The 144179-nt window shown below is 43.7% G+C and overlaps 3 protein-coding genes across 3 annotated transcripts in view; 2 read left to right on the plus strand and 1 right to left on the minus strand.

The window, feature by feature from the left end:
* The first annotated feature begins 24317 nt into the window (after nt 1-24317).
* On the plus strand, nt 24318-61444 carry FAM180A (family with sequence similarity 180 member A). The gene is made up of 3 exons (XM_006268333.4): nt 24318-24552; nt 59305-59405; nt 60678-61444. Exons 1-3 carry the CDS (start codon nt 24477-24479, stop codon nt 61017-61019), a joined length of 519 nt encoding a protein of 172 aa, XP_006268395.2. The 5' UTR covers nt 24318-24476; the 3' UTR covers nt 61020-61444.
* Nucleotides 61445-69602: 8158 nt separating this feature from the next.
* SLC13A4 (solute carrier family 13 member 4) lies at nt 69603-111554 on the plus strand. Its single transcript, XM_019489234.2, has 16 exons — nt 69603-70333; nt 78311-78439; nt 83952-84088; nt 84404-84585; nt 87401-87455; nt 89037-89076; nt 89522-89599; nt 91434-91624; nt 93937-94056; nt 97562-97663; nt 98775-98876; nt 105422-105519; nt 106760-106890; nt 107542-107703; nt 109064-109201; nt 109890-111554. Exons 1-16 carry the CDS (start codon nt 70235-70237, stop codon nt 110025-110027), a joined length of 1902 nt encoding a protein of 633 aa, XP_019344779.1. The 5' UTR covers nt 69603-70234; the 3' UTR covers nt 110028-111554.
* Nucleotides 111555-135547: 23993 nt separating this feature from the next.
* The window catches only part of STMP1 (short transmembrane mitochondrial protein 1), a 13195-nt gene continuing 4563 nt past the window's right edge, over nt 135548-144179 (minus strand). Inside the window, exons 2-3 of the mRNA XM_014607166.3 lie at nt 141302-141355; nt 135548-135955 (exon numbers count right to left, since the gene is read on the minus strand). Of these exons, the coding sequence (XP_014462652.1) occupies nt 135875-135955; nt 141302-141355 (135 nt within the window). The 3' untranslated portion in view covers nt 135548-135874. The remainder of the gene's footprint in view (nt 135956-141301; nt 141356-144179) is intronic.

Genomic DNA, 144179 nt, shown 5'->3' on the forward strand with positions numbered 1-144179 from the left:
AGGAAAAAAGTGGGGTGGGGGGCAGGGGGTGTTCCTTTTTCTGTTAAGGAACAATCTATGATCAAGATGGGATCAGAGGAGGGCCAAACCGAGGTACTGTGGGTCAGGATACAAGGGGGTAGGGGGGGAAAGGGACTTGGTAGTGGGGGTCTACTATAGACTACCACACCAGGAGGATGAGCTAGACCTGGAATTCTCCAGACAGCTCTCAGAGGTTGTATAGTTAAGAGATATGGTTGTCATGGGTGACCTAAACTACCCTAACATCTGCTGAGAGGAGCAATCAGACAAATCTAATCACTCATGTAGGTTCTTAACCTGCATACAGGACCTCCACCTAATGCAGGAGGTATATGATCCCACTTGGGGAAATGCCTTGCTGGACTTGGTGTTAGGTACAGGGGATGACCTGGTGGGGAATCTGCAGGTACAAGGTAACCTAGAGGACCGTGATCATTGATTGATTGAATTCACTATCCGGTGAAGGGTGGGTAAACTAACCAGCAGGGCTGAAGTGCTAGACTTCAGAAGGGCTAACTTCAATGTGCTCAGGAGATTAGTTAGTGAGGTGTTAAAGCTCAAAAGCATTGGCAAAATGGGGATCCAGGAAGGCTGACATTAGGTTGGACTTCAGAAAGAACTTCTTCACAGTAAGTGTTGTGAGAATCTGGAATGGGGTTCCAAGGGAGGTGGTGCTCTCCCCTACCTTGGGGGTCTTCAAGAGGAGACTGGACAAGCACCTAGCTGGGGTCATCTGACCCCAGCACTCTTTCCTGCCCAGGGCAGGAGGTCAGACTTGATGACCTACTGAGGTCCCTTGTGCCTCTAACATCTATGAATCTATGAATGGATGCTGGTCAGTTCAGGTGAACGTACATTTATTAACTCTGGGAGACAGAGGCAAGAACTAGAGGGAGATTACTACAGAGTGTGATAGACTGAGCCCTGGTGGCTTAAAATAAATAAATATCTCAGTGGGTATATCTACATGTGCATTTACACCAGTTTAAATCTACTGTGCAGTAGGTTACTGCACAGTAAGCAGGAATAGGCCAACATCTACATGTGCAGGTGCTAAAGTGCGTTAATGCTGTGTGTGGACTGACCTGGGACTAAAGTTTGTCCCAAGTCAGTCCACACACGCAATGTTATTGTACAGTAAGTAGTCTACACGTACATTACTGTGCAGTAACTAACCTGGCATATATTGAAATCAAATTGATGCATGATGGAGGTATCACATTTACGCTCAAGTCAGCATAAGTTGCCATATTTACTGTGCAGTATGGGCGTGCTCATGTAGACGCATGCACATACTGTGTAGTAATTGAAGTTGCTGTGCAATAAATGCACATGTGTAGACACGCCCAGTGTCTCATGATTGCAGGCTGGACACATTGAAAGGATCCATTCTTGCTTACCACCCTAACCTACCTGTTTCCAGCTAGGGCTGCCACCATTTCTTGGTCTTCTACTCTGTTCCTTCCAAGTCACAATCATTAATGCAACTCATATCCATCTGAAAATGGAGCGAATTTTATCTGTAACTGGTTTTTCTGTTCAGTCTCTGGCTGCTGCTTTTTGTAGCTCAAACAGCATTGCTTCCCTCTCTTTGTGTCCTCTGTCTCACCCCCAACAACCCTATCTGTTTTCTCTCTAACTCAGTGTCTCTCCTGTTTCCTTCTTTATGCCCAAGTTCTGTTACTACCCTTTTTTCTGTTAGCGTTGCTCTGTTCTGCCTCTTGTTTCTCCACTGTATCACTTGTGCAGTGTTCTCTTCCTTACCTTGCTCCTTCCTGCTCTTCAGCTATCCTTCTTCTGCTATTTTCTTCTTTTCATTTTACTGTTCTTACATCTACCTCCCTATCATGCAGTCTTCTCCTCCATCACCCACACAACTTGCTTTCACCTACTGCTACCACTGTTGTGGTATATCTCATGCATTTGCCATGTAATCCATCAAATTTTTGGTTTTACTCTATCCTTCCCATGCAACCACTGCTGTGGAGGTCATGTGAAGTGCACCAAGTCACCAAAAGTGGGACTAAAAAGTGGAAGACACACAAGAAAGGTAAAAGATTGGACCCTGTGTACTAATAAAACAGAAGGCATATAAGATACTTCCATACACCCTTTCAATTAATACAAAGGGAAAGGAATATTCAATAATATTGAAAACCAGTCAATTCAATGTTGACTTCAATAATGTATCACACAATTTACAGTTAGCCTCCTTGCCACATGATAGCACTGAGAGCAAGAAACTGACAAACCAGGAAAGATTCCTAAAGAGCACTTAGACATTGAGAGAACTTGCAAGAATAGTGGGAATTGTAGCAGTAAAAATAAATAAATAAATCTCTTTAAGAAAAGAGATTTGGAAGAAAACTAAACTTTCATATTTTCAAGCAAAAGATAAGAAAACCCAAAACAACAACAACAACAGCAACAAAACTTTCCTTGGGGAGAGATTCTACTTAGTGCTGATCAAGACAGGATATTGGCCTAGGTGGATCAGAGCTCAATTCAGTGTAGCAATTATTACAGTTATGTAAGACCTGACTTGCTAGTCAAAAACGCATTAGCCATTAAAATATTGGAGCAAAGAGACAAGTGATGTAAGATGAGCAAAGAGAGACTTAAAGGTGAGAGAAATTTGGCACAAATAGAAACTGGTTTTTTTGGCTCATCTAGTAGAGCCTCTGCTGATGGATTACTAGGGTCCTGATTTGAGCTTTAGCCTTGGTAATGTGCAGGATGCATACAACACACACAGTTTAAGAAGAGAGTTAAAGTTTTTTCTGCTTCTTGGCAGCTAGTTGGAAGAATTCCAGCTTCTGTTCTGGCATGTCAATGTTATACTTCATTCCTGCAAGAAAATCACAGAAAAGGAAGCAGCCGCTCATGCTCAAATATGATTGAAAGACCAACAAAATCTCCTATTCTTGCAAACCTTATTTGTAAGGTTAACCATTACTCAGGAAAGTAAATCCATTGACTGAAATAGGACTCCTCTTATATGTAAAGGCTCTTTTCATGAGCAAGCATTGTAGGATCAACTTTCCTACTTTCCTAGGTGGCAACTAGAATAACATTAGAGCTATTATCTTTCTGTGATAAATGCTTGTACCATTTATCTCCCAAGTTTCTTTCTGGTTTCCAACTACCAGACAGCAGGACATGCACACAGAGAGGGAGTGGGGATTGGGAAAGAAAGAGGTTATTGTCACAGAGGCAGAAGCCTGCAAAATCTGTAAAGCTGCCTTTGCTGTTTTCGGCTGTTGGTGTTTTCCATTAGGCTTACTGTCAATATAAAAATAAAAAAGCAAGAGCAAGGGCAAAACAGAAGGAGGAGGAGGAGAGAGGGGATCAACCATCTTTAATTTATAATTTCAAAAAGGATTATGTTACATCCTTTTTGCTTCTCTAGTTTCTTAATGTTTACATTTAATCTCACTTTGAAACTAGCCAGCATCTGCTTTAGCATAATCTCTTTCTCTGCTATTTTGACTGAACTAAGGCACAGACGTGAGATGCATCCCTTAAAGATACAGCAGTGCTTTATTTTTTAATCCCGTCAGGCTGGTAGGTCAACACACTTAGGCATGAAGATTTTAGAAAGAAAATTAGTATATTTTTGTCATTCGTCAAATGTTTGATACTGATGTTTCTTAGAGTGATCAGAGTTGCATAAAACAGGTTAAAATTTGGTCTTACACCACTACCTCAGCACTTCACAAAGATGCCGACGCTGAGCCTGTTCATTCAGTAATAGGTTTGGCATAGCTTCAGTCTCAAAAGGAAATGATTTTATTTCCTACTCTTTCTGAAAAGATACAAAAGATTGCCAAGTCCTGTACTAGTGAACATCATAGCACAGTCCCTTTGACTTCTGTGTAGTTACACAAATTTGTACCAGCTTAAAATCTGACCCAATACCTTTTAATATTCAACTGGAACATCCCCAAAGACAAGACCTCAACCCCATGTCCTCAGATGCAGGTCATCCACAAGAGGAGCAGCACCTAGCATTGCGCATCCATGCTAAATGCATGGATGCTAGATTCATGCCCAGTGCTGGAAGAGAACTGACTCCATATTATTATGGCTGCAAGAAGAGAGTACTACCTCACCAGTGCCAGCACTGAGTATTTTGAGTATCAGTAACAAATGGATTTTACAAAGCTTGGAGATTCAGTAAGGGGGTAATCATTTAGAAGGTTGGGTTATCAGAGTCATCAACATCCTAAGACTATAATATATTCAGAAATATTATAACAGCTACATTTTATGTGGCCGATCCAACATTGCATTGCTACAATGCACAGAGAGGGAGGGGTGATAAGGAAAAAAAGAGGTTATTGTCACAGGGCAGGAGCCTGCAATATATGTAAAGCTAGTTTTGCTGTCCTCAGATATTGATATTTTCCATCAGGCTTACTGTCAAAGTAAAAATAAGAAGACAAGGACGAGGGTGAAACAGAAGGAGAAAGAGGAGAGAAGGGCTCAGGCTTGTAACTTTGATGCTGTTCTTCTTCATAGTGTGTTTCAAATGCATACATGAAAGTGGATGAGAAGATCCAGTAGAGTATCCAGGTCTAAGAGTTTTGTATCATAGGCCAACAGTCATGAAGTGCTGTTTAATTCTCTTGTCATTTCACAAGGTGCTTGCTTCAAGTAGTATCAAACACCTGATAGTGAAGAAGGATGGGGTTACCAATTTTTCCTTCAGTCAGTGCCAAGGTAATATCACTTGGTTTTGGTTGTTTCCCACTTCCTGACTGCACTCTACATTGTGGCACTCTGTATTCTGGCTTAGCACTTTGACTGCAGTGTTACATCCTACAGTGTTTCTCATCACTAGGACATCTCTGCTTCTGCCCTACTCTTTCTGCCCTACTGCTTCCTACTCCCTGACAGTCTGAACTCCAGCAGTGTCCACATTAGCATCTTGCTTCATACTCTCCTTACTTACTTCATGCTGTGCTGCAGCATTGCAAGAGCCTCCAAGCTTGCTCTGCTCCAACCATCTACCCCTCACCACTCAACACTCTCAATGACTTTTATAGTGTATGTAAAAAGTGGGCGTCCCAGGGCTGGTTTGATCATTGGCCCACCCACTTGTCTTAGGGATAACCACCCACCTTCCTCACTTGCCATACCTTGCTGTTAATGAACATACAATGTTAATCAGGTGGGAGGCTGCCTCTTTACTTGCCCTGGTGACAAGGACCTTTGTATGTGGCTCTGGCCATCCCTTACCATGTCCCATGCCTCACAGATGTTCTTCCAGTGCTTCACACTGGGACCCGAGCTCCAGAGTCTCACACAGGACTCTCACTCCTCGTTGGAGCTCGTAGTCCCAGTGCCTTGCAGATGTTCCATGGCCTGATACCCAGCCTGCTTATCTGGCCTACCACATGGCCACTCACTCACTTAGGCTCCCAGCCCCTAACAAGCCCCATCTGCTCTTGGGGCTCTAATCCCCTCTCAACTCAGGGCTCCAAGCCCCTTCTGGGCTCCAAGCCCCACTCGGGGCTCCAGGCCCATACCACTGGGATCAGGGCTCCAAGCCCCATCCCCTTGCCCTCCCTGGGCTATAATCCCATTTCCCTTCACCTGGGAGCTTTGCTAATAGCTCCCCAAAGACTCAGAGCCCCACCCCCCTGGAGGCTGACTCCCAGCTCGCTAGTGCATCCTCAGAACTCAACTGTGAGTCTGGGTGCTGCCTCAGGTCCCTCCACCTGATCTGGGCCCTGCTTCAGCACTCATAGTGAGTCTGGGCTCCCCCTGCTTGGTCTCACTACCCACTAGGGATGCAGGGTCAGGATTAGAAGGTGCCCTGTACTCACCTTTCACTGGGGAGGTGATTGGCCTGGCATTTGCAGGGACTACTCTGCCACAGGCAGCCCCACCAGGCCATCCTTCCCCAGCAGGGTGTAATTTTCTGTTGTGCCCAGGACAAGGAACCTCCTGCCATCCCTATAGTTCCTCCCTTGCCTCCAAGGTGTTCTGAGCAGCAGCTCAGCTGGTGGTGTCTCTCTGGCTGCTGACAGCAAACTGCTGCCCTGGCTGTTCAGGGCCCAGCTCTTGTAAGGAACAGCTGGGTCCTGTTTCCAATCAGGCTGTAGGGCTGTGCAATGCTTCAGTCCCTGATTCAATTCAGTGGAGATTCAGCCCGATTCAGTGGCCAAATCTCCGAATCCGAATTGAATCAGAGGACCCTTTAATCTCTCCAAATTGAATCGGAGCCCTCTGAATCGATTGGGATAGATTCAGAAAGATTCGGAGATTTGGATATAGAGACAGCTTTAAATGTTTTCTCTACATACCTCTAGGTAGTGAGTAGCTCATGAATGCTGCAATGCTGGGGTGCATGGAGTCTCCCACAAGAGCATGAGGGGCTCCCTAGCACTCTAGGTAGCAGACCCAGAAGTGAACCAGAAGCACTTCCGGTCCACTTCCCGGTCCACCAGGGAACATGCTGAGGGACTCTCTAGCACAGTCCAGCTCAGTGACTGGTGTCTATTGGGTTTGGGGGGGCAACTGGGGTCCTCCTGTGGCCAATCGTCAAGTTGGGCGGGTACAGGTGTGGGGACACGCTACTCAGTGGACCCAGAAGTGGGCCGGAAGTACTTCTGGTCCACTTCTGGCTTTGCCACTGAGCATGTGGAGGGCCGCCCCCCAGCAAGCACTCCTGTGGGATGCTTCATCCACCCCAGCATTGCAGGATTCACAAGCCACACTGGTACCTTGAGGTATATAGAAAAAACATTTAAAGCTGTCTCTGTCTGAATCACTGATTCTCTGAATCAGAATCGAATCTTGAGATTCAGATGCAGCTGAATTGAATCAGGGACAGTGATCTGAATCAATTAATCAAATTACTGTTCATGATTTGGGCTGAATCTGAATCAAATAGGGCCTGCTTCGCACACCCCTATCAGGAAGCCCTGCCTAATTGGAATTGCAGTCAGCTGCAGGCTGCCTTGCTGCTGCCACTATACCCCGTTCAGTAACAGAGCACATTCTCTGCTCTGTTACAGTGTAGTTATCACTTCCTGTTAGTGACTACTTTTTATAAGATTGGGTGAACCTGGCCTTGTCTATTGTTGCTCTTAATTTGTACTATAGTGGTGGTTGGGGGCTCCTTGTACCAGAACTCTGTATACCAGATGCTGCACTAAAAACTGTAATTTGCTCAGCTTGAAAATACAAATGAGATGGGATGCGCTTCACTTTGGCACATACCTTTAGTGTGCTGAAGGTTTTGTATAGTCTTGGTGCTAATTAGGCTGCTTTTCTGGTGTCACGGTGCTTGAAATATCAGTGTCATATGCAGTACTAAAAATCAGTATCTGCTCAATTAGCTCTGAAGAGAACAGCAAGAGAACATGCAAGCTGCAGAAAAGGAACAGCAGCAATAAGGCAAGATGTTCCATTCTACCATACTTTCCACATACTAAAGACTTCTTTCATTGCTGCTAAGGGTGTTATTATAAGTATTATTCTATATATATATATATATATATATATATATATATATATATATATATATATATACATACACACACACATACAGGAAAGCAAAGGTGGAGTTTTGCTATTTTTTCTATTACATCTGCTTTTAAGCTCTTGTGCCAAGCCGAGAGAGGCCGAGAGGAAATTTGGGTCAAGAAGAAATCGGCCCACACCCACTTCAATAATGTGAAAGGTGACTTGTATTGCCTTCAGTACATTGTGCACTTGCACCATCCCGAAGACTCAGCTGGCCAATGAGATGCTTCTGCTACTAAATTGGGTGCTTTAGGTGCTAGTCACAAAAGCATCAGCCAGTTCTTGAAAGGATCATACATACACACAGTGCTATTGCATAAAACTCTGAATGTCCCCTGAGGCGAATGATTTATTTATCCTTCTTTAGGACTTAAGCTGGTAAACTTAGGGCTCTCTGCCTCTAAAATGCCTCTGCCATGCTAAAGGAATCAAAATTTGGGGAAGAGGTGATATCTTTTATTAGATCAACTAGATATTTGCAAACAAATTATTTTATTTATTTCCAAGCTTTTGGGACCACTCCCCCTTCATCAGGCATAGGGGAAAGCAGAAGTTGTAAAAGTTCTCCTTGGTCGAAATGAAAATTCATATTTTATTTTGATTCCTTTTGCCTCTAAACCAGTATGGCTACAACCTGGATACCTGACTCTCTGTCATGATAGTGGTTGTACTGGGGTACATTTGAGTGGGGGGCAAGTGACTACGACTCACATTAACTAGGAAATCTCTCAATTAGAGATTTTTTCACCTAGACTCAGTCTACCAATATGTTTCAATAATTTTTAGAGGAATGTAGCCCTGTATTTGATCTGAACAATTATCCATCAGCAGATTTAGATTTTTGTGAGATTTGTCATTGTTGGAAATTGCTCCTGAAACATTCTGAGCTAGTTTCCTCACAAAGTCATGGCTCTTTGGGATAGTCAGTCATCACAAAGAGGCCATCAGTGAGGAGTGATGAATTTAGCCAGCTAAAGAGTCATCTGGAGTGATCTGTTTCCCCACTTCAGAACAACACATACAGCATGAAAGTGTGGAGCTGCCAAATATCTCGACCTACCCCATTTTTATTAGAGGAAAAGGGCATTCTAGAAGCATGTTCAAAGGAAGGTACCATGACCCTGTAGAAGATGCAATACTCTAGCAGCAAGGTGATCTCTTAAAGTCTTGAGTTAGAGAAGTTCTAGGGCTGCTCTGCATTGTACCAGACCAAGAATACCAGGAGCACAAACCTAACATACAGACACTCTTGTTCGTCTGTATTCTAGTATGCTGCATTGAGCAGATCTTCACCATAAAAATGAATTTAGCTTGAAAAATCTGACACAGACCATCATGGAATCAGTAATGTAGCCCAAGGCAGGGAGTTGCTCTGTTTCATTTTTGTTGGTATGCCTTGAAGGAAAGTATCGATTGCCTTGAACTGTCACTTTACACTTCACGTGTGCAGAGCATTAAATTATAGTTTAGCCTGCTCAGTCTGAGATATTTAATTGGTGCTGACCTCCTTTCCATTGCTGGCATTGCAGTGTCTTTTGTTTCTTGCTGTCAGTAAAAGTATGTGACTTGGCTCTAATGACTGTCATCATGTTGCAATCTCACAAAGTCTGCTGAGGAAGACACAGAGGAAAGGAGTCAGCACCTGCTGTCAGTCCTTTCTGCTTTCCCCAAACACTTCCCAGCCTGTCTCTGCTGAAATTGATGTCCTATTTTAACTCTGAAAGCATGATAACCCCTTTTTCACACCCTAAAGCTAGCGAGCAGAGTAACTTGTTGAACATTCCTACTGAATTTGAATGTAGCCTATTTCAAAAATAAAACTCCATTTTTGGCTCATCAGATCTTCTGATTTATTGAAACCAGAGGCTTGGGACTACTGTGATAGATTATTCCAACAGCAGTAGCTGCAGTGAGGACCTGGGGCTCCAGTTGAGAACCAGGCTCCATTAGGCTTGACACTGTAAAAATAAATAGTAAGAGACAGGCTGTGAGCTCTGCAGCCAAAGTCTAAGTAGATGCAGTAGTAGAAATAATAGGTGAGTCTTTAGACCTGTCCCTTTTGGGGTCATAGGTACCTCACTTTAGGCTGTGGAGTAGTAGATAAAGAACAAAGGAAAAAGAATTATTTTCCACTTGGGGAAAACAGACAGAGAAGATTAAATATTTTACCTAAAGTTGCATAAGAAACATGTTGCAGCACATAAACTAGGTCTTCCAAATCCCCGTTCAGGACCTCTGCTAAAAAATATCTCTACTCAGCAAATTAAAAAACCATCCTCATACATTCTGGGATATCTTTAGGGGACTAAGAAGGTACCAAGATAATCTCAAAGGGAATTCAGTTTCTTCAAAGACTGCACTGTTTCTGTCCTAAATGTGCCCCAAATTCTGTGTTTTTGTGTGGGGTTACTCAACATAGCAATACAACATTTTATTTCATTTTTCCTAATTTTCCTTTCCAGTTCCTTTAATCTTCACTCCCTTAGCAGGTGTGTAAAAATTCACCTGCCTAGACATCAGAGAAATAATCTGAGGTCAGGATCCCCTTTTCTTTGCTGCCATAAATTGGATCCCATTCTTTACATTTCACTGTGAAGTTGGTGGGGCCTGATTTTCCTTCTTCTTACTGAAAGCAATTAAAATCCCTCAGCTCTGCTAGCTTAAGAGAGGTGTAAGTGAGAGGTAGAACCAGAGCTCATATCTATTAATTGCATAGGGATTAAACAGAGGAAAATGGCTATGTTTCTCCCAGAAGCTGGGAGTTCTGGACTCAGATCCAGGTTTCATTTTGTGCTTCTGATTTACTTGAAAGTACAGACATACTCACTGATGTAAATGTAATCATTGTTACATCAGCTTAAAAAAGGTGGTAGACAGATAATGCAAACCCCAACCAATCTAGTAGAGAGCTACCCCTGAAAGAACTGGCAGCGAAACTGTACTGATATAAATTACTTTGTTTTAGGTCTTGGCCATTCACATGCCTCTTGGCATAGGCATTTGCTAAAAGCAAACAAACTATTAACTCTTCCCTTAACTAGCATAGTGTGAATCCAAGCAACTTAAATTTAAGACAACTCCCTAATAATTAGATTCCATGCATGGAAAATCTATAATTTGTTATCATTTTCCATGTATAGAATCTAATTATCTGAGGATTGTCTTAAATTTGTACCCCTCACCGCTGCAGTGGGGAAAACAGAGGTGAGGGGAAGGTGGCGGGGCAGGTGGGAGGATAGAAGCTGCATTGGCAGGTGGTGATGGGGGCAGCAGCTGTGGCTCCCATTCTGACCCTGAGCTCAGGTCGGGGCTCAAGTTGGAGCTGCTGTAACCACCTGTCCCCCACCCCCTTCACTTTTTATGTGATCTAAGACAAGGGGCATTTTTCCTCACACTGAATGGGAAAAAAGTCATCCTGGATTTAAGTAAATATTGTATGAGAGCTATTACAGGATAGTATGTCTGCCCCTTTTCTAAATTTGTGTCATCCTTTATTTACATAATCCTGCCCCATCTAGCTCTGACTTTGCCTTCATTTCATAACCCCACCCTAATCCAATTGTCCTCCCTTCATAATCCAACATCATTTTGCCACCCTCACTGTATAATGCCTGCCTGTCCCTTCGCAAACCCAGTAACCACAGCAATGAACACAAATGGGAGATGGACATATGATTAACTCCTCTTTGACAGACCCTTCACCTAGTTACACCCCATCCCACTCCACTGCTGCTATTCTTTTAGTGTTATCTGGCAATAATATGTCCCTAATAAAACAGTTTCAAGCTAGTTATAACCACTGTGATTTTCTTTCCTTTCTTGCCAGGTGCACCTTCCACTATTTGAACAAGCTATAATGATCTGGTACTGTATTTCAGCAAAAACATGTAATAAATAAAGTTGCCGTCCAGTGATTTCTGGTAAAGAGTCTGTATTTGTCATTCAGGGCTTCTCTCTTCTCCAGAAACGGCACCAGTTAGTCTGCTTTTGTATTATCAAGGCCTGTTTTCTTTTGGTTTGGGATTTAAAATTTTGTGGTGGTATTTACTGAAGAGACTGTTCTGTGTTCTTCTGAGGAATTAATCATAAGTCTCTCCTATGAGTGTTCACTGCTTAAGTTATTGACTTGATGGGCTAAAAGGCAGGAAATTCTCTGAATAGCTGAACTTGCTTTATGATTTTAGCAGCAATCTGTGGCACAGAGTCCTTGTCTATTTCATGTTGGATTTCATCCCACAGTAGCACCGCTAACAACCTTTTCTCTTAACTACAAGTCACAGTCTTGGTGTTTACCTTGGCTTCAAGCCACTGGATTTTATGTAGTGGGCCAACACGTAAGAAGTGGATCCAATTTTTGAATTTTTCAAAACCTCAAATTTACTAAACAAGGGTAATGCTGCATGATACACCAAGGGTTATATCCTCTCAAGCTGATGTAAATGAGGATAGCTGCAAATAGCAGCATAGTCATAATTGCATACACATCACAGGATGGTGGGGAACAGAGAGGAGTTATACATATTTCCTCTCTTCCTCACCAATCACTTGCCACACTAAGTAACTCCTTCTACTCTACCTTCACATTCACCCCCATAGGAGTCATAGAGAAGTAGGGGTGGAAGGGACATCAAGATGGCACTCAGCACTTATGCACATGCTCCAGGGTAGGGGGAGGTGGCGGGTGGCTGGGGCTAGCCCCCTGGAGCGCAGCCTGGCCCAGCCCACCCCACAGCCCATTCTCATCAGGTGGACCCATTCTCTTGATAACAGCCCTCTTCCCAAGAACATCTCTTTGTTGTCAAAGGAGCCAAAGCCTTCACATCAACACCGCTGTCTCAGCCACACATTCACTTCCAGGATATGACACTCTCTGCTTGGACTTCTACCTTCCATAGGAAGGCTTGAAGAGAACACCACTTGTGCTCCAAGCTCCTTAATCCTTCTGCCAGGAGTCTCATAGTCACCTTTGATCTGGTCATTGTCATTCCTGGCAGTAGTGTTGGTACCCACATGGACAAGTAGGAAGGAATAGTGGTCTCCAAAGATGGATGAATGACATCCTGAATTTGGGGCTCCAGGCAAACGGCATACCTCCTATGACCCCAAATCTAGATGACAAATTGCTGCCTCTGTCTCCTGTACTGTAGAAGGGAGTCAACAACCACCACTGCTCTTCTCTTCATTCTTGGTATGGTGGTCCTATAGCCCCTATCCTTGGGGCCCTGAGATTGGCGGTGCACCCCCTAAAAGAAGCACTCCAATGCTGCTGGTGGTGCCTGCGGGCAGTCACCGCTGTCTCCCCTTCCCCCAGCTGACACTGCTGTGGCTGCCTGCAGGAGCTCCCCGCTTGCCGCCGCTATGCCCCCACTGCTGCCGCTGCCACCTCTGGGCAGTCACTGTGTCCCCCCAACCTCCAGGGGCATGCAGCATTCATGCCTAGGTCCACCCCTCAATTATCTAAACCACCCCCACTCAGAGCAAGCCCAGTCATTCAGGAAGGAAGGAGGGAAGGGCAATCATACACCACAGGGGAGGAAAAATTCCCAAACACACCAGGCACTAGGTAAATACTTTAGCAGCAATCAGCCACCCCAAGTCACTAGCACAGAGAAAAATATCTTCAACGCAGTTCCACAACAGAGCTGCTTATCCTGGAGCCACAGCTCTCTGCTTACTGTTCATCTTACACAAATAAATATTTATTTTAATAGGTTCACAGATTCACATTTAGTGTCAAATGTCAAAACATGTGTGAGCTTATTATCCTCTCAACCCATATCTACCACTGTAACATGTTTTATATACTATTTACTCATACAAAGAAGGAGGTTTGATTCATCATTATGTACTGCCTTGGCATCCCTTCATTCTCTCAATGAGGTGTCTTAAAAGACTGCAATGGTTTTCTGAAGCTGATTTGCATATGTACAGAATGTCCATCCAGTAATTAAGTCTCATCTCTTCTCTGATGAATTGTTCTAATAGGAAATTCCTATTGCTGAACTGTTTCTAATTATAATAAAAAGAACATGAACTAGCATAGAGAAAGTTCCTAAAGTGTATGAGTGCAGCTAAATAGATTCATAGATTCATAGATTGTAGAGTCAGAAGAGACCACAATGGATCATCATGTCTGACTCCCTGCCCCTGGCAGGAAAGAGGACCAAGGTCAGATGACCCCAGCCAGGTGACTATCTAGCCTCTTCTTGAAGACCTCCAAGTTAGGTGATAGCACCACCTCTCTTGGAAGCCCATTCCAGATCCTGGCCACCCTTACTGTGAAAAATTTCTTCCTAATATCTAACCTAAATCCAGTCTCAACTAGTTTACACCCATTGTTCCTAGTCACTCCCTGGGGCGCCTTAGTAAACAGCGTGTCACCTATTCCCCGTTGAACTCCCCTAATAAATGTATAGGTGGCCACAAGTTCTCCCCTCAGCCGTCTCTTGTGAAGGCTGAAGAGATTCAGATCTCTCAATCTCCCCCCGTAGGGTCTTTCCCAAAGGCCACTAATCATGCAAGTGGCTCTCCTTTGGACCCTCTCCAGATTCCCCGCATCCCTCTTGAAGTGCAGTGCCCAAAACTGGACACAGTACTCCAACTGCAGCCTGACCGCTGCCACATAGAGGGGAAGCATCACTTCCTTTGTTCTATTAGTCATGCACCTGCTAATGCATGACAAGGTGCATTGTTGATGGCCTCGTTACACTGCCCGCTCATGTTCATCTTGGAGTCAGTTATGACTCCAAGATCCCTCTCTGCCTCCGAGCTGCTGAGAAGGACGCTCCCCAACCTATAGGTGTGCTGGGGATTCCTCCTTCCCAGGTGGAGTACCTTACATTAACTTTATTAAATTGCATCCAATTTCTCTCTGCCCATTGATCCAACCTGTCCAGGTTGGCCTGAATCTGCTCCCTGCCCTCCGGTGTACTAACTTTGCCCCATAACTCGGTATCATCAGCAAACTTGGAGAGGGTGCTCTCCATGTCCTTGTCCAAATCGCTGATGAAGATATTAAATAATACCAGTCCAAGGACCGAACCCTGCAGGACCCCACTGCCCACCTCCCTCCAGGCCGAGAAGGAACCATCCACCACCACTCTCTGGGTGCAGTCCCTAAGCCAGTTGGCCACCCATCTGACCGTGTAGGCATCTACTCCACAGTCTGCTAGCTTCCCAATGAGGATAGGGTGCGAAACTGTGTCGAAGGCCTTCCTAAAGTCCAGGAAGATGACATCAGCCTCTGCTCCCGCGTCCAGGCAGTGTGTAACCTGGTCATAGAAGGCTACAAGGTTTGTCAGGCAGGATCTAGCTGTGACAAACCCGTGCTGGTTTCCCCTCAGCATCGTTTCCCCTGCTGGGCCTGCACAAATGTGTTCTTTGATTACTTTCTCTAGCATTTTCCCAGGAATACAGGTAAGACTGACTGGCCTGAAGTTACCCAGCTCATCCCTTCTCCTTTTCTTGAAAATGGGCACCACATTGGCCCTTCTCCAGTCCTCAAGGACCTGGCCAGAACACCACGAGTGCTCAAACAGCTGTGCCAGTGGCTCAGCTATGACACTGGCCAATTCTTTCAGCAGCCGTGGATGGAGGTCATCCGGGCCTGCTGACTTGTACCCATGCAGCTCCTCCAGGAGCTCCTTAACTATTTCAGAACTAACCATAGGCGGACTGGTGCCATGTGGACATCCGTCAATGATCGAGGTGGGGGAATTGGCTTGGTTGGTACTTAGAAATACTGAAGTGAAGAACTCATTGAAGAGCTCTGCTTTTTTTCCCTGCGTCAACCACCAACTGTCCTCATTTGTCCTGCAGGGGCCCTATGTTGCTCTGAGCTTTCCTTTTGCCCGCTATATACCTGAAGAAGGACTTTTTATTGTCCTTGATTGTTGAAGCCAGCCTGAACTCAAGTCCTGCCTTGGCCTGTCTAACTAATTTCCTGCAATAGCGCTCCAGGGAGATATATTCCTCCTTGGTGGCTGCCCCCTGCTTCCATTGCCTATACATCTCTTTCTTTGCCCCCAGACTCTCCTGGAGTTCCCTGTTCAGCCAAGGGGGCTTTTTTGCCCCCTTACCTCCCTTCCTATGTAATGGGATAGACTGCTTTTGAGCCCCAAGGATCACTCCCTTGAGATACCTCCAACCCTCCTGGACTCCCATATGCTCTATGTTCTTGAGTTGCATCCCCTCACTAACTAGCCTTCTAAGCTTGCTAAAGTTGGCCCTTCTGAAGTCCAACACCTTAGCCCCACTAGTTACTTTACCCACCCTTTGCTGGATAGTGAACTCGACCAAGTGATGGTCACTATCTCCCAGGCTACCGTAAACTTGCATGTTCCCCACAAGATCATCCCTTGTTGCTAAGACCAGGTCAAGCAAGGCGCTACCCCTGGTGGGACTAGACACCATCTGGGTTAGGTGGAGGTCTTGCACACAGTGTAAGAACGTCCGTGAGTGGCTTGTTTTGGCTGTCTGCTCCTCCCAGCAGATATCTGGGTAGTTCAGATCTCCCATGACCACCGCCTCCCTCGCCTGTGTGGTGTCTGCTAGCTGTCTGGAGAATACATCGTCTAGTTCTTGATCCTGTTGAGGAGGCCTGTAGTAGACCCCCACAAATAAATAACAGGTTTGTATATTTCTTTAAAACAAATGGGCCCAAAACGATTGCGACCAAAACTGAAAGTGTTTTGTGATACATATATAAAGAAAAAGAACTGTAGTTTTCTTCATCTTAAGAGTTTTTTTCTGAGAGTTGTAGCAAACTCATATCTTCCTTTGACCAGAAAATGAAACCCACTAATGCCTAGTTCTTACAAAGTGCCATGTGCTAACCACTGAGTTATACTAGGGTGGTAATATGCCTCCCCTTCCCTGATATAAGAGGTTATTAGGACTAAATTCACAAGGGACTTAGGTTCAGCATTGTAATGCTTACTTTTTAAGTGTCCTGCTGTCTAGTAGACTTTATCGCCCCAAGTCTGGCACCCAGACTCCCTATACAGTGCCAGTAGAGAGGTAGGTGCCTATGAAAAGAGGTTCATAAAAGCCAGACATGAAGAGCAGAGAGCCATCTAAGCTACCTAAAAGAGAAAATGCTGAGGAAAGAGGTGAGTTTTAAGACCTTCTCCTCTCAAGGACTGAGATACTTCACTTGAGGTTGCTTCACTCCCTGCTCAGGACTCACAGTTGTAAGTCTTCTCCTGGAGTAAGGTGCTCAAAAGAGGTCAGCCCTAAACTAAAGGACACTAGAGAGGGTGACCCTCCCTCATTTTATTAACAGCCCAATGGCTAAAGCACCCACATGGGTGTGGCAGACCAAAGAATAAATCCTCCTCTGCCTGAGGGAACTAGAACGCTTTTTGATCTATGTAACAGGCAAGTGCCCTAACCAGGAGGCTATGGGGTGTTCTGGCATGGTGCTCTTCCAATTTCTCCAGCTGAAGTTGTGTCACATTGTATAAGGTAAGGAAAGAAACCCAAATCTCCACCTGTTCTATGTGATGGCCTAACCACTAATCTAGAGAGTCACTCTGTCTCTCTTCTTCCCCATGAATATTTAATCAGGAAAGACTTCACCACAAAATACCCTATGATTAGGGCACTGCTCTTAGGTGGGGGTTCATGTCCCCTCCAACAGAGGACAAATTTTAACCAGGGTCTCCCACACTGCAGCTTATTATTCACAGTGCCAGGCTATTGGATGAACGGTGAATGTTAGTATCCTCTGCAAGATAGGTACCAATCTGCTCAGTATTGCCTGCTGGGAGTGGGTGGCCTGGCGGGGCTCCCAGTGTTGCGGGAGTCCCCAGAAAATACCAGGCCAGTTACCACCTTGATGAAAGGTGGGTTGGGATGCCTTAATAACCCCAGCTCCCACAACCCAGTGAGTTACCCAATAGTAGGGCCATGAAGGTGGACCCAGGGTAAAGAGTGGGCTAGAGGCTCAGAGGCCCAACTTGAAACACCCTTGACTGGTCAATGTTGGGGCCAGGACCGGAAGGGTCAAAAGGGCCAAGGGCCCACTATAAGGGATGCCCAGAGCTGAGGGCCTGGGGTTTCCGACTGGCCTTGGAGGTGAGGCCAGGGGGAATCACACCTGAGAGAGAGGAGAGTTCAGGGAGCTAGGCAGCCCAGAATGAAGGCAGAGTGGGCTGCCTGATTGGAGGGATCTATTTGGGGTCTGGACTGAAGGATTATGGGCCCCAGTGTGAGGCCGGTGATGTTAAGACCTGTGGATGCCATCTGCGAGGCTTGGGCTGCAGTGTAGGGGAGGAACGGAGCCACAGATAGCACCCCCTGCCATTGGGGCAAGAATGGGCAGCCTCCTGCCTAATTAACAACATAATTATATATCATCAAGGCATGGCAGGAGAGGAGGCAGGCAGTTGCCCATAGAAACAGGTGATTGGGTCGGGATGAGATTGGGCCCTGAGCGTGCCCCTTGTTATGGCATCTAAGTCCACCTTGTGTATCTAGCCCTTAGTTTTGCTAGATGTAATGTATCTTTGTGGATTACAGATGGATCTTCAGATGGATTACAACACTAAAATATAAGGTTAATTCAGGGACATAGCTTAGAAGTTTCCCAGAAGTTCTTGTGAAGCTATATGAGATTTTGCCTTAAATAAATTGTTATTGCAAGCAGCTGTAAATGTCAGTGAAAATATTTGAGAGCCTTAACAAGAGTCACTACCCGTAATGACATTGAACTGCCAGTAATCTTCTTTGAAATAACTTTTTTTTTCTTCAAGTCTGCGAACAGTTATTTAAAAAATGAAGCTGTGTTTTTGTTTGCTTTTCCCTTTTCCTAAACATAAGGGTTTAGATAGTCTCTTATACAAGTCTTATTTGCTTCTGACCTATGGGGATTGTGCTGTATGAAATTATCATACTGTCGCAGGGCATCTCGGTGCCCCCGCTCCTAGAGTGGAGAAACTGCCAGGGAGCGAGTGAGCGCGCCCTGGCCTGACATAACGAGCCCAGCTGAGGCTGCTCAGGTAATGAGCGCAGCTGCGGGTTGCCGGAGCAACCAAGCGGAGCCAGCTGCCTGTAGGGGGCAGGGCCTGGCCCTTATAAAGCCCAGGGCTGAGGCCAGGCTGGCAGTTCTCTGCCAGCAGCCGGAGAAGCAGGAGCTCCCTCGGCCGAGATATGGGAAGGAGCCTAAGTCGCAAGTACAGCTCATGATAGCCCGGGAGGCTTGAGCTATGATGAGGAGTTATAGCCAGGCGGCTTGCATTTGTGTTACAGCCTAGGGGCTTGTGGTTTGCTTTGTGTTTGTGTTATTACACCCGGAGGCTTGGGTGAGGCTGTAGGGGTTGGAGGAGGCCTCAACTATAGGGACCCCAGAGAGTGTGGGGTGCCCTAGCGCCACGAGGGCGCCTTATTGTTCATAGCGCCAGGGAAGGCGCAGCTCGCACGCCAGTGTATGAGCAGCTGGTGGCGAGGAGCGCGGCCAGTAGGTCGCGGGCGCAACCTGTAGGTTGCAGACAGGGACCTAGACCCCGGATTGCGTGTGGGGGAACATAGCCCCTGTATAGCGCCAGGGAAGGCGCAGCTCGCACGCCACTGCGCGAGCAGCTGGTGGCAAGGAGCGCGGCCAGTGGGTTGCGGGCGCAACCCATAGGTTGCGGACGGGGACCTAGACCCCGAATTGCGTGTGGGGGAACGTAGCCCCCGGCCCCAGGAAAGGGGCGGTATTACTGAGTAGCCCAGTGTGGGCGCGGCAAGCCCCAGAGAGGGGGAATACCCTTGTACATTATTGAGTAGCCCAGTGCGGGCGCGGCGAGCCCCAGGAAGAGGGGGAACGCCCTTGTACGTTATTGAATAGCCCAGTGTGGGCACGGCGAGCCCCAGAGAGGGGGAACACCATTGTGTTTTATTGAGTAGCCCAGTGTGGGCACGGCGAGCCCCCCAGAGAGGGGGAACGCCATTGGGTTTTATTGAGTAGCCCAGTGTGGGCGCGGCGAGCCCCCCAGAGAGGGGGAACGCCCTTGTGTATTATTGAGTAGCCTAGTGTGGGCGCACGGGCATAGCGAGCCCGGCCACAGGCTAGTGCGGCAATCCCCCTCAGACCAAGGCAGGGCGCTGCAGTTGCCCCTGAGAAGACAGGGAGTAGCAGCGCGGGGAGCCAGAGTCAGGGAGGGTATCCATGCGGTTGGCCCATAGGACCGGAGGCCCGCTAGAGAGTCCCGAAGCGGAACCACACCGGCAGGGGAGGCCCAGAGTGGGCCAGACGAGAGTCCCAGCAAGAGGCTGGGCATGAGAGAGGGAGCCCAGGGTGGGCCACAGTAGAGAGACAGACCGGACAAAGTCCTTTACATCTGCGAGGCTTGGGGCGTGGTATTAGGGGCTGGTAGGAGCCACGCATAGCCCGTAAGGCTAGGGCGCTTGGGTAGCGCCCATTATATGGGGAGACCCACGAGGGGTCCAAGAGCTGACAGGCCCAAGGAAACACAAGGCAGCCTCCCTATTACATATTACATCAAGACGTGGCAGGTGAGAATGGAGGGTGCCCTCGGGCCGGAGTAGCACGGTGAGAGGGCCTCAAGGAGAACACGGCCCTCCATGAGGACCCCGCCGTGACACATACTAAACAGGTTGATACACTGGGCACCTCCCCATACACATGGCAGTTGTCTGCTCCAACACATGATAATAAACATGTATCAGAGCAGACTCAATTAACTAATTAGCACAATCCAGCAGCCTTTGTATCATGTGTATTCAGTGTCACTGCACTTCAAAATGGTGGCAGGGGTGCTTTAAAGCACCCCCACTGCCATTTTGAAGTGTGGGATGCTGAATACAAAAGTCATAGTGGGTGCTTTCATTAGAACGGTTCTCAGAGCCACATTAATTAAAGAGCCCTCCCCACCACCCCAGGGCACATGTAAAGACGCCCAATGGTCTCTAGTCTAAATCAGGGAAGTAAAGGGTTGGGCTGTACTTTCAGCCTTACCATTGATTCATTGTGAGGCCTTGGGCAAGCCAGTTAACCTCTCTGTCCCTTGTTTTATACATTAGTACGAAGGGGATGAGACCCACCTGCCCCCACAGAAGTACACTGAGGCAGTTTTTGTAATGATTGTTACCTGCTTTGAGACAGCAATAGCATGCTGACACAAGGGATGTAGAATCGCCTACTGAAGAAGGTACTAGGTTGGGGAGTATAGATGGATGAAAAACAGGGTTTCCATTTCACAGACAATTTCATTTTTTTTTTTACAGTAGCTTTAGTGAAAATTGGACAGAGCTTTTTTATTTAAAACAAATTTCCTGTGAACTGGACCTCATTGCTCATCATGGCATTGAGGTTCCTGTTGGTCTTGATGCTAACAGTATATTGGTCTCACAAAGAAGCAGAAGTGTGCCCTGCAGGCTTCCTGACTCCTGGGGAGACTCAGAAAGCATCAGTATCTTGAGTTTAACTCATCACAAATTCATTGAACCTAAGATACAACATCTGAGGGGAAAAGAACTGGCAAATTCCAATAAAACTGTATTTTAAAGGAAAACGTTGACCTGCTTTACTCTGGAACCTACTGACCTTGGGCAAGTGACTTCAACTCTGCATCCTATTCCATGCCTGCCTATCTTGTCTTTTTACAGTATAAGCTGTTCAGGAGAGGCACAAGGTAGGGCAGGATGTACCTTACAGACTAACTGGTTCAGAGAGGCATGAGTTTACATAAATGATAATCTATTTAATCCAATACCATCATCTGATGAAGTAGATTGTTGCGTATGAAAGCTCCTGCCATTCTGAACAGCTAGTCCTTAAGGGTGCCTATAGACATGCAGGGATGCTGCTCTGATGTGCTGTAATTACAATGTGTTGGAGCAAACTCTTGTTGAAGCTCATTCAATGAGCTTCAGTTAAAGTGTCCCTGGCACCATTTTGAAGCACCGGACACTGAATGTAAGAGATGTCAGTGGCCCTTGGGGCCATTGTAATTAAAGAGCTCCCCCCCCCCCCCCACCACACACACACCCCCCAGAGCATATAAAAGATGCCCTACGGTTATACTCTGCCCAACCTCCTGCTAACTTTCTTCAGCAGAGAGGATCTCCTCTGTGGTAACAACTGACAGCAGACAGGAACATTCATCCCAAATGAAACATTTTTTCCTTTCACTCTAGTAATACGTTTGGTAGTCTCCATTTTCCTTTACATTCACACCACCTGCCAGACCTAGATGCTTGTCATCCCACCCTTGGGTCTGAAATGTTTCACAGATGCCAGGAAAATTGGATGACTCTCAGCTCTAAGAGCTGACCAGCTCATAGGAATAAATTCTCTGTCTTTAGCAAGTTTACAGGCCTAAATTTAGAACAATATGCTATACAACGATAATCACCTTCATACTGGTATAATGATGTTCTCATTAGGAGGTTGTACAGTTTAAAAACTGTAATGTAGCCAGCTCTCAGTCTCTCTGTATCCAAGACTTTGCTGTCAAGATCTCCTGCAATGAGATATTTCTTCATCAGGGAATAGGATCAAACTGACTTCCCCAGCATCAAACTTCCTTGCTTGAGCTTCTTTGTGTAATTCTGAGGCTTTTGACCTTTGTGAATATTGGGTGTTTTTCCAGTTTCAGTAATCCTTGATGCTACAGTCATTCAAGGCCCACAGCATCAGCTGGGTAAGCTTTGTTTTGCCTTGAGCTGAAATTGAGGAACATATCCAGTGCAGTCATTCAAATTAACAGAAAATATGATTATGCATGTTTTCACAATCTTAGCTCCCATCTACCTTGAGGCTCCTTAATAGAGATGACATTGTACATATGTATGATACATTATAGCCAAAACTAATCTTATGCAGAGAGATCAGTGTCTGGGGCCATTTACACATCTGTACATAGCAATTTAGTAACAGTTGAAGGGAAATGGTTCCTTCTTCAGGCTGGCACATTATAATTATGGCTGCATTTCCCTCATTAACACGTGCAGGAATGCATCATTCACAGTCCTAAAATAGAAACCAGTCCCAAGGTGCTAGTGCACTTGGGTGTGGGAGTAGGGGAACGGGGCTGCCAGACATGGAGGATGAACACTGAGAAACTTAATTTTGCATGTGGGAGAGCTTGTGAACCTGCAAAACAGGTCCCAAGGGACTCAGGCAAATGATAAGCTACTAGACAGTATTCAAGCCCTTCTGACCTTAAGATACATCATGCCAATATAGCTACATTCATTTAATTTAAATAATTACAATTAAATGGATGCAGGCACTTCACCAGCATTACTTAGTATGTTATCCCAGAAGAGAATTTATGCCAACCCACCTTACTAGTAAATGAAGATGTACTTGTGTAAATGCCATTTTTCATGTGCTGGCACAATGAATCTACATTACAGCTATACCACTGAAAATGTCTTCACAGTAGAGAGGGTTTCAGGCTTTTACCACAGTGTAACTAACTCATGCAGTCCCCAGTGCATCATTTCTGAATTGCACCCTCTAAGAACCAGATGCACTACCACAGTATTCAGATTTTATGCCAGTGTGGCTCTGTTGATGTCAGTGGCAATATGCTGATAGGAAGCTGCAGGAACACAAGGATGAATCAGGGCCTAAATATCCAAGTTGCTCCCCTCACACAGGTAGGGGCCAGAGGAAGCCACTTGTGACAAGGGAAGCAAATAATAAGAGAGTGTAGGAGTGCATGAGTTCAAGTCAGACACCTTCTGCTTTAATTACCCATTCTTCCATCTTCTTGCCATGCAAATTACTCCCTCGCATTCACATACTATTTCTGTGGTGGTAAATACACCTGGAGGAATCTGAGTGTAAAGGGATAGGAAGCAACGTTTTCCCTGTTGTTGCTTGCACCCATTTCCTTTACAAGTGGGTCTGGGTTGAATGTGGTTCTCAAGAAATGGAAGAAATTGTTTCATTTACTAAACCTGGGGAAGGAGGTAAACAGGTTCAGGTTTCCTTCACTCATTAGCCAGTGTCCACCAGTCCTGACCTGAAGAGCCCTTTGCTATTCCATTTCTTGCCCTTCCCCCAGAATGTTGCTATTTGAATAATCTAGGTTTGAATATTCTCTAATTTAGTAATCTTTTACACCTGTGACTTCACTGACTTTAAAGCAGTTGCTCTTAGCTTACATTGGTGTGTGAGAGAATTAGAGCAAGCATCTATCTCTGTTTTGTTTCTAGACACCAAGCAGAACTCTGAGAGGCAAACTGGTTTATTGTCTGCCCCATTCCTTGCTCCAGGCATCATACAGTCTTCTCACCCTGCCCTTTCCTGTATCATGATATGTACAAAGTACTGCTTTTCTAACCCTGTGTTCCCTTCAAATTACCCTTGTCCCAGATAGCTACAGTTTAAATATTTTAGTGTTCCTAATAAATGAGTGACGATGGTGAATCATAGAGGCAAAATGTTCCTTCTGCATGGATGCCCAACTCCATGTTTCATGTATCCAATAACTACAACACACCCCTCAGCAGCTGGCTCTTAACCTACATGCTTTTGTATATCCTCATGCACAAAGCAGAGGATAAATGTATAGATCAAACATTTTAATAACAGTTTTTTAATGTAAATTGCTGATGTCTATTTACTGGACAAAATAAATTCCAACTGCTCCATCTAACAACTGAAACTGAAATACAAAAATATAATGATATTTATTCTCATAGCTGCCAGCAAACTCACATGCACCATGAGTCATTCCAGATGTGGATAAAAACAAAGTCTGTCTGTAAAAGTGAATTCCCTTATCCCAAAGAGAGTTGGTTTAGGAGAGGTGCTTGCTCCACTGACTTCAATTGCCCTCAGGAGAGCCGGTAGGTTCTTCTTCTGTGGGGGAAGGGAAGAGAAGAAAGCACTTGCCTATTCCTGAAGAAAGGGAGGAAGGAAACAAATAACATATAGAAAGAGATATATAAATTAAAGGATGCATTGGAAGACTTTAATATTGCTGCTATTCTATTACGATGCTCATGCCACTGTGACTCCCAGGTGGAACAGAGGTAAGATTTCAACATCAAAACCTGTTTATGGGAAAGCTCTGAGACCGTAGAATGGCTCTGACACTAAATTTCATTATTTTTCTCAGGTGCCGGTCCCAGCTCTTAAATTTTTCCCATTTATAGCAGGTTGTTATTTTTTTTTTGTTATCTCTTTTTCCCCTTTCTCTATTTAATTCTTTTATTTAAAAGAAAATTAGAGACCACTTTTGGGGCATGAAATCCCAAAGTAAAAACTTCCTGCTATAGGAGGCATGATTCTCTCTGCTCTCCTGAGCAGATGCTTGGGGTTTAAAAATAAGTAGCTATACTCGGCAAAGAAGTATGATGACTATAGCACAGAGGGTACCTCAGTATAATAGGAATGCCGAGCCTAGGTGACTAGTATTTTTCATACACAGAAATCTGTTTTTGAAGCTATCACATTTGGGCTGTCAATATGATTATATATATATGTGTGTGTGTGTGTGTGTGTGTGCGTGTGTGCGTGTGTGTGTCTATAGTCAGTGACTTGTATTCAGAAGTCACAAGTATGTGAGTCCACTTCTGGGACTCCCAGATGGCTTACAGGCACACTAGTGCCCACTTAATGGGCACTGTTAAAACAAAATCTTTACTAAAGATGTCCTTTTTCATTTTCTTTATTCTCTCCTGCGGTACTTGGCTGTGGTTCTGTGGTTGCTAGGTTAGTGCTGCCTGGAATGGGAAAAGGAAACACCTCCCATATAAATTTTTGGGACTGACCCTAAATCCACAGATTTTCAAGGGAATTTGGCACAAGTGAAAGACACACTAAATTTATCACTCAAAAAAACCCTGCTTCTGTTGACTCAGTTCCTTCTAACTGAGCCTGTGTTCTATAACAAAGTTGGGTTTTGAAGACGTGTCAGTGATTAATGAGCTGGTAAAGAGGTTTTAAGTCTTCTTCAATTAAATGTTCCCTAGGTGGTAGTGTGGCTGAATGAAAAAGTGCACTAGGCCAGGATTCAGGACACCTGTTAGGAAGGGATAGCTATTGTAGAGGATGGAAGCTTTAGCACATATTTGGGGGAGTGAATTGATGGGGTTTGTTACCTGGTCTGCCCTATATAAAAGGATAAAGGGTTTATTTCTGGCAGACATGATGGTATTGGAGGATTTATTGATGGCAAGTAGTTGCCATGGAGCTGCTTTCTGACCATCCACTGCCCCTGCTCTAAGCATGTCCCAGATACATGGCAGCTGAAGAGTCTCTCCTATTCATTTCTGACCCAGTAACTTTGGCTTCTCCTGAAATGTCCATGTGCCATCCCTTGTTTAGCAAAAGCTTGAAAGAAAAGAGCTAGGCATCGCATCTTGCCCCAGAGATCAGTAGATTTGGGCTCTGTCGGATTCGGTGGGAAGCAAGCCAGGGGTCATCCACTGAGTACAGCCTGCCACAGGTCCTGCATGGTCCAGAAACTGCTTTTGAACATGTCTTAATATTAGTCTTATCTGCCCTGACTATGAATAGGTTGAGAGAGGCTTTCCTCAAATGGCCAAGACCCAAAATCTTTAGGTCATACTGAACCAAAGCCAACAACTGAATAGCACCTTGAAGTGCACAGGAAATCAGTGCAGTTACTAGCGAAAGGATGGAACATCATTTTGGGGGCTAATATCTCTTCACAGGGACGCAGACTCAGTCCAGTGCCAGCTTTAGACTCCTAGTGTTCTTCAGGGAGGACTCCATTTTGGAGGAGTCATAACTGCATGAATGGTAGTGGCCAGAAGTGGCTGTAAGAGAAATCATTTCAAGCAGATGTAAAGAAACCACCTATTCTCACCAGCCTCACTTATGAATCTAGGAGATATTTATTAATTTCTTGGAAATGGAGGGGGAAATTTGACTCAATACTGAAGTTAAGTCACACCCTTACTATACACTCAGAAGGCTTCACTCAACTCAGAAGTTACAGTTCTGTTTTTTCTGGGTTAAACCTCAGACAGAGGAGTCTCATCCAAGACTTGATCCCAGCTTGGCACTGGAAATGAACAGACAACAAAGCATCTGGGTCTGATGAAAATGAGACATAAAGCTGCGTGTCATCTGCATATCGACCAGCAGCCCAAATCATTTAAAGTAAAGACTTTAGGACAAAGTCCGTTGATTTTAGTTGTTAAAAGTTGATTTTTATAATAGATATGAATGCTGGATAAAATATACCCTGGATTGCAATCCCAGTTGAGGACTTGTCCCATGTCTGTTTTGAGGTAAAAATGGCCCAACACTGGAGACATCCAGTGAAACCCATGACATGGGGACTCCTATAAGTTGAGCCTATAGACAGAATTCCATTGTAACAGATCGCTGGGCTTTTGCTCTATGTGTTTCAATCAAAAGCAAATAACTAGAAATGAACATATGACTTAGAGAAAGTCAGATATAAGGCCCCCTGCCCCTTGTATGTGGGATAGGGGCAATAAAGAAGGCAAGCTCAGGAAGATCTTTGGATAGGTCTCTACTGTAGTGATAAATGGGTGCCTAGCTCTCTGTAGCTTTCTAGCTGGCAGGAGGTGGAAGGCTTTGCGTGGTTAGTACTTAGTATTAGAAGTTTGAAAATAAACCATTAGGAAAGTTGTCTGATAAATGGCTGTTGGGAGCTTTATTCTACCTTCTCTTCCTGGTGAGGTAAAGCACTGACAGTCTTCTAGTACAGTAAGGGGGTTGAGTTCCATGTCTTTCTAATGGTTTTGCAACATTCCTACATTTGTTTTAATAAGCAACAGGTTATGGGATGGCCTTTTGGTGCAAATGTAATTTTGGTATTGTAATGAATGATGCTCCTTGTGACAAGATGCACATAAGATTATGACTACTTCTGATAAGCTCAAGCCAGAACTCGAGCTCTGAGTAGATGTGCAATGCAGCCTACTTCTAGAAGCTGTGGACACCAGGGGTTAAATTCTGTTCTTTTGCTATAAAACCACAGACTTCCGTAGAGCTGCTCTAAATGCACACTGCTATAACAAAAGCACAGTTTGGCCCAGGCTCTGTATTCTTGGGAGTGTTGGTCTCTTAGTAGAAACCCCAAGCCTTGCTAGCATATTTAATCTCAGATGGTTTTATTTTATTAGCTTTAAGGGTTTCCTGAGCAGGGTCAGATACTGCACAGGTTGAGACACATTTGCAGTGTGGTTGCTGGGGTAATGAAGGTGCAAAATAATTCCTTGTGGTTTAGCTTCCTCGAACACTGGGGAAGCAATTGCGTCTGTAATTTCACTTACCAGTGAAGGCTGGAGAAGGAGGAATGGAAAGTATGTAAGATTTGGGGAAAGTAAAAGTCCTCTCAACTGGTTGATAGACATTGGTTTGAACCCTTCCTCCTATGCTCTGCAAAAAGGCAATCTATCATTCCATAAAATTGGGGAGGTATTTATTCCCTCAAGGCATTTCCTACATTTGTCCTTAAGGTGAAGGAAATTGTTTGACAAATTTCTTTGGGACAGTCCTAGTTCTCAATATCCCATCAAATGTTCTGGCAATATAGCTAATGAACCCAAGTCAATAGCTGTTGTTTGAATCACCAGCCTTTTCAGACTTACAGTGCTCCCAGCTGCAGAAAGCCAGTAACTTTCTGGTGCTAAGAGAGCGAGAAATTTTCTGATCTCTGGAAGCTACTATGGGGGTAGCATTTAATGCTACTTAGGATGCATGAGCTCAGTGCCAAGTCCATGTGGTCCTACAACACACACAGCTTATACATTTAATCAGGGCAAGGGTACAATGTGAATTCCCAAATTATATTGTGACTCACCTCTCTCCCCAGCCCTTCCTCATAGTTAAAGGCTACCACCTCCCTTCTGTAGCATTCTTTAGGCTTTTACTGCTGACAACAATACTCACTCACAACTTCTGGCTTGGATGGTGTATTTGAAGGGAAGCTGGCTTGAATACAACATGGAATTACCACACAAATGAACACACACACCCAGCAGCCCCATGTGTACTGGCCGTACATGATTTTGGCTTATTGAGGACATGCTGATGCTTCCAAAGTTCTGCCCCAAGAGTAAAAACAGATTACACCAGCTGGACCTGGAACACGAGCTTTTTAAAATGTATGGTCCTATTCACTTGCATTAATTTCCATAGTCATTGTTATCTGATTAATAAAAAAAATGCATTACATATAAAACTATGAAGGAGATGAAAGCTGATGAAACACAACCAAACATCTTTGCTTGGAAGTGTAAAGTATATGTAGAAAAGACAAGTTTTTCCCTGTCTCAGGATTATATAATGGCCTGGAAAACTGCCAGGGTCATCTGTATGTCCTTGCCTTTGGGACCCACTCCAGCAAAATGCCATGGAAACCAGTAGTTACACTATCAGGTGGCTTGGCCCTGGATGATCCTACCTGTTATTACCTATCTTCCATTTCACACACACGTTAATTCTCAGAGCTGTATGTTCATTAGAAATAGCTGGAGTCTCCTCATTTCAGGTTAAAGTCCCACTAGTGACAATTGTAACTTTCTTTTGAGGCGGTCATATGGTCTAGAATATTAGGCTGAGACTCAGAGGATTCTGTGCCCCACTGAGTGGCTTTGGGCAAGCTACCTGACTTACCTTTGCCACTGTTTCCACATCTGTAAAATGGGATAATGGTTCTGACATCCTTGCAGAGTGCTATGTCAGGGCTAGGTATTGTCACTTGCACTGAATTGAATAATACATTTGCAGATTTAAAAGAACAGCAAAGTGAGAAAGGGAAGACAGAAAGAAAAAAGGAAACAATGTATTTTTCAAGTGAGATCTGAAAATAACACGAGAGCTGATGGGGCAAAGACACAGAAGGGTGTTATTCGGCATGGTAGATATTTCATTGGAAAGAGTGAGAGTCTATAAAGGGACAAGTTACAGTTTAAAGAAAAAAAGAGTCACATATGAGTTAAAAGGGTCAGATCCTGACCATCACTCAGGCTGCCTTATGCAATTCTGGAAGCAAAAAGTAGCTGGAACAGTACAATCTTGGAACAACTTTTCCTGCCTAGGGAAAGCTCCCTATAGTGCAGAGCTGGCTTTGCACTTGTACTAAACCCCGTCCTTCTCATGCCCCTGACTCTCAAAGCATCCCCGTGGAGCCCTGGGCAGCCCACTTCAAGACAGAACAGCATTCGAGCTACTCTACTGAGTACTGTCTACTGAGAACAAGATCTGTGACAAAATAAGCAATCTGCAGCTGCTGCCTCTGCTGACTTGGGCTGAGCCCAGGCAAACATAGCCAAGGATTTGAGGAATAGGTATAATTTTGAATTGGACTGTTGAAGCAACAAAGAACCAGTTGTAGGTGTTTTGGCTGAGGGTGGTATGGTAAAAAGACATCTATGCAGAATGAGCAGTTTTATTAACTTGTGATGAGGTCAGAGGGAGAATGGACTGCCAGAAATCACCTAGGTTTAGTTCTGAGAAGTGTTCTCCTACAGAGAAAATGATCACACTATTAATGAGCAGGAATCTAAATGATTCTGAAACATTCTTCCCCACGTGAAGCAGCCCCAAGTGCTAAAGGTCACATCTTATACAATCATGAATTGGATGATGGAATTAAAAAGAAAAACATGCAAGACCAAGATGATTTGGAAAAGAGACTTAGGTAAACAATAATGGAGCAACAGGGAGCTTTATGACCTTCTCCTCAGTACGTGCCAGCCTAAAAGAAGAATGTATATAGAACAATGATTCTCAACCAGGGTGCCACAGCAAGGGTGCCTTGAGATCCTTCCAAGGGTGCTGTAGGATTCCACCCAATGTTAGCACTCCTAGGTGTGCCAACATAATTCACAAGATAAACCCAGAGATTTCAAATGGGGAACATTCTGACCTGTTGTGATCTTTCTCAGTTCTTTATAACAGAATAATTGCTCTATTATTTTTCTGTAGTCAGAAAACAAATTAAGAGCTGGCATTTTCCATCGGGTGCCTTGAATCTATCAAGGGGTACGTTGACTCTAAAAAGGTTGTGAACCTCTACTATAGAGCTCATTACCAGTGGAACCTAACTCCTGAATGATGACAGTAACATAGAATTGGCTGGGACTGGTGACTTACTAGAAGAAGCCTCTGCTCCTTCCTTGGGCCATACCATGAGAGGCATGCACTCTGAAGTCACATCTGCAATTCATGTAATCCCTGATACAGACTTATCATATGATCCTGGCCATTTTACATATGAGTACAGACTCTGATAGCCTGGCCAAATTTCACTTTGAAAATTAGAGTCTACCTATGGTCCACAAAATTCCTCCTTCAGTGTCAGTATAAAATAGTATTCTTAACTTCCCGCTGAATGAGTGGTGTGATTGCATGCTGCTAAACCATTGTGTTCCACATCAGAAGTGACAGTGCTTGGGTGAAATGACTTCTGCATATTTAAATCTTGTAAAGTAATTCAAGGGTTCTTCTTTTTATTGCTTATTCATGTGCCTAAAGCACCCAAAGGCCTCATTTGTGCCAGGCATTGTACAGATGCACAAAGCAAAACGACAGTCCCTCCTCCAAAGGGCTTCCACTCTAATTAGATCAGTCAGAAAAAAGAATGGGAGAAAGGAAATGTTAATATCCTTCTTTGATTGAGAGAGTTCTGAGGCACAGGTAGGTAAGTTACTGGGCCAAGGCCCCTCAGGAAGACTATAATGCAGCATATTGGCAGGAGTAATGATTTTGTTCTCTCTCTCAAGTTTCAAGTGCTTTTTTCAATGCACGCTTTCTGAAAAGATAATGCCAGATCCACTGGGAAGGTAATGCCTTTTCACATAGAACAAATCACTTTCAGCAGAGCAAATCAGGGGCCTTAACAAAGTCACTCAGTTGCAGAAGTTTTAATTATTCCAATTATGGCTGGTGAGATCCTCACCTGGTGTAAATGGGGATATCTCCCTGGAGGGCAGTGGAGTTCGTTTGATACACAGGTGCTGAGGTTCTGGCTCAGAAAGTTAACCTAGAGACAGGCCCTCACTAAAATTGGGCCCTACAGCATAACCATGAGGACTATTTTAGTTGGCTCTGAAAAGGGTGGCTTGTGCTTGTTCCTTGTTGGGTGCAATCCCAGCCCCACTGATGTCAGTGCAAGCTTCCCCATTGATTTCAGGAGGGACAGAACCTCACTCACTATCTCTTACTGTATTTCCCATGGTAAGCATGAAGAGTCAAAGGTCTCTGGTAGCATGTATGTAATTTCTGGAACCTACATGATTTTTCAACAGGGGTAACATTAACACTAGAGATTATCTTTTACTCAGATTATCTGGGTGCCAGACAGCTGTAGGAAAAGAAGGAGCTGTAACAGGTTATTACAAAAGAGAACAACAGAAATATTACCCTAAATAGCACTAATCCCCCAGACCACTGTTTGTGAAGATCTGCGCTGTTGGGGAGATGCAAAGGCAAAAGCCTTTCCTCTGTTATTTCCCCTTTACACAAATGTTTCATATGTTGGTTAAAGCTGATGCTGGGGCATTTCTTGGCCCAGTTTGTTAATTAAATGAACACCACCTGACTCCACTGAGATCAGAGCTCATAGCATTGTTTTGAAATTTCTCACAGCCACAGGGAACAGGTTACCAGCTCAACTCTCAATGCAAAATTTTCAAGGAGCTTAGCTCAAGAGGAGTTAGGCTGTTGAAAAAATCCTGTTATGTGGGAAAAGCAAGTAACTTCAAGAGGGTAATTGGGGGACATGACAGGGAAAGAGCATGAAGCTGTGATTTAGTGCTCTGTGTTGCCATATTGGAGACTTAGATTTGATTCCCTCTGAAGTTTGACGGGCAACAAGATGCATTTCCTGGGGCAGATGTATAAACATTTACCAATGTGCATATAGTGTCCTCCTTTGTGTTATACTCAAAGAGCAGACTGTTGGGATTACACAGTAAGGCATAGGCTTTGTGCAGCTGTAAACTCCTAATGCTACATTGACCTCAACCTGGAAATCTGCCTGAATGAGTGAGACCAGGGCTAGATTGGTGTGGTCTATCTTGTGGGTGTTAAGATAACCCCTTGTGGAGCCTCTGATTTGATTTCTCCTTTATGTTGGAAAGGGACATGGCCCTTCTAAACTGATGGTGTTTAGATGAGCTACAGGAGGGAAAAGCATGTGTTTACCTAGCAAAGACATACATGGGGGGGAAGGGAGATGGGAAGAGATAGATGTAAAGAAAACATAATGGACAAGAAGCAAAGAGAAAAAGGGAAAGAAAGTCAGCTGGACAGAGGAGAATGAATGAAAATACTTGGGGCTGAGAAAAAGAAAAGATGGAAAGAGAGAGAAAATGTGATTAATATTGATAGAAAGACTAAAATAGACATACTGTAAAGTTACTGCAATTATAACCCACTCTACAGTGCATCATGAACCCAGGAGATGTTGGTCTGTTACAGCCATCTTTATCTTACCTGTCTGTGACTTCAGGCTAAATGGGGCCACTAGATTTATCTGGGTAGTGAAGGGATGTAGAATTGGGTTTGGTACATGGTAGGGCATCTCCTTCCTTTTCCTTATGAGTGGGCAAGAGATGGAGAATCTGTATACAAAAGAGAGGACAAGGATAGATGAATCTACTGCAGCTCCCTGTGAGACGATTTGTTCCTTTAGCTTGAGAGAGGGGGATCCATGTCCTTGGGTCTGGAAATCATCACTTCTTTCTAGAAGCTGGCCAAGTTTGTGGCCATTACGTAACATTCTTTCACTGGCTCTAGCAAGGTGGAAAGTTTTCATTGTTTTCTTGTTTGTATTTATATATTAAAAGTAGGATGGTGGGAACTGTTTTTATCTCTTACCTAACAAAATAGAAAAAAGAGTTTAAAATGTGCCATTATATAATTTATTACTATTGCCCATAGTTTGATGCTGAGCAAACACCATTTCTGGTTAAAAACTACTTGTATAAATTAACATAGCTGCACAGTTCCTTATCCCTAAATGAGACAATGCATTTCCTGTAAGAGAAGGAACTTCTCATTCTCTGGACTTTCCTGCCAAAAGTTCTGGGAATCAGAAAGTCCAGAAATGATCGAAAACACACACAGAAGTGCAAGTTACAGTGGCTGACTTATTTTAGGATCTGCTTGAACTGGAAAGTTTAAGGCTTGCTTGTATCCATGCAGAAATGCAAAGAGGGAGAAAAAAGGGCACTGTTATTTCATCCTTTGTGCTCCAATATAAAGAGTAGGTAAAAGCAAGTCTTGTATGCAGAAAGTAAAGGAATATGCATTCTTGGATTAAATTCCCCAAAAGGAACAGGAAAGCCAGGTGCCATGTTGCACCATATTGAAGTGTGGCTCACAATTGCATTCCTGATTCTGATGAACTACCAAGATGGCAGTTTTCTTCTATCAAACCTATTTAGAGGGATGAGTAACAGACTTGCTTTCTGGCTTTGGTTTGATGCTCATGTCTGCATAATCTTTTTGGTCCATTCCCTCCTCTGTCCCCTCTCACACAGCACACCCTCCATCTCTCTCTCACACATTAGCTTGTTTCTATCCAAAATTTTCCCAGCTGCAAAAGGCTGGGCTGCCCCCTGATTTTCAGATCCCTGTAAAAAGTGGGACATGTGCGAACCCTCTAGAAACTCAACTAGTGTACCTGGAAGAAGCAGCCAACAGCCTAGAAGAGGACCGTGCACTTGTTTGTGGAAGTCCACATAAGAAGGTTTCTGGCAGCTAGCAGAGCTTGTGGATCCCCTTCCCTCCCAGTGGGCTGCAGGGCCAGGTTGCAGTGGCCACGGGCTTCCACTGAGGAGCCAGCATTTTTAGCAAGTTTTTTTTTTTCATCCCAGTGATTCTGCACAAAATTCATAGATTTCATAGATTTCATAGACATTAGGGCTGGAAGGGACCTCAGAAGATCATCGAGTCCAGCCCCCCGCCCAAAGGGCAGGATGTCAGCTGGAGTCATAGGATCCCAGCAAGATAAGCATCCAGTTTCATCTTGAAGGTGTTCAATGAAGGCGCTTGAACAACCTCCGGCGGCAGGCTGTTCCAGACCTTGGGGGCTCGGACAGTAAAGAAATTCTTCCTTATGTCCAGCCTGAAACGATCTTGTAGTAGTTTGTGACCATTCGTCCTCGTCATCGCTTGGGGCGCTCTGGTGAACAAACGTTCCCCTAGATACTGGTGATCACCCCTGATAAACTTGTAGGTGGCCATCAGATCACCCCTGAGCCTGCGCTTTTCGAGGCTAAAGAGCCCCAGGGCTCTCAGCCTGTCATCGTAGGGTCTGCTTCCCTGACCTCTGATCATGCGCGTGGCTCTTCTCTGGACTCTCTCAAGCTTCTCCACATCCTTTTTGAATTGTGGAGCCCAAAACTGGACGCAGTACTCCAGCTGCGGCCTCACTAAGGCCGAGTACAGGGGGAGAATGACGTCCCGGGATTTGCTTGAGAAGCATCTATGGATGCAAGCCAGCGTTTTGGTCGCTTTACTAGCCGCAGCATCGCATTGCAGGCTCATGTTCATCTTGTGGTCAATGATGACCCCCAAGTCTCTTTCTTCCATAGTGCTAACCAACATAGCACTGCCGAGCCTATAAGGATGCTGCGGGTTTTTCTTCCCAAGGTGGAGAACCTTGCATTTATCGGCGTTGAACACCATCAGATTCTCATCCGCCCACTTGCTGAGCCTGTCCAGGTCAGCCTGGATCACCCGCCTGTCTTCTGGCGTGGATGCTTTGCCCCAAAGTTTGGTGTCATCGGCGAACTTGGCCAGTCCACTTCTGACTCCAGTGTCCACATCGTTAATGAAGATGTTGAACAGTATGGGTCCAAGGACAGAGCACTGGGGGACCCCACTGGTCACAGGACACCACGATGAGTGACTTCCATCAATTACTACCCTCTGGGTCCGACCCCGGAGCCAATTTTCCAGCCAGTGGATCGTGGGGGACCCAAGGCGACAATTGGCCAGTTTCTCCAAGAGACGATCATGGGACACCAGATCGAAGGCTTTTTTGAAGTCAAGATATATGACATCAATCTCATCTCCCTTGTCCAGGTGATAGGTCACCTGGTTGTAGAAGGAAATGAGATTGGTCAAGCAAGACCTACCCGCAACAAACCCGTGCTGGCTATCCCTTAAGATGTTGGCGTCGGCCAGTCCATTAAGGATGGCCTCCTTCATAAACTTTTCTAAGATCTTCCCCGGGATAGAAGTCAGGCTGATGGGCCTATAGTTAGCCGGATCCACTTTCCTCCCTTTCTTGAAGATAGGCACCACGTTGGCCTTCTTCCAGTCTTCGGGCACTACACCAGAGCGCCAAGAGTTTTCAAAGATCCGCGCTAGAGGCTGGGCTATGATGCTCGCCAGCTCCTTGAGTACCCTGGGGTGAAGATTGTCAGGGCCGGCTGACTTGAAGGTATCCAGCTTCTCAAGATGTTCCTTCACAAAGTCAGCATTAATGGGGGGCAGGGGATCACCCTCACCCGGACTTCCCGGCCCTGTAGCAGGCACGGGCGTCCCATGGGGCTGATGAAAGACCGACGCAAAGTACCTATTTAATAGGTTGGCTTTTTCCTGGGCGTCAGTTGCCCCATCTGGTTCAGCAGGGGTCCAACGTTGCCCCTGCTTTTCCTCCGGCTCCCCACATATCTGAAAAAGGACTTTTTATTGTCCTTGATGCTCAAAGCTAGCTGGAGTTCAGTTGCAGCCTTGGCTTTCCTGGTCTGCTCCCTACAGGACCGGACCAGTGCAGAATAATCCTCCTTGGAGGTGTCTCCCATCCTCCATCCTTTGTAGGCCTTTCTTTTTAGCCTCAGGAGGTCTGCTAGGTCCCTGGAGAGCCAGGGGGGCTGCTGTGCCCTCTTGCTGCCTTTCCTCCGAGATGGAATAGACTTAGTTTGTGCATTGAGGATCGCTCCCTTGAGGAGCGACCACTCTTCTTGAACTCCCCTCTCCCTGCGGTCACAGTCCCTTAGGGCCTCACTGACAAGCCTCCTGAGCTTGTCAAAGTCTGCTTTCCTGAAGTCAAGGACTTGCGTGTTGCTGACCGACTTGACAGCTTTTCGGCGGATGGTGAAGGTGATCAGCTCGTGGTCGCTGTCACCCAGCTTCCCATCGATCACTAGGTCGCCGACTAGGTCCTCCCCAGTAGCCAGCACCAGGTCGAGCAGCGCTTTGCCTCTCGTTGGCCCATAGACTTCTTGAGTCAGGTAGAGGTCATCCACGCACGAGAGGAAGCTCTGCGACCGCTCAGATTTTGCTGAGCGATCCTCCCACGAGATGTCTGGGTAATTGAAGTCACCCATGACAACCATGGTCCTGGAGCAAGCTGCCTCAGCCAGTTCCCGGGCAAACTCCTGGTCTAGCTCAGGACTTTGGGTGGGAGGTCTGTAATAGACTCCCACCATTGTGTCCCCTGTGCCGTGTTCCCCACGGATTTTAACCCAGAGGGTCTCCAGCCGTCCACCCTGGTCGCCAATATCAGCTTGCAGGGACGCATAGCTTTCCTTAACATAGAGAGCTACACCCCCGCCCCTTTTCTCTACACGATCCCTCCTGTACAGGGTATAGCCATCTATCCCCGTGGTCCAGTCATGGGTGGAGTCCCACCAGGTCTCCGTGATCCCTATGACATCGTAATTGTTTGCACTGAGCAGGAGGATGAGCTCCTCCTGCTTATTCCCCAAGCTCCTGGCATTTGTGTACAGGCAGGCAAGCGCCCCCTGGGGGGCTCCTTCCTTGCCCACAGATTTTACCAGGGCTGGGGCGGGCTCCCTTGAATGCCATGATCCGCTGGCTTTGCAAGATTTGCTCAGCAGGCCAGCAGTGGCGGTCGTGCCCCCGTCCCCCAGTGGGCTTAGTTTAAAGCCCGGTGGAGCAGGTCAGCCAGTCTGGCTGAGAAGAGCCTCCTCCCTAGGGGAGAGAGGTGGAGACCATCTCTTCCCAGCAGCTCGCTGCCTCTCTCGCCAAAGAGCGGGCTGTGGTCATGAAAGCCAAAGCCTTCCTGACGACACCAGCGCCGCAGTCTTTGGTTGACCACATAGATCCTCCTGTCCCTTCTCAGCCCATAGTCTGAGACTGGGAGGATCGACGAGAACACCACCTGTGCCCCCAGACCCTTAAGCCCCGCTCCCAAATCCCTGTAGCGCCTCATGACCTGGCTGGGAGTGCTCCGAGCCGTGTCATTGGTGCCCACATGAATAAGGAGCATGGGATAGCGGTCTGTGGGTTTGAGGAGCTTGGGGATCCTCTCCGCAATGTCCCGGATGTGGGCCCCTGGGAAGCAGCAGACTTGCCGGGCTAAGGGGTCAGGGTGGCAGATTGGCCCCTCCATCCCCCTCAGGAGGGAGTCTCCCACAACAAACAACTTACGTTTTGTCTTGGGGAGAGCAGGGGCGGGAGTTGCAGTTAGGCCCATGTTGCCTGTGGGGGCCGGCAACTCAGCAGGCTCTGCTGGGGCAGCAAGAGGTGCATACCTGTTGCTCAGTTGTGGCGGGGGTGGGGCCTTGGTGCGGCGGGGAATATATCAGGGAATGCCAGTTTTTGCGGGGATTGCAAAACCGCCTCTCTCACGGTTTCTGTGAAAAATGCAAAATTGTGTGTCCTGGTGTAAGTGCGCCCGTGTGTAATGCACAGTTGTATGTATTGTGTCCTCTTCTGTGCCTGATCCATAGGAAAAGAACTCTGTTTCAGCTTCTAGCTTCAGAGCCTGGCCTTTCAACTCATACAGTAGACACTCAGGAGTTTCAGAGGCTCCTGATTCAAGTTGAGATGTCGGCCTAGTTGGAGGCTGTCACACAAACAAGTTAACCTTCGTTGAAGGCATCACACATTAAGGCATCTGAATCTCAAACTATACTTTTTCAGCCCCTAGTCAATAGGTGTACTAGGTCAACAGGAACAACTACTCCAGGCACTGATGGGGATGGGGAGAAAAAAAAAATATGGCTGTTGCTGCAGCTCCATGTTGCTCCAGAGTACAGCAGCCATGCCAAGAGCCAGGCCACATTCTTCTGCTGCTGATACTGGGTGAGTTAAAAAAGAGTGTGTTCACTTTTCTAACCTCATTTCAGATGGAAGGAGCTGTTTTCAGTTTATTGTATTTTCCTTTGCTTATCTATTTGCAAAATATAACGCATTTCTTTTGTGAGCTCTGTTGACAACATATTTCCAAGTTCATTTGTTTTTTAATTAAAAAAAAAAAAAGAAGAAATTGTCAAGTCACACTCTGTCCACAGACAAGGGCACGTGAACAGCTCAGCAACAACAAAGCAATGTGCATTCTTCTTCGTTATTTGTATTGTGGTAATGTCTAAGAGCTGCACCAAGACCCCACTGTGCTTAGGAGTGGACAAACACTGAACAAAAACATGACTCCTTGCCCCAAAGGACTTCAAGGTAAATAATAGCTCAAGTGGTCACAAGAAGCCCTATGATAACAATCCACAGAACATGTGACATGATGGAAAAACCATTTGAAAAGAAGCATTTCAGTGCAGTGCTCCAGGCAGTTATCAACAATGAAAGAATAAATCAAATTAGTCAAAGCTTATTTTGCAGAAGTATATGACAGTTCATTTAAATCCAAGCAGTTTATTCAAGACTCTCCCCAGTCAGCTTCCTTGACTCTAATTCACCCAGCCCTCAAGGGCGACTAAAGGGAATAGACCTCAGGCTTCAATCAGGCAGTAACACCCCAAAATAATTTCACCCCAGTGGCCATTTCATTTTAGAGATAGTTATGCAATTCTGTCTCCATGGAGGGATTGTTGTCCTGAACTCAACCTTCCTCATTTTATGATATGATGTCATTAGCATTTTTTGATAAATCTGTATTTGGGTTACTTTCCTTGGAAGCCAAAATTCTTTTTTTCCCAAGTGCAGATCAACAAACTGCAGGAGCAGGAAAGCTGGAGTGGGAGGAAATATCATTTAGTCAAATAGACATTGACCAATGTGGCAAAATCTGCTTGGCTGGAGAGCCATTGAGCCAGTGTGAGATTCTGCAGAACTGGAGGAAGGGGAGAGGTGCTGAAAAGCTACAGTTTTCATTAGGTTTGATGGCACCTGTAAATGTTCAGCACCCGTCATCATTTGCTCTTGCAATAGGGAACTGAAAGAGGTTCTCATGCCATTATTGATCACACAGCTTGGTGAACTTGAATCTAAGCTATTCCTCTGCTCTGAGCTTCAACACTGGGTTTTCAAATCTCAGGCAATATGATGAGGTTTTAATGCTGCTTTTAAGACTTCTAAGAATTTAGCCCAAAATGTCCAACTACCTTTAGAAGTTGGCAATATGTTTGGTTTATCTTAGCTTGGTACGTTCACTTAATGTCCTAGCTGCAAGCCTAGTTGCGACACCTTCAGCTTTTACTCAGCTGACTCTGAACACGCTAATTTGAGAGCAGTGTGAATGAAGAAAGGATAGCCCCAAAGAATGAAAAATCTGGTTTCTGACTCACTCTAGGATGCATTTCATAGTCATACTTCAAAATTGTTGATGAATTTTTGGCAGTGCCAAAAATTGTTGATGGGCCATACACTGACATTTGTGTACTTTCCAAATGTTTATACCTGGCTTCTGTTGCATCCTATTAAAGGTGTTTTATGTTAGCTATGAACAGCACATAGAATAATAGCTTCCAGATAGACAGCAACAGCTTTCATTCTGATTGTACAACTGGACTACATTTCAAACTCCTGTCTCTGAGTCAAGCAGCTCCAGATTCGTCTGAGCAAAACAGCTGCACAATTCTACTCAAACACATCCACAACTAACTTCTGTTCTTAGCTACTTTCACATACCTCTCTTTTTTATCATCACTATTAGAGCATACATGGTGTTTTGAAGAGACCTTGTTTCCAGGAAAGTTGATTTGCTCAGTAATTCCCTTCTTCTTAGTGGACAAAGCTAGTTATATGCTTTCTCCATCCAACACATCTTCATGTCATTAAGAAAACTAGCAGCAGGTGCACAGACACTGGAGTTCAACTGACATCTGGAAAAACAGCTGGGCTCTTCCTATTTTTGAACTAGGAAAGCAAGAAGAAAGATTCATATGTTCTCTGTCTGCAAATGTATTTGAATTGGGAAGGGACTTTGGGAGAGAGAGCCTTTCTAATCAACCATGTAAAGAAAATTCATCAGCAGTTTTGAGTGTGTACTGATACCTAGCATCACTGGGTATTGGCCTGTCTGGTCTGTGAAACTAGAAGTGTTTTGATCTCACCAGGACAATTAACTCAGTGTTAAGTAAAGCTAACCTCACCCTTTCTTGCATAAGTAGGTGCATCACAAACAGGTCTAGGTAGGTGATACTTCCCCTCTATGCAGCATTGGTGAGGCCACAGCTGGAGTACTGCATCCAGTTTTGGGCACCATGCTTCAGGAGGGATGTGGATGGCCTGGAGAGGGTTCAGAGGGCCACACATCTGGTTAAAGGCCTACAGAAAAACCCCTATGTGGACTGATTGCAAGACCTGAACTTCTTCAGCTTCCTCAAGAGGAAGCAGAGAGGTGATCTCGTGGCCACCTACAAACTCATCAGGGGGGAGCAGCAAGAAATAGGGGATACAGTGTTTACCAGGGAACCCATCAGGGTAACTAGAAATAATGGCCACAAACTGGAAGGGAGCAAATTCAGATTCGACATCATGAAAAAAATTCTTCACAGTGAGGGTTGCCAAAACATGGAATAAGCTTCCAAGGGAGGTGGTGCTGTCCCCTTCCTTGGAGGTGTTTAAAAGGAGATTGGATAGACACCTGGTCATCTGACCCCAGTACTCATTCCTGCCCAGGCAGGGGGTTGGACTCAATCATTTAGTAGGCCCCTTCCAACCCTAACATCTATGAAACTATAAGAATCTGACCCTTTGCATATTGTCTGTGATCAGTTCACAGTTCATAGATTGTATGGGCAGTAGAGGTTATTGGATCGCTTAGTCTGACTTTCTGTATAATTCAGGCCATAGAATTTCATTCAGCTACCTTCACTATTAAGCCCACTGCAGTATCTGACTGAAGCATGCCTTGCAGACAGGCAATCCAAACTAGAGCTGAAGACATCAAGAGATGGAAAATCTTTTACTTCCCCTGGGAGCTTGTTATAATGATAATCACCCACACTGTTAAAAAAAAAAATGTGTTCCAAATTCCACCGAGATGTTTTGCCCACCTAATTTATATGGCCTTGTTTTTGTCCTCTCCCTGGATGGAGCTAATGGGTAATAATGAAAAATTATAATTGGATATTTGAGTTTAATTGATAGTTAATGAAGCAAAATCCAGATTTTTACCTGCCAGGTAATGCATTTCCAAATTGGCTATTAATTTAATTTTGAGTTGTCATACTCAAAGAAGTCACATTTAATTGTGGAGTTCTTCTAATAAAGCTATTTCATTGGACCATTCAAGAGAGACTTAAACAAAAGGAGAGTAAACACAATGGAATTAAATGTATTGAAAAAAAAATCAAATAGGTAGAGAGATGCATGCAGCTTCTGTTCAGTTCTACATGGGAAAGGGATTATAATAGTTTTCAGCAGTCCAAGGGATGCAAACATTTTTTGTGCTCTGATTAGTAGAGAAAAGGGAATAGAGGCATTAGGATTCTGGTCTCTCATATTTCTTATGGTCCCATAATTTGTCCTATGTCTTCCTACAGCAGAATCACTACAAAAATATGAAAGGCAAGGATCTTCGAGGGTGATCTCTTGTATTGGACCAACTGCATGGTTGGCATAGATTTGCACAACCCTTCAGGTACCAAAGTATCATTCCTTAGGTCTCTGGAGAGAAAAATACTAAAATGTGATCATTCATAACAGATGTTCAGTAACTGTGCTGGCAAGGAGCTATTACACAGCTACTAACTTTCTCTTACACTTTCTTTTCACTCAGACATCCTTATTTTCCTTGAGGGTAAGGGCACTGGCATGGGCAGATCTAGAATTTTGAAAATGGTGAGGTGCATTATCACATATAACACAACACGTATTTTTCTCCAATTAAAAATAAGCTAGAAGCTTTACTAATATATTAAGGCCTTGGGCTGTATTATTCAGTTTAAGATGGAAGCAAAACTAAATATAACTTCATTGGAAGGAATTAAAAGCAGTCTGCAGGGCTATTAAATGGGAGCTTCATCACCAGGTGCAGCTAACAGACAGTAGAAGTGCACAACAAGGATAACTTGATTGCTTGACCATCAAGACTATTAAAAAGGAGAGAGGGTTGCTAATACCTGTGGAATGAAGTGTTTAGAAGGAATCGGGTAGATCATAATGAGCCATGAAGTCAATTGACTCCCTCAGTGCTGCTTAACTAGAAATGCTGCTGCCAGTGCCAGGCAGTTGGTTTTAAATTTTGGGTGGAGCAGGATTCAAAGAGATGCAATTGCATCTGTACACCCTCCTGGATCTGCCCCTGGGTACAGGGTCTAGCTTATGCATCCTTCTGGACACATCACAACTACCCAGTAAAGCAGTACACATGAGCTCACCACATTCTGGCTCAGAGATAAGAGATTTGCCATTTCCAGCTGAAAGATACACTGATAAAGGTAAAAGGGCATCTACAGATTTGGAAGCAGCAGTGTTTTCCACTGCTGGCTTTTCAGATGTGCAAAAGAAAAATGATTAGGTAGCTTTTCAAAGCTGCTGAAAATCAGTGGGTTTTGGGGGTTTTTTTTCTTGGTTTCCAGTGTTCTCTTTCCTTCATGAGCCTGAAAATTCATATAGTTTTGTTTGTGTTGACCTTCCCACCAAGTCCTGCGTGCAGCATCTACCAAAGCACCAATACATAATTTTGCTCTTTCCCTCCCTACCCTGTTCTGCTCCTCAGAGTGAGAAATGAAAGTAGATTACACCACTAGACCATCCTTAATTTATTTGTCTCTGGAAAATAATTTCAAATTCTTTTAATTGTTTAGGACTGCCAGTGGGAAGGACTTTTGAAGTGGGTTATTCTGTGATACATGAAAAGGGACAGTGAGGAAAAATGCTATTGAGTTTGAGGCATTAGGCAGGAATTTAAGAAGTATGGGTTCAGATCCCATCTCTTTCAGAGACCCTGCCAGGTGACTAAGGTCCTTCTATATCTGAGTTGCCCATCTGAAAAACGGAGATAATATTTCCTTTCTCCCTATTTAGGTTCTAAACAAGGACTGTCTTTTGCTGTGTGCTTGTGGGATGCGTAGCACAAGAGGAAGCAATTCTTGGCAATGCTATAGTAGTACTAGTAGTAGTAGTAATTCATCTCCGATCCATTCCCTTCTTTTTTTTTTCAGTTACTCTCTTCTTACTTATTTCTCTCCAAGTCATCTAATGCAAACCGAATTTAGTATAGCCCTCTTTTAACAGTTTTCTCTCCCATATGGGCACAAAGTTGCCAGTGAGATCTCTCTTCATAATCATAGGAAGCAGAAATGATACAGGATAGATTTACTTCATGCTGATACCTGAAACTCGCACAAGTAAAAAGTGCATCAATGATATAATTTCAGATGAGTAAATGTTTTAGGTAACTGCCATCAGTGGATGAGTTTTAATTCACTCAGAATAGGTATCAGTAAAAACTAAGATAGTTTCCCACCCCTTCTCTCTTTCTTTCTCTCACACAGACATATCTCAGTTTCCTGAAATACTCCTGTATTTCAACTAGAAACTAGAAATGGGTTAAAGCCTTTTAGATCTTCCCGAGTGATGCACCTTAACATTTTATCATAAGTGCTACATAACCAGGGAAGGATTTGCTCCTTCAAACTGTTATACTAAAATTGCTCTACAAGGCAGAATTTATAATATATTTGTTTTCCCGCAGGGAATGACACATCTCAGGGGTTCTATAGCTGAACATACGTTGTGACTATGGTGCCTACAACAATATATGGGGAAAGGTTCAGATGTAATATGAGAGAAAATTTGAATTAGAAGAATGCTTTTAGAAAATAAGCTATTCTTAAATAGGTAATTTGAATGAATTAAAAGTATACTCAATGGCTGGTAATTACTTACACAACTAAATAATTGTATATAAATCATTGTTCATTTTAAAAGACTTTAAAAGGAACTTTCCTGAAAGCAACATTGAAATTCCCCACTTTTCTTGGGTGTACTTGGTAGCCGTGTTGGTCTGAGACGAAAAGACATACAAAAAACTAAAACTCTTGGTTCCAAAATGATACCTTTTATTAGACCAACCATACTGCTTTTCATGTGCATTCCAATGGTGATTTGCATTTCCTGTGTCCTGACCTGCACAGTCAGATTTTCAACCCTATCAGCTTCATTTTGGATTCTTAATTATTCTTTTTTATTATTTAAAAAATCCAAATGTCTATACCTCTCTCTAGCTAACAGGGCAGGGAAAAAAAGAGTTCTTCTTTTTCTTCATCATCATAATTTTTACTCTTAGGACATCAGACACCAAAGTTCTAGATTCTATTATGGGAACCTAAATGGGCAGGTGCTATTTGCTTTTATTTAATTGCTGGTTTAGTCTTCCTTTATAATAATATCTTTTTTATTGCGCTGCCATTTTCCTTTGAAGTTGATGGGACTTTCATATGCCAGTAGTGTAGGCCACTAGAGAGGATTTTTATGCAACATTTGTTGTCTAGGGTGCTACTTGGGTGAGTGAGAGGCTGTACAATGGTTACAGACACTGGCCTTTGGCAATACGGTGTTTCTCCTCTCTCTGAATCAATCTATATGATCCTTTTCTTTCCCTTCTTTCTGTTCCTCCTCCAGCACTTCCCTTTCCATTTCTCATGATTTATACTACAACACTAAATCATTAGCCTAGGATTTTTGATGGAGAAGGCAAAATGTCAAGAAAGATAAAGAACCTATTCCACGCTCTATTGAAATGCTAGTCAGGCAAAGTTCAGGCATGTGTAGAGCATTCATTTTACAAACGCCCTGTTGGACTGTAGAACATATACCCTTCTGGGGTCAAGGCAAGTGCAGGCTAAAAAATAAGGGCAGGTGGAAATATTACACAAAATCTGCTCATCTCTTATTAATAGAAACCCAGGCAATGTGCACTAGATGGATTGCATTCCTCCCTTCACTGCTTACTGCTTACTGCTTCTCCCTCATGGGCCTATACCCTCCTCCTCAGTAAGAGATTACTCTTCTTGTACCAGGTGCAGAACAAGGTCTGCCAAAGGTGCAGCACAGAATGGTTTTCTTTGTCTGCAAAACATTTAGTGACTTTGAACTGAGTGACAGTCGGTCTGGGAATAAGAGATACTTCAGAATTAGTCAGAGATATCAAACATCACTCTGGTGTTATTGCTTAAGTACTTGCAGTATTAATGCAGGAACTTATCTAAAAAACCACAATCAATAGTCACTTACTAGATAACATAACTACAAATTATTGTGGATGTGACTTAAATCCCTCTGAGACAAGTTATTTATAGAAGTTGAAGTAAAAACTTTAAGGGTATCTTCGGTTTAAGTTCTCATACCTAAATTAGTGATCATCTCTGATGCTGATATTGCAGTGTACTTCTGGGCTGTGGGTATGAACTTCTAGAAATACTTCAGGCAAGTTGTTAAAGCAAATTCTCCCATGCATGTCTCTGGTGATGTCACTTCTGGAAAAGACAAATAATAACCACAGTGAGATGCCCAGCAATCTTCTCAATAAAATGGGTTCTACTTCCCTGGCCAGGTATAGACATTACTTTCACCAGTGTAAGTGATCAGAAACTGGTCTATCCCCATAACAGAACAGAAGTTTGGTGCACACTGACTGGTTTAAAAATGGTTGAACCTGGCCAAAGATTTGCCCTTTCTCCCCCCACACCAAAGGGCAAATATGTTCTATTTGTTACCTATCTAAAAGATGCCACCTACAGAAAACCGTGTAACTTAGATTCTGCCTTGGGATTTTTGAATGTCTGTACCTAGCCCCAACGGGCTTGTGAACTATCACAGAGTATAGAATGGTTGCTATATTTGCCTATACAAATGGCACTGCCTTGCCAGCTTTCAACTCGTTTGCTTGTCAAATGCTTGGGATTATCTAAAAATAAGAAAGGTCTTGATCAAATGAAATGCCTTTCTATGAATAAGATAACTACTCTCAGCACAGCCCTCCAGATTTCTGAGCTTCACTCACTGCAGAATGCAATTACCAGAGTGCTGCAAAACAAGTAAAACAGGGCCCAGATGATGGTCCTCTTTTTGTTGCCTATTATATGACACATAGGCCATGGAACAGGGTGGGCCACCCAGGCCATGGCCCAACCAACTTTTAGCATGTTAATTTAGTTAGCTATGCAGTTAAAAAATAGCTGTATAGTTTTAACCGGAATGACAATTGCATATTTGTGGGTTATATAAATAAACATGCTAAAAGTTGGTCAGGCCATGGCCCAGGTGGCCCACTCCATTCCATGGCCTATGATATGACATGATATCAAGAAACACAGGAAAGGCCTAACCCCAACAAATAATAAAACCTGAACATAGCATTATTTATAGCTGACATTGTCTTTCCCATTATCAGGGCTGTTCCTCGGTTTGGAAGGAGTGTATGCAAATTAGCTCAGGTTGCTCTCCACTGAACTTCCCTCCAAACTATTGTATAACCCTGGTCACCTCTGTGTACTTGCATTACTGTCTTTCTATCAGTTTTGGGTTGCCTGTTTATGAAACCCTGATAATCCATGTTATGTGGACAAGGGCCAAAGTACAACTTCCTCATGGGAGACACTGAAGTAAATAAGAATAACTGTGTTTTCCCACTGCCATGGGACCTGGGTGGATTGAGAGTAGAGACAGAACACTAGCTAGGATCCAGGTATGCATTTACCTGCTTGAAGTCAACTATGGCCATGGGGCCACATACCTTATGCAGATCACTGCTGGTTATTGACAGGAATCTGGACTGATTTTAGGAATAGGCCTGATCAAGGGAACAACTCGGACTATTCAGAGCATAATTAGATCTTCCAGTGTCTCTGGGTGTGCCGCAGCTCAGAACAAAATAGAACTGCCAAAAGAGACTTCATGAAAAACATTTGCTTCAAACTATGGGATTGGGTTGCATACAAAATTAACCAGAAAATTCTTGGGATTCCTTGTTTTACATTGTCATTTGCCAGTAGCCACATGGGCCTTCTCTTTTTTCTTAGCATGCTCTTATACACACACATACAGAAACATACATGTGCACATCTATTGCTGAGTGTCCATTTGGTAGTAATCACATTTGCTCCTCCTTTTGGCTGTAGCATATGTCCAGACAGGAATGCTTATGCTACCATCTGGAATGCACTGCCTTTTTCCTTTGATGTCCAGGAGCATTGTTTCCCAAAGTTGTGAGTGGGAATTTGAGAAGAATAGGATGGTTTTACTGTGGGGGATGGGGCTGGACACACAGTAGAGCCTGGAGCTGTCATCTGGTGGTACTTAACTTCTAATGTGATGGGGACAGAAACAATCATCTTAGATGATGTGGCCCTCCTTGAAGTCCCAAGGATTCCAGGGTAGGAGCAGCATTAATGGCTGGCGCGAACAGAAATTTCAGAAGTCAGCCTGCCTGCTGCTGTTGACTAATATATGCATCCTGATCCTGTCTAGTCAGTATTTCCTTGATTCCCCCCTTTAGAGTTGTAGGGTCTGTTCTAGAACCCACTACTGAGGTCAAAGAAATGCATCTTGCTGATGTTAGCTGCTTAGGATGTGAGATGTGGAATCTAATACTCCATGGCCTGCTGAAGTGAATGAAAAGTACCCTAATGCATCATGACTCCATTTGGATCAGATTCTTATTTGTCGCACTAAGCAGGGAAATATCTGACTGAAAAAAAATGTACATTTGTGAAGTTCTCAATCCAGTGCCAGAGCCAATGGTTTATTATGACGTCTTGTCATAAGAAAAGGAAAATATAGGTACTTTAAAAAGGCTTGATACTAAGCAAAAGAATTTGTATTTTGTTAATAAATCACTATAATATATGAGGAGGTAAACACAAGGAGCAGCAGCCTGCTCTGGAAAGAAAGAGGAAAAAAAAATCCATCAGTTCTGGTCAGTTTTTAAATGAAACTATATGACTTTTAAAAGAGAGAGAAAAAATATTTATCACATTAGCAATGACGCCAAGGAAATTCCAGCACAGTTACTTTAGAAATAAAATAGCTTTTAAAACCATTTTAAATATAGGAGCCTCTGACTCAAAATACAATCCATTGCAGTCTTAGCTCTTTACATTATATTTCAGTAATGCAATAATTACCTATGCAGTTATGACCTATGAATTAGAAGGGCAGCTGGTGCACGTGTTGAGCGGGCAATCACAGTAGCAGCCTTTATCAGAGCTTGTGGGATAGTTATTAGAAGGAAGGAATAGTTGTTGTATTTCTAGAGTCTTTTACACTTGTAAAGCAAGATAGAGCAAGGATCCTGCCTAGGTACTGCTCTCCTCATTATTCTGGCTCCCTGGCCCCACCCCAGCACAGCTGGAAGGGCTGGGAGCGAGCCTGGAGCCATGTGCCTGCACAGTGCTATGGTACAGCAGAGGGGGAAGGGGAAGCACATGTTGCAGAACTGAGGAGACTCCCAGACAGTGCAGAGGGATGGTGGCAGAGGGACATGTGCTCAGTGTGAAAATATATTTCTTCCATCTCCTTTGATCATTCCACCCATTAATACATACTCTAGGGCTGCGCGAAATTTCAGTAGCTGTTTCATTTCAGAGGTGTTTTGGCCCATTTCGGAGCCCAAAACACCAAATCTGAAATGAAACAGAAGGCTCTGAGACATCTCCAAAATTAAACAAAACCGTCCAAAACGTTTCAGAAATGTTTTGGGTGTTTCAGAATGTTTAGGAGGCACCCCCCAGAAATAGTTTGTAAAAGCCCTGCAGCCCTCCTTTTAAAGAGCTGGGCAGGAGACTGGGCGGAGGATAGGGCTGGGCATGGACGCCATGGGGGCTTGTCCCATGGCTCCTCTGGCTGTGCCTGCCGCTGCCTGGGTGGGGGGAGCCACAGGAGAAGCCCACAGTCTTCTTCTCACCGAAAGCAGGTTCCAGTGTTCTAGGATGAGTATGTTAGGGCTGTGAAAAATGGCTGTTTCATTTTGGTTTCAGATTCTGCCATTCTGGAGGACAGCGATTCATTTCAGTGTTTTGGATCACTGTTCCATTTTGATTCAGCCAAATCTGTTTCTGAGTTTCGACGCTGTTTTGGCGCTGATTCAGAAATTCAGATCGGCCGGGGAGAGGCAGACACAGCTGAGTGGCTGCAGGTTCTTCCATAGCTCCTCTGGCTGTGCCTGCCTCTGCCTCAGTGGGGGAAGCCATAGCAGAAACCCCTATGGCTTCCCTGCCCAGCCCCATCTCCCGCCCAGTCCCACCCTCCTGGTACTTAAAAAAAAAAAAAAAAAAAAAAAAAGAAAAAGAAAAAAAAAAAGCCCTGCACTCATTGGCTGCAGCAGTGATGACTGGGGCCTCTGGGGGCTCATGGCAGAGTTCCCCCGTGCAGCGCTGGGCAGTGGGGATTGTCCCCCCCACTTGGCACCCACATGGCAGCTGTTGCATCGCACAGGTGCAGTGCAGCTTGGCAGGGCACTGCATACTGTCTGGGAGCTGGGGTGACTCCACATGTTAGCTAGAGCCTCACACCACTCAACCCTAGTGGCCTCAGCTCCCAGGCAGCATGCAGTACCCTGGCCAGTCATGCTGCAGCCATGCCATGGGGCAGCTGCCATGAAGGTGCTGGGCCGGGGGGGGATCCCCGCTGCCCCCCACTGTCCTGCACTGCAGGGGGGGGGGAGGTTTTGCCATGAGCTGCTAGAGGACCTGATTACCACTGCTACAGCTGGTGAGTGTGGGGCTTTTTTTTTTTTTTTTTTGAAGTGCCAGGAGGCTGGGGCCAGGCAGACGATGGGGCTGGGCAGGGCAGCCAGGGGGGGCTTTTCCGACAGCTGCCCCACCAGGGCAGAGGCAGGCACAGCTGGAGGAGCCACGGGAGAGCCTGCAGCTCCCCGGCTGTTCCTGCCTCTCCCTGGCTGATCTGAATCTCCGAATGAATGCTGAAACAGTGTTGAAACTCTGTAACAGATTCAGCTGAATTGAAATGGAACAGTGATCCAAAACACCAGAACGAATCGCTGTCCTCCAAAACAGCCAAATCCATAACTGAAACAAAACATAGCCATTTCGCACAGCTCTTCTAATCCTAGAACATTGGAACCTGCTTTCAGTGAGAAGATTGGCCAAGATGCATTCCATTATGTCAGTCACGCCTATTTAGATTGTAAGGTTTTCAGGACTCTCTCTCATTATTTATATACAAAGTGCATAGTATATTGTGGCCTGATCTCAGCTGGATCCTCTAGATACTATTGTAGCATAAATGAAAAATATTGCGTCAATGGCAGTTTCTTCACTGACTCCACCAAGTGTTATTTTGGGTCCTACATGATAATACTGATCAGAAATCCCCTTCCTTCAGGCATTCATAATTACTGGTGCTGACATGAACCATCTGCATCGTCATCATAACATAATGAATATTACTATTGAATAATTATTCAGTAACACTACAGGAAAGTCCTTTAGGGGGGAAAACGGTAAAGAGATGGTAAGTCACATTAATGCTCCTGTGCTGTTCTTTGATATTGGAAAGCTAACTTATGTCAAAGCTGCAAGTTAGTGTGGGAGGAAGCCAAGTCAGCAGAAAAGTTTCTAGAAGAATTTATAATCACTGTACACAGACTGTCTTGCAATTGGCTGCAAATCGTTATCTCAGTTTTGGTGCTAAGCTTACAAGCCTGTGAAGTCTATGTAAATAAAACCAGAAATCACATTCTATAAATGCACACATAACCCCTGAGGGAAATGTAAATCAGTGGGGGAGAGGGTGGAACAATTTGAATACTGTGAGTATGTGTGGGAAGGGTAGGAGTGGCTGGGGACTAAATTAAAATGCGGCACAAGAAAATAATATAAAAATGAAATATAAGAATTGCACACTGAAAAAGTTTATGAATGTAGTCAAAAGTTTCTCGGAAGTGTAGCAAGGGTTTAATATCGGTCTCGAGGGCCAAGCAAATAGTAGAGGGAGCTATACAAAAACTGGTCCATATAAAAAGACTGTATTTTCTAAATGCATGCTAACCTCATATTTGAAACTGCAATATTTCAAGCCCTGAGTCACTCAAATCTCATTGCCTAAAGCATCATAATCTGTGGATCAGTGATTCCCAATTGGTGTGCTACAGCACCCTGGGGTGCCTTGAGATCCCTTTAAGGGTGCCATAGAATGCTGGCCTTCGAGAAGCAGCATACGGCAGAGGCAGTGAGGAAGTGTGTGGCCAGAAAAGCGAGGACCTCTCATGTCCAGTCTTTGTTGCTCTCCTGCTCCTGCTGCAGCAGGTTGTTCAGGGCAAAGATCGGGCTTGTAAGTCACCTACATACCCACGCAACCTAGCCTCCACCCCCCTCCTCTCTCTTTCCCCTATCTTCTTTCTCCTTTTCCCTCTCTTTCTCCCTTTCTCTTTTCTCCCTCTCTTTTTGTTTCCAACTTCCTTTCTCTCCCCTTCCCCCCACCCCGCTGGATGTGGTCATCTTCACTTGCAAAGGCTGAACAACACAACACATAGCATGCTGTGCAGTATTACCATTTTTTCTTGAATCTAAGATGATCTTGGATTTGAGACAATCCCCCAATAATTAGATTCTATATAAGAAAAATCTATAAATTTGTTATAATTTTTCTGGTATAGAATCTAATGATTGTAGGGTTGTTTTGAATTTGTCCCCCTCCCCACTGCTACAATAGGGAAAGCACTAACTAGTGGGGCCAGGAAACCCCCTTGCCTTCTGCCTCCCCCCTACTTCTTGTCTCTACAGCTTTCCTACCCCCTGCCACCTGAAGTCCCTGCCCCTGACTCTAGCCTCTACCTCTATTCCCCTCAATCTCTGCCTCTTCCCCACAACTCCAGAGCCTTTGCCTTTTCCCCCCTATCCCCAGTTTCTCCCTCTTCTCACTCCCCTCATTCCACAAGGTTTCTGCATCTCTCTCTCTCCCTCCACTGCCACTTACTCCCATCTAACAGTAAGTGGAAGCATGGAGGGAGAGTAAGTGGAAGCGTGTTCCAGAGCACAGCACGTGGAAGCGTGGCCCTTGCCAGGCCATGCAGCAGTAGTGGTGCTGCTGATTAACTAGACTTGGGTGGACTGTCCATGTGCCCTTTGCCCAGGAAGGACTCCAGCCCAAGCTGGAACCAAGCTGTGCCTGACAGTAAGGGGAGTAAAGTGGAGGTAGGTGGCTGCTGTGGGTCTGACTAGCCCCAACTTGGGCTCAGGGCCAGAATCATAGCTACAGCAACTGCCTGCCCCTTCCCTTGCAGCTTTGTATGCAAATCTAAGATGAGATTCCCCCCCATCCATGCTAAATGGGGAAAAAAAAACCTTGTCTTAGATTTGAGTAAATACAGTATCACAGTTAAACTCAGAGATTTTAACTAGGAATCCATAATGTCTCATTAATTATATTGAGAGACAAAAACAAGTTTTACAAACTCCTGACCAAAGACCTCACAGAATCATGCTATAGCAAACTGTGGATGCTCTTAAAGATGCTATCTGCAGAAACACAGGAGAGGTAGATGCTTCCATGTCCTGGGAACGCAAGCCAGGCACTTTACTTATTGCCAATTGTCACGGCGGGGTCCTTTAGGAGGGCCATGATCTCCTCGAGGTCCCTCGCTCCGTGTCAAGGCCAGCCCAAGGCACCCTCTTATTCTCTCCCACCACGTCTTTGATGTTATATATATATGTTGGGAGGCTGCCTATGACTCCCTGGGCACGGCTACTCGGGACCTCTGTCCCCGTGTGTTCCTGGACCCCCTGGGGTCTCCCGATATGGTGGGTGTTCCCCAGACACCCTAGCCTTATGGGCTATGTGTGGCTCCTACCACCCCTAATACCACACCCCAAGCCTCACAGATGTAATAAACGTTGGTGTGTCTGCACGCCTGCTTCCCGGGCCCTTCTTCTATAATCTAGCCCACTCTTGGGCCTTCTCTACGATAGGCTAGTCCCCTCTGGGACGTCCTCTTGATCCACCGGTCTTTTAGGCCCACCGCACCACTACCCTCTCTGGTACGGGCTCACCGCGCTACTATCCCCTTTTGCCGGGGACAACCGCAGCACCTTGCCCTTCCCCTGGGGCACTGTGCTGCCAACCCCTTTGGTTTGGGTCCACTGCAGCACCCTGCCCCTGTCCTGGGTTTTTCTGCAGTGCTAGCCTTCACCCGGGTCTACTGCGCCCGTCCTGGGCTTCTCTGTAATCACCCCTCTCGGGCTTCTCAGTAATCACCCCTCCTTGGGGCTGGGGTCTATGCACCCTGCAAGTGACGCCCTTACTGGCGTCTGCTGCGCCCGTCCTGGGCTTCCTAATATGGCGCTCCCCCTCTTTAGGGCTCGCCGTGCCCACCTCAGGCTCCCTGATAAAATCACCCCTCTCTCTGGGGCTGGGGTCTACGTACCCCGCACACAACCCAGGGTCTGTATTCCCCATCCACAACCCACTGGTTGCACCCGCAACCCACTGGTTGTGCTCCTCACTGCCAGTTGCACCTGCACTGGCGCGTAAGCTGCATCTTCACTGGCGCTGTGAGGATAATGCGCCCTCTTAGCACTAGGACACCCCACACTCTCTGGGGTCCCTATGAGGATAATGCGCCCTCACTGGCGCCAGGGTCCTCACACTCCATGAGCCCCCTATGAGGCCTCTTCCAACCCCTACAGCCTCACCCAAGCCTCCAGTGTAATAACAAATTCTGAACACAAACATAAACTAGAGCCTCCTGGCCATAACTCAGCTCAAAGCCACCTGGCTATAACAACATTGCTCCATATGACAATGGTACTTGCTACTAGGCTCCTTTCTGAATCCTCACTCATGGAGCTCCTGCCTCCCTGGCTGCTGGCAGAGAACTGCCAGCCTGGCTTCAGCCCTGGGCTTTATAAGGGCCAGGCCCTGCCCCCTTCTGGCAGCTGGCTCCCCTTAGTTGCTCCGGCAACCCGCAGCTGCGCTTGTTACCCTGGCAACCCTCAGCTGAGCTCATTATGACATGCCAGGGCTCTGTCTCTCTCTCCCTGGCAGTTTCTCCTCTCTAGGAGCAGGCACTGAGGTGCCCTGTGACACCAATATTCCACAAACCTGGCAACCCAGGATGTCCCATTGTCTCTGGCATTGACTCTACCCTATTCCTATATGACACTGGAGCTGCCAGATAGCTGAAGGATAACATAGATTTCCTAAAGAAGCTAGGCACCCTGGAATCCCCAGGGATATTCCCCGCTCTGAGCTTGCACATGCACATCCTAGAAATTCCCCTGCATGTGATTTCAGAGATCATATTTCATGCTGCAGAGCAAGACACTGCCATATAGTTCCCAGCTCCATGCATGCAGACGTGTGCCTAGGCCAGGCAACTGGGGCTGTTGTCCCACTGGATTGGATCCCTGAAGCCCTGGGAGTGGCAGGACCCTGATCCTGTAGGACAATGGCCCTGGGTGGTGTCTGTACCTGCCAATCAATTGGAATTAGCTGTGTCAGGACACATTCTAGCCCTGGACAGATGTGGGGGATGGGGACAGGTGCGGGGAGGGGGAAGGGGAGGAAGAGAGAAGTCATGAAGTTGTACCCTGGCTTTGATTCCTGGTCCAACCAAAGTTTCAATCCAGTTGCCTGCAGTAGCAGCAGCATTTCTATTCAGGCAGCAGTGAGGGAGTCACTTGACTTCCTGGTTCATTATAATCTACATGCTTCCTTCTAAACAGCTCATTCCACTAACATCACTCTCTCCCTTTTAATGGTGTTGATGTTCCATTAATCAAGCTATTCCTTTTTCTGCAATTCTGGTATGAGCTACTCCCCTTAATGTAGTTCCTATATGACAGCCCAGAAGACTGTTTTTAACTCTAGATGAAAACCTTAATTTAGGTATGAAAATGTTAACTTTAGTGACTATCAATTCAGGTGTGGAAATAACTTTCAGCGAAACATTGGATGCACTGTCAAGATACTTAAGAAGGCTAGATTTTGTCTTATGAATCTGAAAGAGATGAACATTTAATTCTAATGACACAAGGATTAAAGAAGCAAACATTATTTTTTGCTTAAGTTTGTTGTGTTTTTATAAATAATGTACCCTATAGCAAATTAGTGGACATTCCAATAAAGCTATATTTGTTTTTGCTTCAATCTTAAACTGAATAATACAGCCCTAGCACATTAGGCCTTTACCACATTGAAAACCTAGTTGCTTTTTACCTGGAGAAAGATATGTTGTGTTATATGTGATAATGCAACACACTACATGCACTCCCCTTTTCAAAATTCTAGATCTCCCCATCTTCTAGCCTCCTCAATAGGTTAAATGCTCTGTTTTTTCGTCTTTGGTTTTCTAAAGTCACCTTTACTTCTCTAAGCAGTGGTCCCTCTCTCTCCCTTCTATTTTTCCCTGGTCTTTATATTTAAATTACCTTATTCCTATTTAGTACCCCTGCAAGCACATTCATAGCATCTAACAAAGTAGGTTGTAGTCTATGAAAGTTTCTACTTTTTTGAGTAAGTTAATCTATAAGGTGCCACACTGTCCTGCCTTCGTCTTGATTTATAGTATTATGGTTATTTGTGACTTTTTTCCAGTTTGTTTAAAAAATGTGTTTCCAGTTATATTTTTTTTTATGCACTTAAAAAACTAATTGATTTGTTAAAGTGGAGTTCTGCTAAATTCACAAAAGTTATAGAGGGATGCCTGAAGTCCAAAATGGTTGAGAATTAGGGTGTGCAAAGTGGGCCCAATTTGATTCAGATTTGGCCTGAATCAGGGACACTGATTCGATTTGTTGATTTGGATTACTGTCCATGATTAGATTTGGCCGAATCTGAATCTGAAAATTCAATGCTGATTCAGAAAATCAGCAATTCAGCCACAGGCACAGCTTTAAATGTTTTTTTTCTACATACCTCAAGGTACCAGACACGGCTCATGAATGCTGCGATGGTGGGGCAGATGGAGTGTGAATCTTTCCAAATCTCTCTGAATTGATTCGGAGGATTCCGATTCAATTCAGAGAGATTAAAGAGTCCTCTGATTTGATTTGGATTTGGAGATTCAGCTACTGAATAGGGCCAAATCTCCGCCGAATTGAATCAGGGACTGAAGCTTTGCATAGCCCTATTAAGAACCACTGCTTAAGACAAACAAGAAAACCAAGGTGTTTCAAGAAGTGTGTTGTCACTAATTCAGTAAGAGGCATTGAAGTCAATATAAAACCAGTTTCATAACATTAAGCTAGGGGGCCCTGTCCTTGAGGAAGTGATGTCTTCTGGATAAGTTTTAAACCAAAAAAGCTGATTAGTCACAGTTAAGATTCCAATTTAAGAAGCTGTATATTCAACTTATGTAAATTCTCATCCAGCAAATTTGGTTGCTGTTATAATTTCTTACTTCCCACACCAAAAGCTGCCATACAGTGTCAGTCTTAAATAGCTGCTGTATTTCTGTGGTAGATCAAGGATCTGTATAAATACATAGTTAGTACACTACTTGAAAAGTTTTATGGAGACAAGGCACTATTATGGAGGCACATAAGAAACTCTATAGTTAATTCTGTAGCCAGAATTTCAGTTTCCAAGTCCACTCTACTTCTGATTCCAGGCAGTGATTTGTCTAAACCTGCATGAAATTAAAATAGACCAAGAGAACATTTTTTTCCTCTGAAAACTGGAAAACTAAAAGCCTACACATAATTGAAGCCTACATAATAATAAAAAGACATGTGTTAGACACTGTGGTAGTGTCTTTAACATGCTCCGGCTACCTGTTCTTCAACATAGGGAAGATGAACACGAAATTTTCCACCTGTGTACAGGTCTCTGTCCATTGGGCTGTTTCCACTGAAAGGGCATCTAAAAAGTTAATAATGAACCTTCATCATTATGGACTGGAACTCAGCCAGCGGCTTAGCAATTACAATTTTAAATGCCCAGTGATAAAAGTTTTAATTACTAAGCAATTAGCTCTCAAAGTTTCAAGTACTATGCACTTTACTGCATTATGTAACTGCCAGGGGCAAAAGATGATGCAGCTAAGTGTGTTAGGGAAAAGCCCTGAACAAGAGGTGGGGGCCTGATAGAAGGGGAGGCAGCCAGGAAGTGGGTTCAGGCTCCCAGTTTTGGTGTTCAGGCCTCACACAGACTTACTATGCTCCAAAATGGCAAGGCTACTTCCCATACAGGAGAATAGCTGGGAAGGTGTGGGGGAGGAGAGGAGCCAAAACGAGGGGCTGTCTGGACCTGGAGCAATGGTGAGGGGTTTACTGGTGAGCCAGGATTCGTATTGGACCAGCAAATGAGGTTTCATTCTATCATTTATACTCTGGTTAGAGCTAGATATTTGCGATCTGGTTGGGGAATCAAGCATAAAAACAGCCAGAGCTGGCCAGGGAGCAGGGCCAAGCATCTATAAAAGCTATTATAGTTGCTCCAGGAAAATTTTGCATGCCCAGCAACTCAAGCTTTAAACGATACTCCAGCTTTCTCGAGGCAGTGTGCAAAGACTGTCCCTCAGATTCTTAGCCACACTGTTTATCAACAATAAAAAGGGAATGCCAATGCAAAATACCAGACAAAAGAGCACGAGAAAAGTGACTGAATTTCCAGAAAGGATGGATGCGAAACTCTGAAAACTAAACAACGGGAAAAAAAGTTGACCAGGTGATAACACCCCTCTTGAATCGTCTTACTCTTCTAGTTGCCTGGTTATTCTTTCTGCTGCATTTCTCTTCTCTGTTAGTGCCCTGATAATATTCCTTATATCCTGTTTTTATCTACATATAGAGTTTTACACAGATCTTTATTATATCTGCTGCTTAGCTTAAGCTGAGTCACTTTTTTTTCCTTCAAGACTGAAGAAGAGGACTTGGTACCCAAAAGCTTGTCCATTTGCCTCCCAACCTCCCAAACATACATTTGATTCAATAAAAGATATCACCCACAAAAATCCTTGCCTTTTGCATTTTTTCCTGGACAGTTATGGCTACAACATCTCCTCATACAGCCGCACACATTTTGTTGCCATTTTATCAACCCAGTAGTTCCAAAAGTAATTTAAACCTTTTCAAAAAAATTAAAATGACCAAAAGTTTGAAATTTTATTTAGAACTGTAACATTCTGGATTTGGAGGCAAATCAGAACTTTAAGAAAACCATCGTAACATTGTTCTCTTTTCGTGGCTCATTCCCCCCCACTTGGGGTCTGGGCTCTGAAAAAATGATTTTTTTGTGGGGTCACACTCCCTGGATAGATTAATTTTAGATGCATCATAGACAAAACTGATTGCTTTCAGCAATGAGTGGATACTGACCATGGAGTATTGATGTTTTATTTTTTTTCTTAAATCAAGTGTCAGAAAATTTGTGAATGACTACATTTATGGGAGTCTTACATTCAAAGCAATATGGTATGACACTATTTTCTTATACTGCACTATGAATACCAGGCATGGACAAGATCCCACTGCATTAGAGGCTATATGAAATGAAGGTTCCTGCCTCTAACAGCCTAGTCTAGGATGTCCAAGTAATTCATTCTCTGACCCAGTATAAGACTGGTCTTTGCAATATATTTTCTAGGTTTCATCCTGGGTACTTTTCTGAGACAGCCTGTACTTTGGTTATAGTGGATATAGAAAAAGCCTTGGTTCCCTCAGTGTATGTCACTGAAATCTTTCTTTCCATTATTTATTTTTTTTCAGCTGTACTTTTCCCAACTGCTCAGCGAGCGAAGAGGTCATCATCTGACCTTACTGATCCAGTATTGCAGAACTCACTGGAAGATGTGGACTTGCTTTATGAGGTTCAGTATATAGGAACAATAGCATATCCAGTCCCATAAAAGACTGGTGTTATCATTTCCAATCCATTTTATCTTCTTCATTTTTCCATATCCCTTTGCTTTACCTCTGTTGCCAACCATGCCATCTATTACCTTTGTTATTCTGCTACTGGATACCAAAAAGAGGATGAAAGGCATGTGTACGTCTTAATGTATAAAATATACTTATCCCAAATTACAGATGCAAGAACATTCAGCAAATTAAAGCAGATCTAAGCATGTCTCAATTCAAAGAGAACTCCTGATTAAAAGCACTAAAATTATTGCTTAAGAAATTCTCACCTCACAACCCTTAGATACACCTAGTAATGGACTTGAGAATTGCATAAATGGGGATGCAGTTGGATCAACATGAAAGGCAATACCCAGAACTAATGCCCTTACATTGCAAACATCCTACTTCTACCCTCTGTCTTTTAGCCACTTGGTGCCATTTTGTTTTCTTGATTGCAGATTCACACTAAATCAATCAAGCAAAATACCCAGGATACCAAACACCAAACATTGAAATTAAAAGCAAACAGCCTGGGGCAGTATTGGGCAGTATTAATATTTCATTTCTAAAGACTGGGGTCAAGCGCTGTGTTTAGGTCACATTTGAAAATTATTATGGTATTTTTCACCTAGCGTAGATTAGAAAACGTTCTGGTAAAGTTCAGCATGACGAGAAAAGACTGAATTAGAAAAGCAAAGGTTCCATTGGACAACATTTAAGGAGCCTTGGGCAACTAGAGCAGTGACATCAGAATAACAACTTGTAAGGATGGTAGAGATGAACAGTTAATTGCAATAACAGCTCCATGTGTTTCTGCATATGTGTGCATGCATACATGCAAGCATACACCTGTGGGAGTGAAGACCATGAAACCAATAGCACGGTGTACAGCAGATGCACCCATAGGGTTAGTTGTTTCTGTGTTTAGTGAGGTGTGTAGACAGGATTGGAAAAGCAGAGTCAAATTTTTAAGTACTCGTTTTTACACAAAAGCATTCAAATACCACTGTGATGGGCATTGGGCACACAATAGGTGGATAAGAGAATTAAGGCACACTGGTGGAACTTTAAAGGCAAATGTACCCAGAGACTCTCTGCTCATCTCTGGCTTTAGCCAATGTGGTTAGTCCTTTGTCTACATGTTCTTTAAAAGACAAGAAATAAGGACATATTATGAATTTGTATTTATCCTGTACATTTTCTGTTAGAAGATAAATACCTTTCTGATTTTGTACCAGTTTCTTTTAGCTCAGCTTAAAATTGGCAAAGGTCTGAGAATCTCCATCAAAGATGAGGAGTTAGCTTCACTAAGGAAGGCTGCGGCATTTGACACTGTCTGCAATGACATTATCCCCAAGAGCCTCACAGAGATCCGCAGGCTGAGTGCCAAGCTGTCTAACTACCCGACGGTCCTCAAGAAAGAAGATTTTGAAAGGACAGTGTTGACCATGGTCTACACGGTTTATAGGGCAGCCCAATCCCGGGGGCACCAGAAGGATGCTTGGGCTGAATCTTTTGTCAGTCTCTACCAGGCCCTGAAGCATGACTTGATGTTCTCAGACAGCAAAAACCCATCATAGTGAAGAACTTTATACACCTGGAAAGCAACCAGCTCTGCTGATAAGGGACACCTAGCACGTCCACCACTGTATTCGTAAACAATTTAATAGCCTGCTTCATTAAAAATTCTTTATTCTCTAGCTCCCCCTAGTGGGATCCACTTTTAAAAATGCTAAATAAGAGAAAAAATGCCTTGTTTTCAGTCCCTGGAATCTATTATCATGCTGGCATGGAGGATAGTATGGAGTGCATATATGTTTATATATATGCACTAAACAACTGTACCTTCCCCTTATCCTTGGGATGCTGATATAATATAATATGTGCTACCTTCCTAGCTGGAAAAAAGATAGTTTAGCTGCTGTGTAATGAGATGTTGACAGACAGAGAGAAATCCTTTATACAGTAAAAAGGATTCATGACAATTGGTTTGGAGATTGTTGCATAAAAGTAATTAAAGTATTTTTGCAAATAAAACTGTCTGATTGGTTTCATAGTTGTTCTCAGCCTTTGGAATGACTTGTGTATGTACATTTGGTTGAGCTAGTTTTTATTCTGTAGAGTGTTTTCAGAAGGCAAAGTGCATTAAGCAGACCACTTGTCCCCCAGAATAAGTATTTGTGAAGGCACTCTCTCCAGAAAGTCTGCCCCTTGCCAGGCTAGAAAAGATTAATCTATGATTTGCACATGACACTAAGCCTGCCACAAAACTCTCCACGGGCACATGGATCTGTTCACATGGAATCAAATGCAGAATCAGGGATCAAATTACTTTTGCTATTACATGGTTTAGCTGGACCCTATCACTCCAAAGTTAGTAAGTGAACTAAACCTTAGGTTCAGAGCGCGTGTGAAAAGGTGAATAAAACCATATCTATAGTTGAACTTTGGTTCATCTTTGCTTATAAATTAACAGTGCGTGCGTGTGTGTGTGTGTGTGTGTGTGTGTGTGTGTGTGTGTGTGTGTGTGTGTGTGGTATATATATGTCTGAACATATGTGCAAGACAGAAAGTACAATCCAGTAAGGAAACATCTATATAATTCTATGTGATTTAGGTGATTGAGCAAAGAATCACATGGTGGATATTGAGAATGGTGAACAGAAGGCATTCATACCGACTTACTAATGAACAAAACATAATCTGAATATATTTACACAAACAATTTAATAAGCAACCGCAAATTATGAACAGATCCATTAAAATCATGACCTTTTTACAGAAAATTGAGCAAGAAAGGAAAGGTCTCTATTGGTAAGTCAATTTGCAATGAATCTGTCCTAATGACAATGTCCTAAATTTCAAAGCAGGATAAACTAATCCCATTTCTCTAGATCCCTTAGATATTTCAGTTATGCCCATTAACACAGTGTCTGCATACTACCAAATACCTGTTACCCCTTTCATATTAGCACGTTTCTTTTAATTGTCCAATATTTTCAACTTTTTAATGGAAAAGAGGCCCAAACCAACACCCCAGAGGGAGGCAGGTGTGGTTGAACTCCAGGGTCCAGATTCAGAGCCACAATAAGTTCTCTTTGCATTGTTCAGGCCCTACAAAAGGTACAGGCCCTAAAAATTCCCTAATGGTCATATTCCAAAGAGTGGGGCATTCCCCAGGCAGCACAAAACCAGCAAAGCAAGGTCCCTCACTATCATCTCTGCAACCTCCATTGGAGGTATACTGGGAACAATAGGGATAAGGAAGGTGAATGGTTAGAGTGCTGACAGTTCCCAGCTGGTTTGTGGACCCTTAGGAGAGCATTGCTAGATGGTACATCTGCTAATAGCCCTATGGTCAAACTCTTGTCAAGTTGTAATTCATTAAAAATGGAGTCTATATCAGATATCCTTAAAATGTGTCATTATCATTGTGTGTATGTGTGTGTACAAAAACAGGGGTTTGGGTAGTAGCCGTGTTGGTCTAAGGACATAGGCAGACAAGGTTCTTTGGGTGAAGTTGATATCTTTTATTAGACCAACCCAAATAACTATTCTCCAACCATTTGGGTTGGTCTAATAAAAGATATCAAATTCACCCAAGGAACCTTGTCTGCCTATGTACAAAAACAGAGTATTCATAAACAAGAACACCATCTTAGGAATCCTTTAAGGTTGGCCTTTACATACATACCTAACAGAAAGCCTCAGAACCAAAGAGATGAAAAATAAAGCCATGTAAAGGTATAGGACCTTCATCCCTGCACTTAGAAATTCATACCTTGGCACTAGCCATATATCCTAATATAATCCTAATGAACTCTGCCCCAATAAAGATGTCAACCATCCAGGACTTCTTTTGCCAAACTCTTAGCACTACAAACAGACCAACAGATTTTCTATATGTAATGCCTCTAATACACAGTTCTAGAAAGGCACACTCCCACATTACACAATATTGATGGATTATTCTGTGTAAAAATTTTCAGCAGGAGTGGGAGGTGAGAGAGAGACAAATACATCTCATGTCTTAAAAGCAAGCACAGATCATCTGTGTATATTTGTTTCTCTCATAAATACCATGCTCTGGAAATCACAGATTTGCTCCTGAGGGGTAACTGTCACTGAATGCTCACTTTGCTTTTATTCTGTGCCACTCTTCCACTCCATAGAGTGGTAGAAGCCAACCTTTTTGGTAGGTGTGCCACAAATTAACCCCTTGCCTTCCCAAAATGCTATCCCAATTCTTTTCCCCTGTCTGATCTGCTGTTCTGCTTTTTGCTTCCTGGTCCAGTGCTCCCCCCATTTGCTGCTCTGCTCTCTGCCTCCAGCCCTGTGTTCAAGGGCTGCAAGAAGCTATGGGTGTTGATTCAATTCGGAGGAGATTTGGCCCAACTTGGTGGCCGAATCTCCGAATCCTAATGGAATTGGGGGACCAATTAAAAGGTTCAAATTGATTCGAAGCTCTCCAAATCTTTGCGAAAGATTTGGAGAGCTTCGATGATTCGGACAGTCCCTGGTGGGGACAGTCCCTGGTGGGCTCCATGCTGGTAAGTAGGAGGTGGGGTAGGGGGGGCCAGAGGAGGGGGGACGGGACCATGGGGAGACCCCTGCCAGGCCCCATCTCCTGTCCCGCAACCCCCCCACCTGCTCCCCCAGCCCCCCCTATGGCTGTCCCACCCACCCTGGCTCCTGGCCCTTTAAAGAAAAGCCCCAACTCACTGTGTGCTGCTGGGCAGGGGGGCAATCCCCACTGCCCCACGATGCATGGGGGCTCTGTATGAGCCCTCTGACCCTCCACACTCCCCCAGCCCTGCCACGGGTGCCCCACCCTCTGCGGCTCCAGCCTTTTAATAAAAAAAACAGAGAAAAACCCTGGGACTCACTGGCAACTGCTGCAGCCTCAGGGATTCGGGAGGCTTGTGCAGAGCCCCCCACATGGCATGAGGCAGCAGGGAGCAGCGGGGATTGCCCCCCACTGACAGGAACAGTGAGTGTGGGGGGTTTTTGAGGGTTTTTTTTCCTTAAAGGACTGGAGCTGGGGTGGGTGGGGCAGCCATGGGGGGCTGTGGGGGCCTGGGGTTTCATGGCAGAGCCCCCCACACAGCATGGGGCAGTGGGGGGCAGCGGGGATTGCCCCTCACCCAACAGCACCTGCTGAGTGAGGTCTTTTTTGTCCCAAATGCCGGGATCTGGGACAGGCAGGGCAGGCATTGCCAGGCTGGGGGGGGGGGGGGGGGGGTGGGCCTGGCTGATTTGGAGAATCAGCAGCAGCCAAATCTCTGAATCAGATTCAGCTAAATTGATTTGGGACATGATTCGAATCACCAAATCGAATCACTGTCCCCCAAATTGGCTGAATCTGAAGCGAATACTAGCCACCTTGCACAGCCCTACTGTGTTCCCTGCCTGATCTACTTCTCTTCTTTCTGCTTGCTGCTCTACCTGCCATTGTGCCACCCATCCCCTCCTTGATCTGCCATGTAGCACACACAGAGGCTGCCTGTGTCACCTGTGGCACACATTCTGCAGGTTGGTCATTCTTGCCCTAAAGGGCTGGGCTGGGCTCAGCCCCAGCAGTTTGTTGGAAAGGACAAGCAGAGCTTCTTTAATAACCAGCAATATTATGTATTTCTATACAGTAACAGCAACCAAGGGCTGAGGCAAGAATATTTCAGTACAATTCATTGCTGTGCAAAGACTTGCTCCCTTCCCCGTCCAAGATAGTACATCAGGGTAAATTTAACAGTGAGGCTTATGAGGCCCTCAGAAAAAGTCTGTCCAAAAGACAGCTTAGTCTGTCCTAGTACAACACATGGGGTACTATACCATACAAGAAGGCTTGGAAAAACTTTAATTTCTCAATGTAAAATGTAGTTTTTTCAAGTTCTCCTTGTAACATAATAGAAATATTACTATATTCCTTGGATTCCCTAAGTTTATTTAACATAGAATCCTAAAGGAAATAAGAAAAATGCAGTGTATTTGGAATTACTTAGCTGTCTGGTGTATTTGCTAAAGGAAGTAAATCCATTAAAGACATGTAGCAACTTGTCGTTGCAATACATTTTTATTTCAGCAGCTGGTTGGCTATTTAATGATTCCCTTGGCACCTCAATATCCTCAGTCTCTTTAGCTCTGTGTAACCGTCACATCTGGTCTGAAAAATGGACTTTTATTAGGCAGGAAATTCTGACATTGAAAATTTCTTTTCAGCCTGGTTGGGAACACAAGCCAAAATGCATTACATTATTCACAGAAAGGAAATTCCAAAAAAAATCACTTTGAGGCTATGCTTAATCTCAATAAAATAAAATGCTTAATCCCAATAAAATCAAAACATGTCAGTTCAATAATATCAAACCGTGAATACGTGTAATAGTAAACATTGTAGTAGGGACTAGCCAGGTCATGCGCTTACTGGGGTGATGGCTGCCAGGATGCCCTTCAGGTCAAAGGACTCCAGGCCATCCCAACAGCAATCAGGTAGACAGTGTGCCCCACTGTGCACCTCCTCCCCAGGTGGGGTAGGCACATGGTAGATAATGTGCTCTCCATGTGCCCACCCTCCAGGCAGGGCTGAGAGCCAGAAGCTGTGCTCCACCTGGCCTCAGAGCCCAGCCAGGAATGAGAACAGGTGGCCAGCATATCCTCTGCCACCTAGGGCCCAGAGGCCACAGCTGTGGGTGATCATGAGCCTGACAAGGACTCTTAGCAACACCTGGTGGTAGCTGCAGGGCCTGTGGCAGTATGCAGGGGTCTGGGTTAGCCCAGGCCATCCTGGAATTTCCCTTGTAAGGCAGCACCATCCCAAGAGAAGGGGAGGTGCTGGTGTAGGCACTGGCCCATGCTTCTTTCCTCCACCAAAGCCAGGGACATCTTACCAGAGACCAGCTCTACCCCAGCCCCCACAGCAAGAACATGTCCACCCTGCAGATACTGGATGTCAGGTGCCTGAAAAGGCCTCACAGGGGTTCATAGTATCTGTAGCCCCAAACTACCCACAAGGTTTAGCCTGAAACAGGTCTGCCCTGTGAACTAGGCTTGCAACTGGGGTGCAAATCCCAAAAAGCCTCAACCACCTGAAGAGAAGGCAGATGCACATTGCAAGGCTGAAGTGAGGCCCATAAGCAGAGACAGACATGACTATTTACATTATATTGATTTACTAATGTCTACATGGCCCAGGAGTTGTTAGCTGTAGACCCTTCCCAGAGTCACAGAGTTTGGCCAGCTCATATCGGTCCAAGGGCACTTGGTTTTTCTTCTCCCACAGGACCTTTTCTGTCAGCATGTTAAGACAGGCACTAGGGAAGGCCAGGCACTTATCCTGATCATCAGTGGGACACCCAAGTGGAAAGGGGTTGGGTGTAGAGGAGGCAGACCCCACAGAAGGGTCCTGAACACTGAGACCTGCACCCATCTCAAAGAACCCCATACAGTCAGATACCAACTCCTGACATCTTTTACCTTAACATCAAGTCATGGCAGGAAGGAAATAGTAATAAGGGGATGAAAAACCCATTGAGACTGTGGTGCCCGGCCCCACCCCAGTGCGGCCCTTCAGCCCAGGTCCCACTATAATGTATATAAATATAATATAGAGATATTACATAATACAAGTTAATATAGAAGTTGAAACACTGCTAACTGGAAGGATAGCAGTAAAACAAAACATATTTCTTATCAAACTGAAATATTGCAATATGAACATGAAATATTTTGGCAAACAAAATGAGAAAATTGAAGTCACTGTTCAATTAAAAAGTTGCCAAACCAGTGCATTCCTGCAAACTTTCAAGTTTATTTTTTGATGAAAATTCCTGGAGCTCTTTCTCTTAATACTAGGAGTAGCCAAGTGATGGCTCACACTAGTTTTCAGGAAACTGAAATGCTTTGCCAAAAAATGATGCATGAAGTCTGTTGGACTAATATCTTCTTATTTTAGCACAATGCGTGTTGCTCTTACAGTGCTCTGTCTGGGTGAATCACAGGTATGCTCCCACTCTAGCAGAACAAAAAACATTGGGCAAATATATCTAATAGTGCAGGAATTTGGTGGGAAGAATAAATAGGGTAGAACCCCCTGCCCCACCCCTTGGGGTAATTAGCTTTTCCACAAGTAGAGGATACAGAATACACAGAGCAAATGAGAATAGGAGGAAGCAATCTTTCACTTTTTTCCAAGAGGAAGAATAGTTAAGATTCAAATATGAGTTTCCCAATTTTCTATCACTGGGAAGTGAGAAAGAGGCAAAGAGTTCAGAATGATAGAGCTGATTCTAGACAGATATCCCTGCTGTGCATAGCCTTCCTCTTCCAGGCTACTCATACACATAAATGAAGGGTGTATCTACAAGTATAATTAGCACACAGCAATAAACTCTGGCACAGTTCATGCCAGAGTCAGTTATTCGTGGTTGCAACTGAAGACTGGTGTCTTCATTTTTCTCTTCCTTATCACATGGGCTACAGCATCAAGAAGGTGAATGTTTCAAACCATCATCTGCAATCACTGTTACAGATGTTAAAGTTCCTTCTTTGCACCCAGAATGTTCCCCTTATGGCTCTGTTCTCCTCTGTCCTGAAATGTGTGTGACCATGTTCCATTTTTGATAAATGGTTGGAAAGCCTTGCTATGATAGTTGTGGTCTTTTATCTCCACTTTTCACTCCACAGTCCTATATGTCCCATGGATGAAAACAAAAGTGCAAACAAGAAGGTGGAGACTCTCACCCCATGTCTTCTGTCTTTTCAGCCTCCCAGTTCTACAGTGTGGGGACAATAGTGGGTAATAGTGACACCTAAAAAGAGTACAAGGAAGGACTTCATTTTTTCCACCATTCTTCTCAGTATCCCTCCATTGTCCCTAGCTTCCCTTCATTACCCTGGTCAGTCAGCTTGTGCGTAACCACCAAGCTATGTGATAGTGTCCTCAGTGGCCATATGCAGTTCCTGTAGTCTGCCACTGAGCTTAGTCTGCAGGTAGTTATTGACAATATGTGACATGGTGTGTGTTTTGCCATAGCTACAGTCTGGGTTGTCGTGAAGACCCCAACAGTGGAGGTTGGTTGCACACAGATCTTAGCAGCACAGATATTTCATTACCCCATCTCTGATTGTTACTACCCATCTCTGCATTCTTCAGATCTAGTTCTCTTACTTACGAGGGTCAGACATCTGTGATATAGGGCTTAAACTACAGGCACTGTATTTTCAAGCCTCCATTTGCTGACTAGTGACCATTAGGGAACCCGGAGGAATAATAAGACGTGTCTGTTATTTGGCAAGCATTTTTTGACCAGCAGGAACTCACACCACACCTTGAACCTGCAGCTCTCAGTAGAGGTGCTGTGCTGCTCTTTTACTTGGCCTGTACAGCTCAGTTTTTCTACAGGCTGCCAGCAGGCCTGACTTTGGGTAGGTTTGGTAGAGATGATGTTGGATAACTTGAGCCTGTTTTGGAACTGGGCCTTCATATGTGTGGTTTCTTACAACATGCAACACACTAGATATGGGTGCCCTGCAATCTGTGGATACACCAGACCATTGGATGAAATATGTTCCTGAAGCCTTCAGTACTGTCAGTCGATTCCACATTAATCATATCAAAATCAATGTTATCATTGCTACAGGACATTATGTTTTACCTAATCCAGCAGAAGCCTATGCTTGGGGAGTCTGAATTCCACTGCCTAACTGCTGTGAGGTATACATAGGCAAAGAGTAGAGCACATCCCTGATGAATTATTAGCCTTCCTGGAATGAAGCCATCGGGATCATGAAAGAGAAAGTATATTTTAGAGAAAAACAATGGTTGTTTATTTATCAACAGCTCCCAGGTCTTGAAATAACAACACCGAAGGCCAACTAGAAAAGGCTTTCTTTTGTGAGAGAAGGTTGTTTATTTTCTCTAACTTCCTGATTGGCTCTTAGATAAGGGGGCGGAGCTTCCACCATTTTCCATCTTTCCCATTGGTGAATTGTAGTTGGACAAAGCTTTTTAATAAGTTTTTATCTTAAGACTGAGGATAATCTTTGCAAGGACTGTTGCTCTGTGGATTCCAGGCTTAGGATATGTAGGGAAAAGGTAAACTTAAAGCAGAAAAGAGAGGATTAGAATCTTCTAGGGAAGAAAAAGGCATAGAGCACAAGGCAGAGGGCTAGAAGAGGAGGCAATCTTAAAAAAAAAAAAAAAAAAAAGCCCACCCCTGCACATTTCCTTAAGTGCTTTAAGCTGTAAATCGTTTATATTAACAATTATCCAAGCATAAAGAAATCTGAGTTGGGAGAATCAGACTGCAATATTAGCAAGCCAGGAAGAAGAGACTGTGGGTGACTATAAGGATATCAGGCTTGGTTTACTAAAACAGGACTGACATCACTGCAAACCAAATGATGGAAGGAAAAGAGACTTTAAGAAACAGGGCTGAGAAGTCAATACTGCAACTTCCCTGATTCTAAGTAAAAAGACCATTACCAACAAGACCACTATGCTCCAGCTTGCAAACCCCTGCAGATTACAGCACAATAATCATAAGGACGTACTTGTAAGCCCTACATAAACCCAAGTAAAAAAAGCAGCAAAGTTGATAGGATTTAATTTAAAAAAGATTAAAGAACAAATAAATTAACAAAGACATTGTAAGTGGGTTTTGGGGGAAAGGGCACAGTGCAGATAGAGCCCTGTTAGAAAAATTAGGGCAAAATTGAAGAAGGATCCAGTGCTGAAATAGAAGCCTCAGTGGATAAAGAAGACAAACCAAGGAAGAGTGCGCCCGGGAAGTGAAACAGTATGGCAGTCATGAAGGAGCTTCTCAGGGCCAGAAACCTGCTGTTGGTTGTCCTTATTCCACTTCTGCTGCTTCCTTTGCCACTCCTATATCCCAGCAGTGTAAGTATCTTATTGCTTTCTTATTAAGGCTTGTGTGCACTGGTGGGTTATTGTAGCGCTGTCCCAGACAGGGACCTAGATAGTAGTTGTTCTTGTAGGAAACGATACTTCTTAAAGAACTAACAATACAATTTATTTAGAAGCATTCATGATAATCTCCACAGCAACCAGGCATATTATTATGAGCAACGGACTCAGCAAAGAAGCTGAAAAAGTTACATTTTTAAAAGACTGCATTTTTAAAAGAAGTGGGGGGAAACTATAGATTCTATATGCCAGTTAAATTGGATTAACTTTAAAGAGAAATCTTTAAAAAAATTACATGAACTGTCATAAAGCTTTATGATGATCAGTCATACAGGGAGTTTGGAGACAGACTGGGTTTGTAATTTTATAGGGAAAGTGAGGTAAAGATTGAAGCTAGGATTTAGGGATTGAAAAGTATGTTCATATGGAGATTTTCCATTATATATCAGACCTGGGTCTTTCTGGTACACTGCTGTATTTCTGGAACTAGCTAATAATTAGTGGTTCAGAGAAAGGCATGGCAGCACAAAACAAAGGAAAAGGAAAGTATTGTCATTAATTCACTTAACTTCTCTTTTCCTGTGTTTGCCTATTTATGAAATGAACAATAATAATGCTTTCATCCCTTCCAGGGATGTTGAAGCATAATTTGTTACTGTTTTGAGGTATTCAAATTTCTACAGCAATGAGTTCAGGAGCGATTACTTACATATGAATATTTACTTAGGCAGGGGCACAGTGCTATACACGGGGATAAAAATACCCTCCTAAACCCTGTACATGGTCAAATCACCTCCATCCTGAAGCTGGAGCATTTTAGGCATAAATACAGATGTTATTACTAGTTATTAAATCATCCTGAACTGTTTAAAGTCTAGTCAGAGAGTTTGATGGGTTAGAAAGGCAGGATTCACAGACCTGGGATATTCCAACACTAGCAAGCCCAAAGCAGTTTTTATTGCTCTTCACTTCATAGCAAAGTAGAAGGCATGTGTTACCGTGCTTTTTCAGTGTGTGTGTGTCTCATACAGATCCCAGAAGAGAAATAGTGACTTGATCAATATGGTCAGAAAGTCTAAGCCTATGCTGATTTGTCTGTATCTCTTTCCTCAACTAGCAGTTCTCACAGATTTATTTGCCCTGCCTTCTTTCTGGAGAATTACAGTTGTGTCATTTTACAGGCATTCATCTGATAAGAGAGTTTTCACCTCTTGAACTTCAGCAGAGTAGCATCCCAATTACAGTGAACTTTCTGACCTCATGTGTTAGCTTATCAGCGTTCAGGACATACCCAGCATCCATAGGAACACTATAATCTGAGGACTCCTTGTATGCTACGTAAATTCTGTTGCACTAGAATTTATCACACATAATCAGTCCCTACTTACAAAGACCCTTGGAGCCAGGGGCTTGGGCTTTTATAAGCAAAGTCTTTAATAACAAAAGAAGTTATGGTGCAGTTATATATTTTTTAAAATAGAAGTTCAGTAGCCTTATATGCTGTTACACAGTATGGGATCCAACACACTACTGCTACGTTCTTTCTGTAGTCATTAATACCACTGCAAAGTGGCAGTAAAAGCTACCACAGGATGCATCGCACTTGCTGTTCATTGCCATGAATAAATACAAAAAGAATGAGGCAACATGGAATTGGAGTCAAAGAGCCGTAGAATGAAGCAGATGCGTCTATAATTCCATTAAAAATTTAAACCTAATCAATTAAGTTGACACAACATTATTTAGTGTGGTTTTAATGCGGCATTTATTCTGTTACACTTCACAGAGTGCAGGTCCCCCATAAAGCTTGAAGATTAAATAACTATACTATTTGTTTCATCCTGTTTCAATCATCAAGCACTTTCTTATATGTTTAATGGAGATTGAAATGAAGATCTACACTAGCCATTGAGGGATGGCTGAGACTGACCTAGGGAGTTGGGGGAGGTAGGTGTGCTGCTGCCCTGGCCACCGCTGTGCCACCAGCAGCACAGCCATTGGCACTGCCTTGTGTAGAGCAGCCACTCAGGGCAGTCAAGTGCCCAGCTATGCCTCTGAACATATGCATCTCTCTCTGTGTCCCAGGTAATGCTCTGTTGATAGCAGCAGATCTCTGAGAATGACATTTGGTAGTTAAGTGTACTGCAGAGCCACCAAAGAGAGTACATGAACACAACACTTTGTTTTTATATAGGTCCTATGTAAATACTGGTTATGTCTTCTTTTTTATATCCCGGTATGGTAACAGTAATTTCAAACATAAATCAGAGAACACTAACATTCTCTCTCCTAATTTTTGCGGATTAGTGCCATGTAAAGGTAACCCAGAGTTGGTACCTACGGGTGATTTAGCAGACCTTGGAATCCACAGTAGTGGCACTAATATTTCCTCAGTCAGAGACATTTGTAAAAGAAACAGAGAGTGCTTTTGGAATCTCACCCTCTTGTATCCCACTTCTGTAGTTACAATAGACATTGGATGGGGGGTATTTCCATCTCCTTTCCCATCTACCTCTTCCCTTTATTTAATCACAAAGTTACCTCTGATGTAAAATTGTCTTAGTACATAGAATTTCACAGCCTTCTCACACTCACTACCACATCAGTCAGAGGTGGTTCTCCCTTTCAAAGATGAGCTGGAGACGCTGGGTACCTAAAAACAGGCAGTTCAGCAGCATCAGTGGTGCAGACCAGAAGTCAAAGAACATGTTCTAAAAGGCCACCAGTGCTGTTCTTTAGTTACTATTATTCTTACTGTGTATGAGTTAAGTGTAAATAAAATAAAATAAACAGGATGACGGAAGCAGCCCAGCTATAGTAGTAAAAGAACTGAGTTTTTGTTCCTATCAGTGCCTCACTGCAAATCTTGGCAACTTGCTTAGGCCGACATTTCCAAGAGCATAAAAGAGCTTGACTACCCAACCTGAAACACCTGAGCAGGCACTGAGCACTAACCCTCAGAAACTCAGGCCTTTGAAAGCCAGCTTTAGCCAGCCACCCACAAATTCTAGCCTCCCACATTACTAGTCATATTTTAAAATCTGACCTTATTTTTCCCACTTACATAACAGGGAAGTGCCTTCCTGCCTTGCCCGTCAGCAGGCTACAATCAGTAATATTTTAAATGTTTTTTGATCCTCACATGATGAAAAGTTTAGTTGTTATCTTTATCCCAGGGCTTTGACATCGCTGCCTGCAGTATCTCTAGTGTTATGTGCCAAAACACTGGTTGGGTTAGGGTTGATAGAAGCAAACTTATTTAACCCAAACTCTCTGGTACACCTCTTCCGACTGCACTCTTCTTCCCTACTCTCCACTCCAGACTTGTTGTGGATTTAACAGTTCTCTAGAAAAAGAAGAAAGGATAAGTAAGGGAAAAGGGCTGGAAATAGTTAACATTACATAGCCAGTTCCCCACTTTGGTTCTTAGTAGCCCTGGTGACCAATAAGTAAATACATAAATACATTGAAATAGAAGGGATTAGCATAATGTCTCTTGGAAACAAGCTGGTTTAAAGTACTTCTAGAATAAATTGCCAGAATTGCTACAGAAGCTGATTAAGTTTTTAGCAGAGATTATCATAGAGCAGGTATTATGCAGCCTTTTTCTTCCCAGGCACTTACTACTGCATTTCCTACCTTTCCGGTTTTATATTATTTGTACAATGCAGATATGTGGGTGTTGAAGAAGAAAAAAGACTCAGTGCCAACAATAGCTGTCTTTTGTTAAAGATGAGACTTTTCTTCTATTCCAGGAAAATTCTGTGCTATCCTGTTTTTACTATCGTATTGTACATAATTTACCTCACAAAAAGAATGAGAGAAAGCATTATTTATGTTTTAATAATTATATTGCATATTTTTTTAAAAAGGAAAGTGGTTTGGGACCACCATGTGGTCTGATGTAAATTCATCTCCAGATTATATATATATATTTTTTTTTAAATCACTGGTTTTTCATAAGAAGATTTGTTTTTAAAAAAAAACCTTCTTGGTTATCACGTAGGACCGGTGTAAACACAATGATTTAGATTTGCAGCAAAAATTAACAAGTTTAGTATTCTAGAACTATGTTGAAGGCTGCCTGTTTCCTACACTAAATATTATTTACATCAATATAAAGCTGTTATCATCAGTACTGCACTGAACTAACAAGGGCACAAATACATGCTGCTGTGTTAATTGGTTGTTCTATGTTGAACATGTGGACAGAACCAATATTTGTTAAAGGGAGAAGGAGAAAGTTCACAGCAAGATAAAACATTTTTTCAGGTGGCAAAGAGGGAATGATAAACAATGAAAAGGAAAAATAAAGAACTCTGTAAAAATATACTTGCTGGTTCATTTAAGAATCTGGCCCCTTTTTTGTGGTCATTCTCACTTTAAATCTTCTTCCTACATATCAACTCATATCACTGTTGAGAGCATCCGAACAGCCTGGACTCTTGAAGCATGACCTACAAGAAATTTTTGCTTTTCCAAAGCCCTAATCTATATTCACTAAACTTTACAGGCCTGATTCAAAGCCTGCTGAAGTCAGTAACAATTTCTGAATTAAGGCCTATGTGAACTTTTTCACTGAGTTCAGCAGGAATGGGACAGATCTCTCCTGACTATTGACCGTAACATTTAATGTATTTGGTGATATGTTTGACTAATCATTGGGTCCTATGAAACAAACTGATTATTCTTGTGACTCTGAAGGTAAATTAATCTTGTCTCCATAGATTACAGAAAGTGGATTCATTCCTTACCCCATCCAGGCAGCAATTTTTTGTTTAATTATTAATTTTGTGTAGTTAGGAGGCAATGCACATGCTTAAACTATTTCAATTTCAAATGTAACATTTTGAAGCCAAATCAAGAAACCATTTTCATAGTAACACATAATATTACTACCAATTAATTACAGTTTTCTGAGTTTCAAAATGTATTTCCTTTTCACAAATCCAGGGCCCATAATCCATGAATAAGGGAAAAAATCCCTACGATCTCATGAACTCTAGCACAGCTTTGTCTAGACGCTTGAATTGTTTTTTTCTTGGCAGCAGTGACATTGTACCTGCGTTAAATATTTTGGTACTAGAATTTGTGAAAGGCTGCAGTATTTTTTCATTCAACCAAATTCCATATTGACTAGTGAAGCATGCACTGGAGACCTTAAGATATGGACCTATATTTATATAAAAGGGGAGTGCTCTTTTCCCTTCAAAAATACATCTGTGCAGGGTTGTTATGTATTTCTTGATGCCCCTGCATAGTTCAAGATTGCTTTTACTATTTATACCTGTAACTTGAATTGTAACAATTGCTATGACTTTCTGAAATAAGAGGTACATCAGGGTCAGTGGTAGTTAATTAGAGCTAAGTCTTCTGAGGAAACCGACATTAATTTTTAGGCAAATAGATGAAATGGCACATATTTGCCTCTGGGTTGGATCTGGTTGTAATTATTATATGCTGACTAAAGAACAGGAACAGTTGAGCATGGATTATGACTAGAGTATTGCAAGAATATACTCATAATTACTTTGACTAAAAACTGTTAATTGATTTAGATAATATTCAAAAACCCCTTATTTTCATTTGGTGAGGCCTCCCAGCAGTGGGAGTTACAAGAACATCTGCAGACAAATGAAATGTTATGAATACTTGTGTATTTGCACATGTATTCATTTTGAATGTGTTATGTGGCATCTTGAAAACTCTTTGTTGATTTGGAAGTTATACAATCAAGGAGGAGAAACAAAGAAATATGCGTTAGGTAAGAAATCACATAGCTCATAATTGGCAATTATGAGTAGTGAATGGTCAAAGCAATAATCATTGAGATTAATTTGTAAGAAATCCATGGGATGTAATACATTTATTTAAACCATATAATGAATACTTTTTAATAATAAACAATATCCAGATACCAAGATGGTATAAATTGGCATAATTCCATTAACCTTCATAAAGTTGAAAATTTACTGACAAAAAAAAATAAGCTGAGGATCTGGCTCAGAATTTGTACAAAGTTGATATGTGCTGGACAATGAACAGAAACTATAGATCTGTATAATTTTTGATAGAAGATATTCATAGAACTCTAAGTATACCTCACTGAGATTAAAGAAGTCCTGTTAAATGTCACCCAGAAGAAATAGACACCTATCTTTGTAAAATAAATCAGAAGACGTCAGTAAATTGCGGTATCCTGGAAACCATACACACGCAATATCATATCAGCTGTCTCTCCCTTTCAGGAATATATCATGTATCCAGTTTTCTCTCCCCCAGAACCTTGGACAGCAACTAGTTCTGCTAAATTAAAAGGGAGTGTCATCATTCTTCCCTTTCCCTTGGTATTTATATGCATCTCTACTATGAGTGTGAGTTTGTTGCTCATGAAGATAATAGTATTAACTACAATAAGCCATAATTCAGGTCCACAACCACTGCTTTCAGCATCTTTCCTTTGCTGAGCAGTCACTGATTTCCATATGAATTGCACAGACACACAGATAAAGAGAAAGAAAGAAACAGAAAGAGATTAGAATTGTAGATAAGCACATGAACTGATTTTAAAACCTCTCTCCCTCACACACCCACTGATGTTACCACAGTAATTTATAGGTGGAGACATCCTTAACTCTACATTTCTTGGGTGTAGTTGGTGTACTAGAGGTCATTTTTTGCTTTGATAAAATCCTAAAGGGAAGACTAACAATCAGAAACCTAGCATTGTGCATAGGAAAGAGTGAAGGGAGGTGGGAGTAGTGAAATATGGGACAGAAAGAAGAACAACATGTAATTCGTAACAAATGTTCTTAAAAATAATATAAAAAGGTGAGTGCTTGCAATACACCTTAAATTTGTTTCTTTCTTTTACAATGGATAAAATCAGTAAAATTCTATCAAATCTCATGAAAAATTAATCCTTTGGTTTGACTGTCTGCAGTTATTGGCTATATATACACCTGGGAGATATACTATGGTTACAAGACAATTATCTTGCTTATCTCTCTTCTCGACAGTACGGTCCAAATTTACGAAATGTACACAAAATTACATTTAATTAGCTGACTTTAACATATAGGAAGTTACATGCTGAATAGATTTTTACTCCATATCATAGCAATATTTGCTATGTATATCTAAGGCATATTAAGCATCACACACTTATTTGTTGAAGGTAAAGTTTATTACATTATTAATTATAATGAATAATGTAGTATAATTAAATATTAAATAGAGATCTGTAGTTCTATGCAGCTGCCAAGAGAGAAGTGAGGAAAATACAAGGAATTGCTTAAGATCACCAAAGGAAAACCTCAGCTGGGAATTGCCACACAGCCACCAATAGGTGACCTCCCCCCTCATATTTGTTGTCTTCTCATCACCATTTATCTCTGCTACAAATACTAAAATTGCTGAAGTTTATTTCTAGCCATTGATATCATTGTAAATGTATGCTATGAGTTGTCATGTTGATGGGGATCACTTGCTTTGAGTATTCAACTATTTCAAAATCCATCTTACTTTCTCTTTGCAGCATCCCTTAGCACCAGTGATCATTTACTCTAAGATACTACCCATGCTAAAGTATGACTAACAAAGCCCCCAAATGAAATGGAGTATTCTTTTATAGTATTCACTATAATATTCATTCTATATGTTTTTCTTTTTATCATGGCTGCTTTCCTAATCTTTTGTCATAGCTATAGTCCTTAGGCTTCCTATTAACATCCCAATCTCTTACAAAACATCCTCCAAACTGTAAATATCCTGCCTCCAAGATTGTAGCCTAGATATCAGTCCTATATAACTTGACCTTCGGAAAGTCCCCCTTACATGGTCCCTGTCAAGTGCACTTTTAATCTAGGCTCCTCTAGCTGGAACAACCCAATAGTTGATGCAGCAGAGCATGTTGTTGTGCTAGCTAACCCCCATAATTTCTCCCCACAGGAAGCCTCGTGTGCTTATGTGCTCATAGTGACAGCTGTGTACTGGGTCTCAGAAGCAGTACCCCTCGGCGCCGCTGCACTAGTGCCTGCTTTTCTCTATCCACTGTTTGGAGTGATGAAGTCCAGCGAGGTCAGACCAAAGCATACTTTTTATCATTTCTTCTTCCACTATGTTAACTATTTGCAACAAATAAATCTTAGCAGAGTAACAGGGCTAAGGGTTTGTGTGGGGAGCAAAAAGGCTCAGATCTCTCCTATGCAATGCTTAGGCCAATTTTCAAAACTATGGCAGGAACAGTCAGAGGAATGTCTATACTAGATCAAAGCAGTGGTCCACAGGGTCCAGTGACCTGTCACCAACAATTCCCAATAACATCTGCTTCAAAGGAATCCTGCAGTAAGCACTCCTGAGTTAGTCTTTCACTGGTTAGTTAGAGGTTGCCTTATGTCCTGAAGCATGAGGCTATGAATCCCTTCAAAAATTGATTTTAGGATTGATATTTAGTACTATGATGCTAGCTAGCCTTGCTATCCCTATAAATGTTTAATCCTTTTTATTAACCTTGGCCTCAGTAATGTCAGCAATGCATTCTACAGGCTAAATGAATGTTACAGGAAACAAAATGTTTTCTTTTGAATTTGGTGACTTTAATTTTCATTGAATGTCGTCTTGCTTTTTATATTATGAGACTGGGAGCTTTTATTCACCCCATTTACCTTCATTATAGGGTTTTTCTTTTGCTCGTGTTCTCAGCCTGAAGTCATATTCAGCTTATTAAAGCTAGAAGTGCAGACAGAAATACAGATCACAATTTACAATGATGACATTAGAAAAGTGTTGATTAATTAAGTGTAGTACAAGACCTGAATATAAACCGATAAAGTGAAATGTACAGTGTGAGAGAACAGCTCTGTAAACTGCCTCATTCATCTCACTGGAACAAGAGCCTTGCTATATAAAGTACATTTCCTTATCAACACTGTTCCATATTTCAATGACAGTTCTTTTAACACTCAGGTTTTCTTCTTGTTCCACAAAAGCAGCCTGCCTGCTTCCTATACCTCCTCAAATGGCAAAAGCCCAATTTTCCCTTTTGCAACCTTCAAACTCTTTGCTTCCCTGAAATTGTGTAAAGTAAAATAAAATAAAATGGTTCTGTATTTACAGTACAAGATTCAACACACTGAAACTATAACATGTAGGGGCAGCTGAATACAAATTATGTTTAATTTCAACGTAAGTAATGGTGGGGATACTATAAAGATTACTTTATTCATTTTCAGAAATAAATTAAAAAGTTAAAATTAAAATAACAGCATCTGATAATAATGCAGACTTCTACTCTGCTTCATGGAAGCATCATAGAAACCATGGACTCCCACTACGCAGGTTAACCCAAAGAAAACTCACAAGGTCATATGTGTATGAGTCAGAGTGTGTCTGAGTTTTGTGTGTATGTTTATAAGAACAAAAAAAAAAAATGCTTATAGGAACATTAGTATTCACTAGTTTCCCTGAAAGACTATGAAAGGGATAAAGGGGAACAATTAAATTTTTGTGCTGCTGGCTAGATGGATTCCTTTCATTCAGTTTAAGAACTTCTTTATTAAAAAAATTTGAACAGGGTACTGGGAAAATAAAGAAAGTTAATGAGTCAGAAACTAGTGGAAGAAAGCCAAAAAAGTGATATTTAAAAGTTTTGGCTAACAGTCAAAACAGCCGAGTCCTTTTTTCTCACCGTGGGGTTTTGCTAAATAAATATAAATAAATAAATAAATAAATACTTAGCGCTTAATATAGTACTATTTTTATGAGATCCTAGCAAGGGAATTAGTATTATTCTCACACTTTTATAAAGAAGGTACATAAGGTACTAAGAACAATGAAAAAAAATTCTGGCCTCACTGAAATCCTCATATTGATTTTGATGAGGCCAGGATTTCATTCTGTATTTTCCAATACAAGAGCCTATCCTTAATTCTTAGTTATGTATTGATTTTGGGCTCTGAATTCCTGGAGAATGCCAAAACTTGGAAAGAATGAAGGCTTTTTTTCACATATAATAACTGAAACATGATAGCTAATGCATTTTAAAAGTCTAGTGTAGCCAGGGAAGTTGTCACATGTGGGTGGGTCAAAGTAAAGCCCTTTCTCCTCAGTCTTTCATTTCAAACATCCTACTATAGCCGTCACCATTTTGAAAACACACCTATGCCTTACAGTGGAGGAGCCCTTTGATTTGGTTTAACAATGTGAGCTGCAGTTGCCCAGCATATCTGAAAACTAACTTCTTAATATCAATTTAGGTGCATAACTTCAGGTAGTTGAGTTTGATAATTTAGACCACAGGGACTTACCCAGAACCCATATTGAAAATCTGTGGCTGAACCCGAAACAGAGCCAGGCTTTTCATTTTTTGTGTCTTGGTTTTTTTTTTTTTCATATTATATTTTAAATGTGGAGGGGAGAAATAGATTCAGAGATTCATAGATTATAAGGGGCTGGAAGGGACCTTGCAAAATAAACAGATTCATCCCCCCCTGCACTATGCAGGAAAGACAGCTGGGGTCAGGTGACCCCAGCGAGGTGACCATCCAGCCTCCTCTTGAAGATTTCCAGGGTAGGTGATTGCACCACCTCTGGAGGGAGCTTATTCCACAGTCTGGACACTAATTGTGAAGAAGCTTTTCCTAATGTTGAGCCTGAAATGATCTTCTAGGAGTTTGTGACCATTACTCCTGGTTTTACCCAAAGGTGCCCTGGAGAACAGTTGTTCACCAAGCCCTTGATGTAGCGATAAGCTGTGACCAAGTCCGTCTCAGCCTTCCCTTTTTTAGGCTGAAGATGCTCAAGTCCCTTAGCCTTCCCTTGTATGACTTGTCTTGCAAGTCTCTGATCGTACAGGTGGCCCTTCTCTGGACTCTCTCAAGCTTTTCCACATCCTTGTTGAAGTGTGGCACCCAGAACTGGATGCAGTACTCCAGCTGCGGTCTCACCAATGTTGAGTAAAGCGGAAAAATCACTTCCTTGGTTTTGCTTGAGGTGCATTGATTGATACATGCCGGAGTATTGCTTGCCCTGCTAGCTACAGCATTGCACTGATGGCTCATGTACATACTATGGTCTATTATTAACCCTACGTCCCTTTCAGTCATGGTGCTAGTCCGTTTGGCACCATCAAGCCTGTAAGTATGTTGGGGATTGTTCATCCCCAGATGGAGCACTTTACACTTTTCAATGTTGAACTTCATCTGGTTCTGATCTGCCCAACTTGCCAGCCTGTCTAGGTCTGCTTAAATCTACAGCCTATCTTCAAGTGTAACCAGGCTCCCCCATAACTTCATATCATCTGTGAACTTGGCCAGTGAGCTTTTCATCCCACATCCAAATCAATGATAAAGATGTTGAAAAGCACTGGATCCAACACAAACCACCATGGGACACCAATGGCCACTTCTCACCAGGACAACACAGATCCGTTCAGTAGAACTCTTTGGGTTCTAATGAAGTCAATATGGCCCAATACATGAAAAGTTGGGCTCAGACTAAATTTCTGCTCTGTTCTAGACTTTCTGGGAGATGAGTAACTTAGGGTAAGATTCACAAAGGAACCTACACACATAAAATGGACACAAATTAAGCATCTCAGTCCAAGAGAGCAACCTGGGCCATCCCATTTGAGCAGCTGAGACAGGCAGGGAAATTCAATTCTGGCCAAAACTGACTGAGGTGTCTAAAATTCATCTCTAGTACATACCCAGAGGCTCCTCTCTCCTGCCTAAGGCTCTTTGGGATTCTGAAACTAAGCATCCCATATTTGAGCTACCCTAAAAACAACTGACAGCATGAGTTCAGAACTCCCACCCATTTTCCTTAAAAAGCACAGCAACAGCAGCTGCTAATGGTGCCACTGCCACACAGCACAATAGCCTAGTGATGATGATCCATCAGCCAAGATAATGAGACACTTCAGTTCAAATCCTCACACTGAGGGGATTCAAAGTCATATCTCTTATTCCTTCACCAAAGGTGTAGGGATAAGGCCAGGCTGAGGGCCCATTCCTCTTGTTAAATTTGGGCTACTATGCAAAAATGAATACAAAAGTTGTGGGACCAGACGGCACCAAGCAAGAGGGTGCTCTGTGAGCAGGGCACGCTCCTGGCTAGGAGACAGTTCTTGCTCCTGTAATTACTTACCATTTTTCAGTAGACAGTCATTATATATTAGTCATAAGCAACATTCTATGCCTCAGTTCCCCATTTGTAAAATGGGATTAATCATTCTTCCTTACCTCGTAGGGATGTACTGAGGGTAAATGCATTAGGATTTTGAGGTGTTCAAATACTTTACTTACAAGGACATAAAATGGAGGCATGGACAGCTCATTCCAAATCTGATATATTGGGCCAGATTGACTTCATAAGCTAGCACAAACCCCAGTGACCTGTACAAATGTTAATGTGGATGTTCTGTGTGTGTTTCCATGGGAATTCCTTGGAGGCAGTTTCTAAAGAAATGATTGGTAGCATCAGACAAGATATTGAAGGACACGGTGTTATGCAATACCACACTAAATTAATACCCCTAAGTTTTTCAGGATCATTTGCAACAGAAGATTAACCAAGCATTAGAGACAAGAAGAGTCTAGTAGGGAAACAGAACAGAAGTTAAACAAGGTGAATGTGTTATTCATTGTACTGGCCTACGAAATCCCCTAATAGCTTTTAGTAAAAATCATAAGCACTTACATACTACTTTTCATCTTCAAAGAGTTCTAAAATACTAATGACTTCTAACACCACTTTAGTATATGCAACCTATATATCATTTAGTCATTATTGTGTATTATTTTTAACCCTGTCTTATAGATAGAAAGGCAATGGACCAATCCTAGGTGTCCCTGAATGAACGTGCTGAGTAAAGTATCTTTTCTGGCAGAAACAAACCACCAAGCAAGACTAGTATGCCCTTGAGAATTTGGTAGTTGGATCACCTAGTCTACCTGGCAGATGATCAATCAGACTGAAGTGTTCTACTCCATGTGCTTGTTAGTGTCTGAAAATAGGTGTTAAGGGACCATGCACTGATCCGTTCAGAACTAAGATTTACTGGGCATGCCTACACATGTGCATGACTGCAGTTGTTACTACACAGTCATTTATTACTTCCTAAAGCAAGTACTAAATAACTGCGCAGTAACTGCTGGTACTGCACAGTTGCGGCACCATGCAGGCCATTTCCAACCCTGCTGTGCTGTAGCTTGTAGAGTAGTGACAGCCTCATGGTTCATGCTCACCAACACTATGTTGCTGTAGCACTGAGCTATGGTGCTGTAGGTTGTCACTACGGTGACATAGCATCTTGTGTAGACGCACCCATTGTGTATTCCTAGCACTCTATGAAACATTGTCTGCAGCTGGCCTCTGCAAAGACCACAACTCAGATATTACAGCTATGCACCCAACACCTTTCCTGGTATGACACAGGACACAGCTTGTCTAAGAGAACTGAGTTCATGTCACAGCAAGGGTTTCAATTTTACTACATAAGCCTTGATAATGATGACTGCACCTTCCCAGCATGCTTTCTGTGAGTAACTGTCACTCCGAGTTCACTTCTCTCTCACTTGCCTTCCTACAGGTAGCTGCAGAATATTTCAAGAACACAACTTTGCTCCTCCTGGGAGTGATTTGTGTGGCAGCTTCTGTAGAAAAGTGGAATCTACACAAGCGGATTGCCCTGCGCATGGTCATGATGGCTGGAGCAAAGCCAGGCATGTGAGTGAATCCTCTGCTTTTGACTGTTGACAGACTCACAGGTCAAGAGCAAATCATAAGTCAGTTTATCCATGTAAGCTTGTTCAAAAGCAAATTATGATATTACCCACAGTGTGTCTTCTCTTCCAACTGAGTACCCTAATTCAAGCCTTGAGAATCTTTTGTTGGGTTGCAAGACTAGGAGTTTTTCCATCCTGTTTCTATCTCTTCTGTCTTTTTCTTTGTTTCTTTACCTTCTAATATCTGTTTGTTCCACCCTAATGTGAAAAGCTGTAAAAGTGCACCCCCAGACAGCTTTTCCCGTCTGTGTTTTAGGTTACTACTTTGCTTTATGTGCTGCACCACCATCTTATCCATGTGGCTTTCCAATACATCTACCACAGCCATGGTGATGCCAATTGTAGAGGCAGTGCTACAAGAGCTGGTGAATGCTGAGGAGGAGTGTGAGGTCATCAGCACTTCAGGCAACACCATTTCTGAAGAGAAGGAGCCAAACGGTATATGAAGATAACAGTAATTCTCCTCTTTTTAAATGAGGCAGATCCATGGCTGATATAAATTGGTATAGTGCCATACACAGTTTTAGCTATCTGTTTTATATCAGCTGAGTATCTGGTTCATGCTTTTTATTTTCATTTATTTTATACAGCAACATTTATTTGACAGCTTCAGGGATAAGTGACTGGATAAATAGGGTCAGGAGGTTTAAGCTGAAGGGAAGATAGTTATGAGCTAAGGAAAAATTGGTGTTTGAGTAACAGGTATTCAGAGATCTTATAGTCTGTATGTGGTCAATAAGAGGGAGTATGAAATAAAGGATGAGAAAGCATTGGGAAGTCTCTTAAAAGAAAAAGAAAGGAAAAAAGAGATATTATGCCTCCTTTTGGAGCATACTGAATGTTATCTTCAACTCATATTGGGATATGAACTTACCCCAGGGTCTAGAAGCCAGGCCAAGGTCTTTTGTCATATTTCCCTGGATACTTCCTGTTAAGGATGAGTGCCACTTTGAACTTAAAGCAAGAAGTCAACCTCCTCTGCATGTGTGAAAAAATAGCCTTCACAAATGTACAGCACCAACTTTTTGAGTAAAGAATGATTTTTCTCGTTATTAAGATCTTTGTGGAAATTGGATACTTAATTTATTAAAGGTCTCACTTTTAATTCACTATGGTTAGGAACAGACATTGCATTTATTCCAGAACAGAAATGTCCCAGTGTTGGTGTGTAGATACATCACCTTTCCAATCAGGGTTTAGTGAGCAGCTGAATGCACTGCTCCTTTTCTGCCTTTGATTCAATGATGCAATCCCAGGACAACCACTGAGATACACTTTTCAATATCCCAGAACAAACTGTTAGCACTTCTTATCCCATGAACTTTGGTTCTGGGACAACAGACATGGACATCTGAAATGACTGCACTTTGTCCCAGGAAAAAATGGTTTCTTCTGGGACAAATGTGACTTCTGTTTATTGCCTATAATTTCTAAACCAATTAAGATATTTATTTGTAAATACTCAGAAGAATAACTCTGTTCTCAAAGAGTAACTCCTGTAACTTTAGGGAAAATGCATTGTGTAAAGGACAAAGAAGCTAAATGCTTGGTTTTGGTGCAAAGCTTAACAATGGAGCCCACTATCTCTGTCACTACAACCAAATGGGGTTGCAACATCAGCAGATGGGGTGGCAATAAACATGCCCCCTTAGATTTCTGCACCCACAGCAGGGTGTAGGGCTGCAGCTGGGTCAGACCAGCCCCAGGCAGCAGCCACCTTAGTGACCTATTTGGTGGGAATCATTGTGGGAGGAAGTGCTGCACCACCATGGCCACCAAGGTGAGGCATGGCAGCAGCAGCAGTGTGCAATTGTGACCATGCTGCTGCTGGGTGAGCTGTGGCAGCACAGTGTCCCTCCTTCTCATGCCGGATCCTGCCCACTGGGCTGTGGAGCCCCCGGGTGGAAGGCAGCAGGATGGGGAGCCCCAAGCTTGCAGCAGGCAGCCTGCATCCTTCCCCCCATCATGGGCTCCACTCCAGCAGCGTTTTTCACAGGGGAGGGGACGGGGTGGCGGGGAGGAAGCCAGGCTCTGCATTCTGTTCCAGCTGCAGCAGCTGCCACCTCCCATGGGTGGCAGCTGTGGCTTGGGTGCTGCTGGGGGAGAGTGGGGCAGGAGGCTGTGGACCCTGACCCCGGGGGGCTGTGGGTGGGGAGTGAGGGGCACCCAGGGTTGTGGGGGACTGTGAGTTAGGAATGCAAGGCCATGCTGAGAAAATGGGGTCATGCTGAGGAAATGGGGTCAGAATTGGGGTCAAGCTGAAGAAAAGTTTGGGAAGCAGTGCTCTACAATATATTTCTTAAAATGCTTTTGGACAATGTGCATCAGAGGGAAATAGCTTATCTTCTGATATCTGGGAGTTCTTCTTTATAGGAGATGAGGGGCACAGGGGTTTCAGTCACTACCCAACAGGGTTAAGGTTGTTTGGGTGTCTGAACTGTGTGCCTTCCAATTGTTACATGGTTGTATTTCCATTAATTTATTCCTGACTGAATTTCCTGGTTTGTAATATCTGATTCTGGAATATTTGGCAAAATGCTTCACAATTTTGCTTAAGGCAGCCTTTTTTGTTCAGGAATTAATAAAGGAAAGTCCTCATTCATCATCAAAATGCTTCCAGTACACCTATGCACAGCCCAGAGGAATGCACATATGCAAAGCCCAGAGGCAGGGAAGCAAAAGTGTAGGTAGGCTGCTCAGGGACCAAAACAACCCCTGCATCATATTGCAGAAGCTCATCTAAGTTTTAGCAGTGCTTCCCCAGCAGCTTATAAGCAGCTCCTTGACCTGTATTGAGAGTTCTGGTAGTTTGCCCCCATCATAGCCCTTTATGCTAAAGTTTGGGATAGGGCATCTGCAAGACAACTGATGGCTGTCCTGTTCAGTGTCTGTGCCAAGGGATTTCTCCAGCAGTTAGCTAAGGAGCTTTATGCTGCATGCATCTTTTTAGAGTTGGCTTGGGAGGGAAAATCCCTCCTTTTGTTTAAATTTGAAGAGCTCCCAGATGAGTACTAACCAGATCCAACTTAACTTAGATTCTGATACCTAAGCCTGATGCTGTTAAGGCTTCAATGCCACCAGGTGAATTAGTCTGTAATGATCAGCAGATGAATCAGATCACTGAGCATTGGGAACTGTTCACTGAAGGTTGTCTCTGCTTTCTTTTTACCATAGTTTCTCCACATTCATGGTCACAGCTCTGGACTAAGACTTTTGGGCTCTTCATCTCCTTCTCTCTCTTTTGTTATTGCAGGTCTCAGCGAAAATCACGGTCAAACTTCACTGGAGCTCATTTTCATCAATGAGGAGTAAGAATGAATCCTGTTCATCACGACTGGAGATTTGAACCCTACACAGGTTGCAATGAGATGAACACAGGAATGGAGCCAGGAAGGGCAAATAGAAGCTTATATATGGACATTTTAAAAGAGTTTGAGGGGACAATTATTTAAAAAGTTGGGTTAATAGAATGGTTTTCTTTATTTAACACCATAGCTATGTTGAAGGGGAAGTTAAGTTTATCTCAGGGTATAAATTCTTTAGCAGTTTTGTTTGTGAATCCATCATGAAGAGATGTGAACAGATTCAATCTTTTGTTCCACTATAGGTACAGGTGATGAAGGGGTTTTAAAAACTGCATGAAGTGTTTGGAGGGAGTGGGTGGAAGGGTAAAGGGGCCTCAGGTTTTGTTGTGATAGGATTCAGAATAGAATGGCGGATGATAAGAAATGCTTAAGCTGTCAAGTGCTTGATCTTTAAATAAAGGTCATTGAAAGATGAGGAAAGGAAATGGAGAAAAAAATATAACCTTAAGTGAAAAGGTTGAAATTTGCAAATTTCTAAACAAACTCTTCACTTGGCTAAAAGCAGGAAGAACCTTTCCTGTAATTTTTTCCTCATCTATTTTTCACATCTTAAAAATGAGACAATGTTTGAAAAAGTTCCACCAGCTCTGCCTGCATGTTCTCAGTCAGTACATAGAATGTGGCACAAAGCTAAGATGTGGGATAAAGTGCTAAATATCATCTGTCATGTTGAAAGATAGTAAGTCTCAATACAATATACCTTTGCTTAAAAGTATAAGTAATAGTATAAGTTTTATACTTACTATTGCTTAAAAGTAATGCTAATCATACCAGTAATGCTCTCAGCTACACACTCATCTCTTAAACGTATCCTAATACTAGACTGGTGCATATTGAAAGCTATGCATCAGCATTTTCATTAGCATGGAACTGAATTCCCCTGTACTCTGTCCTGTTTATTACTTCCCACTTTTTTCCCCCATTTATCTGTGCTGTACAGATTAAGCTCTAAGATGATGGTTTCTCACTTATACTCCTTTTCTGCCCTCTTGAAAATTATATATTTGGATCTTTCATAATAAAAGTCCTCACTACAAAAGTCGGGGGGGGGGGGGCGGCGAGCGGGAGAGGGACTTGAAATATGGAGGAAAGGTAAAACTGAAATAAAATCTTATTCCATTGTTCCATTGAAACTTTAGTTCAGTTCAGTGGTAGAAGTGACCTAAGAGTCTAAGTCCCTGGAACAAAAATCACAGTTATTCCATGGGCCACAATAGAACAGGTTATTAGATTTCTAATAAGGTTGAATAATAATAATAATAATAATAATATTAAAGTCTTGGAAGTAAACACTAGAAGTATTCCACCAGTGGAGGAACCCTACCAACACAATACAAGAGACAGATTCTTGATGTGAAGTGACTTTTTCAGGTATCTACATGAGTTGTATTCTAAGATGAACAAAATGAGAATTCTTCTCAACTGCAGCAGACTCTAGTGCTCCATAACCTACCCTTGGCATATGCCTTTTTTGATAGTAGGGGAATAAACCTTTTAAAAATATTTTCCTTTCTTTGTTTTTAGTGCTACGACCACAGACTTCAGCTCCCTGATGCATACCAAGGTATTGTCATAGGTAGTACCTTTGCCTCCTGACCAAGAGACTCCTAGCAAGTTTTAAATGTGACTCTTGGTTGTTCAAAATTTGGTAACCCCTGAAGTAACACAAGTACAATGAATTAAAGAACTCTACTTGCTGAATGCTCTACACCTTATAAAAACAAAGGTCAAGTGTTTCTTGCAAGGTTTTGGTTGGATTCTCCTACCACAGAGCTGCCAAGATTATAGGGAGAGATGAGATACCCTGGCCATGATTTAATCTTTAAGGATTTTGTTAAAGAAAAGATTTATTTTTATTTAATCTGCTGAATTACAGAACAAGGGCTTCCATAAGAACTGTTGTGGTTTTACTGGAAACCCTCAAAGAACCTGTAAATTTACTTCTGAGGGCCTTCTGGGATTATGTAAAGAGAACATCTTCTAACCAAAAGGCCTCTCCTCTCCCATAGAATATGAATGGTGTACACATGATAGCCAACCCAATTGGAACTGCGAATTCCAAAACCAATGGGCAGCATTTACCTCAGGTAAGAGGTGCTAATCTTTTGGGGGAGGCAAACACAGTCCATTCACAGCAAGTTCATATACAGTCCCTATAAGCAAATTGCCATGGAAGTTTTGCTCCTCTTGTCTTGGAGCTTTTGATAGTCAGGCCTATGCTTGTTCTCAAGATGATTTTTACTTCTAGTTGCCTCTTTCACAGACCTGTTATACCCTTTGGATTTTTTTTGGTGTGTCCTCCAGAAGAAGAAATGAGTCCCCGTCAGAGTGCTAGATACCTGGAGTAATACAATAGCATTTTTGGAAATCTGGGTATAAAAGTGATGCATAAATCCAAACATTTGGTTTACTAGTCTATAATCTCTACTGATTATCTGTTTATGTTATTAAATCACCATATCAGTGCAGGCCAAATAACAGTCCCTCAGTGGTCATTTTGTAAACACTGAAGGTATTACAGATTTGACCTAATACAGGTTTGGACTAGGGTTTCCATGAGAACAAGAAGCTCAGAACAGCACCAGAGTTATGTAAAAAAAATAAACCCACTACAAAGCAACAGAACTGTACATGCTGTACCAAATGAATTCAGAACCCCTGCTGTCTTTTTCCTGACCCTGATCTCTTCTTTCTGTTACTTCCAGGGTTGCAAACACAAGATATTTTTTAAATATCTTTTTACTGCAATTTTTTTACTGACAGAGAAACTTTTTTACTGGCATGTATTTTACTGTCAGTAAAAAAAAAGTCTTGTGTTGGTAGCCCTGTGTGACTATTGTAGTGGTTTTATATCCTGCTGTCCCCACCACAGGAGTCCCCCGCTCACCACATACCCTGACATGCCCCACTGCACCCTGTACCATGCTGTCTCCCACATCCCACTCCCCAGCCTTACCAATGCCTCACTCTCCCTGTCCCAGAGTGGTCCTCCACCCACTGGCTCTTCCCCTCCCAACTGGTAGCTTTGTCCCAGCTGCATCACCCCACTCCTTGTACCTTCAAGGAAGCAGATGTTAGAGACAGGGAACAGCCAAAGGGACCCAGTGGCAGCACATGGCTATGGAAGGGTCTAACAGGCTCTAGTGAGCCACAGCCCCCTGACAAGAGTCCTGTGCAGGGTTTTGCACTCCTGTCTTTGAATGCTGCTTGTAGATTTTTCCTGCAGTGGAGCTTAAAGCTCCAGTGGCTTCATGTTTTTATGGAAGGAAAAATGTTTTTACAGATTTTTACAGATAGGAATTTTTAGGCTATTTTTATGAAGTGTTTGTACATTTCCAGGCAGTTGGCAACTCTGCTCACTTCCCTTAAATTCCATGGACTGTCTACTGACAGCCACCACTATGGAACGCTCTTTGCATCCTTCTACCACCTGCAGTTGCCTACCCATCTTCTCTGGGACACATCTTATGTATGCAGTGTCACACCTAATTTCCCTTGCAGTTTACCCAAGCTACTTTCATGAACCAAAGTGAGGGTGAAAGGTCTGCCAAACATTGCCTGCTTCCTTCTCATGTGCCTTAAAGTTTACTGATTCCAAAAACTAAAATAGAAAAATCCACTCGTCTCAGCTCAGAGTTGGTTGGTATTCAGCTGAAAGTCCATGTAGCAGTGGAGCAGGGCCAGATGCTGATCAAAAATCTGATTACTGCTGTCCCTGCATTTTAGTCCCAGGCCAAGCATTTTTGGGTCATTGGACAGGTTTTCAGTTCTGATTCCAGTTAATTCTCATAAAGAATAAGCTACCTACAACCAGATTGTTTCTTTGTTTCTAGACATTTTCACAATCAGAGTTTCCATGTGGCCTATGCCAAGCTGCAGATATTGTTTAAAACTTTCCCTAGTGTGTATTTCTTTTTACAGACTCAGATACTTGTTCTGCCTCCGAACTCCAGAGACCTGGATTTGAGTACCAAATACCGATACCAATCTAGACATGATCATATGGTCTGTAAGTGCCTCTCACTGAGCATCTCATACGCTGCAACCATTGGGGGACTGACCACCATTATAGGCACATCCACTAGCCTCATATTCTTAGAGCACTTTAACAGGTAAGTGACATCACGCAGCTCCTGGCAGTCATGTTAGAGACTGGTGCTGGGATAATTACCGTCATGGTGATGGTCTTACTATAAGAGTTACTGTCTTATGGAAATAAGAACATATTCAAGAAGATATATTTAGAGATAATTTTGCTTCTGCTTACTTTCTATATACTTTCTTTCCTACTTCTTTATTGCTAAGTGTATATGATTAGAAAGAGGATCATTAGTTCATAGATTCATAGATTCATAGATGCTAGGGTCAGAAGGGACCTCAATAGATCTTCGAGTCTGACCCCCTGCATAGGCAGGAAAGAGTGCTGGGTTCAGATGACCCCAGCTAGATGCTTATCTAACCTCCTCTTGAAGACCCCCAAGGTAGGGGAGAGCACCACCTCCCTTGGGAGCCCATTCCAGACTTTGGCCACTCTAACTGTGAAGAAGTTCTTCCTAATGTCTAGTCTAAATCTGCTCTCTGCTAGCTTGTGGCCATTATTTCTTGTAACCCCCAGGGGCGCCTTGGTGAGTAAAGCCTCACCAATTCCCTTCTGTGCCCCTGTGATGAACTTATAGGCAGCCACAAGGTCACCTCTCACCTTTCTCTTGCGGAGGCTGAAGAGGTCCAGATGCCCCAGTCTCTCCTCATGGGGCTTGGCCTGCAAGCCCTTAACCATATGAGTGGCCCTTCTCTGGACCCTCTCCAGGTTATCCACATCCCTCTTGAAGTGTGGCACCCAAAACTGCATGCAGCATTCCAACTGTGGTCTGACCAGCACCCGATAGAGGGGAAGTATTACCTCCTTGGATCTGTTTGTCATGCATCTGCTGATGCACGATAAAGTGCCATTAGCTTTTCTGATGACTTCATCACACTGCTGACTCATGTTCATCTTGGAGTCCACTAGGACTCCGAGATCCCTTTCCGCTTCCGTTCCACCAAGCAGGTCATATTTGTTACATGCCCATCTGTTCCTGGTATTTATTCCCCATGTAAAGTAATAATCCTCAGCATGTGGCATCATTATGATTGCAGGAGCTAATTATGATATCATAGACAGATAATTATGGTAACAGCAGAGGCAGACAAAATCAGGCAAAATAAAAAGAATCTGATTATGTGGAATTATATTTAAAAAATAAAATGAAAAATAAATTGAACTTCATGAGAAAGAAACAGAATTTTTTCCAACCTTTTCCTAGTGGTCTTCAGGGGCCAGATTTGCAAGAGATCAGCCTCCAGAAACAGCCTGATTTCAAATTATATCAGTTCCCAGTGTACTGGCACTTAAATTGGAACTGACTTCATTGAATGTATGGTGTTTACACATGTGTTTACACGACATTACACCTCCTCTCAACCAAACCAAGCACATCTACAGATTTTTTTTTGTCAGCTTCTTTTTAATAGAAAGAATGCAGTGCTTCTTGGGGACTGGTAATTTAAGAAAATGTCACACGTTTCCCAGAAAGCTAGTTCTGATGGTGAGCTTTTATGAAGAAGTTTAGGTTTTGGAATTCTCTGCAGAAATTGCTTTAGTGTGTCTTGCTATGACACTTCCATTATTTTTAGCTTATTTTAAAGTGCAGCCTAAACTGTATGAATTATTATATACTGTGTGATCCAGTATAATCAGAGATCCTGAGTAAAATCCCTCTTAGCCCTAGTTAAGTTGAAGAAAGTTTAGCTGACAAATTCAGCACAATCAGAATTTTGGATCTTCTGCTTGCCTTAAATTTTCTGTTCTTCTGCTACCATTTTTTTTTTAAATTATGTACTGTATTGAAGCACACCAGGAATAACTAGATGGAAAACTATGCAAAAGAACTAGTATTTTAGTACATGGAACAAAGGAATATATGATGCAGGCAGATTTCTGCAGAGACATCACATTGTATGGATTTGGGAGGTTTTTGACTAAGGCAATCATAGATCATTATTATCCTCTTTGACAACCAATCTTCAACAAAAAGAAAATCTTATTTTCACAGAAAAATGAAATCAGTCCATATGGTGTTACATACACATTTTATTTGACCAAATTAATCCCTGCTATACTAGCAATACCAGTAAGTACTCTAAACATTTTCTAAGATATTCTGATGACCAGGACATGTGATATTCCGAGAAAAGGATGGACATGATTAACTTGGCATTTATTTGACTGTGGTTTTGCTATGCATGTGTAATACAGCTATCATGCTGATCCAAATTTTATATTATGACACATGATCATTTAGTTGTGTATAGATATAAATTATGGGAGCCTGTCCATCCATCCCTCTTGTCTTTTTAATTACTTACAAAGCTTTCTCCTTCCCAGCCATTATCCAAATGCTGAAGTGGTGAATTTTGGAACCTGGTTTTTGTTCAGCTTTCCCATCTCGCTCATAATGTTGGTTCTGACTTGGTTTTGGATGCACTGGCTGTTCCTGGGTTGCAAGTGAGTGCAAAGTGCTAATGAATGATGCATGGGACTGTAACAATATGGAGTGCTTCAGCTTCTTAGGAACTAGCATCTTAGGTTCACAAAGGTGCTTTCAATCACAGAGGACAAATCCCAACTTACATATTTCTTTTCCTTGCCAAGGAAGTGCTGCTCAGTGCTTGAGGGAAGTCTCCTTTCCTAACAGCATTGGATGTGTAGCCATGGACTTTATTGCTGCTTGAGTCAAGTGGCTGCTTGAGTCCAGACACCCAGGCAAGTTAATCTGAATGTAAAGTGGTTTAGTTAGTGGGCATTAAACCCCTGGGTAAATACTCCTACTCAGAATTAAAATGGCCTTAATAAGATTTAGCTAGCTTTGAAAAATAAACTGGATTGACATTGTTAATGTATTCTATATGACAGTGAATGAGATGAAAATTACTTCTGTTGCCATTGACCTTGACTCAATTTGAAGAGGCAATTTAAAGGTGAATAACTGTGCCCTTTTTTCAGTCAATCCCATGACCCTTCCAGCTCCAAATTAAAAGGCAGTAATAAATTTGAAATATTTATTTAAATCCTGAGAGAAAACAAGCCCTGACATGACCCACATTTCTTTTCTTTTTCAATAAACATCATTGAAATTCCACATTGCATCCAAGAACTCACCCTGATTAATGTTGTTCTAAAGAATACCAGAGAACTGAAGCATTATTGACCTCTTGTTAAGTGTGGTTTGTTTCCAAGCCTCTTTAATCTCTGACTTCTGTTCAATGAAGTTCATTAAATAATACACGAGATTAGGAATTTGGCTACCATACTTTGCCTTCACACCTTACTTAGCAATTGGTATTGATAACATATTGACACAATGGCCTAATGCTGGAGGATAAGTTCCTGGTAATATATATGCCACACACGTTTTTTTTTTTCATAGGAAGGCTACTATTATCCTTCTGCTGCTAATGGACTGGCTAGAATAGCATCCCAGATTTTCTTTCTAGGCTAGAAATTCAAGTCCTTACAGACTGTAAAATGTAAGCTCTTCAAAGGTCAAAGCAAGAAGGGAATAGCCTATTAAGATTTTCTGTACCCAAAGCAGGAGGACAATAGATAGTGTGGCCTCTTTTGAAGAGACTAAAGGGGTTGTTAATAGAGATATGACCTTTATTCAGCTGTGCTGCACAGTGCTGCACAGAGTATGTTTAGCTCCAAATATTGGAGGGTCATATATAAAAGTATTTAGCTAACTAAATACTAGATGCTTAGTGAGATTTATAAAACCACCTATGCTCTTTGCATATCTATCTAACTCCTAGAGAAGTGAATGAGAGTTGGGCACCTAACACAAAACTTTTTACAAATTACACAATGTGCCTCTCTGCAAATTAAGGTACATAAATCCCTTTGTAAATCTGACTCTAAATTGATACAAAAAGAGAGACTTCCAGACACTGTTCAGCTGGTTATGTAGTATAGAAATGTAGCATATAACCATTGAGACAGAGGAATAGCAGGATCTTTACAAGAGGCTATTCCAGCTTTAACATATTTTCCCACTGGTACCCATTACTGCATCTCCCTTTAGAATGGTTTAGCTACAGAAGCTTCTGGATTTTTATATCACCTCCCTGTATGGTAAAGAGGTGCAGCTGAAACAGAAAATCAGAATTTTGCTCTTTGAAATACAGTCAAGTGGCACTACTAGAAGCAACACACAGAAAAGATTAAAGCAAGCTTACAAGCTTCTCCATTTGAATTAAGGATGTCCAGACTTTGTGACACCACAAAAGCAATTTGCTGTAAGCCTGTGGGCTGCACCTCATCTGCATATAAATTTTATAGGAAGTTTAAATGCATTCAGCCATAAAATGTGCTTGCACTTGTATATCCTTGATAGAAGTACAGAAATTGTTCACAGACAAAAAATAAATAAATAAAATGATCTGATCAGCTTTGTCTTTACCTTTCAGGTACAGAGAGTGGAGAAACTTTGTATTGGTTATCCTTGTTTCTAACAGTGCTAGAAATATCAGGGGGATTTGCATCAGTGACATAGCCAATAGACTGTAAAGTTATCGAAATTTCCAAGATGCTTTTACTAGATTACTTACAACAAAAGGGAGATTGCACCCTTTTGTAGATTCGTGCTGTTTTCATCAGGTCAAGTGTGCTAATCCAAAAAGGTGCATAGTTCCACTAAATGCATATATATATATATATATATATATATATATATATTGTGTGTTACGACCTGCCCTCAATGAGGTGCAAACTTGCTGTAAACTCTCCCAATCAGGTAGCTGAAGATAGCTAAAGACTGTCTGGCATAAAGAAAACCAGGATGTATCAGGGCTTCTACAGGGAGTGTGATGGGGCATGCCTGAGAAGAAAGAGAATAGCCAGAACAGTACTGCATTTCAGTAGTTTCAGTATGTTCAGCAGTTTCAGGGGCAGATCCAGGAGCGGGGGGTGCAGTTGTATGCCCCCACCCCTATTATGTTTCCTGTTTCACCTAAACTTGAAAGCCAATGGCCTGGAAGGGGCAGCAGCATTTCTATTCAGACAGCCCTGAGGAGTTGATTGATTTCATGGCTCATTTTCATCTCCCTGATCCCTGAATCTCTCTTGGCTCTACAGGTGTTAACAACCCTTTATCCTTTTAAGTGGCCTTGATGTTCCTGTAGTCAAACTATCCTTTTCTTTTCAGTTTTGCTATTTGTTGCCATTTCTGGTAATGTCTCTCTTCTGTTTCACAACCCTGCAGATTTTTTGGCTTCAGCTCAAAAACCTTATGTCAGGTGTGGTAATATTAACTCTGGTAGATAAATGACTGACAGTGAAACATTGGAGGCGTTTTCAAAATACTCAAGAAGGCTAAATTTTGTTTTATGATTCTGAATAAGAGAGATACAATTAATTAAATGATACAGGATTAATGAAACAACATCTTTTGACTATTTTGACTATTTTTTGCCTAGTTTGTTCTGTTTTTTGAAACTTAATATATAATTTAACAACTTAGTGGACATTCCTAAAGTTGTATTTGTTTTTGCTTTAATCTTAAACTGAATAATATAGTGCTAGTCCCCTACCGTATTGATAAAGCTTCTAGTTTCTCTTTAACTGGAGGAAAATGTGTATTGTTTTATATGTGATGATGTGCCATACCATCTGCACCCTGCCTTTCAAAATCCCAGATCTGCCCATGAATGGCTCCCTTTGTGGGCCATTACCAATTTGCATTAAAGTGCTTATCAGCTGGAAAGAGTTAGAACAGCCTTCAGACTGCTTCTCCCTTGGAGTGGCTCCCAGTAACCCTGGGATTAGGAGAGTGCAAAGGTGATATACAACAACCACCTCCCATTTCATTCCCAGGTCCTGCAGAAAGCAAAGCTCAGACAACTGTGAGATTTGGGTCCTCTGTATTTTCATCTTGTTGCCTGATTTGTGTACTAAATTGATTTTGTTCTGATATCTGACTCCCTTCTCTCATTTTCCTTTGCCAAATTATCCTCAGTTTTAAAGAGACTTGTTCTGTGAGCAAGAAGAAGAAGACCAAACGGGAAGAATTGTCAGAGAAAAGAATTCGAGAAGAATATGAGAAATTGGGAAACATTAGGTAAAAGGATCTCTATTCTTGAGGAATTTTCCCGTCCCTGTTGGAACAAATCACTTCTTTTGTCCTCCATGCTGCCTTTGTGTCATATGATGGATATGTTTTCTCAGTACTCCCTTCTTGATTATTCAGCTCCTTTATTTTGGAACTTATTTTTCTTTCTTTGCAAGATAGGTGTGTGGTCTCATACAAAAATGACACCCACCCAGAAACTTTAATAGAAACACCTATGAATTTTTGTTTCTTAGGGAGGGAGAAGGGAGGAGGACACTGGCTTCAAATTCAAGTTTGTTAATCTGGATTTGCCCCTCCAGTTTTGGCTCTAGGTTGAAGGCAAAACAGAAAAGAACTGCTTTCCACTTCTGCATTGGATGTGGCAGAAATCCCATATGAAGAGCTTATTTTGTAATTTCTTCACCTTTCAGCCTGGGCGTGAAGATCATCTCATGAGAGCAACTCTTCCAGAATGATTTCTGGACATTTAGCTCAAATTTCATTAGATGCCTTGCAAAGCTTTAGAACAATCAAATCTGAATCCAACCCATTGCCACAATTCAGCTGCTGAACCTAAATCTTTATTTAATTTAAATCTAATCTATTTCCCTTCAGGCCAGCTCTAGTTTGGTATTTATTTTGTGTTTAAATATGTATGCTTATTTATATGAGCATCTGTGTTATGCTTTTCGTAGGCTTTTGAACAGTGCTATAGAGGGCCAGCAACAGCACAAGAATAATGCAAGCTCTTTCCTGTCACAGTATTTCAGTTTCTGAATAATGTAAATATATAAGAAGAAAAATATTGTAGTGATTTGGCTTCATAAATATCTCCCTGAGACATTAAAATACATATAAAAATTTAAGTGCAAATGCAGATAATGAAATACTCTGCTTTTATTTTTATTTTTTTTCTGTCTTGGGCTGGTAACAGCTGGGAACCAAATGTAAAGTTCTAGTTCAGACTGATCTCATGTTTTCTACTCCTTCTGGAATTTATTGCTTTTGTGTTGGAACCAATTCCTAATTCCTCTTTAATTCCTTCCTCCCTTTGGAATTTGCTTTTGGGTTTTAGTACTGATCTCAGATTCTTTTCTTTCTTTTTTTTTCTTCCCTGTAGCTATCCTGAAATGGTGACTGGTTTTTTTTTCATTCTGATGACCTTGCTTTGGTTTACACGGGAGCCTGGTTTTGTACCAGGCTGGTCATCCTTCTTTGAGAAGTAAGTTTCTTTCTTATCAGTTCCAAAAAGATAAAGCAAGTTTTTAGAGGCTTCTAGCATGGCTATTTGATTATTTATTGACCATAGAATTTCAACAGGCCAGGCCCTTTCAACCAAGATAAATCCTAGTTTCAATCCAAATCCTAATTTGACGTTTTTCATTAATTTATCACTTTCTGTCCACACAACCAAAATTGTGTCTTGTTCTCCAGATCACAGGCTTCTGTTAGAATATATAAGCTAAATGTGTTCCAAAGGGAACAAATGGAAGGGCAAAACCCAAAATTAAAACACACACTAAAAAAAAAGTTTGTACAGGGGAGCTCCCAAGATTATGTCAGTGCTGTTGGGTTTGATTGTAGTTATCATTCATACTAAGCCTGTAAAAATGTTTTTGACTGAATTGTTTTCCAACAGAGACTGTTCATTTTGTCAAAATCAAAATGTTTTGCAGTAAAGCAGAAATGTTGGTGGCAAAATGTTGAAATGAATTGGTTTGTCTTTTTTCTTTTATTTCATTCAATTTAGGCTTTTATATGACATTAAAAGTACACTTAAGACAACACATTATCCTATATGGAATGTATATAATATTGCAACAATATCAAAACAGAATGTTTACTTGTATATATATATATGTGTGTGTATATATATATATATATATATATATATGAAAAAGAGAGAGTCATTGTATAGACACACACACACACACACATACACTATATATATATATATATGTATGTATATGTATGTATAGGCACATACATATACACATATATGGAAACAATTCGACATTTTGTTTTGATATTGTATATGAGAGAGAAAGAGTCATTATGTGGACAAACGCACACACACACACACACATGCACATGTACACATATATAAGCGTTATTGTATGGACACATGAGATGTGATTTTAAAATATTTATATATTTTAATTTCTGTTCTTCCAGTGCTTTAAGATTTCCACCTTGCTTCAAACTCAAATTCAAACTGAAAGTAAATTTCCAATAGAATTTCTGTTTTTCAGGTTCAGGACTTATTTGGGAACTTATCACAGCTCAGAGGACCTGCAGATTAAAAAAAAATATATATATATTCCTCCAGCAGCTGAGGAAGCCCAGGCCAAGATATTTTTTTTAATCTGCAGGTCCTCTGAGATGTGATAAGTTCCCAAATAAGTGTGTGTGTATATATATATATATATATATATATATATATATATATATATATTTCAGTAATCCTCCCCATTCTCCCATACATGCACAAAGATAATGTCCAGGTTTTTTTTTCCCAAAATATGTTTAGTATCTCTTAACTAACATAATTTTTTATCACTGTGGGTTCAATGGGAATACTACAAGAAGTTCTGTTTCTTAATTAGAAAGCTGTGTGGAATAGATTAGTAGATTCATAGATTTGATGAGACTATTATTAGCCATTCTGGAATAATGATTGTGTCTGGCTAGAGTACACTGGCTCAAATAAAAAGCAAACATGAGTTTGTACCCTTCATATGTAATGATACATTTTCTGAAGGACATCTACTAAGCCTTCAGCTATTCTCTACAAAGTTACTTATGCACAGGCATGCCTCCTCATTTGAAAGTGTAAGCATCTGTACTTGTGACTGAAAATATCTAACATCTTCATATGAATTTATACATACTTGTTTGCTTGCATGAGAATGTTTTTATAGACAGTGTGCAAGTTATTCAGCTGGTATGAATCTGTTAAGATGTTTTCTTTTACTAAGCATCTATGAGTTACTCTACCTGGAACCTGTGAGACAGTGGGTACATCTACATAAGACGCATTACTGTGCAGTAGTGTGGTTTTCTGCACAGTAAGCGTGTGCATCTACACATGCACAGGCTTACTACTCAGTAAAAAACGCTACTTGTGAGTAAATTTGCTACCTGCAAATGCAAGTAACAAAGTTACTGGCGAGTAGTTACTGCATGGTAACATGCGTGTAGACACCAACAAGGAAGGCAGGGCAGATGCAGGGAGCCTGAGGCCACACCAGGCCAGTATGTCCCCCTGTGCAGGCCCCAGGCCAACTGTGCCAGCCTTCCTACACCCCGGTGCCGCTGCCTGGCACTGTAGTATTGCATGCCTGCCAGGCCTGCGCTGTCCAGGCCTGCAGGGTGCTGCAGGCTCCTGCCAGGCCTGCCAGCATCTGGGCCCAGCTGCAGGTAGCTCCTAGCTACTGAGGCCAGCTCCAGCTGCTCACAGTACACCCCCAGCAGACTGCCCAGAGCCTGCAGGTGCTGTGGGGCTCGACCTCACCATGTGGCTGCCAGTTCCATGCCTCTGCACTGGATGCTGCAGGCAGCTGTCCAGGCCTGGCAGCATAGGGATAGCCACGCAGAGGCCTGGAGGCCCAGAGTGGGAGCCCAATAGCTTTGTTGCTGATGTCACACCCCACCTCCCAGGACTGCAGCTGGTCACAGGAGGAGACTGGCGACTTTGTGGGCCTGTGGGACGAGACAAAGGTGTGGCAGCAGTTCGCACAGAGTGGGCGCTCCAATGCTCATGTCTATGAGGGGCTTCCAGGCTGGATTCAGGAGTGCAGGCATGACCAGTCAGCACAGCAGTGCTGCATAAAGGTCAAGAACACGGTGGGTTTCCATTTCCGACTACACCCATCAGTCAGGGAGTTCCCTCAAGACTGTGCCCTTTATGCCGCAGCTGACAGACTTCCTTATGCCCCAGGACCCAGGCTGGAGCCATGCTGTGTACTGCAGCATAGGCAACCTGCCTGAGCCCCTACTCTGGCCTGGCACTCACCCTGACATGTTGCTGGGGAGGGCCTCTCAAGGTGCCAGCAGCACATTCTGCCGAGCTCCCTACCTGCAGCCTCTACCAGCAGCTGAGGGAGCCCAGGCCAAGCCCTGTCCCGATAGCACTGCAGCCTCAGTCCCAGCCATGAGGCAGTGCCAGCCATGACACAGCCAGCTGTCAGCAGTGCCAGCTCCTCCTGGGGTTGGGGCTTCCCAGGCACTCACACACTGTGCCCTGCTGTCCAATGAGCCCACCCAGAGCTGCAGGCCATTACCACCAGCCAGGGCCAACCAGCCCCAGCCACATGGTAAGCCCTGCACTATGGGAAGACAGGTGGTACAGGTTCATCCTTCTTTGAGAAGTTAGTTACTTTCTTATCAGTTATCAAGCCCTGCACCACACTGCACCACCAGCCCCAGCCATGTGGTAAGTCCTCCACTAGGGGGAGGCAGGAGATGTGCAAAACTTTATTGAACAGCACGTGCTCCGAGCTAGGTAGGCATGGGCTCCTCACAGCAAGGAATGCATCGATGCTGGTGATGATGTCCTTCTCAGCTGTGGGGGGAAGGGATGTGTAGCACAGCCACAGGTAACCCTCCAGGTTGCAGGAGAGGTTGCAGGGCAGCCTGGGGTTGCTCCCTGCACTGCCAAAGCTCAGGGTCCTATGCCAGATCCACCGGTGTACCCGGGGCACCATGGCAAACAGCAGTAGCAGTGCATAGTGAGTCAGGCTCCCCTCAGTCCATGCAAACTTCTCCTTGTGCAGCACCCAGGACAGGAACAGCAGTGAAGCTAGGACCACACATTGGCCCTGCTGGCCCTGGACACCAGCTGCCAGAGGGGGAGCCACCCACGCCAGGGAACCAGCAGCTGCCATTGCTCCTGGGTGTGCCTCCTGCATACCGGGCATGCCTCAGCGTGCACACCCATGGGGGAATAGCCAGAGGCCAGGGTGCTGGCTGCCTGTCCCTGGACTCTGCCCTCTAGGCACCCCCACCCCAGGAGGGCACTTCCACAGCCGCATCACTTCACTTGTTTTAAATAGTTTGCACAGGGAAGAGGATGTTTTATTGGTGGTGGATGGGGTGGGTGGTGGAGAGGCTCTGTTGTTGGGGAAGGAGGGGAGAAGGGCTCTGTTGTTGGGGAGGGATGGGGAGTCTATTTGTTGTGAGGGCAGTGGTGTGTTTTCCTGAGGACTGTGTGCAGTGAGCCTGGTGCTGGGGTGGGTGGTGGGGCGGGGTGGCTGTCCAGGCAGGCTACAGTGAGGAGTACAGGAGGAAGTGCTTGGCCAGCGCCTCTCACACCCAGTGCTCTGGCCCCCACTGGTGGGTGTGTTGCTTGCCCAGGGCCTCAGTGGTGGGCCCCTGCTGGGGTCAGCAGGGCCAGCAGGAGCTCAGGGTGCTGGGTGTTGCTGCCAGGGGCAGGGGAAGGGGCTGGAGCAGCCATGGCATGGGGAGGCAGAGGCTGCAGTGAGAGAGCCGCCACGTGCTGGTCCTGGCTTCTACATGCTGCTTCTGGCCAGAAAAGCAGCTAGCCAGGGAGTAGAGCTGCTTTTAAAAAATGGCTGTCAGCTGTTGGCAGGTGCAGCCAAAGCCTCGAGCTCCTCCTGGTGACAACAGGGGCCCTTTGCAGGGCCCCAGGAAGTGGAAGCAGCTTGCAGCTAGGAGCAGCAAATCTGTTCCCAAATCTCTGCGTGTGTAGATGCCTGCCTGCGATCACTTTCTGACAAGTAGTTTACTCACAAGTAAACTGATCCTGGATCAAATGCAGGTGTAGACATGCCCATAATTAGCCACATTTGTCTAAAGTCAACTAGAAGGTGGGGTAGATCTGCACCTTACAGACTAACCAAAGTAGATATATATAGGACAAACTTCCATGAGCTGAAACTCGCGTCATCAGATGCTGTGAAAGGACATGCACAGTATATAAGAGAGAGAAATTAGAATACAAAAGACAAGTAAGGTGCAGAGGGAGGAGGGGGGCAGTGCTAGGAGAGGGAAACAAACATGCAGCAAACCCATAGGATCAAAGGAGCCACAAAAATGAATGCAGGTAAAGGAATAAGAATCTATATAGTTCCTGTCTGAGCCATACTTAACGTAATCCAGTCCAGGAATGATGTCTTGTTCTGCAATTTCATGTTCAAATATTTTTTTAAAAACTTGGTCAGTGATGGAGTGTTCAGCGTGGTCAAAGTAGTCTGCCACAGGCCTATGTGTCCGTCTACAGCTGATGTCAGTTTGTTTGTCATTAATTCTTTCATGTAGGGATCACCCTGTCTGTTCTGTATGGTGTAGACAGCAGAGGGGCACTGTAACCAGGTGATGGCATATATGGCATTATTCGAGTTGCACATTAATAAACCTCATTTGTTATAATCCATGTTATTTGGTCCAATGATGGTCTATATCAATGTTGAGGCACAGAAGGCATTTGAATCTGATGAAAGGTCTGGTGCCTCAGTGAGACTGGGAGTTGGGTAACCTGTTGTTTGAGAGGCACCATTTAAGGTTGGGGGGCTGCCTATGATGAGGACAGGTTTGTCCCTCATGACTACTTTAAGACAGCCAGCCCTTTCCAGGAGGTTATTAATGATGTATCTAAGGTGTTCAAACCAGGTCAGCATAGGGTTTAAGTCTGGCTTTGTTGATTTGAGTGTCTGTAGTTTTGGTGTTGTATTGTAATGGTGGGAATCCCTACTTTAGAACCTTACAGTGTGCATCACAGTCAGTGGGATCAGAATAGATACAGTTGTAACAAAGAGCTTGGCTGTAGATGATGAATCTAGTGGTGTGCTTAGGATGAAAGCTGGTGGTATGAAGGTAGCTGTGGTGGTCTGTTGATTTCTGATACAATATCGTGGCAATGTAGCCATTGCAAACCTTCACAGTAGTGTCTAAGAAATGAATTTGTTGGGTAGAGCATTCCAGAGTTGGTGGAGGGGTGGAAGTTATTAAAGACCTAGTGACATGTCTTCAGAAATTCCTTCCCATGTGTCCATACAGTGAAGATGTCATCAATGTACTTTGGGTAGATCATGTAACCTGGAACCTGACTCACTTTAATCTTTAGGATTCTAGCAAAAAGTCAAGATAGTCCTCAATTAGGCTAAGTTTGAACGCACTGTTAGAGAGATAAAAGTACATTATTTTATTTGTGTTGGCACTGGAACAAGCTGAAATTATTTCACTTTTCCCTTATAATTAGGGACCTACCTAAATCATGGCAGAAGTGCACTTTGCAGTGGGGCTCCTTCAATCTTGCTTTTTTCACTGCACTCCCCTCTCCCTACCCCAAAACCCATTCTGTCACTGATTGGCCAAGGGGCCCCATCAGCCCCACCTTTCACCACTTGCTCCTGATTGACTGGGAGACAAAAACCATGATTTAAAATATGGCATGGTTTTTGCTTCCTGGCCAATCAGCAGCAAGTGACAGGGCTGCTAGAGCCCCTCTACCATTCAGTAGTGAGGGGGACATGTGGTGAAAAGAGCAGAATTAAAGAAGCTGCTGTGCAGCACGCTTCCACCCTAATTTAAATAGGTGTCTACTTAAATATATGGGATAAATACATAGATGATATGTTGCAGAAAGAAACATGATAAAAGAACTCAAGCAAACATGAGTTAACTTAACAAGGTTACCTCCCCAGCCTTGCCACTGAAAACACCCTTAACAGGGTCTGCACCCATGCTTTTACTACAGCAAACTTCCTTTAGTGTGTCTTTGCTATAATTAAAATGTTTTTTCCTTAGGAAAGGCTACCGGACTGATGCTACTGTCTCTGTATTCCTTGGCTTTCTTCTTTTCCTGATCCCAGCAAAGAAACCACGTTTTGGAAAGAAGGAGGAAGGTGAGAAGATACTTTTTTTGCATGAAACTTGACCCATTTTTCAACACCTGTAGAGTTTCTGCTGTATGGTGGTGGTCTCTGCAAATGTCTCAAAGACAGAAGAATCTTTCTCAAGCAAGCAAATGCCTCAATTCAGTTTCTTATACTCCATACTCTATCATATCAGACCTTTTCCTCAATATCTTTCTTAAGCCATTTGATCACAAACAAGTTTCAAGAAGTTATGGCCATCATCCCATCTTCCCTTTACTTCCCTAAACTTTTTCTGTTGTAACATATGATTATGATCTAGAGAAGGCTGAGAACCACTATGTTAATTCCAATGTAGACTGTTGCAAAATGCAGATGGACATAGCCCTTGTCATATTGGGACTGCATGAAAAGTGAGCGACTGCTTAACACACAAAAAAGTCTCTGGGTCTATTCCTATTGTTATCTGCTAATGTAGGGAGATGCAGTGCCATTCTCTGGCAACATTAACCATCATTTTCTTCTTGATAACAAATATTATTGTTATTTAATATTTACTTTATGGTAGCACTCAGAAGCCACAATCAGGATCAGGGATCAGTTATGCAGGGCTATGCCAGTATCTACAAAGGCATGAACCCTCCAACTTGACTCCAAATAATTATTAGAAATTGTATGCAAGTATTTCATTGCTGCTGCAAGTAAATACGTAAGTTAGGAAAACTGCATTAACACAAAGTCCATTTCAGTACAAAAACTGGCCCCATAAAGTAAGTTAGCACTACCCACAGGAAAGACTGGGACTATAAATGGCCCTTGTATGGTATTATGGCTCTATTAGGAGTGAAAAGATGAGGACCACCTCCTCAGAAATAGGAACCAGATCTTAAACATTCTTATCTAGGAATCGTTTGTACACAGTTTACATAGGAAAAGAGTTAGTCTCTCAAATAGATCTGACTTAAAAGCCACAGGAGTTTATAACCAACAGTGTCACTAACAGAAGCCAATAAGAAGCTGGTAAAGCATCAGAAAATTTAGGCACCCTTCTTCCTGAGACATAGACAGTCATAGAAGAAGCAAGCTGCATTCTGTACTAGCTGTCTCTTGCAGATGGGCCATTAAGAGTAGCTATATACAGAGTACATTACAGCAGATATGCTTAATGTCACACAGACAGAAATCAGTGAGATATCCGCTACAATTTAGAGAAATGTAACATTGTTAATGCAACATTAGCTGTGTTATTTTTTATTTTGCTTTGACATAGGAGATGGAGAGAATTCTGCAAACATTAACTCAATGGAGCCAATAATTACCTGGAAGGACTTCCAGAAGACTATGCCCTGGGAGATTGTAGTTCTTGTTGGAGGAGGATATGCTTTAGCAGCTGGATGCAAGGTAGTATTTTAGAGGTTATCCTCCATTACTTGGGTATATGGACCCTTAAAATGTCTACAAGCCTAGATCTTTATTTAACCCCTTGATGTTCTGACAGTTCTGGCAACAAAATTCCTCTGCAATTTCAACTGGCGTGTCATCTACATCTCTGGGCCATTGTTCTGAAAGTCAGTTATATTGGGGATTTCAAAAACTTGCTGCATAATCTCTCTCCTGATGACTGGACTTCATATCACTATCATTATCATAAGAGCAGCACCCTAATCCTCAATCAGGGTTGGGGTCCCAGTGTGCTAAATAGCCTGAGAACATTTTATTTAGACATAGTCCCTGTAATGTCCCATCATTCACTGAGCATTCAGCGGGCCTCTGCTCTGCTCTTGAAGAGACAAGAAGTACAGTTCTGTACCCATTCAGGTTTGATCTATCTGCTAAGCAACTACATGGACCACTTTATATTTGGGGTTTATTAGAGACTGACTGAAATCATTGACTCATGAAGCTGAAGTGGGTGTGTAGGGAATGGCCAACTGAACTAAAGTTACCATAATTTGCTGGTGAAATTCTTCATTACAAAGTCTCTCAGACAAGAGGTTTGCATTTCTCAGTATACCATGTTCTCCCTCATTGTGTCATTATTGTCTTTCTCAGACCTCTGGCCTTTCTACATGGATTGGGCGCCAGATGTTGTCTTTGAGCAGCCTCCCCTACTGGGCTGTTACTCTGCTGGCCTGCATCTTGGTGTCCATGGTAACAGAGTTTGTTAGTAACCCAGCCACCATAACTATCTTCTTGCCTATTTTATGCAGTATGGTGAGTAAAAACAATGGGGTTTTAAGCTGTTGTTTCCCAATAAGCTTTAGGGAACTATCTCAAGGTGTTAGGGTATCAGCTGTGAGCTGATGAAGAACTTGGTTAAGTGCTGCTGTGGTGCTGTCAGGTTTAGAAGCATTACCTTAGCCAGTCAACAGGCCTGGGTGCAATATGATATCATTAGTAAATACTCTGACCACCCATATGCTTTCAGGTCTTATTGAGGTCCTTTCAAAATAAGCAAATATGCCTTGAGGGACCCTACAATCTAAGAGTAACAGAAATGAGAAGAGGAAGATAAGGGAAGAAAAAGAATAGATCACACAATAAGAGTATGTGGTTACTTGCTGAAGCTTGTACACAGCTTTAGGCTTGATTTAACTTTTTATTAGATCTTATATCTATTATTCATTAGCTAATGTTTCTCTTATTCACTTTGTATGAGGGAAGAAGTGACTTCTGAAGGGGATTCTAAATATAGTGAGGGGGCTGGCTTGGTGCACAAGTTGACAGACCAAGTATAAGGACAGCATGGAAGAGTGAACAGAGGTACTTGTGAAAGCAAGACAATGTGGAAAGGGAGTTTGTCATCAAAGACAGAGTGGAAGGAAAGACACCACTTATATCCTACATTAGAATACAGAAACCATTGCTTTAACTGCAGTGAAGGCAACAGGAACCTGCCTTCATTTTTGCATTTTATATCATGAGAAATACTGTCTACCAGGGATCTCACCTGTGAAATGTGTTTCTCCACAAATGCAACCTAATGACTGACACGGTGAGGTGATAGGGAAGCAATCTGAATTTAGAGTCCAAAAATGCAGCCTCATTCCCCAGACTAGGAATGAAAAGTGTTCCATGGAAGCACATGTTCAACTACTACAGGAGGGGAGCCCTTTGTTTCAATGGACAGTGATTTACCTTAGATGCAGTTTGGAGCTGCGTTAATTAGATCCAAAAGCAGCAGCATAGACTACAGCTCTCCTGCAGTGCCAAGGGGCAGGAGAAGTAAATGGGAGAAAGAAAATGGTGAAACAACCCATTTACCCCCATTAAAGCATGTTAAAAGTTTGACTAAAGTTTCTGGTTAAACAATACCTGAAATTTTTAGTGTACTCTGCTTTCTACAACTCCTTGAAGGAAAATTACCCTACTGTTAGACCTCAAAATGTAAAGAACCAAGGAGATTCTAATAATCCTGGTTATTAGTGTAACTGGTCAGTTGTAATAAGCAGTGACAAAACTTGCAAAACCAAACCATCCTACAGTTAAGATGAGATAACTTTTTCTGCCTTCTCCTAACAACCAAATGGCAGAGTGAAACTTCTCTTCTCCCACCCCTTCTTTGTCTTTCCAGTCAGAAACCCTGCATATCAACCCTTTATACACTCTGATTCCTGTAACCATGTGTATCTCCTTTGCTGTGATGCTGCCAGTTGGCAACCCTCCAAATGCCATTGTCTTCAGTTATGGGCACTGCCAGATCAAAGACATGGTAAGTTCTGAGAATAGTTTTATTCCCCAGCCCTGATGCAAACAGAAACCACTGACTAATCTGGAAATAATAAGGGGAACCATGATAGTAACAGATGGTTGGTTTGCACCACAGCTATTTCATGGTAGCTGACAATTTCGGAATATCTGCTGTAGGTATGCATGTATGTCATCTTAATTTTTTTGGCATTAATACAGTGGTTGTGAAAGGTACCAAAGAACTAGCAACACAAAATCACTCATGTTATTCTGTAACTCCAATATAATAGCAGTCTGTAAAGAAAGAGATTAAGGAGCAGAATGAAAGGGGAGAAGCCAGAATTATATGATAAATGAATATATCATATAATTCTGCAGTTTTTCATGTAGCTATCATGCTAGCCATGTGGGAAGTAAATCCAGGAGCTAAATATATAGTGGTGATGTCCATATGGAAAACTGTGAAGCTATGTGATGAATTGCATTTATCATGCACTCTTGGCCTCCTTTCTGGCACTCTGTCTGCACTCTCACACACAAAAATCTTCACTGGGCCTTTTTGCTACTGTAGTCAGCACATTTACTTTGCTCTTTATACAACAGAGGATTGTCAGCTTGCTAGTACCCAGACTACTGCCTTCTGAGTTTGCTAGTTAACATTTTTTACCTGACTGACATTGATTGTGCTCTCATGTGCTTGTTTTTCATAGGTGAAAGCTGGGCTGGGTGTAAATCTGATTGGTCTAGTGGTTGTCCTGATAGCCATCAACACTTGGGGAATTAGCCTTTTCCAGCTGAATATGTTTCCAGACTGGGCAAGGGTCAGCAATGTAACTGGTCAGTTGTAATAAGCAGTGACAAAACTTGCAAAACCAAAGCAGGCAGGGGCAAATATTTCATCTAAATTGGACATGTAAAAGAAAGGAAGAAACTTGAGTGTATATAGATCCAGGATCCAGAGCAAAACATAAAGCAAGTCCACAGGTTGTTCTCCTAAAAAAAGATACCTTGCCCTTTATTTCCTAAAATGAAAATTTGCATTGCTTTTTCACTTTTTAAAATCACCATGAAACAAGACAGATTTGCTTTGATTTATTGCTTCTTTCCCTGTGCTACCATAATTCTACAAGAAAATCCAACTTAGAGCTTCCCTTACACTACAGAGCAATCAAATTGAACATTTCCCTTTCAAATAGGGGATATATGATCCCAGTGAGAAAACTGAAGTATATACTAGTATAGTATACAACATTAATATAGTAGTATACTATACAACATACTATAATAACATACACTTTCCTTCCATTCTGACGTCCACAGAAGATAGAAGGTGACTCAGTTTACTAACTTGGAGTTTTTTTTAAGACTAATTATTGTAAATGCAGGTTTGTTTGGGTTTTTTTTTTTCCTTGAGGTGAGTCATCATTACTTAAAGATGTTCAATCTGTTAGCTAATCTGTGTGGACTAGAGAAAAATTTGACTAGAAAATGTGTAGCATCCACATGAAAGGGAGATGAGAAACTACTACTCAGGCAGGGATGAATGAGGGACCTGGACATGGCAACATGGGAGAGGACCTGGGGCTTGTCCTCAGTCCTCACATGAAAATTTACATGTTGGAATACTTTCAGTCTCTTCTTTGGAAAGAGGAACTTCAGAGTCTTCTCAGGATCTCAGATGGGAAGTGTCAGGTTCCTCATTCCTTATTTTTCTGGTGTGGACGCTGTCCACGGCAGTCCTGCAGCGGAAGCAATTCCCAGCAAACCCTGACATGGCCACCAGTTTTGTTCTCTTTATGTTTCCTTTGCTGTTGATTTTATTGATAGAGAAGGGGTAGTCCTTTCCAAGGTTACAATCAATGTTGCTCTGTAACTAAGATGGGGAGGGCTTGTAGGAATGGCATTGACAGATCTCACCATCACAACATTCACACTGAGATCACACACACACACACACACACACACACACACACACACACACACACACACACACACACCCCTATTCTTTAGCAGCCCAGAGAACAGGGGCTCCAAGCCAAGGTAGCTTCAAGATACAGCAGAAAAGCAGCACACCAAAGGACCATTTTCTCTTATGTTTATAAAGGTGGGTGCCTTTCATTACTGATTGTATCCCAGTTATCCCCACTAGATTTCCCTTATGATATATATTGTTTTTAATCACTTATTTAATGTTAAAGCCTTTGATCTGGTTATTAGGATAATTGGGTCCCATATAATCACTTTAGAGATGCAATTTAATCACTTGCTATGTGGCTTTGTTCAATAGGCTTCCCATTTGGAAACAGTATATTTCAATGTTAGTGTAAATGTCTATACAATGTAAAGACAATGTCAATAAAATAAATTATTCACCATGTCATGACCTTGTGCTTTGTAAGACTATAAATGAGACTCAAATACATGTCTCGCTGTGACCCAAGTAGTGTTCAGCATAACAAAGATTAGAGTAAATTTTAGTACTGGCATATTGATTTTTAAAGAAAGGGTTTCCACATATTTCTGCTTGTAATTAAAATGGTATAACAAGATGTGCATGTGTTGGTAGAGGTGGATATGACAGGACTAGGGGATCTATCCAGTTCTTCCTTGATCAAAATAGTTCTTAGTACTATCATGAAGGCAACATGAAGGAGGCAACACAACTTGGCAAAACAAGGTCTATAGAATGTATCTGCTGGGAATTTGTTCCTGAAAAATATATTAAGATGGACTCCTGTAGATTGACAGTGTAGCATAAACCATGGGTTAGTAAATGTCATACCTCTCCTCTCTTTTGCAGCAACGCACAGGAAGGCTGCTTGCTGCTTCTTCCAATAATGCATTAAGTCCTTTAGTTCAGATAGGGAAAGCTTTTGCTGAAGATTTTGAGTTCAAGTCCAATTGATGAGTTATACAGAGTTGCAGCAGTGCAGTGTACAACTTGTTTATTTTTTGTGTTTGTTTGAGTCAAACGCCTTTTTTTAAAGGAGACTGGGTCCCATCAGTATTGTTGCCCTTTTTTGACCTACCACTTAGCCAAGATCTGGGATCTTACCAGATTGTTTCTGTTAGGTAGAGACATAGATTATGTGAATCAGGTGTTTCCAAAGTGCAGTCCTGTTAATTTTCAAAGAATGTACGCAAAGTCCTGTTTTTCTGAGCACAGAAGGGACAAAATAACAGAAGGTAAGTTCCTTGTTTTCAGTTTCTAAGCCTGCCCTTCCAGTCAGCACCCTGCCCAAAAGAAAATATCTTGTTTTCTTAGTTTATTCCCAACGTTAAACTCATGCTGCTCCTTTTTTAGGCTGTTTGTATTCTGATTCCTGTCTCTCTCACTCAGAGACAGCTTCAACCAAATTTCTTAGATCCTGTGTTTTTAGTGAAGGCCAAGTCTGCCCATCTTTTGCTTCTCTCTGGCCTTCTTATTTTGGTCCATGCCTTGGCCAGTGGTTTCTTTTGCTCTAGCTATCACCAAACAAAGCAACATTTAATTGCTTTCTTATTTAGTTTAAATGAAAAGTCACTAGCATGGTCATCACCAATGTCAGTGAGACCTTAGTGTAAAAACATGCTTGTTGATAGTCATGAACACCCTCCACAACAATAGTTTTTGTTTAGAAGACGTTTCTAAATAACTGTTGCATGCCAAAATAATAATAAACAAAATTATCTGCAGATTTATTTTCATAAATCCAAAGAGAGAAAAGTCAGCTCTGACGGGACTGAGGCAGAGACATCTAGGTCTGGGACAGACATTGCATAGACCGGTTTGACCCAAATCAGTTAAGTCTGATACTACATTCAACCAGGTTTATCTCAAACCAATTTCAGTCAGTCTCAAACTGGTTTATGTGCACTGAACATCTGTTCTGTTACAGGTTTAAGCCAGTTTCTGATCACTTAAACTGGTGTATGTGTAATGTCTGTCCCTAGCCCTAGAGAGTAGGGTTACCATATTTCCAGTTTCAAAACAAAGGACACCTGTTGTGGGGGTGGGAGGGGTAATATGATTGTGGGAGAGGCAGTGATATGCTGGTGCCTTGCCCCTGCCCCTCACTCCCAAGCCACAGCACCCCCCAGCCCTGCCCCTGCCCCTCACTCCTGACCCAGAGTACCTCACCCCCCAGATCATGCTGGTGCCCCTCACTCCCAACCTGTAGCCCCTGCATCTCTGCTGATGCCCCTCACTCCCAACCAACAGCCCCCTGACACTGCTTGTGCCCTGCATTCCCAACCCAGAGTCCCCCACCCTCTGGTTCCCCTCACTCCCAAGCTGAAGCCCCCCTGAGCCCTGCTGGTGTCCCTCACTCCTGACCCACAGCACCCTGCCCCCCCATCCCTGCTGTCCATGCAGCTCCTTGCTGCCCCTGAAGAACCCCCACCCCACCCTCTTCCCCAGCTGGAGGGGCAGACACCTCCCCCGCCTTCCCACCCTGCTGTAGTCCTGGTGCCTGGGCAACGTAGGCACCACCCCCTTGCACACCCATCCCCTCACACACACACCCACACACACCCACAGTTCCCAGCCTTGGCCCTCCAACACCAGCAACCCCCACCTCCCCCCGACTTAGTTGCCTGCAGCTGCGGGGTGGCGTGGAGACCCATGTGATGCCCCAGCTTACAATCCCCCTCCCCTGCTCCCTCCAGCTTTAAGCAGCTCCTTGCTGGGGTAAGCCAGGAAGTACTGGGAAAAAACTTTGATGCTGAGCACAGGCAAAGCAAAATCCGACACATTTCTTGATATTTTAAAAAACCTCTCGGATTGAAATGGAAGGACCCAAAAAGAGGACATGCCCAGGAAAATCCAGATGTATGGTAACCCTACAGAGGAGTGAACTTCATCAAGAAATTCCCACAAAGCAGTGATGTAATTAGAGGAGAGCAAACTGGGCCCTGGGTGCTGACTTGAGGTGTGGAGAAGAGGGAGGCGCAAAAAATGGACTGCTGCTATTAGCTACATGATCTCAATCATAGTCATGGTGGCAACTAGAAATCACCGCTACCCCTCCACCCTGGCTGTCTGGCTATATCCCTACACTGTTGCCATAAACCATATGGCAAGTGTCAAGACAGAAAAGGATCTTGGAGTCATCATTGATGCCACAATGAACATGGGCTGACAAAGTGGGGACACGGTCAGGAAGGCCAACCATACCTTGTGCATCCACAGATGCATCTCGAGCAGATCCAAGGAGGTGATTCTCCCCCTCTACGCGACACTGGCCAGGCCACAGCTGGAGTACTGTGTCCAGTTCTGGGCGCCACACTTCAGGAGGGATGTGGCCAATATGGAGAGGGTCCAAAGGAGGGCCACCCGCATGATCAGGGGGCAGCAGGGCAGGCCCTAGGAGGAGAGGCTATGGGACCTGAACATGTTCAGCCTCCACAAGAGAAGGCTGAAAGGGGATCTAGTGGCAGTCTACAAACTAGTCAAGGGGGACCAGCAGGCACTGGGAGAGTCCCTGTTCCCCCGAGCGCTCCCGGGAGTCACAAGAAACAACGGACACAAGCTAGTGGAGGGTAGTTTCAGGCTAGACATTAGGAAGTGCTATTTCACTGTCAGGGCAGCTAGGATCTGGAACCAACTTCCAAAAGAAGTGGTACTGGCTCCTACCCTGGAGGTCTTTAAAAAAAGTTTGGATGAACATCTGGCCAGGGTTATTTGACCCCAGTACTCTTTCCTGCCAAGGCAGGGGGTCGGACTAGATGATCTCCTCAGGTCTCTTCCGACCCTACCAACTATGAAACTATGAAACTACATCAGTGATCTTAGTGTACCCTGGTTTTGCTGGCATCCCAGACTGCCAAATTCCAATTTTTTGGCAGCTCTGGCTGTTCACAGAAATGGAATTTCTATAACAGCATTTTTTTTTTCACTACAGAGCAACATAAAACAGGGCTCCCTGTCATTTCAGTGGAGGACATAAGAAAGTATCTGGAGGGCAGAATTTGGACCAGAGTCCACTGTATGCTAAATGAGAATGTGAATTATATGCTACAACAAATGCACCAGCACTGGTCTCTGAGTAGCAAGTATTTGGAGTGAATAAATTAGTGGTGGTGCACAGGGAGTGCATGGGGGTGCACGTGCAACCCCTGAGAGCACCAGTGCACCCCCTGACTGGCTGCACTGGCCGCTTACGTGATGGACAGGAGGGACAGGTGGGAGAGGTAGTCCCCCCCCTGCAAGCACCAGCTGAGGAGTGGGATCGACTGCGGAGGAACCCCCCCTGTCCCCCCCCCCCGGTCAGCAAGATCGGCCGTGGGGGGACCCCCCCAGTCGGTGGGATCAGCTGCGAGGGACTGCCCTCCCCAGTCGCTGACTGGTTGCTGGGGAGGACATGCCCCCCTGACTAAGGCGGCACCAGTCGCCCATGGAATAAATGATAAGTGAGCAAAAGGAGAGAAAAAACCCACAATAAAACAGATTTGTCTTAGTCAGAAACTAAAAATAAAGGTTTTTCTTTAGAAAGGAAATAACTGGGATTCCAAATTAAGTCCTTTCCAGATGCTTTGAATATTTAGTTTAGTCTACTAAAAGTTCCTTTTCCATCGAAAATCACTCTGTCATATTAACTAGTAGCTGCATTATATTGTTCCATCTTACAATCCTTTCTGTAAGAGAAAGGTTAAGTAGAACTCTTAGGGTGTGTCTATATGAGACATTTACTGTGCAGTTGACTAATTAACTGCTCAGTAAATGTCTCATGTCTACATGTGAGCCCCTACTAGGGGATAGGAAGTTAATAAACTCTGCAGAAAGGTACTACTTGTAAATACTGTGGAGTTTTTTTGTGCTGCAGATTTTTTTTGTGTGCAGCAGTGCATGTATAGATGCTGCCCCAGCTGACTGGGACATAAGAGTGCTTCAGTGTGGGGAATGCCTGCTGGCTAGCCTGCACTGGAGCACCTTCAAGCCCCAGCCAGCCCTTCCACAGTGCATTGAGCCAAGTTGGAAGAGCCCTGGGTTGGCAGGCTGACCCCTAGGGCCACTGCCAGCTGGGGCTGCCCTGACCAGCAAAATGTGCTGTGGTCCAGGTTCATGTATAAATGGTGCACCCAGGAGCTTCCTGGGAGCAATAAGCTCTGCAGTTTATTCCCATACATTATTGGCACGTGTAGACGTGCCCTTTTAAGATTAAATATCTAATTGTTATATTCCTATAACTCCTGAATTATTTCAGTGAACTTAACCGAGTTACACAGGATTTACACTGACAGCAATTTTTTGCTCTGCAGTTAATAAATATTTTTCTCTCTCAGGGAACCACTTCTTCACATGGTAGCTGCATGGCAGCTGCTCCTTTGTGCTTGTAAATTTTAACTCATAAAATGTAAGACTGGATTACAAAGAACTGGCTCCTTCTGTCCTCCTCCATATTGATCAGTACTTTACCACATAAGACAGTTCATTGATTGCAAAGCTGAAGTTTGCAGAAAAATGGCACTGCTCACCATGACTAAGGGTTTTGGATTGGAATTCCTTTTCCTAGCAGGTTTGAGCACCTCCCATAGATGACCATCAGCATACATAATGGTATTTGACCTCTTGGGGGGGCAACAATATTAGTAGAGAAACTAATGGCTGGAAACACTATGAAGAATGACCTCCCTTCATTTATTGAGACAGTTGGTCCATGTGAGTCTTGAAGCTGCAAGCTTGGTTAGGGAAAAATATTGGAGGTCTGCATTAATGCAGCTCTGTCCATTATTAGTTGTCCTCAAGCTGTTAGACTGTTATTTTGACATTTCCTCCTAGTATGAATGTAGGATTCAAGTTTTCAGAGAATCTTTAAACATTGTAAAAGTAGATAAGGCTACAGTCCACAACAAGGAGTATAAATCAAGGGGAAACATTTCTTCCTGAATTCATAGGTTCTGCCATAGATTTATGGTTGGTTCTCTTTTGGCCCCTAATATATTTTGCAAGGACAAAATAAAACCACAGCAAGAAACATCTGTTCTGAGGACAAATTCTGCAATTTGCTTTATTCTTCAAAGAAGGAAATATTACATTTTTTGGTTATGATATAAATTTTCATGCATGTTTCAAAAGCAGTGGTGAACAACATCTGTAACCATTCTATATTGATACCACTTCAATAAATGGGAGCCACCACTTGGGACTCTGTAAAATAAAGGTTAGCAGACACTACTGAGAAGTTTTACAAATTGAACACAATATTTATTTCTTCAATCCCCCAGAGAGAGAATTAGAGAAATATGGGGTAATCTGTCTCTACAGTTCTACTGTTTACCTCATGAAGCATTATTGTCTAAGACACAAAAGTAACTCTGTCTCATTTAGAATAGATACCTATTTGTACAGAAATGTCATGTCACAAACTTCTTTTTACAAATGTCATTTATGTTCACAACATTAATCTTCTGTCATTTTAAACATATTGCACTGATTTTTGTCTTTTTTCCAACCTTTATGCCTTTGTGGGCTATAAAGCATATGGAATCAAGCTTGGCCTTCCAAAGCATGACACATTTTCTTCACCCTTATTTGCTGAAATATATCTATCTTAGGAGACTATCTCCTAAGAAAAAATCTGAAGAAGATAACATAAACCTATTGTAAGACATTGCTGACAACTCAGTAGAAATGCGATGGTTGAAAACCTGGCTCCAATGAAGACAATGAGAACTTGCTATTGGCTTTATTGGATCCAGGAGTTTATCCTCTAGCATTTAACACATTGAGACAAGATCCTTTGCTATCAGACCATCAGGAATTGCAGCCCAGGTTCCTGCAAAACCATTATAACTAATCAGAGATCAACATTTTTCAGCCTTTAGAGAGAGGAGGAATCAAAGCAGTAGATTAAAGGGGGATAAAATGTGAATGACTCTGCAACTGCCTTTCACTTTCTGTGGCAAATGGAAATAACCTGGATTTAGATGCAGATTCCATAGAAGCCCCACTTTGGAGCTACCTGGCCAGCATAAGGTCTTTGAAGTAACAATCTATCACCTGTGCAGTGAGAAGATCAGGATTACTCAACAGTTTGCTATAGCAAGGTATTCTGGGATAGCTGGGTAGTTATGAAAAGTACTAACAAGCCAGTCACATGGCTTCAAAAGTGTGTGTTTAGGCTATATAGGCATATGGAAAGTGAAGGTAATACGCAATCCTACTAGGAACTTTTTCAAGTGAAGGGAGTTGTTACATTCTATTTATCTAAGTATGTCCCCAGGTATTTTAAATGGATCTATCTTCTGACCACAGTACATGAGCACAATGAAAAGGTTGTTGCCAGATGTCTTGGAGATGCCCTGAGTCAACACATTGTCTGTGTGACCTGCCACATACTTTCTGATGTCAAACCTACTCTAACTTGCTCCTGAAACAAGAGTGGCAGGAATTGTGCATCACGCGCTCAGATGTTTTGCTACTTGAAGATCTAATTTTGCAGCTTGCATTAGTATAATTTAGCATGGTCTGAGAGAAAATATTAATTGAAATGTATTGTGCCATGGTTTCGAAACTGATAGGAATCTTTGCTTTCTGAAATATAATCCAGACCTCCAATTTTCCAGGTGGGAAACAGGAAGTAAAATATGGACTGAAGTACAAAGTGCTCCTAACCTTGAGGAGCATTTAAGAAATCAAGCCGTTGTTATTAATTTATCCATTATTTATATAACACTACAGATGTGCCTGGTTTCCTTTATTTGGAAATCTTTATAATGTGAGATAAAAAAAATTGTGACATCTGCTGTAAATTATCAGATGAAAGTTTGAGCTATAAATTGCGTTTTTAATGCCAAAGCAGGCTACACGGCCAATAAATATGGAGAAACCTTAATTATTCTTTGCCTCCTCATCTTTGTGATGAGCAGAAAGATCATAACATAACCCAAGGGGAAAACTAAATCAACATTACGTGTTGAAATAATTTTATAGGGTAATAGAGGAAATATGACTGGTTTAGAGACAAAATTTTGACATAGATTCATAGATGTTAGGGTTGGAAGGTACCTCAATAGATCATTGAGTCCGACCCCCTGCATAGGCAGGAAAGAGTGCTGGGTTTAGATGAACCCAGCTAGATGCTCATCTAACCTCCTCTTGAAGACCCCCAGGGTAGGGGAGAGCACCACCTCCCTTGGGAGCCCGTTTTAGACCTTGGCCACTCGAACTGTGAAGTTCTTCCTAATGTGCAATCTAAATCTGCTCTCTGCTAGCTTGTGGTCATTATTTCTTGTAACCCCCGGGGGCGCCTTGGTGAATAAAACCTCACCCATTCCCTTCTGTGCCCCCGTGATGAACTTATAGGCAGCCATAAGGTCGCCTCTCAACCTTCTCTTGCGGAGGCTGAAAAGGTCCAGTTTCTCTAGTCTCTCCTCGTACGGCTTGGTCTGCAAGCCCTTAACCATATGAGTGGCCTTTCTCTGGACCCTCTCCAGGTTATCCGCATCCCTCTTGAAGTGCGGCGCCCAGAATTGCACGCAATACTCCAACTGCGGTCTGACCAGCACCCGATAGAGGGGAAGTATCACCTCCTTGGATCTATTTGTCATGCATCTGCTGATGCACGATAAAGTGCCATTGGCTTTTCTGATGGCTTCATCACACTGCCAACTCATGTTCATCTTGGAGTCCACTAGGACTCCAAGATCCCTTTCCACTTCCATTGCCACCCAGCAGGTCATTCCCTAGGCGGTAGGTATGCTGGACATTTTTCCTCCCTAGGTGCAGCACTTTGCATTTCTCCTTGTTGAACTGCATCCTGTTGTTTTCTGCCCACTTGTCCAACCTGTCCAGGTCTGCTTGCAGCTCTTCCCTGCCCTCCGGTGTGTCCACTTCTCCCCATAGCTTTGTGTCATCCGCAAACTTGGACAGAGTACATTTCACTCCCTCGTCCAAGTCGCTGATGAAGACATTAAAGAGTATCAGTCCAAGGACCGAGCCCTGCGGGACTCCACTGCTCACACCCTTCCAGGTCGAAACCGACCCATCCACCACGACTCTCTGGGTGCGACCCTCCAGCCAATTCGCCACCCACCAGACTGTGTAGTCATCCAAGTCACAGCCTCTTAACTTGTTCACCAGTATGGTGTGGGATACCGTATCGAAGGCCTTCCTGAAGTCTAAGTATATGACATCCACCCCTCCTCCTGTGTCCAGGCGTTTCGTAACCTGGTCATAAAAAAAGACTAGTTTAGTCAGGCATGATCTGCCTGCCACGAACCCGTGCTGGTTTCCCCTCAGCATAATTTGTCCTGCCGGGCTCTTGCAAATATGAGCCTTGATAATTTTTTCAAAGATTTTGCCAAGGATGGAGGTGAGACTGACTGGCCTATAGTTGCCCGGGTCCTCCTTCCTCCCCTTCTTGAAGATGGGGACCACATTGGCCCTTTTCCAGTCCTCCGGGACTTTGCCCGTGCACCATGAGCATTCAAATATTCCCGCCAGAGGCTCTGCAATGATGTCGGCCAGTGCCTTCAGCACCCTCAGATGGAGCTCATCCGGGCCTGCCGACTTAAAGGCATCCAGTTCTTCCAAGTGACTCTGCACCATCTCAGGGTCTGCGCATGGTAGTCTGGCGCCTTGCTGCTGCCTCTCTACAACCCCAGTGAGAGACTTGTCGTGCCCCTCGCTTAGGAACACTGAGGCAAAGAACTCGTTGAGGAGTTCAGCCTTGTCCGCCCTGTCTGTCACCAATTGTTTCTGCCCATTTAGCAGGGGTCCTATTCCTCCCTGGGCCTTCCTTTTACTTTTATATATCCAAAAGGCAATTTCTTGTTGTCCTTTACTTGGGATGCCATCCTCAGCTCCATGGTAGCTTTGGCCCGTCTAACTGCCTCCCTACAAGCGCGAGCAGAGGAGGTATATTCATCTTTGGTCATCTCTCCCTGTTTCCACTTTTTATGTGCTCCCCTTTTGGCCTTTAGGCTGCCCTGGATTTCTCTGGTCAGCCAAGGAAGCCTCCTGGCCCCTTTCCCTCTTTTTCCCCGCATCAGGATCGTCTCGCTTTGTGCCTGAAGGATCGTTTCCTTAAGGCACAGCCACCCTTCTTGGGCTCCCATCATTTCAAAACTCCTACTCTGCAGCGCGTCCTTGACTAATTGCCTGAGTTCACTGAAATCAGCTTTCCTAAAGTCTAGTACTTTCACCCTACTAGTTACCTTACCCACTCGACGTCTTATGGTGTATTCTATTATTAGATGATCACTGTCCCCCAGATGGCTACCGATCTGGAGGTCCGCTACCATGTCATCTCCCGTTGCCAATACCAGATCCAGTATGGCATTCCCCCTAGTGGGACCGTGTACCTCCTGTGTCAGGTGGAGGTCCTGTACACAGGTTAGAAACCTGTGTGAACGGTGGGACTTTGCCGTCTGCGTCTCCCAGCAGATGTCTGGGTAGTTTAGGTCCCCTATAACTACCGCCTCTTTAGCTTTTATGGTCTCCGAGAGTTGCCTCAGGAGCCCCGAATCTATTTCTTCCCCTTGGTGTGGTGGTCTGTAGCAGACCCCTACCACCAAATCCCTTTCTCCTTGCCCCCCATGTAGCCTAACCCACAATCCTTCTACTTCCTCATCCTTGGATTCCGTCTTGATGAGGGTTGATGTATATTGCTCATTGACATAGAGCGCAACCCCTCCCCATTTTTTCCCCACCCTGTCCTTTCTGTACAATCTATAACCCTCAATATGTACTGCCCAGTTGTGGGATGAATCCCACCAGGTTTCCGTTAGCCCTACTAAGTCATAGGTGTTTAGTGCAAGCAGGAGCGCTAGTTCATCCTGCTTGTTCCCCATGCTCCTAGCATTAGTATATAGGCACTTGAGCCCTGCGACTGGTGCCTTTGCTGCCCCCCCGCTCCAAGTCCCAAGGGGCCCCTTATTTCTTACCTTCTCGTTGCTTACCTTTGCTGTAGTACTGGCCTCCCCATGGCTTTCAGGTTCCCAGTGCTCTCTTTCTTCAGGCTGGGCTGTCCTTGTGGGTGCCACATGGTTTGGTGGTCCACAGCTTCCCCCACCCTCATCTTCCCCTCCCCCCGACGAGCCTAGTTTAAAGCCCGCCGGAGGAGATCCGCCAACCTAGAAGAAAACACACACTTACCTTTGGGGGACAGGTGAAGCCCATCCCAACTGAGCATGTCCCTCGTCGTAATGTGCGGGTCGTTGTCCAGGAAGCCGAAGCCTGCCTCGAGACACCACTGCCGAAGCCGCCAGTTGGTCTCTCTGATGCAGTTCTCCTGCCGTCTTCCGCGTCTGTTCACTGGTAGGATGGAAGAGAATACCACCTGTGCACTGTTCTCCCTCAGCACGCCGCCCAGGGCACTGTAGTCTGCTATCAGGTAATCGGGGGTTCTCCTGGCCGCATCATTAGTACCCACATGGACTAGGACCATGGGGTAGTAATCAGTGGGCTTGATCCTGGCCTGGATTACTTCCGTCACATCCCGAATCTTCGCTCCGAGCAGGCAGTTTACCTCTCATGTTGAGGGGTCCTGGCGACAGACGGGTCCTTCCGTACCTCTCAGGATGGAGTCGCCTATGACGAGCACTTGTCGCTTCCTCCTCTGGGTCCGCATGGATCTCTTGACCTGTTCGGAGCGTGTAGAATGTGGTGATGCTTCCTGCCCAAGGGTTTCCTCCTCCCCTTCCATCTCCTGCAGGGTCGCTAGGGCCTCGTACCTGTTCTCCAGTCGGACTGGAGGAACTGGTACCTGTTCGCTGAAAGCAGCTCCGGTCCTGGATGTGACCGTCTGCCACTCTGCTGTGGAGGACACTCCCCAGGATGCTTCTTTCTTAGGTGCCTGGTCCCGCAGGGAAAAGAAATAGCTGTCAATTTCATCCTCCACCTCCCTGATCCCCCTCAGCCTGCTAACCTCCTCCCGGAGCTCCCTCACCTGCGCCTCCAGAGCCCTAAGACAGGCTCCTGCCGGACAGGTGTGGGGGCCCCCAATCTCTGCCCCTCTGGCCCTGCTGGGGATCCCCCACAGGCCAGGAGGTAGGGGGACATCAGCTCCACCATGGGCTCAGTCTGGGTGGAGGCCTCAGACCAGCCCCGGGTAGGCTTGGCCCCCTGGGCAGAGGCCCTAGCAGCACTCCTCGCCGACACCATTCTAAGTTGCTGTTTGTAGATCTGTCTGGTGTCTACACCCTACCCGTACAGGAGTCTCTCTCCTGACCCTTCCTACCCGCCCGCTGGCGTGAACGCCCGCGCAAACGCCGGCGTGCTCTTACAGAGCGCGCCTGTTTGCGCGCTCTATTCATGCTGTGCAGCTCGGGAGCACAGCTCCCTACCGGCTCAGCTATATGGGACCCGGGGGGCTTCCCCTCCGGATCCTGCTGAGCTGTGCCGGGTCCCTCCACCCCACTTACCTTTGGGGGATCAGCTGTTGCTGCCCCCGCTGCTGTTTCCTCTGCTGCTGCTGCTGCTGCTGCTTCCTCCTCCGCCTTGGGTCAGTAAGTTAGTTAGTTAAGGGGGCACACGTGCGTGCGGGGCACATGTGTGCCTGGATCCTCTCCTTCCCCCTGCTGGTTCCCGAGTGCAGGACATATTGAAGTTAAAATGGAAAACGGGAAAACAAGTCATTTTCTCCAGATTCAATTGTCTATTACTAACCTTATCACATTCATGGGAATTTAAGGAAAATCAGGCACATGGGTCTATATTTGGGTCTATATGGAATGCAAGCAGCCTGATTCAAAGTCGACTGAAATTAATGTGGGTGCAACTACATGAGATGCTTAACTGTGCAGTAGCATAGTTTACTGTATCTACACATGCACATGCTTACTATGCAGTAAACCTCACTAATCATGAGTAAATTTGCTACCTGCAAATGCAAGTAGCAAATTTAGTTTCAATTAATTAATGGCATAGTAGCGCTCATGTGGATGACTGACCAGGAACAAATCTGCTCCCAGTCAGCTATCCACCAGGGGGTGAGAAATTTCTCCCTGTCCCCAGGAACTCCCTGCTGCTGGGGCAGGTGGACATTGTCTCCACCCTGGCAACAGGCAGCTCCCAGGGGCAGAGTGTAATGAACCAGCCCTGTCCAGGAGACAGCTGTTTCTTAGCCTTGTGCTCCCTACCAGCCCTTGAGCTAGCACCCAGGCAGAGCCTAGAGCTCTCCCTGGTGGTTGCAGGGGCCCATTGCAGGGCCCCAGGAAGCCAGAGCAGTTTGCTGCCATTAGCAGTAAATATGCTCCCACTTCCCTATGTGTGTAGATGCCTGCCTGGGAGCATTTACTCATGCGTAATGCATGTGTAGATAATGCATGTGTAATGCATGTGTAGATATACCCAGTGTGCCTTAAAGAATATTGGCAATTCAGAAATGGCTAAACATGCTTGTATTTTCCTAGGGTATTCTCATCTTAAAGAAGGCTATTGATATTCTTCTTAAGACCTGCTGCTACCTACCACAATGCCTCCACTTGTTGGTAGCTTGTAACATGCCCCTAGTAAATGGCCATAGGAACCAGTGTCCATTGTATGTGTTGACATATTTTATAGGTGAGATCCAGTGCCTTAGCAATGAAGTTTGGTGCCTGGGGCAAAGCCCACAGCAGCAACCCACCCTCACCCCACGCACAGATCCAGAGGAGATATGCCCCCCACCATGCCCGGGAGGAGCTGTCCTTCCCCCACCCCGCACCCCCTCAAATGAGCCATTCGCAGCTCCATCCCACACCCCCCTTGCTTCGGCACCCAGGACAGTTGCCCTGCTCCCCCCTTGCTATGGCACTGGTGAGATCTGATGCTTTCCATTATAAGATCCTTTCAGCTATCTTTAGGCTTGCCAAACATCACCAATTAAGACTTATTTTTTTCATGTCAGTTGCCTGAATCAGGGCGTGTTTTTCTGGGAAAAGTTATAACTAAACAGCTGTCTCATTTCCAAGATTGAGATTAAGGGAAATGTCATTTTACTTGTGTTAAAAAGGCTTACAAGCATTTTCTTAAGAAACTTGTACCTCTCTTTTGAAACAGGGGTGTGAACTTTGGCAGGGGATAGCCTTTATGTCAGAAATGTGCCTTTGGCCAAGCTCGTGAAAATAATTTATTCTCATATGGCCAAGTTAATAGCTCTTGAAAATTATACTCAGTGGGGACTTGCTAGATCTTTGCAGATAAATGAGCTGAAGTTGGACTGTTTTGATCATGTTCCAACCAACCCCTTGTCTGAAAACTCAGAAGCATTGTCCTTGTAAATGATCCTGCTAATTGTGACAGGCTACTGTGTGTTGCCTGGGACTGGAATTAAGAGCAGAGGGGAAATGTCCTTCCATTGCTTCCGAACTAGCACCCAAGAGGAGGAGGAAGTGACAGGCATGAATGCCACATGCCCCCAGAGGCTGGTGGGGCATGGCAGGCTCCTGCAGGTGGCAGTCGTGCTGTCAGCAGTGGCGAGCCGTCAGCTCCTGCAGGCAGCCACAACACTGTCGATGGCAGGGGCTGGTGAGTGCTAACTAGTTCCAGGTTCTGGAGAAAGGGTGTATTTGAAGAGGTAGGGGATGTGGGCAGCAGCAGTGGAGAAAGTGGGAGGGTATTACCCCCTTATTACTGCTATTTTCATTCTCCCTCTTGTTTTCTTGTTGTATTCAGCAGTATCTTGTTGAATCATAGAATCAAAGGACTGGAAGGGACCTGTAAGATCATCAAGTCTGGCCCCCTGCCATGTTCAGGAGGTTATTGGGCTCAAACAAGCTCAACGAGGTGTCTGTCCATCCTCCTTTTGAACACCTCCAAGGATGGTGACTGTACCACCTCTGATGACAGCGTGTTCCAGATTCTAGATACCCTTACCGAAAAGAAGTTTTTCCTAATGTGCAACCTAAATTTTTTCTCAATTAGCTTGTACCCATTGGTCTTTGTCCTCCCTGGGAGTCCCTTTCTAAAGAGTTGCTCCCCTAGATCTTGGCGTTCACCCTTGACATACTTGTAGGCAGCTTTCAGGGTTTGTATTACACTTTGACTCTTGAGGGGGTCTGCAAAAAACAAAAAATGGTTCATTGGAAGGAGCAATCATATTGGAGACCCCCCCATCCCCCCCCCCTCAATTATGATTTTCAAACCTGACAGGAGGGGCTATTGTCTTTTATGGGGGGCTCAGTGTCTTCTCCCCCCCCCCCCAAGCTCCTCTGTAATTCGCACCCTGCTTGTTTTAGCTGTTTAGAGCAGGGGATCTGGACACTACAGTACAAATGAAGCCTGAAGAAGCCTAGGATTTACCTAAGTGTAAGATTGCTTCTTTCTCTCTCCCTCCTACAAATTATCACAATTGATGTTGGCAGTGATGCTTGAGCAATTATGAGATCATCATACCAAACAGAGCCTTTTCTAGTGGGACTGAGCCTTTGGAACTTGCTTGGGAGCAGTCCAAGTTTGTCAGCCTTCAGTATGCATTGCAAGACACACTCTTACTTCCTGATTGTAATAAAGGGGCTGTTAAGTGGTTATGGTTATACCATAGGTTAGAGGATTGAGTGTATAAACTGCTTTCTGTTATGTAGCTGCAGGATTATTGGACTCAAGGGGACTGCTCATTATTTATATGCTTTTTAAGAATTGTCAAAGGCACTCACTGTTGGGTAGGTACTGTGTGAAAATACCAATTAATAAAAAAATAGATTTTTGTATTTTACATTGCTAATTAATAATGTAATTTAATTCAGTGTTTTATTAATTTACATTGCCATCATTACCTCTTTTTGTCTTTATAGAGTGTATTTTATTAACAGCTCAGACAACTAAAAGCAATGCTTGTGACATCATGGGTATCAAGTAGTAACCTTGAACTTGTGGCCTTGTCTGTCTAGTACAGCTGCTCATCCTGGCCTGCCACCTCAGCAGAGCTCAGGGGTAGGTACCCAGAATTTTCTACCTGGGCCTAGTGATATGCCCACTCCTGGCCACTAGGGTGGCCAGCCAGGGTCAGCTGACCCCTAACCCTTTCCAGCATAAACTCCTGACCTTGAAGAGGAAGTGTCTGAGCAACAGGACTCAACTTTACGGTTGAGTTGTTCTAGGTTGCTGTGTCCTTAGCTTGTGCTACTACTGACTGATGGATTCCTTGGATACCGACTAGGGGTGTGCGTAGCAGGCCCTATTCAATTCGGATTTAGATTTGGCCCAAATCAGGAACAGTGATTCGATTAGTTGATTCAGATCACTGTCTCCGATTCAATTTGGCCGAATCTGAAGATTTGATGTTGTTTTGGAGAATCAGCAATTCAGACAGACACAGCTTTAAAAGTTTTTTCTACATACCTTGAGGTAGCAGGAGCAGCTCATAGATTCATAGATTCATAGATGTTAGGGTCGGAAGGGACCTCAATAGATCATCGAGTCTGACCCCCTGCACAAGCAGGAAAGCGTGCTGGGTCTAGATGACCCCAGCTAGATACTCATCTAACCTCCTCTTGAAGACCCCCAGCGTAGGGGAGAGCACCACCTCCCTTGGGAGCCCGTTCCAGACCTTGGCCACTCGAACTGTGAAGAATGGCCAAGGTCTGGAACGGGCTCCCAAGGGAGGTGGTGCTCTCCCCTACCCTGGGGGTCTTCAAGAGGAGGTTAGATGAGTATCTATCATGATCGCTGTGATCCTGGGGCATTTGAAGCATCTCAAAGGAGTGCAGGGGGGTGGCCTCCATGTGCTTGGCGGCCCCCCTGCACGCTCCCTGGAGGATCCGGAAGTGGACCAGTACTTCGGGTCCTCTTCCCGGTCTGCTGCTGTGTGTGCTGGGGAGCCCCCTGTGCCTCTGTTGGACACTCCATGCGCCCCAGCATTGCAGCACTCACAAGCCACCTGCTACCTAGAGGTATGTAGAAAAAACATTTAAAGCTGTGTCTATGTCTGAATCTCCGAATATCTCTGAATCAATTTGGAGGGTTCTGATTTGATTAGGAGAGAGTAAAGGGTCCTCTGATTCAATTCTGATTCAGCGATTCAACCACCGAATTGCGCCAAATCTCCACTGAATCGAATCAGGGACCAAAGCTCCGCACAGCCCTAATACCAACCTAGCCAGCTTCCTGACCGCATGCTCTGCCTGGCCCTCTGGATCTCTAATTCAGTTCCCTAGACAGATCTTCTGCCTTCTGACTTCCTGGCTTCTTTTAACCCGGAGGTGACCCCTAGGCCTTGCTGCCCATGGTCTGACCTGGAATTTCGATAGTCCAGTGCCTTGTATTCAAGGGTTTTTATTTTCATGAAATATATTGCAATATAGTGAGGAGGGCTCTCAGCTATGTTCATTGGGCAATGGAGTCAAAAACCTAAAGATCTGTAATGAGCCAGGGAAGCTGGTTAAAAACTTAGTAAGGGGAAGCAGTAGCAGAGGCCTTAGCAATCTTCTTGGGGAAAAGATAGGACAATTACTTAGATATTTCAAAGGTTTATATATTAATGAGAGAAGCATAGTGTCATGCTAGGTAATAGGCATCCAGGTCTAGGAGTTATTTCAGAGAGGAGAAGCAGCTGAGGTCTGAGGAGAGTGTACTGAGTTGGAGTGTCGGGAAGACAGATGCAAGAAGATCCATGTAGGGATCTGAGTCAGAGATCCAGAGGGTCAGGAGGCTAGCCAAAACAGATATTCAGGAAATCAAACCAGAATTGGGCCAGGTCAGTTTCCAAGAGTCAGGACAAATTTGGGGTGCACAGGCAAGCCAGGTCAGGAATCCAGAGAGTCTGTGAGAAAGCCAACAGCAGCACAAGCCAAGGGTGTAGCAGCCTGGATACAGACTGGAACTTTGTTGCCCCAGCATTTCTTCTTTTTGGTCAGGGATTTATAGTGGCAGGGATGAAGGATCGGGTGACCCTGGCTGGCCATGCTGGTAGCAGGGAGTATGGTTCAGTATGGTAGTCTTATGGTTCAGCTTAGCTGGAGGCCACCTGTGTTCACACCTAATGTTCTGTTGGGAAGGTGGCAGATGAGGATGCGTGGCGATGCCAGACAAACTAAGGCCCTAGGTTCAAAGGCAGAGCCTGACTCTACCCCCCTATGCCCACCTTACAAGAGGTGCTGAGCCTCAGTGGTCCTTGCAAGAATGTTTTCAGTAAATTGGGGCATGGAAGTCTGCGGGCTTTCATGTGCATTTCTCTAGCCTATAACCCTCCCAGTCAAGGTAATAGTTTTCCTCACCTCCATCTTGAATTTAGAATCTTGTGGACTAAGTATTCTTCTTTACCCTGAACCATTCCAGGTGGTGGAGGAGGTTGAGACTGGGGGAGGAACGAGCTTTCCATGTAGGGCTTAAACAGGGACATGTGAAATACCAGATGAATTCAGTTAGTGGGAGCTGCAATTCAAAGGTGACTGGATTAATTTGTCAGGTGATACGGAAGGGGTTGATGTACCTGTGATCCAGTTTCTGCAAGGGCCGGTGGATGTGGAGGTCTATAGCAGACCCCTCCCAACATACCTTTTGTCATACTGAGTAAACAGGTTGCCGTTGTCAATGTTGGTCTGCATGCCATTTGTAAGCTGCTTTTGCCTTTTCCAGATGATCTTTAGTTTTTTTGGACCTCCTGCACATATTGCATCTAGTCTGTAGCTGCAGTTATTAGGTGGTGGGTAGGAGGGGTGTAGCTGGGGTGGAACCTGTAACTGGCAAAGGAGGAGGTCTGTCCAGTTGAGGGCTCTGTGTGGAGTTCTTTATAGGCAAACTCTGTAAGGGGTCCTCACCTGTTCTCTTGGAAATTGAGGTAACACCAGAGGTATTGCTCTAGGATCTGACTTGTTCTCTTGGCTTGACTATTAGTTTGTGGGTGGTATGTGGATGAGAGCTAGGTGTGGACCCTCAGCAGGCAAAGGGTTTCACATCAAAACCAGGAAACAAACTGGGGCCTAAGGTTAGAGGTTATGTTCTCCCCTTTGGCCCAGGAGACCATGAAGGTGAACCACATGGTCCAACCATAATTGAGCAGCGTCTTTGGCTGAGGGCAGATATCCCACTTGACAAGCTGATCTGTCACCCTCAAGACTGCAGAGTATCCATTGGATTCAGGAATCTCTGTGATAAACTTTAGCAAAATAGCAGACCAGGGCTGGGATGGGGAAGAATAGGAAAAGGCTGGAGGAGCCTTCAGTTTCTGTGTGAGTTTAAGTGTAGGCACACAGATCCCGAGAGTGGATAAAGTCTTGGACCGTCTTGTGCAGGCATAGCCACCAAAAGCACTGGGCAACCCATTAGCAGGTCTTGTTTGTTCTGGAGTGGCCTGCCAACAGTGAATCATGACTTGCACAAAGCACTGTCACTATCCAGACCTGGGGGCACATAGATCCTACCCTCTTTGAATATGACTTTCTCCTGCACCTGGTGGGGCTGTTGAGAGGGCAGCCTGCTCCCTGGGGGAATTTCATTTAATGTGGCCGCTTGAAGCAAGGCTAACAGGCTTTTTCATCACATGGCTCTGTTGGTCATGTGGTCACAGGGCTGGGTTTGGCTAACACCTGCACAGGATCAGCATCACATTCTCTTTTTGGAGAGGGCATCTGTTTTTCTGTTCCTGGACACAGGTTATTTGGAAGTCAAAACAGGAGGAAGAGTGCCCAGTGCAGTTACCTCTGAGAGCCTTTGCCATGTAGAAATACTCATAAGTTCCTATGGCCTGTGAGGATCAGTATCTTGTGCTGTGCTCCTTCTGGATAATGCCACCACTCCCCCAGGCCACCCAGATGGTTAAGGGTTTGCTATCCAGGATCTTGTAATTCTGTTCTGCTGGGTTAAGTTTTCAAGAAAAGAAAATATAGGGGTGCAAGGTCTGCTGTTGGCCCTGCCACTGGGAGAGCACTGCACCTATGGAAGTGCTAGATGTAGCCATTTCTACTACAAATGGTAGGGTAGGATCCAGGTGAGTGAACAGAGGTGTAAAGGTATAGGCCTGTTTCAGGTGTTTAAATGCTTTCTGGGCCTCCCTGGATAAGTAGAACTGGACATCCTTTCACAATAGCACAGAAAGAGGACTTACTAGGCAAAGTTGGTGATAAATCTGTGATAGAACATGTACACCCCAATGACCTGCTGAGGAGGTGGCAGGCCAGGTAGGCTGAGGCCCCAGGTTCAATGTCACAGCCCGACACATGGGAAATAAATAGGAAATATTGGAAGTCTTAGTACTATTGAGGAATTATGATATAATTGGGATTATGGAGATGTGGTGTGATAGTTTGCATGACTGAAGTACCTGTCATAGATTAGTATAACTTTTTCAGGAAAGACGGGTAGGGGCATAAAGGGGAAACTGTTACATGGTATATGATAACAGCTGTTTTGCTCTCTCTCATGCAGTACATATGGAAGGCAGGCATGTTGAAAGCCTAATGGTAAAGGTGAGCAGGGAGAACAGCAGGAGAGGTTGTCACGGTGGGTGTCTGCTATAGATCACCAAACGAGGAGGTGAACAAGGCCTTTTTTTAAACAGGTGATGAAAGCTTTCAAATCACAGGACCTGGTTTTCATGAGGGACTTTAATTATTGGGGCACCTGCTAGGAAGAAAGCAGAGCAGCGCATGAAGAGTTTAGAAAATGTCTGGAGTACATTGGAGATAATTTAATACCGACGGTAGAGAGGCCTCCTAGGAGGGAAGCACTTCTTAACCTACTGCTTCTCAACAGTGAGGTTGAGAATTTGACAGTGAAAAGTAACTTGGGTGACAGTGCCCATTAAATGACAGAGTTCAAGATCCTAAGGGGAGGAAGGAAGGAGAGCAGCAGAATAAAGACACAGCTTCAGAAAAGCAAACTTTAATAAACTCCAGGAATTGGTGAGCAAGATTCCCTGGGAGGACTCTCTCAGGGGGAAAGGAGAATGGGTCCAGGAGAGCTGGCTGTACTTTACAGAAGCCATATGAAGGGCTCAGGAGCAAGCTATGGTGGAAGAATGGGAAGTGCAGCAGGAGACCAGCCTGACTAGACAGAAATCTCTTCAATGAGTTGAAATTCAAAAAGGAATTCTACAAAAAACGGAAAAGTGGTCATATTACCAGGGAAGAGAGAGAGAGTGTGTGTGTGTGTAATATAAAAAAGTATCACATAGGCATGCAGGAAGAAAATTAGGAAGAGTAACACACAATTTAAGATGCAACAGGCAAGAGACATAAAAGGCAATAAAAAGGAATTCTACAAGTATGTAAAAAATAAGATGAAGACCAAAGAAACCACAGGCCCCTTAAGGAATGCAGAAGGCTGAAGTATTTTATGTGTTTTTTACTTCAGCCTTCACAAATAGGGTCAGCTACCAGAAGACAAGTGTAGTTGGCAGCAAAGATAGAGAAGGAGATAAACAGCCTTGAGTAGTGGAAAAACAGGTTGGAGATTACTTAGAGAAGCTACATGCTTTCAAGTCAGCTTGGCCAGACAGAATGCACCCCAAGGTACTGACAGAATTGGCTGAGGTAATCACGAAGAAGATAGCCAATTATTTTGAAAACTCATTGAGGCTGGTTGAGATGATTGGAAGAGGGCATAAACACTTTCATAAAAGGGAAGGAGGATCTGGGGATCCACAGACCACTCAGTCTGACCTCAACATCTGGAGAGGTCATGGATCAGGTCCTCAAGGAAGCACCTAGAGGAGAACAAGGTGATTAGGAATAGCCAGCATTCATTCACCAAGAGCAAATCATGTCTAAACAGCTTGATTTCTTCTCTGATAAGGTGACAGGCTTTGTGGATGGTGTGGGGTTTGGGAAAGAGCAGTGGATGCAATAGTGTTAAAAGCCTTGCTACAGTCAGGATGTGTCTCTTGTGACATTCTCATTAACAAGCTAAGAGAATACAGATTAGATGAAAGTACTGCAAGGTATATACATAACTGGCTGGATCTAGGTCTGTGAAAGGTTAAACACTTAAATGACAAGTATATTTATACTGGTAATGCATTACCAGTTAACTTTTAGCATGGAATGCAGTCCAGTGGAGATGGGAAGCAGCGTGGTGCCTCAGGAACAGGCAGGCAGGAGGCAGGGAGGAGGAGGAGAGCCAAGGGGTGACTAGTACCCATAGCTAATCTGCTCCTTCTCTCTTAGCATGTTGATGGCTGCAGCAGGCTGGGAAAGTCCCTTGTCTGCTGCTGCCTAGAGCTTCATGTGGGCTGTGTTGTCTGACGGGACTTGCTGCCACCTCCTTCCCCACCTGTCAAAGGCTGCAGAGCTGCTAGCAGCAGCTGTGTCCGAGCAGGTTTGTGTGCTGCCCTCAGTGGGGCCAGGTGGGTCAGATGCTGGCTCAGGGCTCCGCACGCCCCAGCCAGGAGTAGACAGGTGTTATTGGTTAACCAATATAATTAGAGGACGTTAAAAAGATACTTTAACAATCCCATCCCTAGTTGGATCATCATACCCAATTAGACATTGAACCATCAGTGGTTCAATGTCTAACTGGCAGCTTCCCCACAGGACTGTCCTTGGTCTTGTATTTTTCATCTTCATTAATGATTTGGACAGTGGGATTGAAAGCACACCAAGCAAGTTTGTTGATGACACCAAGTTGGATGGAGCTGCAGACACTGGAGGGTGGGGCTAGGATCCAGAATGATCTGGCTAGACTGGAGAAGTGATCTGCAATGTAATTCAACAAAGATACATGCAAATCCTGCACTTGGGATGGAATAACTGCATGGACAAAGACTGGGTAATGACCAGCTTGGCTGCAGTACTGCACAGAAGGACCTGAGGGTTACGGTAGACTATAAGTGGAATATAAGCCAACAGTATACTGTCAGGAGGGGGGAGTGGGGAAGGGGAGGTGTGGCAGGGCACTGTGTGTGCCTGCCACTTTAAGGGCCTGGAGCTGGCAGCCACCAGATGCCTGACGAGGGCAGCCATTTTGGAGGCAAGGGCTGCCTATATAAACAGGGCAGTTTGGCTGCTGGAGGCCAGGCAGCAACATCGCCTGGCCGGAAAGCTGCTGAGAACAATCTGGAGGTAAGGGAGGAGCTGCAGGGGATGGTACGGAGGCTCCTGGTCCTCGGCATGACCTAAAACTGCACCCTGCCGGGAGTGGGTGGCCTGGTGGGGCTCTCAGTGGTGTGGGAGCCCCCAGGAAATACCAGGCCAGTTACCACCCTGGTGAAAGGCGGGTTGGGGGGCCTTAACCCCTAGCTCCTACCATTGGGTGGGTAACCCCAGTGTTTGTGAGGGGCTCAGAGGGCAGACTCTGGGAGAGAGTGAGGAGCTAGAGACCCAACCCGAATGAGAGAGTACCCTGACTGGCCCATGTTGGGGCCAGGACCAGGAGGGTCAAAAGGGCCAGGGGCCCACCGCGAGGGACGCCCAAGAGCCGGGGGCCTGGGGTCCCAACTGGCCTGGAGGTGGGCCAGGGCTAGTAGCCAGAGGTCCTGGGGGGACCACACCCAAGAGGGGAAAATAGTTTTGGGGGGCTAAGTAGCCCGAATGAAGGCGGAGAGGCCGTCTGATTGGAGGGATCATGGAGGGGTCCTGTTAGGATGATTCTGGGGCCCAGAGTGGGGGCCGGTGATTATGTGAATATCAAGATGCCATCTGCGAGGCTTGGGCTGCGGTGTAGGGGAGGAAAGGAGCCGCAGAGAGTGCCCCCTGGCATCGGGGCACCAAAATGGGCAGCCTCCCGCTTAATTGACATCCATTAATGAATCAATTAACATCAAGGTGTGGCGGGTGAGAAGGCGGGCAATTGGCCCAAGAACAGGTGGGCGGGCTACGGAGATCGGCCCTGAGAAGGCCCCCTGTTTCAGGAGGGTTGGGAGAAGAGAAAAAAAAAGAGAGAGAAACGGATAGCATACTGGGTTGTATTAGTAGGAGTGTTACTTGGAAATTCAAAGAAAGCAATTCTTCTACTCTATTTGGCACTGGTGAATCCTTACCATATGTCCATGTCCAGAAAGATGTGAACAGACTAGAAAGAATCCAGTGGAGAGTTCCAAAAGTGAGTTCCAAGTCCTGGGAAGCAAGACTTATGGGAAAAGACTCAGATGCATTTGTTGCACCCTCTTTTCCCCTCCCAAGAGAGCCCAAAATGAATAAGGGAGAGGTGGATGAAAATGGTCGAAACAGAAAAAGGCAAAGAAAGAAGGTAAATAAAATAATGAAGGGAAAAATAAAGTTTGACACCACCAGCCTTGTCCATCCCTTATGCAATCATATTGTCATTGTATGAAAATGGTAGCAACTATGCAAGTACAAAGCCATGGCAAAAGAAAAATCTCAGAGATAGAAAACAAAAGAAGGCACTAAACAGACAAGTAATTTTGCAGGACTTCAGATAATGCTCACTGTTTAACAGCTTCTAGTACTGTAAAGGTTTATATGGTAAAGAACTCTCACTCAGAATAAATTAAAAGGATTCTTTAAAAGCTAATTTGACAAGTTTCTTTTAAATTCTTAAAATATTGAAGAAAGAAATTAAAATTCTAGGTAGGGGTAGTTGTAGAATTTTTACTGATCTCCAGTTTAACAGATTAAAAAACTGAATATAAAATATTAGGAAACTACAACAGAAAAAAAAAAAATACAAACTATGTTTTCCAGTCACTCATCAGCTGAGAATCAAAATTCCTGAAACACATGATGGTAGGTCCCAGAGCAAATTTTCTGCACATACAGATCCAGGATATCCAGCTTCTGAGAAAGCAAAAGTGGAGGAAACCCCCAAAAAGCTATGTTTCCAACTAGTATTTGTCATCTGAAGGGGAAATAATGTCCTTAAAGACCGTATGAAGAAGATCCAGGCAACACTGTTGGTTTAGGATTTGTCACTGGGTGGTTTCTTCTTAGCTTCCACATCTTTTTTAATATCTTCAAGTTTCTTTGCAAGGTCAGGGATCTTTAAAAAAAAAAAGTTAGACATATCAGCTATTTATCATGACCAGCTGTGGCTCTGAAAAAGCGCACATTCCAGAAAGCTTAAGAATTATTTAAAGTGTTTCCAGGACTTGCTCCATTGGTACATCATCAATACAGGAATTATACTCAGTCCCATGAAGGAGAGCAGCAAGCAGCACCTTCCATTCATGTTCAACAGTTCAATCCATCAGGTGGTGATGATGGATTTTCAAAAAAGGTCATTTTGGATGGGAGGACAGGTAAGCCAAATACAGTATTGTCATTTTTGTTGGGAATGGCAGGATAGAAAAAGCATTGAAAAAGAAAAACTAAAAAGCTAACTGCCAAAGAATACACTTGTCACGGCGGGGTCCTTCAGGAGGGCCGTGATCTCCTCAAGGCCCTCTCTCCGCGCTAATTCGGCCCAAGGGCACCCTCCATACTCACCCACCACGTCTTTGCTCTTAAGCAAAATGTAATAGGGAGGCTGCCTTGCGTCTCCTCGGGCACGTAAACTCCTGGACCCCTCGTAGGTCTCCCCGTACGATGGGTGCTACTCAAGCATCCTAGCCTTGTGGGCTACACGTGGCTCCTACCACCCCTAATACCACGCCCCAAGCCTCGCTGATGTACCTGACATTGGTGTGTCCTTCTCTATATATAGTCTGCCCCCTCTCTGGGGTCTTCTCTCACAAGGCACTCCCCTCTTCGGGGTTTGCCGTGCCCTCCGTGGGCTTCCTAAAATGCTGCCCCCCTTCTCTGGGGCCTTCTTTAACACTGCCCTTCTTCTTTGGGGCCTCTTCTAAAAGTGTTGTCCCACTCAGGGACCCTTGTCCACTTTGGGACTCTTACCTCGAGCCTCCGGTCTTTCAGGCCCACCGCACTGCTTCCCTTCTTGCAGGATGCTGTGCTGCTATCCCCTTTCCTTGGGGACCACCGCAACACCCTGTCCTTCTCTTGGGGCGCTGTGCTGCTAACCCTTTCTGTCTGGGTCCACCGCAGCACCCTGCCCCTGTCCTGGGTTTTTCCCTGCAGCACTAGCTGATTACCGGGCTCGCTACGCCCGTCCTGGGCTCCTCACATATTGCCCCTCTTGGGCTCCTCACATATTGCCCCTCTCGGGCTCCTTGTGCCCGCCTTGGGCTTCCTAGTAGTGCCACCCTCTCTTTGGGGCTCACTGTGCCCACGCTGGGCTCCCTAATAAAATCGTCCCTCTCTCTGGGACCTGTTGTGCCCACACTGGGCTTCTCCACAATGCGCTCCCCCCTTCCTGGGGCTCGCCACGCCCACGCTCAGGCTTCCTAGCAGTGCCCCCTCCTGGGGCTCGTTGTGTTCACGCTGGGCCTTCTCAAAACGCCCCTCTCTGGGGCTGGGGTCTATGCGCCTTGCACACAACCCAGGGTCTCAGTTCCCCGCCCGCAACCCACTGGTTGCACTCAATTGTGCCTCCACTGGCGCGCAAGCTGCGCCTTCACTGGCGCTAGGGCACCCCGCCCCTATGGGGTCCCTATGAGGCCTCCTCCAACCCCTACAGCCTCACCCAAGCCTCCGGTGTAAAATACACAAACGCAAACTCAAGCCGCCTGGCTATAACTAAACTCAAAGCCCTATGGCTCCAACAACATTGCTCCATATCAGCGGTACTTGCTGCTAGGCTCCTCTCCGCATCCTCACTCCCGGAGCTTCTGCCTCCCTGGCTGCTGGCCGGCCACTGCCAGCCTGGCCTTGACTCTTAGCTTTATAGGAGCCAGGCCCTGCCCCCTACAGGCAGCTGATTCTTATTAGTCACCCTGGCAACCCGCAGCTGTACTCATTATGGCTGCTGGGGCTTTTCCCCAGCAGCTTTCCCCTCTCTAGGAGCGGAGCAGCGAGGTGCGCCGTGACAACACTGCACTAAATACTTAGCCACATTTTTCTTATTAGAAATTCTCTTGGTATTTTGAGAACTTCTGTGTTTTTGTAGAGCAGAAAATCAGTGTTAGACAATAGTAGGCCGGTGGTTCACAACCTTCAAAGCACCCCTCAGAAAATGCTAGATTTTAATTTTCAATTAAAATTTTCAATTAATTTTTTACCCTCAACAACAACAACAATAAATGCAATGATGCTGTTACTAAGAACTCAGAAAGACCCTAAAAGGTCAGAATGATTTTAACTCTATTCGAAATCTGTGGGTTTATCTAAGCTGTGAATCATGTTTGCACACCTAACAGTGCTAACAGTGCATGGCACACCATGGCACCCTTGAAAGGCTCTCAAGGCACCCCAGGTTGCCAAGGAAACCCTGGTTGAGAATCACCATATTAGACTTTCAAGCCTCCAGAGAAAGATCTGTAAAAAAAGAAAATTACTTCTGGTCCATTTTGTGTAGGAGCTGACACTTGCAATATTCAACTTGAAGTTTCAGATTGTAAAAGAAAAGTTTACCTTTAAAAGAAGGTATCTGGGGGAACATTTGTTCACCAGAGCACCCCAAGGGATGACGACTAGGTCGAACGGTCATAAACTACTGCAAGACCGTTTCAGGCTGGACATAAGGAAGAATTTCTTTACTGTCCGAGCCCCCAAGGTCTGGAACACCCTGCCACCGGAGGTGGTTCAAGCGCCTACATTGAACACCTTCAAGAGCAAACTGGATGCTTATCTTGCTGGGATCCTATGACCCCAGTTGACTTCCTGCCCCTTTGGGCAGGGGGCTGGGCTCGATGATCTTCCGAGGTCCCTTCCAGCCCTAATGTCTATGAATCCATGAAGCTTATTTTGAGGGTGGGAATCCCTTTGGTATTAGAAACACCCTATGTTTAAAAAAAAAAAAAAAAAAAAAGTGATCCAGCCAAAAATATCAATACCCAAAAATGTTAAATTTCACCTGCAAAGAGCAAAGTGGGGGTCAAGGCTAGATCCGGTGGCCTTGCCCCCCCCCCACAACTCCATCTGATCACCACCTGCAGGGAGCAGGGTAGGGGGTGGGGAACACAAGATGGCTCTGCTCCCCTGCTCTTGTTCTGGTCCCTTGCTGTTGCCTCCAGGGAGCAGTATGCCCCCCGCTCCATCCCCTGGCCATCATGGTGTTGTGTTGCCACCTGTCCCAATGCTTATTTGCATGCTGATTGGCTGTTTGTATGCCAATCAGAGCGTGAATAAAGTGTTACGGACCAAGAGACAGACAGATTAAGGCTTTTATAATATTAGAATACACACACACACACACACACACACACACATATATATAAAATTGAAAGCCATTTTGCCAATCCTTGATTTTATTGGGACTCTTGAAATATTGGTTGTTTTTCTCATAATCCTCAGCCCTTCAAGATAACCAGGAGAACTGCAAAAAAATCTCAGCACTCATTTCTAATGAGAAAGCTATATTCTAACACATGGAAGAACTTTTTTTTTTTAATATACTACCATGCTTAAAGTGAAGCACTTGCATTAGGGATGGCAAGATTAGGGCCTAAGTATGAATATTTACATAATAAAGTTTTGGGTTTTATGAAATTTACACAGTGGAAAAATCCCTTTGGTCTGTAACAAACCTTGCAAAGAGGATTAGATACACAGACAAATCTATTCTCATGGCCCTTTGGTCTTTTCATAAAATAATGTTTCTGTATAAAGATCTTTTAAAACACAAACCCTTACATACAGTTATGGGGTTTTTTTGAGGGGGGTAGGGGGCGGTGTAGGAAGAAGCGCACCCAAGTTAATTTTCTACACGACTGCATGACTCGGACGCTTATAAATATATTAAATTCCAGGCTCATGATAGCAAACGAGTTACATCACCAGGGGTGAATTTCTTCTTTTTCAAAAGTAAATGTTGCCCTCTTGTGGTGAAACACCATTAGTACTACAGGAAAAACACTGCTTCATGCTTGCATTATACCTGAAGTAGCAATTGTTCCAAACTTTAAGCTTCAAGAAAATAAGATAGTTTTAGTTTAAAAAAAAAGTTAGGAACCACTTTTACATGGCCTCTTTAAAATAAGTCATGGGAGCAGAGGACAAGTCAGGAAAGAAACAACCCCAATGCAGCAAACACTAACAGGCTTTGCTAATATACGAGACAAGAAAATAAAGAGATTAACCAAAGGAATGCACTGTTTGATATAAATAAAAAATTGGGTAAACAATTGGGTAAACGGTATAAACAGATGAAGAAGAAATCAGAATAGTTTTAAACCCCTAATTTTTCACTACTGCTAGTAAGTTTACTTTAAAATTAAAGAGGAGGGGGGAGAAGAGGACGGAGAGAGGGGAGAATCTGAAAAGTATGATTGATATCTTCTTAGTTTTAGAACTACTTAATCTGCAAACCTGTAAGAAGGTGGGTAGATGTATACTTGCAAGTTATTCCACAGGGAAAAAAAAAATGTAAAAAAAACAACCAAAGTTTTATTGAAAATAGAAGCTTTGGATTGACCCCCAAAGCCAAGCAGAAAAGGAAGAGGTCAGGTTTACCTAAAGACGTACAGCTGTCCAGAAAAGTGTTGGAGCTAGGGACATAAGTTACACATAGACTTACACATAAGCTACATATAAGTGATCTGTAAACGGGTTCAAATCTGTAACACAACAGAAGTTCAGTGCACATCAACCGCTTTCAAAGTGGCCAAAACCGGTTTAAGATAGACCTGGATGCATGCAGTATCAGAAGTAACTGATTTAGGTTAAATCAGTTTATTGAACTTCTGTCCCAGATCCCCTTCCATATTCAAATTAAGTCATAGTTCCCCAAGCATCCCATGATGCTTTGCACCTCCCCTGCAAGCCCCTCTTCCCCCCACCCTTGCAAGGTGGGCAGGCTAGCCTTGGCCTAAGCTGTCTGTTCCAGCCAAGCAGGGAGGCATGCTCCAGCACTCCCTGGCTTCCAGCCTTGGCCACTACAGGCATGTGGCTACATTTCTGGAATTGAAAATGAATGGTTGTTCACTTACTTATAGGATTAGTCTATGCAGCACAGATTTAACTGATTCAGCCTCAGGCTTGACTGTCTGTACTTGGCCTGGGAGGGTACAAACTGTTTCACTTTCAACATTAGCACAGGGCATCTAGAAATGTTTATACACAAACAAACAGGACCGTTTGGTGGCTAGCATGGCTTACTCCCAGTTCCTTGACCCGTTATGAGACTTAGGCTTTAAGATAGTTTTATGGCTTTGGGAAAGATATTTCACTTTTCTGTTCCGGTTTTACCTTCCACTGTCTTGTCTATTTAATTATAAGCTCCTTTTGAAGGCAGTGATTTTTGTCTTGATATCTGTGGTTATTACAGAAACACAACAAAGCCTTTATCTCAGCTGAGACCCCTAAGAATTACTGTAACAAAAATAATACTTACATCATAGTTCTGAGCCAGATACATCCCAACGACATTGCCAAGAGCAAAACCAAGCTAAAAAGAGACAGACAAGGAATTTAAACATTTCTCCTTCAGAGTCCCTGGATACTTATCAGCAGAGGTGGCTAAAAGACAGGAAAAAAGACATTCCATGAAAAATTTGAAATCTGTCCCATTTCACAGGTTCCATAACACGGCACGTCTTCAAAGTTTCTCACTATATTTTGTAATGAGTGCCTTGCGTACCTATTAAAATCGTAGTTCTATCTTAACCTGTGGAATATTTCTCATTTTTTATTTGTACACTGCCCAGTATAATGGGATTTTGATCCGCAAATGAAGTTCCCAGACAGCAATACAAACAATAACGATGCTGGTGGAAGAAGGAAGAGGAACCTACCTACTGGAGGTTATGCATATAGTGATATAGTAGCCATAGGAACATTGGTGTTAAGATTGTGAGAAGAGTGCAGACAAACAGCTACCAAACCTGTACCCCTCCAAACACTCTTCCAGGCTTGCCTTTAGTTAACACTGCTTTGCAGAGAACACACAGGTAGGCCATGATACCAAGAGCCAACTACTTAGTCTATGAAGTGTCATTAGGAAAACGAATGTATAGGTCCTGACATGCTGCTGTTTCTGGGTGAGGAAAATCTCAGGTTTCACAGTACCTCTGGGAGGGAAAGATGAGCACCAGAAATATACAATCAGATTTTTTCAATAATACTAAGCATCCGGCAGCCCCAATTAAAACAGACCTTTATTCTCCATCATTAAATTCTATTTTACTCTTCTTCAGTGCACAAAATCACAATAAGATGTTTCTAGCCATCAATACTACAAGTCTAGCCTACTCCCTTAACAAAAAAACCAAAACGAACAATCAACAGCTATGATATTGCAATGAAATTTAACTGGAAATTATATTTAATACACAAGAGGTGCATCTGCACATTGCCCGATAGCATCATGGTGATGGCTATGCTGCAGGTGTGCTATGGCGATGTAGCAATCATGCAGGTCTACACGTGATCACCAGCTACATTGCCATAGCAACGCACTCCCCCAGTATAGCATGCTGCTACACCAATGTAGCGGCAAAATCTGTGCGCTGCACATATGGTCTAATAACCTCCCGTATTCTGCTGTGCTTTAGTACTTCCAAAGGAAGTACTAAAGCATGGTGATGTGTAGACGTGCCCAAGGTAGAATAAAATATAGCTCACTCTTCCAGAAGCGTAAACCATACACTAGTAAAAAGCATGTTCTTGTTAGTAAGCTATTGTCACTAATGAAAACTACTTGTTTATTAATACTCTCATATGTTGACATTATGATTAACTAAATGTATTAATTTGAAGTATGGTAGTCATTTTATTTATCATTTTTAGAACTCAGGGTTTGGGGGGTTTCTCCTAGATCAAGAGAGAGAAGGAGAAAAAAAACCTATAGTGTGTTTTTAATGTGGTTTCTGGAAGAGTTCTAGATTATGCTGGTAGTGTAAACTGGAAAGAAAATGAAACTCAGTGAAGATTTTTGTATGGGATATTAATGTATGCTGTACAGAGATAAACTGGATTTAAGATTCCTTTCAAAATTGAAAGGAAATTTAGAAAAGGAACTTTCCTTTTGGCAGTGTCCATGAACTTACCAGAAGGCAAACAGACTCTCATTTGAGAACTCTCTCTTGCACTCTCTCCCTGTGGTGCGAAGAGCATTTTACGTTACTAGTCGATGTAAGAATCTTTCAGATTATCCTACCCCAAATCATTTTATTAAGAGGATCCTCTCATTTTCTTCACCTAGAAAGGGTTAAAAACACCTTCAATCCTGATTTGTTTGCACCTTACTTGGATTCCAAAGATGGGACTGCCAAGAAATGGCTGACTATATTATAGGCTTCATTTTGCACTGCAGAGATCTTAATATCTCTGTGAAACCCATAAGCATGAACAAAACATGTCATTATCTTAAGTCATAGCTCAATATTACATGCAAAGGCAGTTTTGTCTTATCTAGACTTTTCAACAGCTGAAAAAAATGGGCAATACAAATTTGCATGTTAATTAAAGAAAATAGGGACTAAGTAAAGTCTGAGGGACTTCAACTGTAACCAGTATTTTAAGACACATTTAAAATATAAACAATAGACACTTCCTTAATTCTGAAAGACAACAAAAAACAGTGTAAAAAATTGTGAGATTATCCCTTTATCTCTCTGCTCCAGTCTTAAGGGGGCAGGGAGGGGCAAGGAAAGGAGAGAGACAGATGCTCTTTCTACCCACAATAAGGAGGAAGGAACCCAGAATTAATGTGCCCTTCCTTTCTCCTCACCCTCCGCCCCTTCATCATATTTCAGACACTAATCAGAAAGTTAATTAAAAAGTAATTATTATCAAGCATTTGTAATACAAGAGCTTCAGGCAGCCCCTGAGTTCAGAAACATCAAGACTTTTAAAGCTGCTTAACCTACTGGGGAGGGCTATTACCCGATGTCCTTCCGGAAACAAAGAGATACAAGGGGTCCATTTGGAAGAAATATACATGCTTTCATAATTACTCTGAAATCTTGTTTTGGAGCACAACAAGATAAAAGGCCTTATTTACTTTATAAAAACACAAGAGTGTTTTTTAGCCTAATTTACTTTATAAAAACACAATTCAAGAGTGACTGACGTTAAATAGATTCCAGATTTTGAGTAGCCAACCAATCCCAAAGAAAAATTTAAAAAACCCAGGAGACAAAGGCGCTCTAATTTCATGTATGTCTTTTTTCCACCTTCTATTTACCTGTTTGTCACTGAGAGACTGGTTTTTAATATTCTCAGCCTGGGCTCAAATAAGTCCCAATAATATACTGCCTGCAGAGATAGAG

The sequence above is a fragment of the Alligator mississippiensis genome, chromosome 4 (assembly GCF_030867095.1).
Source record: "Alligator mississippiensis isolate rAllMis1 chromosome 4, rAllMis1, whole genome shotgun sequence".
NCBI lineage: Eukaryota > Metazoa > Chordata > Crocodylia > Alligatoridae > Alligator > Alligator mississippiensis.

What these genes read in the sequence shown, in the direction of transcription:
- FAM180A (XM_006268333.4), top strand. Translation starts at nt 24,477, where the DNA reads ATGCATTGGAAGACTTTAATATTGCTGCTATTCTATTACGATGCTCAT. An exon ending in GACTCCCAGGTGGAACAGAG is followed by an intron (nt 24,553 to 59,304) that starts GTAAGATTTCAA and finishes ATTTTTTTTCAG; the next exon opens with CTGTACTTTTCCCAACTGCT. An exon ending in ATGTGGACTTGCTTTATGAG is followed by an intron (nt 59,406 to 60,677) that starts GTTCAGTATATA and finishes ATTTTGTACCAG; the next exon opens with TTTCTTTTAGCTCAGCTTAA.
- SLC13A4 (XM_019489234.2), top strand. Translation starts at nt 70,235, where the DNA reads ATGGCAGTCATGAAGGAGCTTCTCAGGGCCAGAAACCTGCTGTTGGTT. An exon ending in CTCATTTTCATCAATGAGGA is followed by an intron (nt 87,456 to 89,036) that starts GTAAGAATGAAT and finishes CTTTGTTTTTAG; the next exon opens with TGCTACGACCACAGACTTCA. An exon ending in TGGCTGTTCCTGGGTTGCAA is followed by an intron (nt 94,057 to 97,561) that starts GTGAGTGCAAAG and finishes AATTATCCTCAG; the next exon opens with TTTTAAAGAGACTTGTTCTG.